The sequence below is a fragment of the Eucalyptus grandis genome, chromosome 4 (genome assembly GCF_016545825.1).
Source record: "Eucalyptus grandis isolate ANBG69807.140 chromosome 4, ASM1654582v1, whole genome shotgun sequence".
Classification (NCBI taxonomy): Eukaryota; Viridiplantae; Streptophyta; class Magnoliopsida; order Myrtales; family Myrtaceae; genus Eucalyptus; species Eucalyptus grandis.
In genome coordinates, this window is record NC_052615.1 from 3,880,756 (window position 1) to 4,024,934 (window position 144,179).

At 36.7% G+C, this 144,179-nt stretch overlaps 6 protein-coding genes, 1 non-coding gene and 1 pseudogene across 8 annotated transcripts; 4 read left to right on the top strand and 4 right to left on the bottom strand.

The window, feature by feature from the left end:
• The first annotated feature begins 698 nt into the window (after nucleotides 1-698).
• Nucleotides 699-6,413, top strand: LOC104440708 (protein spt2). Its single transcript, XM_039311519.1, is given in 10 exon segments — nucleotides 699-788; nucleotides 873-953; nucleotides 955-1,088; nucleotides 1,390-1,507; nucleotides 2,016-2,093; nucleotides 2,179-2,302; nucleotides 2,396-3,219; nucleotides 3,349-3,485; nucleotides 5,231-5,320; nucleotides 6,049-6,413. Coding segments are annotated over 10 exon segments (1,785 nt in total). The 3' UTR covers nucleotides 6,158-6,413.
• Nucleotides 6,414-16,606: 10,193 nt separating this feature from the next.
• Nucleotides 16,607-24,217, bottom strand: LOC104440709 (homeobox-leucine zipper protein HOX32). 2 transcript variants are annotated; one of them, XM_010053657.3, is made up of 18 exons: nucleotides 23,503-24,217; nucleotides 21,928-22,087; nucleotides 21,407-21,525; nucleotides 21,209-21,299; nucleotides 21,035-21,130; nucleotides 20,851-20,964; nucleotides 20,680-20,763; nucleotides 20,202-20,357; nucleotides 20,025-20,099; nucleotides 19,840-19,946; nucleotides 19,502-19,691; nucleotides 19,152-19,340; nucleotides 18,964-19,044; nucleotides 18,722-18,856; nucleotides 18,049-18,374; nucleotides 17,381-17,495; nucleotides 17,074-17,223; nucleotides 16,607-16,938 (listed from the first exon to the last, which is right to left on the bottom strand). In XM_010053657.3, the coding sequence occupies exons 1-18, from the start codon at nucleotides 23,712-23,714 to the stop codon at nucleotides 16,792-16,794; spliced, it is 2,547 nt and encodes an 848-aa protein (XP_010051959.2). In that variant the 5' UTR covers nucleotides 23,715-24,217; the 3' UTR covers nucleotides 16,607-16,791. The 2 variants fall into 2 exon arrangements, with proteins under 2 accessions (XP_010051959.2, XP_010051960.2); XM_010053658.3 differs by having other exon boundaries at nucleotides 21,407-21,522; nucleotides 23,503-24,216.
• A 21,387-nt stretch (nucleotides 24,218-45,604) lies between these two features.
• LOC104440710 lies at nucleotides 45,605-48,534 on the top strand. Its single transcript, XR_005550319.1, has 3 exons — nucleotides 45,605-45,909; nucleotides 47,324-47,397; nucleotides 48,202-48,534. It is a non-coding gene; the product is annotated as an uncharacterized LOC104440710 (transcript).
• Nucleotides 48,535-51,357: 2,823 nt separating this feature from the next.
• On the bottom strand, nucleotides 51,358-55,925 carry LOC104440711 (DNA-damage-repair/toleration protein DRT111, chloroplastic). Its single transcript, XM_010053660.3, is given in 4 exon segments — nucleotides 51,358-52,044; nucleotides 54,847-55,508; nucleotides 55,511-55,564; nucleotides 55,567-55,925. Coding segments are annotated over 4 exon segments (1,146 nt in total). The 5' UTR covers nucleotides 55,703-55,925; the 3' UTR covers nucleotides 51,358-51,750.
• A 1,161-nt stretch (nucleotides 55,926-57,086) lies between these two features.
• LOC104442501 lies at nucleotides 57,087-62,562 on the bottom strand (annotated as a pseudogene).
• A 35,595-nt stretch (nucleotides 62,563-98,157) lies between these two features.
• LOC104440712 (serine/threonine-protein phosphatase 6 regulatory subunit 3) lies at nucleotides 98,158-117,135 on the top strand. Its single transcript, XM_010053661.3, has 19 exons — nucleotides 98,158-98,528; nucleotides 100,321-100,424; nucleotides 101,273-101,359; nucleotides 101,453-101,528; nucleotides 101,610-101,684; nucleotides 101,810-101,863; nucleotides 104,822-104,881; nucleotides 105,448-105,564; nucleotides 106,227-106,321; nucleotides 106,434-106,636; nucleotides 108,547-108,644; nucleotides 108,782-108,885; nucleotides 108,966-109,131; nucleotides 109,268-109,390; nucleotides 110,545-110,627; nucleotides 112,509-112,650; nucleotides 113,172-113,201; nucleotides 115,330-115,400; nucleotides 115,952-117,135. The coding sequence occupies exons 1-19, from the start codon at nucleotides 98,490-98,492 to the stop codon at nucleotides 116,670-116,672; spliced, it is 2,448 nt and encodes an 815-aa protein (XP_010051963.1). The 5' UTR covers nucleotides 98,158-98,489; the 3' UTR covers nucleotides 116,673-117,135.
• A 1,209-nt stretch (nucleotides 117,136-118,344) lies between these two features.
• LOC104440713 (histone H3-like centromeric protein HTR12) lies at nucleotides 118,345-122,523 on the top strand. Its single transcript, XM_010053662.3, has 7 exons — nucleotides 118,345-118,598; nucleotides 118,755-118,801; nucleotides 119,210-119,264; nucleotides 119,358-119,479; nucleotides 120,521-120,595; nucleotides 121,268-121,343; nucleotides 121,983-122,523. The coding sequence occupies exons 1-7, from the start codon at nucleotides 118,541-118,543 to the stop codon at nucleotides 122,036-122,038; spliced, it is 489 nt and encodes a 162-aa protein (XP_010051964.3). The 5' UTR covers nucleotides 118,345-118,540; the 3' UTR covers nucleotides 122,039-122,523.
• Nucleotides 122,524-137,724: 15,201 nt separating this feature from the next.
• On the bottom strand, nucleotides 137,725-140,917 carry LOC104428180 (disease resistance protein RPV1-like). Its single transcript, XM_039311520.1, has 4 exons — nucleotides 140,396-140,917; nucleotides 138,609-139,713; nucleotides 138,170-138,454; nucleotides 137,725-138,084 (listed from the first exon to the last, which is right to left on the bottom strand). The coding sequence occupies exons 1-4, from the start codon at nucleotides 140,620-140,622 to the stop codon at nucleotides 137,725-137,727; spliced, it is 1,977 nt and encodes a 658-aa protein (XP_039167454.1). The 5' UTR covers nucleotides 140,623-140,917.
• Nucleotides 140,918-144,179: the final 3,262 nt, after the last annotated feature.

The following is a 144,179-nucleotide window of genomic DNA, read 5'->3' on the forward strand; positions in this document are numbered from 1 at the left end:
CATTTTTCTAAGTCTCATTTCTAAAGTTGAACAAAGAGCAAACCAAAAACCTTTTATAAAAAAAAAAAATTGCAAACACTCTTTATGTCAAAATAGTTTTGCAAAGAAGCACCACCAGTCCACTGGTTACGTTACTCCGTCCCTTTCCCGTAGAAATAAAATGAACGAGCGTCGCGGTCCAACAAAGGTCCTCCGGTCCGAAACGATAGGCGGAGAGCAGAAATCTCACCTCAGTGGCAGCGCTCGTAATTTCAAGCAAGGACATGCCCCAGAAATCTCATCTTCATCTCAGTGGCAGCGCTCGTAATTTCAAGCAAGGACAGGCCCCACTTTCGACATTTCCGCGAACCGGGATCGATTCGGGCTCTATTATTTCCGACTCTGGCATTCTCTCGCGGCTAGAAAAGCACCCCCAGACGCTTGAGGTCGGGGTCGTCCTCTTCCCTGCGTTTTCCCCAGCAGCGTTAGGGTTTTCGATTTCCCAATCGATCTCTCCTCCGATCGCCGCCGCCGCCTCCGCCGCCGCCACCGCCACCGCCGTCGCCGCTTCGCCTCCCTCGGATCCGCCGGAGAACGCCGCGCCCGACGATCCCCGCCGCGCGTTTCGCGACCCACGCGAATCGCCTCGATCTGATTTCTGCGGCGAAATCACTTCGATCGGGTTCGCCGCTTCAGGTTTTCCTTCGATTGGCTCAGCGATGAGGGGGTACGACAGAGATGTGAGTTCCGCACTTGCTGTTGTTCACAGTCCCCCTCTTTGGGGAACGCCGGATTCTCGGTCTTTTCGTGTTTGATTTAGTGTCTTGCTTGTTTTTCGTCGGTAATGCGAGTGATTATGGTCGCCGTGTTGACGGGGGCCCGGGCTTGTGCAGGAGTACGAGGATTATGATGACTACGAGGAGGATGGAGGAGAACAGGGCGAGGAATATGAAGAGGAGGAGGAGGAGGAGGAAAGAGCCAAGACCCTCCAAGGAGGAGGTGGACTACCTCGAATTTAGGCAAAAATTGAAAGAAGGGATTAGGAAGGAGAAGATGAAGGAGGAAGGAGTTTCTGCTTCCCAGGACAGAAAGAAGCTTCCGAATGACAAGTGAGTTTGCCCTCAACTCGCTGCAAGATTCAGTTGTTGAATCTGCTTTTTCGAATTCCTTTATCTAGGAGGGATTTTCCAAGGTTTTCTATCATCTGGTCACATCGTGGCCAAGAAAAGGTATTATGTGTTGTTGACTTTCGTCTTTTCAATCTCTGTGATAATGGCTTAGGTGTAGTGTCTTCGGAATTCGTTCTTTGCTTGTGTCAAAATTTGGTCTTTTGGAATGCTTTTCACATGCATTTGCTGCACTGATGATTTATGAATCGATGCATAAGGTTTTTTCCACTCGTTTCAACAGTTATGGTTCCTTCTTTGGCCCTTCTAAGCCAGTCATTGCGCAGAGAGTGATTCTAGAAAGCAAGTCACTTTTGGAGAATCAACATTTGGCTACCCGAGTTCTACAGTCACAGTACAAGGTCCGTGCTATAATTTGTTGCTCTTATTGTTTCTGGAGATTACACGAGAATTCATAATGGAGATTCATCATACGTAATAGTTATAAGTGGCATCAGTTCCTCCACCCTTGCTCCCTTGAGTCTTTGCAGCATGGGATTCATGAGGCCCTATTCACCCTAGCAACTTGTGAATTGTACAATTAGCAATGAATAAACTACAACCTTTGGCTGATATTGAGTTTGTTATTTGATTCACTGCTTATAACAAGGCAAGAAGGAGATGTGCAAATATAAGCCCAAATAGGCAGTATCTGAGTAATAATAGGATCTTTAATGGTGAAAGTAGGTTCTTCACATCCACAAGGGCCACCTGTTTTCCATGATCCGATTTTAATATAGTAGACTTAGCCAGGCATCACGGTGTTGAAATTTCAAGACATTTCTTAATTTGCCATGTATCTTAGCTGTAAATACTCTTATCATACCTTTCATGCTATCAGCTCTTTGCTGAGACCTTTATGCATTCCAGAACCAGAAGAGTTCTTCCTCAACATCTACGGGATCAAGGCCTGTAGTTCGTGACAAGATACCTAGAGTAATCAATCCGGTAAATTGCCTCCAGAGATTCTATTACCGCTTTTTAAACTTAGTTGCCACTTTTTACTAATAAATTCTTTTGCTGATTCTTTAAGGTTAAACAGAAGGTTCAAAAGCTGAAGGATACAAGAGACTATTCATTTTTATTATCTGATGATGCTGATCTTCCTTCTCCTCCAAAGCAACCCCCTTCACGAAGTACCTCTGCTCCTACCTCTGGTGTGTTACTACATTCTATATGAAATCTCTAATATATATCTGTTGCCTATATCTTTCATTAATAAGCTTATATGGCTCTTTGTGGTTTTGAAGAGGCACGTCCAGCTAAAATGCCATTGCCAAGCAAACAGGCATCTGGCAGCAATGGTAGAATCCCTCAAAATGTTAGAGATGATAGGAGACCATCTTCCGTAAATGGTCAGAGACCATCTTCCGTAAATGGTCAGAGACAATCTTCCGTAAATGGTCAGAGACAATCTTCGGTAAATGGTCAGAGACAATCTTCCGTAAATGATCAGAGACCATCTTCCGTAAATGGTCAGAGACCATCTTCCGTAAATGATCAGAGACAATCTTCCGTAAATGGTCAGAGACAATCTTCCGTAAATGATCAGAGACCATCTTCCGTAAATGGTCAGAGACAATCTTCTGTAAATGGTCAGAGACAATCTTCAGTAAATGGTCAGAGACAATCTTCTGTAAATGGTCAGAGACCATCTTCCGTAAATGGTCAGAGACCATCTTCCGTAAATGGTCAGAGACCATCTTCCGTAAATGGTCAGAGACTATATTCGTTAAATGGTCAGACAAGCTCTAGAGCAGGCCCAACTAAGGTCTCATCCACTACCAAATCTAATTCGATGTTGGCAGCAGACAAAAGGCAGTTAAATAGTAACAATGGAAATGGTCCTGGGCGGCCTGCAATGTCAAATGGGTCGCAACAAAAGAAACCTCTTGCCATCACAGGGAAGACTTCACAAGTTGCTAAGATTTCCGCTCCTGTGATGTCCAAACCACCAGTTGCAAAAGCACCGACACCTGCTTTGAAGCACAATGCGCAACAGAGAAAGGATGTAGGGAATCCCAACAAATACAAAATTGCACCTAAACAGACAGTTGCTTCAATAAAGCCTCAGGTTTAAGTCCCATCTCTTTGTGCTTGGTTTTTTTGGTATACATCCATACTCATGTAAACTCACAAGAGATGGGCATCTGTTGTTGTCACTTTGGTTCGATGATTATCTGATCTTGTTTCTTATAAACAGATGAACAAGCCTCCAAAACAAATTTCATCCGCTGTTAAACCTCAAGATCATAAGCCCAAGAAGAAGCCTATAAGACCATTCCCTGATGATGAAGATGATGATGAAATGGCTATTAATATGATCAGGCAGATGTTCAGGTGAGTGTCTTTTGTATATTGTCTTTATGCTTCTTCTATGGTCGTTTTACTTGGTTGTTCTATTTCTATCTATATTTGATGGCCTGATAATATTTATGTCTGTGTGCACTTCTGGGAGTAGTTGCATAACTCCTTTCACAAGACTTCTCTGTTCATGAGATGCTTAGTTATAAACAAAACTAAATCTGTCTTCGCTCATGATTTTGAGTTAGTTTCAACAAAGTACTTCAAGCCAATTAAGTAAAGATTCCTTCTGTCTAGATGATCTTTTTATGCAATAATTCAGGAACTTGATGGCAAAGGTTTTTATATTAAATGTTTGTGATGGCCCATTTGGAAAGGCTCAGTGCTTTGCAGACACAAAACATTTGCAGTTGCAATCATACAATTGTTAAGCCTTATCTTGCCACATGAGAATGCATGTATATACACGTATGATATGTCAATCAAAACAACTGGACATGCAATTCTTGATATTTTCCGGTGATTTCTTCCTTCTCCTATAGTTCCTTCCATTCCTTACACGATCAAATTAAAATAAGTTGCGGAGGAGGATTTTATATCATGGTAGCATAATCCGTCACTTTCTGTAGATATACAACAATTGCCCGTGGTCCGTAAGATTGTTGCCACATATAATCTTGAGGATCCTGCCCCATATCTACAGGGACAGGCTCTTTCCTGCCTGTTCCCTGCTCCTAGATGAACTTCATTTTCTTGCCCTGCCTGCCTCTCTCCACACAAATCTAACAGTTCCCATTGTATTTCTTAGGAAAAATATGAGCTGCAAATTGAGACTGATGATTATGTTCAACCAAAACAGCAGATATTTAATCATATATCTACTGTTGTCCAAATGGTACAATATTATACTTAAGCAAGATGATAGAAAGTATTCTCTTCAAGTACACGGAAAATAGAAGAGCAGATGACTAATCTGGTGTATTTCCTGCTTTAATTGAGATAGATATTCTGCAAATTCTTCCTCACGGGGCATGTTTTTATAATATGCTATCCTGGACCTAGTCGGCTCGATATTCTGTTGATGCTTTTGTATATGGATTGTATCCTGGTGGTGACACTTAGGTGAAAGGCTATTATGATATAAAAATAAATGTTATTTTCCATTTGGGCTATAAGAGAGCATCTAGTTGCCAGTTGATCTTGGTGAGGATAAGCAAACAGGTCTCTTGAAAATATATGTAGGTTAGGTAGGGACTTTTCTTATGCCATGTCTCATTTGTCCCAAAAAGGTCGTCTGACCATATGCTACAGCCACTCCTTTTGTGCGGTTCCCTCCAGGCTATTTCTTTTTCTTTAAAAAAAAAAAAAAACGCTAAAGTTGTTGTGGTATAGTTGTGATCCGGAACACATCGCCATCAATAGCAAGCTATTCGTGTTCACTTGTATGGTAAAAGTGTTTGCTGTTCACAAATCGCCCATGAGTGCTCCATTCCCAATGCTGTTGAGAAGTAGTGGGCGGACTGGGTTCAATGTGAATGATTATGTAGGTTTCCTCAGGTGTTAGAATTATGGTCCTGACATTGTCTATTTACTAACGAGCTGATGTCTTCTCTCAGCACAAGCTTTTTATAAGTTTATCTGATGTATCTTGAGGGAGAATTTGAAATGGCTATGATACCTGGTGTATATAGCTTATCTTTTATAGTTATACTTGATGATATTTGGTTAGATGCTTGATGCTAGTGCTTTAAGATTAATATTCAATCATAATATTGTTGCAGGTATAATCCTCAAAAATATGCTGGTCGGGATGATGACGACAGTGACATGGAAGCAAATTTTGATGAAATTATGAAGGAGGAGAAGAGAAGGTTTGTTTCATGTACCATTTAGTTACCATAGTGGTTGCACAATGATTGTCATGCTTGAACTTCTTTCATATTTTTGTTCAATTTTTTTTTTTTTTGACTTCTGTTTTTCTAGTGTCACGGCACTGTGCATTATTTTATGCTTAAACCAGCGAGCCTACTGTATCTATAGGTTCACTGCCACTGCTACCGCACTGGTCACATTATGAGTGATTTCCTCAGGACCTTATGGTTTCTTTATGACTGGGTTCTGCCACCAAATCAATTTCATAATGTTGTGGAGCGGCCTCATCATAGTGTCATTTGCAGCATGTTTGCCACTGCAAATGGATAAAGCATGAAACTGGGTTGTGGAATCTGTGGGATAGGTGCACCTTTATTTTTATGTGTGAGATGAGAGCTGTCTTACATTTTACATGCTTAGTGCTTGTACGAATAAGATGTGATTTCAGAAAGAAAATGGTGAAGGGATGAAAAATGTTGAAGTCTCTCACCCTTTGAAAAAATCGCCCAACTTAAAATAGTCATATTGATGGTCTTTCTAAATTAAGCCCAACTTGCACTTTGAATTTGAATATGGTGCTGACTATAATTCATGCGAAACATCGCCAAGTAGTCGAATTGATTGTGTTGGTTTTTCTAGATTCCATGTGTAGTGTGTTTGTGCTTTGAGTATTGAGCCAGTGAGTGCTGACCATAATTCGGATTTGTTTGCCTGCTGGGGTGTACAGTGCTAAAATCGCAAGGAAGGAAGATGAGGAGCAACAAAGACTAATTGAGGAGGAGGAGCGACAAGAACAGATGAGGAGAATGGCAAAGAAGCGTAAGCTGAACCGCTGACATTAGCCCCAATATTTCGCCTGTCGTAGTTTGTACATTATTCTTTGTCGGATATGATTATACTGTCAGATAATATTAATAATGATCATGATTTTTTCCCTAGGATTACTGATTTCTTGTAAAGCCTTGTTCTCAATCTTTTTGTTCTAGCGAGTCTGATGGATTTGTCGTCTACAAGCATTTGCTAATCTACTCTGCTAAATACTCACTGTACCAATTCAAATATTTGTATTATGAGACTGGCGATACCCTGCGAGTGCGATTCATTAAAAACATCGAGACAGCCCGATGACGTCTTTAGGAATGCCTCATTACAGAAGTCAAGCCAAAAGGCAATGACTTCGATTCATTGGTGAGATGAAGCTAAAGATGCATGAAGACGAAGAAACCATTTTAAGATGAGGATGACTGCTGAATTGAAGAATGGTACATTTCTTTCGGGCTTTTTTATTCCGGAACGGTACATGTGAGCTGACGAGGAGCTCATGGCTTGCATCTATTAAGTGATCATATGGATCGTAGAGCTGTGTCCTTTCAGCGGCAGGTGCCCAACTGCCACACTAAGTCCCAAGACCGAGAGCAAGACCAAATCGAGTCCAAGACCAAACTCGAAGAAGCGATCACTCGTAACTTCCCACAAATGAGTCGATCAAATCTTGACTTCATTATGGATCGCATTTTCTATGCAATTTTCGAGCACTCTAACATGGTCAATCCCTTTAGACCAACAAAAAAAAAAAAGTTGGTTAGTCCCTAATCCTACATTAATAAGTGTCATAATTTTAACCTCCACTTGAATGCCTTGATTGATTCAAAACTATGGCACTCAAATAAATGTTTTTAGAAATTGTAACGTCCAAATAGTAAAAAGTTTAAAAGTTTCAAGTGGTTAATTAAAAAGTTATATGGCACTTAGATGGTTAGAAAAAAAAAAATATATGTTGTACCATTGAGTGTGTCATATATAAGTTAAGACATTTGAGTGATAAAAAAAAATATGGTACAGAAATGAGTCTTTACAAAAATTATGACACTTATTGTATCATTTTCCTTGTCTTGGATTATATGTACCAAAAGGGCACTGTAAAGAGCATTTCAATTTCTTTAATCACTCCAATTCACTATAGTTAGGATATATAGTTAAGTGTTAGCCTCAAAAATAAGAAATATCGAAACCCAATTTGCTTTCATACGAATGAAATAGCCTATTTCATGCTAATCAAGTAATTTAAGAGTAAGTAGGGAGCTCCTCCAATTCCGCATGAATTGCAGAATCAAAGAATTAGTCCTCCAAATTGGGCTAATTCAAAAAGTTCTGATCGAATTACAATCAAAAGAGGAAAAAAGAATCAAACCATCTGTCCATTTTGCGAATGAAATAAATCCCTAAGGACATAACTACATCTATCCGCCTTCTTCAGCTTAAGAAGAGAGCTCTTGGCTTTGCACCTACAAAATAGCATTTTGAAACTTGAGCATGGTGAGGTAATTATTAAGTGGTCTCGAATCTTCTCTCAATTCATAATTTGTTTAAAGGGTGAAACTTTCTCTCATATTTATAAACTGATAATTGACCTCTTTTTATAATTAATGTGGAATAGGTCTCTCCCTCATATATTAGACCTTCGATTGGAGCAACGATAACCCATATCTTCTGTGTAATTGTTGGATCAGCTCTTCCATAGTTGATGTGATATAACCCCAACAATCTCCCATTACACATTAGGGATTGAGTCAGCGTGGCAACAACCCTTATCTTCAATAGATTTTTTAAGAACCTGAACTCTGATACAAAGCATAGTGTCATGCTTCTTCATGGCAAATTTTTCACGTTAAATTTGAATAAAAGTGGCCCATTGCAAGATGTTAAAATGTCAAAATTGTCAGAGTCCATTACTGGAAATTACAAGATATTCAGATCTCTCTGTATAGATCTGCCATTAAACTTCTTCAGTAGTCCAACTGCTACACAAACTTCAAGAAGTCATACCTCAAGGTTTCCCCAAAATCCACCCTGCAAAACCCTCAACCCCAACTCTGATCACAAGAAACACACAATTCAACTAAAATGACAAAATCTCATCTTCATCATCTGCAAAAACGGAAAAGAAAATCCCACGAATTCAGAGGGACGTTTTGGGAAATAATCTATAAAAAAAAGAGCAAAAACTACCTTAAACCCTAGAAACCCTCAATTTCCCATGCAAGAACAAGATGCGTTCCATGCAAAAAACCCAGTCAATGAACAACACCTTCATCTTCAAAAACCCCCAAAACTAGACTCAGAGACCCATGATGGGCCTACCCTATACTAGCGTCACTCTCTACTAAATCTTCTTCCCTGAAAAATCCGAAGATCTCTTACGTTCCAACCCACGAAGAAAAACAAGACAGAAAAAGCTAAAAGAAGAAACCCTTTTTTCAGGTTAATTAATAAGAAGCTTTCATTACTGCTGCATTTACACACCCTGTGTTGCTGCAAAAACCAAGAACCGAGATATTTTTCTTATTCAGGCCACTTTTGATTGGTGTTCTTGAAAAGGGTCGTGGAAAAGTGGTCTTTTCCCTGTATTTTCAACTGCATAAAGTTTCCAATATTTCAGAGAGAGAGAGATGTTGATGTGATCCAATCGACAAAAGCAGAAAGCAATGGCTGTCCATGCGTGGGAACAGTTCTTTAAATTTTGCCCTGCACCAAAAGATAGAGAGAGGGACGGGGGGAGACTGTATTTCCTTTTTGGCCAGAAATGAGATGTTTAAGTTCACCATACTTCCACAAACAAAATAATAAAATTGTATATATACATACATTGATGGGCATGAGTATACTGTTTGAGTATTTTAATCAAGAAAATGATACATTCCACTATGCACAAAATCATAGTCAATGACTCAAAATGGTACTTTTTTAAAACAGAAAAAACATCAAAGAACGCTCTTAAAAGCATTTATCAAATTCTAAATGAAGAGGGTTTCGGCCGACGAATGAATGGATGTACTGATGATGATTCCTATCGCATGCAAACAGATTCAATTAAAGAAAGCCAAGAGAGGCCTGCGCGCACGAGGCTCGAGAGCACGGTGCCTTTCGCATTCATCCCATTAAGATGGAGGGGAGGGCCTCGAATTCCAAAAAAAAAGAAAAAAGAAAAGAAAATGACAGCCGAAGAAAGGGAATTTAAAATTATGATAAAGCTATCTCTGGAGCAAGCACCCCTTAGTCCAGCGGAGCTCTTGCTTCGTAGCCCATATGTCAAGACATATCATCATCCAATCCATGCATGTTCAATAGAAACATGGACACATCACGGTTCCATCCATCATCCATGGCCGGGTAAAACCAAAAAAAGAAGAAAAAAATATTGTGCATTAACCTTGGTCGTTATATATCCATGCATGCTTAGATTTAGTTTCGTGTTCAAATTTATATCCTCTAACAGTGAGTTTGTAAATTATTCCTAATTTCACCAACAATGAATTGACAAAAAATGTCTTTATTTATTTTAGTAGTAAGAGTATTTCAAGGGGTAATTGGCAAATAATCACCCTCTTCGAACATCAGGATAATAATCTCATGCCCATTATGAATATTAAATTCAAGTCATTATTATTTACACAAAACTTGATACTTGAAAAACAAGATTGGCGAGCTCCCCAGTACAACTCCACCAAGATTTTAGTGGATATGAAACCTCTTCACGCAAGATACAAGCCATCTTATTCAAAAGTTTGGTCATGATGTTAATCAAACCGGTGATTTTATGAAAAATACGTGACCCTTTTCCTATTTGTCCAACCACCTTGAAGGTGATTATGTCCCTATCATGCTCCTAGAAAAAGGCATGTTTTGTCTGGACTTTGAACACACTATCTATCAGAGATTTTATTTTATCATGAATCAAATCAAACTCGCAGGAGTGTCTTAATCAAACTTGATAGGATTTACAATTTATTTCTTGATTTTTCAAAACACTAAGATTTCACTTTTTTAAAAGTTTTCTGCGTGCATAATTTCGGTAGGTGGCATTACTTTACACATTGGGAAGTTAGGCGGAAAGATAATTCTGTAAAATCACATGAAATAGTCTAAAGTGATGCAAAAATCATATTCTAAACTAAGGTCATCAGGTGCAAATGTTGTCAACTCAAATTTAAAATCGCAAAATAATACTAGAAAAGAAAAATGCAAGTGATGAAATATTTGAGTGAAAAATAAAAAGCAACTTTCCCTTTGTGGGGTCTAAAGAAAATACATAAATAATTAAAAATTAATTAACGGCAACATTATCAAAATCAAATCTCAATTTCCTCTTATGTCTGATCAGTGATGCTAAGGACATTAGCCTATGTGTACGGGGTTGTTGGTACAACTAGAAAGAGGTGTCCGGTTTCCAAAAAATTGAAAACCTTAAAAATTGCTGTCGTTGCCGCTTAGAAAGTGTCATGAGAGTCTGGAGTTCTTGCCCGCCAATTGGCTAGCTCGGACCATCATTTTAAGACTACATCGATCACTTCGGGGTCTTATGAAGTCTACATAAATCAAACTGTTTTTCTTTATTCAAAGATTTCAGCCGCATTAGGTCAAAATACTCAAATAAGGAGGAAATTGTCCAATCGGTCCTTAACTAAATCCATTGAACAATTGATAATTCGGTCATTAATATTTTAATTTTGCCAATTAACTATTAAATAGCCCGAAATTTCAATGTAGTCATTTTGGTTGAAAGACTACTGACAATAACTCGATCATCACATCAGTAATATCATGCGAAAATATATTAAATTTTCGTGTAAAGGTTTAAAATTAAATTGATAAACTATAAAATTTAAAACTAAATTAACATTCGTATAAGTTTATGACTTACCGAGTAATCTTTCCTAGACATTAGTGAGTTCGCCCTTTGTTTTTTCCTTTGGCTGAGAAGCGAAGGACAAGACAAAGGGAGCATGGGGATTTACGGTTACGGGGACATGTTTGGTCAATTTCAATAGGGACAGGGACAAGCCTTCGTTTGGAAGGTTGTGGTGAGTAAAAACAGTGAAAAAGCCATTTCGAGAGAGGCTTGCCAAAGGCAAAAGACGAGGGATGCGTTAGCAGAAGGACGACTGGTAGTAATGGGCACTTCCTTTCGGTTTCAGCGCATTGCCCCATACGTGGTGGAGAAATGTATGGACATAATCAGAACGCCTGAAGCCAAAGTTTGGACCAGATTTTGGCAAAAAGGAAAGGCAAAAACGAAATTGCAGAACCAGGTAATGTCATTAATGGCCAAACCACTGAAAAATCAAAGTACTTGTACTGCATTCCGTATCTAAGATAAAAGTCATCCTATGTTTGATACCTATGTTTAAATATCATGTATTTGATTATTGTTCAAGACATGATAAGGGTAGATATAAGTTAAATAGAGCCTGGATTGAAATATCTTGTGTGATGTAAGATAAAAGCGAACATGATTTCTTATGTCCAATGTATAAACGCTATTTTTTTTTATTTAATAACAAGCCTCTTTAAGTTAATAAAGCTGAATAATATTTAAATTCTAATATAAAAAAGAAAAATTCAAAGTAACAATAATTTTCATTTTTATTTTATTTGTGTATACGAATTTCTTTCTATTCTATAATGGATAATATATATGTGTATTTGTTATTTATATTTATTACATATTTTAGGTATGTTAGTATAGTTTGTTATTCGATGAATTTTTAATTAAAGAATGTTAGAAGGGAATTGAAAAATATAAAAGAAAAAAGAGAAGGGAAAATAATAAAAGACTAATATATAAAAGTAAAGTAGAATGACCCAGATTTTAAATAAACAAATTCAAGTTTGAAAATGGATCTTTCTAATTATCAAGAATAAGGGGCAAAGAGATTTCTTAAAAAAACCCTACCCTCCCCATCTCCTTCTCATTTACAGCACCGATTCACGTTGAAACTTCACAACTCCCAAATAATTTTTTGGTTTATATCAAAGCCTTACAACACAGAGAAAGTTGAGCTCCTTCTTCTCCTCCTCTGTCACTCTCTAGTTCAAGTTGAAACTTTACGAAAGCAACAACTGATCTATATCATTCATATTGTACAATAATCAAGAATTGATTGCTACAGATTATCTTCATTTGTGCATTTGTGGTTTCTTTAACAGTGAATAATAAGAGATTCTTATCATTTTCTTGATATGCAATTGCTATGAAATATTGGACATTATAGTATATTAAAATATCTAGTTTTATTATTACGATCCTCTTAACAATAGATTTGATATAACAAATTCCTAGATTTTATATTATACCTCATCTAGTACTATCATGACTAGAAATCCATTTGATCAAATGGAGATTAAGATTTTAGAAAAGTCACATTTAGATACATAGCTCAACATTGATGTTACCAATCGTCATATTAAATAACACGTGGCAAATGCTCAAATAATAGACGTGGGAGCCACAGATTTTTGAAACCTGACTTCGACCAAGGGGCGGGCTCGAGACTTGACCGGGGCATTTTTTAAACCTTAAAAAGTCCTTAATTGCTCAAAAGAAAATGAAGTCGTCAATTAACCAACGGCTAAAACATTAACTCCTGTCTTTGCACTTATCCCTAGGCTCTCCTTTATAATGCAATATGGTTGTAGGAAAGATTTTTTTTTTAATTTAGGAATCGTCGGAAATCACCATTCGAGGGATTACATAACTCTCCAGTATCTCGGTAGCACCGTCGGGCCTAATTGTAGGAAAGTTCATTTCTATTATGTCTCAAATTTTCGCTTTCTTTTTCTTTATTCTTTTTTTTTTTCTGAATGAGCAACTTCGTCCTTCATCAGTGATTTATTTTTCCACTGGGACAATGGCCACCCAAGAAAAAAGTAGCCATCAAGACATACGAATTGTTCTAACATTTAAAGCAGAGGAAGAGGACATTTCTTACCATTAACAACATGGATTCTCGACCAAATACTTGTCCCATTTCCAGCTAAATCTCCTAGTAATCGAACAATCCGTTGCCTTTTCTTAATAACGAGATATAATTTGAAAGAAACGAGCTGGAGATGCTGGTGTTACAGCCATTAACTTATAAAATAAATAGTACTAGTCACTTTACTCCTCGATGGAATCATGATAATAGGTGCCGTTTTCAATCGAAGAGAGCAACGAAGCAAGATTGATGGTTCAAAAGAAAAACCCCATTAAGTCAATCGTCTTGTCGACAGAATGATAACAATCCCTCATCAAAACTACCTTTTCACACTGCAAAAATCTCAATAAAAGAGTGCTTGCGAATTAATGCTCTATGGCATAAATGCTAGGGCTAGGGCTAGGGTTAGGGTTAGGGTTAGGTTAGGGTCAGGGTTCGGCCTTTATGACTTTCAAGGAAGATCTTTTTGTCAGTTAAAGCCATTACTTTCTTCTCAGGTTTTTTGTTGAGAAAAGATGCTGAGCCTATTTTTTATAGGGGGCTTCTTTTTGGGCTGCAAATGACAATCTACTTCGAGTTTTAAACCAAATCCAACACATTTAAAGAATCAAGTTTAAAAAGAAAAAAGAAAAAATGAGAGAGAGGAAGTATTTGACTCTCTTCAGAATAAGTAACTCATTTCCTTAAAGATTTGGTTATAGTTTAGCTCACCTTCTAATTTGATTTTTTTTAATGACAATTTCTGTTAAATGCTACAGCTTTTAAATCAGAAAATTTGTTTGATATTTATTGTCTTTGTTATTCTTAAAAACCGATAAATATTAGAATTTTGAATCACTGCATTTATAACTCTGTTCAATGGAATCGCCCCCAAAAAGATGTTTTCAAGCTGTGTAAACGTCAATTAGCTAGAGAAAACAATATCTTGATGCTACAGGCATCGGTGGAGGTGTTGGATTTCATATGTTTCTGATCTCACATTATCTTTAGATCTAAATTGTTTTGATAAATAGGTTTTGTACAATTCCAAATAGACACATATTTGAGGTTGTGTGGATGCAAATGAGCTGCAACTAAAGTGAACAACATCATGTTGATGGAAGCAAGTTGTGTGGGGCTGCTTACAAATATAGTTATAAAACAGTAGAGATAGAATAGATGAGTTTGTGTTAGGCTTATACAAAGATAAAATTTATTTAGTAAATATTGCCGTGGAAATTAAATATCACCAATTTGTTATATCATTAGATAGTCTCCTGTCACTGACCCCACAAGGGGGTTGTAGAATAGAATAAGGCCAAAATTAGATTGATCTGTAAATCTTACCAAAGCAAATTCATAGAACTAACTACATCCTTGATTGGCAACGGCAAGCTCAAAACCTGATTGGAGCATTTTCAAAACCTTAAACCCTGATTGAACAAACTAAAACCTTAAATCCTCAATAATCTAGGATCAGAACTTTTAAGTCTTGTTTCTGCACTTATCCCTGATTAAAGCCAACGCAGTATATAATTTCTACCCCATTACAAATACAATTTTACCTGAATAATACACAATACACAAGATATGCATTCACAACTATCTGGCATACGAATCTATCTGGCATACGAATATGTTGCACAGATATTAGGACCAAATGCACATTATATATGTCAAATATTTCATGATATATCCGTTTCTAAACTCCCTTAACACCTATCTTTAGAGGGATGAACTACAACGGAAATAATTAAACTGTGCATATATGCATTTTGCATGAAGAGTTTCCTCTTCCCTTGTACCGTCCCTCCCAAGTCAAATGTCATGGAAAAAATTCTTCTCATGAGAAAGAATCAATTTTCAAGTTATTAAATTAAACGGAAAAACGACACAAATGGTCCTTAAAGTTTAACTCAATATACAATGTGATTCATGAACTTTTAATTTATTCAATATGTATTTTTGAATTTTAGCCCAGCGTATAATGTCATTCTTGAATTTTTAAAAGGAAAAATTGTCCAAAATTTTCTAAACCTATAACATTTTTGTAAATTCAATCATAAATCTTAAACATTCTCACTTATTGCCAATTAAATTTATTCAGTCAATTTTAGTTGGAGATCACCAACGTGAAAGCCAACAGAGCCACGTAGGACTACAAGCATTAATGTGGACAAATTTTGATAATTTTTTAATGTTTTAAATTTATTATTATTTTTTCCGATTTTTTTCTCTTTTTTTCTTTCTTTTCTTTATTGCTTCTTCTTCCTCTCTCTGTGCCAACTAGCCTCACTCCCACAAGTGAGGTGTGGCTTGGCAAGCCTTGGCAAGGGGAGCCCTCGCCCAAGCCAAGGCAACCTTGCCAAATCTAGCAAGGGAGCCCTATCTAGGACTTGCCCTAGCGAGGGTCGGCTTTGCCCTAGCCTAGGTGGCGATGGCCGGCCTTACCAGATCTGGCCTAAGAGAGGTCAACCTTCGTCAAGTCTTGTTAGTTGCGCCTTGCCCGTAACAGGCGAGGCCAATCAACCCGGCAATGGTCAGTGGCTGACCTCCAACAAAACAAAGAAGAAGATATAAAAAAATTTCAAAAAACATAAAAATATTATTAAAATTTATTAACGTCAACGTCGGTAATCTTACGTGGCACACTAGCATCCACATCAGCCATTTCCCACCAAAATTAAATAAATAGACTTAATTGGCAAGGAGTGAAAAAATTTTAAACTCAATTAGTAAAATTGAAAAATTTATTACTGAATTGATAAAAAGTACAATAAATTTAGGATTTTTTAGACAATTCTCCAAATTAGACTATTCAATCAAGTTGGTAGACTTTTGGTACATGCTTAATTTATTCATTTGATTACATGAAAATGTTCAATATAAGGGATTTCATATAGCTTATGAATTAAATTAAACATGTACAAAAAATTCAGAAATCATATTAAATAAATTAAAAATTTGAGAATCATATTACACACAAGAATAAAATTCAAAGACCACATTCCACATTTAATCAAAGTTCATCATTTATTTTTATCATTACCCTTAAATAAACATAAGGTTCTACAGACATTTCCTTAATTTTCTTTGGTCAAATTTCCTCAAGTCTGATTGCTTGACAAATGGGCAAATAGACGCGTGCTCGATACCTCGCTTGTCCTGCCCGAAATAAAAGACTAAGCCTTGAAAACATTGGAAAAGACAAACAGTACATGTCCATCAGCATAACATATACGACACACTCCCAACAAAGTCATCATTTCATTCTCCATGCCAGACAAAGCAGGAACAAAAAGCTGAGCCACGACAATTCTTTTTTACATGCGCGGACAAGTCTCCCCCAGAACATAGACAAAAAGGTCCAGCAGTGAGACAAATCGGTGCACTCCAAAGAGAATAAAGGTTAACTTTTGGTACACGACTCATCCACCTATCCAGTCACGCTGACTACATTGCCAATCTTTGAAGAAACATATGTTAGCACGCGTCGCCATATCGCGCAATATAAAGGCATTGTCTCACATTCGATCTCGAGAAATACAATAAGGATGATAACGATAATAATAATAATGATAATGATAATGATAACAGTGATCTGGTGCCATGAGTACATTCACATGTAAGGTCTTCAAGTTTTAGCAGACAATACTCAAGACATGCTATATATATATAATTAATTTAAAGTGTGCACATGCGCCAAAATGAGACCGGGGGATACTGTGTTCATTCTAAACAAAAGACCAGTTCATGAACATGAAGGCCAGACAGTGGTGGGAATCGTCGTCGTTGAGAACTTTCCATGCAACGGCTTGCTCATAAGCCACCGGCCTTCCCATGCTAGAAATGCACACTCCGGCTGGCAGATAGGCGATACCCTGGAAAACAATGAATTAATGTCAGACTTAACTGCTTTAATTTTTCCCATGCGTTTCATTATAAAGTTTGAGTCTGCAGCTTTGATCATAGTTTGGAGCTTCTTATATTAGGATGAAGGGTTAAACTAAATGCACCTGCTGCATGATCTTCGGGAACTCCGAAGAAAGAACTTTCCTGCCACCTTCATCAAGAACCTTTTCCAGCATAATATCTTGGAGGGCCACCAGAGTAGTTTCAAGCATGTCAAGTCCAGCTTGGTTGGCGAAGGTGAAGACAGGAGAGGCCTGCGAAAAATTTCTTTAGTTAAGTACAAAAGAGGCCAGCAATCTTCTCTTTTTTAAAGGCAATAAAAATACTCAGATGGCAGATGTAGCTTTAATTTGAAAGGCGCAATTTAGTTGATAAATGTATATAATTAAAGAGAAAAGAATGGCTGTGTACCACATTTGTATTCACAGAGCAGCACATAATTGCATCAGAATGGTGCCAAAATTCCTTCAAAACAGCATCACCAGCTTGGGAGTCCCCTCTCAACAGTTCAGCTCCAGCACAAATTCTATAAACACAAAAATTGGTCGGTGGCTACTAGCAGGGGGTAGAAAGGAGTTCAAGGATAGAATCGATGAAAAATTATGTCAATAAAAGTGAAAACATCAATGCAAATTCTCAAGCAGTACCAGTGTAAAAAACATCGTCAGACATACCAAGTATAGCCTAAGCTGATAATAGCTTACACAAAGTGCGATATCAACATATTTACACCTCAGCTACTTTAGAATAAACCCAACGAAAATCAGAGGAAAATCTTTCAAATTCAAAAGTATGTTGTCCACGCTACCAAAGTCTTACACAGATACCCATTGTAAAGTATATTATTCCACCCCCTATAATCCAATAACACGTCTACCAATGCCCTTTCTCCAAAGCTCCCAGTTATTTTGCAACACACAATGAATAATATAGTTTTTTTTTTTTTTTTGGGGGGGGCCAGGAAAAAGTGGTACGGTAATGTCCAGGGAAGTGTAATATCACTCCTCTCTAACTCAGCTCTCCCTCATATATATAGACAGCCCAAAATTCCACCCATTTTTAACATAAACATTGCTAACCTGTAGCTACGGCAGATCCATCGTGCCAGCGTAAGAGCTTCAGGAGAACCAGAGAGAGATTTTGGCCCCAGATGGCCACCTAGCCTGGAAGGTGCAATTGCCATGGCAACCCTCTGGACAGATCCCACAACACTACGCACATATTGACGAGCCATGATGGCAACAGTGTCCCGTAAATGGTTCTCAAACACGAACTGGAATGCGATGGTCAGGACAGATCGCAGGTTGTAGGTGCTAGCATCAGCTTCACAAGTAGGACGAGCACCGCCAGATCCCACCTCCAGCGTAGAGGCCAGGTCCAATGTCCGGGTAGGGGCAGGCCCATCCTGAACAAGGAAAGCACAGAGAAGAAAAGATCAGAAAAATGGCATGCTAGGAGTTTCAAGTAATCTTAGGAAACTGCTCAAACAAGCTTCTTGGCAGCCATTCGTTCTTCAGAGCCCTTCCATTTCACAATATTTAAAGTCTCTGAAAGATGCATTAGCGTAACAAACAGATACCCAGTGACATAAAATTGTTTGCGCAGTAAAGATTACTTCCTAGATTGTATTGTATGGTAAGTGGTACAGGAGCAAACAAGAAGTAGATTGGTAGCATCGTCAGGCTAAGTCTCAGCCGATGATACCCCGAGAATAGGACTCTATGAAAGACGGCAGTATCAAGGATGCTTAACTGTTTTAGGATCCAATTGTATGACACGAAAGCCAGATGGCAACAAAGGAGCATCATCTGCGAAAGATTCATCAATAGGAGCAAAGACAAGCTGAGCACAGGCACCAACTGCATTTTCATCCACCCCACTGCATAACTGCACCAAGGATTTGACAATGCCATATCAGTGAAAAAGAGCTTTCCTAACATGGGGTAGAAAAATTATAAGTACTTCCATGTAAAAAGCCAATTGAAAATGCAAACCTGAAGTAAATACATGTCATGTGCCAAAGGTATATCTTCAGGTGAGAATGCATGACCCTCTAGCCGAACCACCTCCAAGAACTATATATGAGAACTTGTGAGCAGTGATGCTAAGAAATAACAGAAAGAATTCACTGAAAGCAATCAAAGAAAGATCAGTATGCATAGACAGAGCTATTAAGTATTACCTCCTCCTGTTCAACAGTGTGGGCAAGAGGCAAAATGACATGGCTACTAGGGAAACCACCAGGTCTCACACATGGAATGGCATAAGGACTAGTTTTCAAAGAGGCAGCTGAGTATGCATCAATTCCATGGTCAGCCCACTCAGAGCGGTGTTCCCTCAGAAAGCGTACAAGCACAGCAGGCGGAACATTCTGTAAGTAAGAAGCAAAGACAAAGTTAATCGAATACAAAGTTAAAAGTAAGTCCAAAGCAACAAACGAGAAATTATAAAACAACAGCTGGTGGGAGAGATAGCGGCTTTCAGCCACCATAAGTGCAACAGGCAACTCTTGTCATCCTATTGTAAACACACCTGAAGAAGCATGGACGCCTTGGCACAGAGCACTCCTCTTCCAAAATTTGGAAATATGGTTGCATTGTATTGGGAACCAAGAAATTTATTTGGAGATGAGTTGACAGCAATGGTGACATCTTCTACCCCATCGCTACTTAGAACAGACCAACCGTCATCCACAAAGCCATTCACAGCATCATTAAACCCCCTGGAATACATGATTCCAAGCTGTAAGACACCAGTTGAAAATCATGAAGAACCTAGCTTTTGCATCTTTTGAAGAAGCAAAAGACCTAATGGAGGAGGCAAGCCCATAAGACGGTTCAACGTAAATGAGAACTTCTCATGTTATATACCTGCACAATTTCTGACTAAACGTCCTCAAGACTGCAGGTTGTCGGCTACCTCCATACTGAATCTCCCCACTACTTTCTTGGGCTATTTGTCTAATATGGCGCAAAGCCTGCAAATCATGGTTAAAACGATTAAGTGAAAGATAAATAATAATTCAACAAGAAACGAAACATGGAACCATTCTTACAGCAACAGTCATCTTCTGTGCAAGAATTTTGGACGATTCATAAAGTGGTCTGAGAACTTCAGGAACACTCCAAGCCTAACAAGAGAACGAACATGAAAGAATCCACATAATTATCTTAGTATAGAATAAAAGAAACATAAGTAGCATGTGAATAGCTGGAATGAATTATGCACTCACATCTAGATCAACATGATCCACAATATGAATGATTGCACCACCTCCCTCACAAGGTCGGATGAGATAACCACTTGGAAGAACTTCAGCTCTCACAAAACTTGAAGACGATGGCCCTGATGGGCCACCAGTACTTGTAGTCAATGACCTCTCACATATCTGCAAAAAGAATTTTCAGACAACAAACAAAGTCACAAGCACACTAACATGATTTCCCAGTGCTGAATATTTCACCTCTAAATCAAGTCTCATTAGACACAAAGCATACCACATGTAAAGCTAGGCCCCACAAGAAAATTAATTGAGGAAAGGAAACAAGCCACAATCTGATTACAGTTAATCAGTGACCTAAACGAGGAAAACTTATAGTAGCATAATGAAAGAACACACTTATTCAAAATTAGTTTTCCTAAAATTACCATGAGTTCACATAATTCTAAATAAGAATAAGGTCAAAACAAAGATTCAAGGGCATAGTTACCACAAGACTGCCATCTTCCAGAGTAGTGGTATATCGAACTGTCCAAAAATCACGTGCTGCTGCCAGAGTTGTAGGTGCATAGGTCTAACCAGTAACATATGAACAGTCAGGAACAGAAAAAGCAAGCATTTTTATAGGCACCACTGCGAAAATTCTAAGGCTACCACCAACCTGCATGTATACAAGCTCTATCGTCCCCCCATTCCCTGCAGGGATCACATTAAGAACCTCAAGGCATCGACAGTCGCGAAACCAAGATGGACGATCTTTGAGAATTTCAGCGACCTGTGAGTAGTTCATCGTGAATATTAATTGCCTTAATCAGGATGATTGAAGCCAATTAGGATACACATACCTTCATGGGCTCTAGACTCACAAGACCGCAGACTCGTGCTGCTACCCCATTACAATTGCGGGAAACAGCAACGATTCCAATAGAATCCGGACCAGGCTACAAATCACCATGTGAATTATGAGTATGATGAATGTCACTGAAACCAAGGTCTCTAAAAGAGTCGGTCAACTGTACCTTCATCCCAATCATCTGTACCCAGTCAACAGCAGTTCCAGTAGCCTTGGCCAGGAACTGTGTGAGGGTCTCCGCAGCAATCGCAAGAAGGCTAAGAGAGGAATACATTGAAATAAAGTGTGTTAGACCGGTGACATTATTTGTGAGATGAAACATTCACGTGCACAGAATATATTTCCAAGTAAGGCAATTACTTACCCAGCTGGGCTGCTGGCATCCTTTTCTGGATGCTGGGGTGTTGGGTTATGCTGCTGTTGGTGCTGACCGCTCATGACCACAGACTCACAGCTATTGTCTGTGGTCGCTGTTGATGCCTGCTGAGAATGAATGAAATGAGCCATCCCCAAAGAGAGCCAAATATACAAAATCGTAATGAGAGCATAACCAAGATAAGTGACAAGTAAAACATTAGGGTTAACGGGAACCTGACTCACTGGTCTATTTTCAGTGACGAGCTTACAACCAGTGAGTTTTCCACCCACATACTTACTCTAGATGTAGAATTAGAAGGAAATAAAATATGCTTATATCATGGTCATCATTTTAAACTTCTGACCGGATTCCAATGGTACGCATAATAAATAGCATTGGAAGACCAAGAAAATGCAACCGTCAACGAAAGAATTGTGTGTCATGCCATTTGCACCAAACATCCATGTAGAAGACTCAACAGCATCTAAAATCAGACACATTGTCGTTAAAAAGGGGGAAGCGCTCACACTATGCAGCTGCTGCCGCATGTAGCCGTTCTCATAAACCAACTGTGAAACTTGTTTCTGGAGGCGATCATTCTCTTCCATTAACAGTTTGTTCATAGCATTCAGCTTTCTGTTAACTGTTTGGAGACGGTATGCTTCCTTCCTCTGCTTTTCCCGACATCTACGTAAAAAGGCTAATTTATCAGTGAGGCACCAGACAGTCTAAAATATACATGTACGCTCAAAATGTATCACTTAAACCAACCACCAGAGAAAAATATACGGTGCAATAGAAGAACACCTAAGAGCGTGTGGTGTAGATTGTACTTAATATGATGTGCTAACAGAAATGAGTACTTTTTACTTTAGAGTAAATAACGTGTTTGCATAAGCATAGCATAGCGAATTTTCGGTATGTGTGAACTCCAAAACAGAGAGAGGAAGGATAGACAAAGGTGGCATCTCCAGTAATTTGAGTTACAAGTTAAACAAAATATATACATTTGCAACCTAACCTCTCCATAAAACATCACAAGCAAACTACATTAGACATTCAGCGAGTCTCTAGGTAATCCAAGTCCTGACAAGCTTTCTGACAAAGAATGGCTTTGCAAGGCCACATGATTACATCAAAAAACTTACGGAGCAGACCAAAAGACTCTCACTTGCTCACTAAGGAAACAGAAATCAAAACGTGATCTGACAACTTCCCTCCACTGGTTGTCCATGATCATTAAATTGTTCGGACAAAAAGTAAAAACCCAATTCTGCTACAACAATAGATGTGTTTGGAAAAAAAAATATACTCAAAATAGAGTTTTCATAACATTGCACTGCCCGGCGGACATAATCACAGTCTGGAAGATCAAAGTGATCCCATTCTAGCGCCACAAAACGAAAGATGCCACTGAGAAGATTTCAACCATTTCCAGATGAAGAACAGCTTTTCAATCAACAACGCAACATGTCTTTTACTTAGGTAAACAAGCCAACAATAGAGCAAGAAATTATCTGGGTTCTGTCTCTTTCCTTCAATGGCAAAACATCCCAAAGAAGGGAAAAAGAGATCCAGAGCAATAGAGTGATGATATATATGGCCATGAAAGAAAGCACACATAAACGAGGATTACCAACAGCTCCACCAGAAACCATCAACGTACAGACAGAACTGCAACGAGGGCAGGCGAATATTTAGGATATTTAAAGCCGTCGGTAACTCCCTTTCTACATCTTTCACAACACATGGAACCAGAGAAAAAGCGAAAACCAACTTAAAAATGAACATTCCCCGACGAAAGAACACCACGTTTCTGGAGAAACTTTCAGCAGTACCGAGAAATTTTCAAACTTTTTTTTATCCTCTGGCGACAAGAAAACGAAACCCCAGAAAAGTTTCGAAAGAAAGAAACACGCTCCCCAACCCGCGCAAATGTTCTCTCTCTTTCGAGAAGAAAGAGGAGAGCAAACGGAAACACCAGCTCCGATTCATCCGAAGCTTGGCAAACGCGACGAAATGAAGCGAGACCAACGGAGACAGGAGGAGGAGAAGGAGGAGCAGGGGAAACAGCAATGCGTAAGCGTTCTCGGTTTCATCACCTGCGATTCTGGAACCAGACTTTGATCTGCTTGGGCTCGATGTTGCAGAGGATGGGGCACTCCCGGATCAGCTGCTGCCGCCTCAGCGAGCTGGGCTTGGGGCACTCGTTGTAGACCCGCTCCAGCGCCTCCACCTGCTCGGGGGTGTACCGCACGTACTTGCTCGCGTCCATCTGCTTGCTCGAGCACTCCCTGTGCATCGCCAGCGCCATCCGCAGTCCCGGGTTCCGCTCTGTCGCTTTTTTCTCCGAACGTTCTCGAGAGGGGGAAGGAAGAAGAAGGAGGAATGCCAATGTCTGCACGGGGGTCAGTCGGGCAGGCTCTCTCCGGAGGCGGGCTCTCTCTGCCGAAGAGAGCCTCCTATCTCCTTCATGAGAATAATGTCCCGCAGCAAGAGAGCTCTCTCTGGACGCACTTCCTCCGCTACACACAGAGCTTTTCTTGTTCCAGTCGAGGAAGAGAGAGAGGGAATGAAGAAGATGGTCCCTGTGCTGGTCTTTTATCCCCAGACGCCAATCTCGAGAATTTCCCTCTGCTCTCTGTAGAGAGCGATTGATAGAGAGAGAGAGAGAGAGACCATTCAACGGACCCTATAAGCCCACAGGCTTTTAGAGAGAGAGAGGGAGCAGGGAGCAGAGGAAAATACAAAAGGAAGAGCCAATGGCAGGAAGAAAGAGACGGCCAGGTTTGAGGTGTCCCCTCTCTCTCTCTCTCTCTCTCTCTCTCTCTTCTGGGTCTTTCTGCAAATCTCTCTCTCTCTCTCTCCTCCTCTCTCTCTCTCTCTCTCTAGCTTTCTCTCTCTACTGCAACAGTTCTCTGGGGTGACATGAAATGGCAACTCTGGGAGAAAAAAAAAAGAAAAAGGCGCATTTACTCTTTCTTCTTTCTAGTTTTTTTGTTCACATTACAGTAGACAACATGGGCATGACAGCGCCCATGCGCATGCATGGTGATGATGCATGCATGCATGCATGCGCATGCGCATGGGGGGCATGTATGTATGGTCGCCAGGAGGAGAGAGAAAGACCAAAAGAAAACATCGAATGACGGCATTCTAGAATGTCTTGTCTGGTTGATTTCTTGAGTCTCTTTTCTCATTTGGTCCGTCGAGTCTTTGTTATTAATGTATTCTAAAAATTTTGGTCGATTGAGTTGTGAAAACTATATGGAATTTCAGGATTGATAAGTTGCTATTTTGGACTGAAATTGATAATTAGTCTACACTCGATTGACTAGAGTTAATATTATTGACTCGATCGACCGATATATCATTACACTTATCCGTATGATAATTAATAATTCAAAGTATAGTCTGCATTTGTTTGATTATTACATTCCCTATGAAAAATGGGGACCTAGCGGAAACATGGTCAAAGAGCTAGCTTGGAAATTAGCTAAGTTCGCATATAGCTAGAATTTCCTGTGTTGGGAAAATATGAGATCTCTTGTTCATACTCGTGCTCAACATGGTCTCAGAAAGTGACTCCTTGCAAGTCCACTATTACCTTGCAATACAATGGATTGTTATTGTGCGAGGAGACAATCCACTTTTTTTTTGGCCGAAAAGGAAAATTGACTTTATACATTGAGTCTAAATAATGTATAATCCCCCAAAAAACATGAAGAGCAAAAGAATCGAGAGTAGTAGAATAGTAGAAAAAGGTCATATTTTCAAGAATTAACAAGTTTAAAAAAAAAATGGTTGTGAACAACCTTCTAATGCATGAATAAAATGGCAATGGTCGGCTTATCAACCTTGAACTTTTTACAATTAAAAAAAAAAAAAAAAAACCTCGAACTTTTGAATTCCAAGCAAAAAGGCGATAGTTATTATTTAAAATTGAACATTTCGTAACAAGTAGAAGGTTTGTAATATAGGAGGATGTAGCTCTTCTAGTCCTTATCCCCATGTTTTTATTCCTAGATAAATCAGTGAAGCAAAAGGGGGAGTCATATCTACTAATCGTGCCAGTGTCTTTAATAAAATGGTTGATATCACGAAAAATTTCAAGTTAGTAACAATATAACAAATTTACTTCAAATTAATTTTTTAGCCATCAAAAACCTTAAGTTGATATACATGTGATAAATTTACCTTCCGTTAGTTTTTGTTAAATTTACCTATTAAATTGCTGAGTCATATGACACACGACAATTTACGAATGTACCAATTTGGAGTTTTACCCTTCGTTTATTACAAATTTATCGGTTTGTATTAGTCATTTAACAGAAATCGAAAGAAGATAAATTTGTTATAAATATATTAATTTGAGGATTTTGGTGGTAAAAAAAATTAGTTTTTGGTAAATTTATCGTGAATGTATTAGTTTGAGATTTTTTATTGTCAAAATATTAGTTTTTGATTAATTCATAACAGATTTACCAATTTTGAGTTTTTGATAATATTAACCCTTAATAAAATCCAGAGAAAGAAGCCTTAACAAACGGAAGAAAATTAAATTGGATCAAAGCCTACTTCATTTTCCTTGGCCAAATGAATGAGGAATTTTGTAATAAGTGTTCTAAAGGCATCCGGAAAGTTACTAATTAAGAAAACATTATAGTTGTTAATGCACTAATCGTTGGAATGAAACATAAATTATTGGATTGAAAATTGCAATGTTCCTTATAAATATGCTTAACCAGTAGTACTTTGGAGACACTCATTAACAACACTCAATGACTAAATTACAACTACATAGGCATCTCCTTAATTTACAACTCATTTAAATATATGATGTAAACCTAATAGCTGCAATTATGTCCAATAATTTCTTATATTTATGTAAATGAATTTTCAAAGGAAAATTAACATGTCTGACTATTTTCCCCCTCTCCTAATATCAATATTTTGGTTCGCCATCGTAAATTAATTATCCTTTTTGTTTCCTTTGTGGCTGATTGAGATTGTGGCACCGTCATCCAACCGTGATGGGGTTTGGGCGGCTATCGTTGCGAGGATCGCTAGTGCCACTTGCTTTTATCATAGTAGGCATAATTTGAGGTTTTTTTTTTTCAGTATTAACGCTTTAAGATATTCAGCCTTTGTTCTCAATATAATTATTACCCTTTCTACGAAAAAAGAAAAAGAAAAGATATTCAGCCTTTGCAGTTCTCATTATTAAAGAAAAAAAATCATTAATAGTCCTCTTTTGGGAAAAGTACTTAACTGGTCAAATAAATGATGTGATATGGCCCAAAAATCGCATTACACATGTAATATGTTTATCATTCTGCATATTACTAAAAATTTGAAGTTACCCATTTCACTGGCTAGTTAGATCATGATATTGACGTGGCGTGAAATATGCTCTCATTCTTTTGAATGTGCTTGTAAGAGCCATTTGGAACCATTTTTACGAAAACATCATCTTAAACCTTTACCGATGTACGCATATTACTAACAACATTCATAACAAGTCTTTGAGTGATTATAAAGAAAAATGGACTGAATATATATTTTTAATTGATAATTATTTTTGGTTTCAACTATGTATACAAAATACAGTCTTACTACAAATTTAGAATGCCATTTTGAAGTTTAATGAGGCTTGGACTTTAGAATAATTTACTCAAAGAAGTGGGCCATAGTGGAATTTTTAGAAGTTTAGGGGCAGGTATACTACCACCCCTTATCCTCTCATTCTCTTTCTTTTTGTCTTATTCCTCTATTTTATGTTCATTTGAAAAATGAACCTGATACTCTCCGGCCTCACCCCCAACCTTCTTACTAGTAGGGCCGCATGCTTCTTTGAATCCCCTCAATTCATAAGCTGGCTAACTTGTTTCGCAATTTGTGTGCTTGTTTTTCCTCCCCCGAAAAATACCTTCTCATCCCATTAACCAAGCCTTTTAAAACAAAGTTGATGCGCTTCTAAATATAAAATATCCCAGAGTGGCCGGAGGAATTTAAACAACCAACTTGAAGGAATGCCTTTTTTACAATGGGTTTTCGCAAGCCAGTTTGCCTGTTGATTAGTCTCGTGGGAACAATGAACCACTTGAATGAAATTGAATTGGCCATACGTCTTCTATAGTCATCAATCAAGACCCGCAAACCCTATGGTCTTTGATCAGCATCTGAGACATAAAGAAGCAAAGATAAGCTGTAAGTTTCAATAACAAATCATAGATCAGTTCCACTTCTCATATCACTTCTTATCTCTAGGTACGAAATGTCTCCTTTAGATTTAAGGCTTCGGCACAAATGGTAGAAGAAGCTTTTAATCGATTTCGCAAACCCATCAACGAGAACTCCATTCGAAATGCAACTGCAATTACACCTTTCGAAGATCCTTCCGGTAGAGATCCATCGATATTAAACTTCAGAGAGCCCTTTACCAGTAGATTCCACAGTACAAGTTGGCTTACTCGCCTCTATCTTGGTTCACAATTCTTGGATTTCATCTCATAAAGATCTTATTCATTGCACGAGCTACGTAAACAATCGAGCACGGATCTGGTATGTGGTTGAAAGGTGAAAGCATTTGGTGCTTTACGAAGATGCCACATTACTTCAGCAATCACCACCCTGTATGGCAAGGCAGTATTTGAGTCAAAAGGTTGCAACACCCACTTGTCCATTCTTGTAATATCCTTGCACGAGATTTTGATATTCAGTCCCAGGTCCAACCGCAATGCTTTTGCTTGATGCCAAAGAAGGAAGAGGTGCTTCATTGTTTTCGGAAATTGTTGACATTGATAGCAAAGTGGGTCAGGTGAGGCCTTTCTCTTGAATAAATTCTCTCGCGTAGGCAATGTGTTCCGACACAAACTCCACATAAAGAGTTGGATTTTTAGGTAAGAATTCAGCTTCTAGATCTTCGTCCATAGAGCACTGGACATTTGATAGGAGGAGGATGCTTGACTTGAATGCGGCTAATGGTCTATAAAGCGCATTCTGTTATACCCATTTTTATTGAGTAGGTACCTGATTCCTAGTCCAAACTAGCTCATCTTCCCTAACCATGCTGAGTGGGATAGTCAGATTTCATTCATCGTGTGCTCTTCCAACAAGCTACTCATCCTAGTTAATCAAATCCTCCTAGTTAATCAAATCCACTACTCTATGAGGATCTCCCTAGTTCACAGGTCCACCAATCAATCCATCAATCAACCATCTATCCTCGCAGATGTTAATTTTATTCCATTACCTACTAACCATCTTACTCTCAAGAAATAGCATCTCTACCCATTAACACACTTTGCCAACTCTACAGGAGACGAACCCCTTTCTTGCATTTCATCAATCTCATATAGGAAGGTAGATTCCTTTTAATAATTGAATCCATAGAGCATATGAGGATTGTGAAAGTCTTTAAGGTTGCTTGTTCAACATGGCCTTATTGAAAGTTTATGAGGTCCCAGAAATTAAACTCGCCACTATCTTTCCTTGTCTTAAGAAGCCCCATTTCTTCTAATGCATGCCAGATTTAGCCTCACTTTTTTTCCACCAAAATAAAGCTAACTCTAACTCAATGGCTTTACAAATAGAGATTGGCATCTTAAAAATAGGCATTACATATTGAGGTAGGGGTTGCACAAGGGTATTAATTAGGATCTTCATCCCAACTTTAGACATCAACTTCTCATTCCATCTCTCCAATTTCAAGTTACCCAAGTGAAAATTTACTTTTTTGACTGATCCCAATCTTAAAAAAATAAATAAACAAATACTTCATTGTCTTCTCAATTGCTAGTACTCTCAACTTAAAAGCCATAATTCTCGGTAAGTTTTGTCGGCAACCACTATTGAGATGAAATTCCAGATTTATTCAAATTAATGGCTTGACCCGTCACAAAGTAATATTGATTGAACAACCTAAGTTCTGACATTTTCTAACCTTTTCATTGAGAAAGAAAATAGCATCTTTTGGAAATAAAGATGAGATAAGATTGGCAAAATTTGTTCAATTTGACTCCTTTGATACTGGCACCATCCACTACTCTGCTCAAAATATGAAAAAGAACAATTGGCCATGATTATAAGTAAGTAAGGAAAAAGTGGGCCACCCTTCTTGATTATTCGTGTTGTCCGGAAGTATTGTGGAGGTGCCACATCAAATTTCACACTAAAAATGATGGTGGAAATACATTGCATAACCAAAACATTTTATTTATCACTAAATACCATAGTTGACATGCATGCTCCCAAAAAATCTCATCCCATTTTATCATAAGCTTTCTGCTTATCAAGTTTAAATACTACTTGGAATTTCTTTTTCATTCTCCTAATTCTCAATTGATGCAAAACTTTTTGAACAAATAGAATGTTTTTTTGAATTTGTCTTTATTAATAAAGCAGCTTTGCTTATTGGTATTTATTTCAAAAAGCCAAGGTTGAAGGCCATATATTATAACCTTAGAACTCATTTTGTAATCGAAGTGGCTTAAGTTGATAGGTCTAAAATTGTTCAGAGTCTCTAGATTTTGGACTTTAGGTATGAGTAAAATATGTTGGAGAAATCCTCTTGAAGTGTTTTAAAGTTGACAAAACGTTTCCATCAGTCTAGTATGAAGGCTTGCAGACTCTGCTATTTAAAGTCTGAAGACCTCTGGACAGCCAGACTCAAGACTCAAAGTCTATCCTCATTGACAATTTCTAATCCGTTGAAGAAAGGCTATCCAGAACTTGATGTTTCATTAAGGATGTGACCTTATCGACTGGAGAAGATCTCTTGGCTGGATATGACATAACGGAATCCTTTGTTTGATCATAATTGATTCAAAGATTAAGGATCCGATGATTGACAAAGTATACTTGGAATGTTCTATTTATGGAAACCGAGATCCTGATTGTATGGGCGAACAGGATTGATGGGCTATCGACATATTCCTTTAATAGCTCAATGATCTTCCTAATTGATTCCGTCCAACGGGTAGATTGGAGGAATTCCTTTGGTAAGTGCCAACAGGTATGATGGCATGAAAGAGTATATAAGGAAGACGTTCCAGTTGTTCGAGAGAGTGCACGATAGAAGAATTCCAAAGTCTGAAGCTCTTTGTTCTTAGTCAATTCATTTGTTGAGCAAAATCGTGTAAACAAAAGAGAGTCTATATTCGTGAGAAACCTTGAGGAAGTGTGGTAGAACATCTATATTGTGGAATCAAGGAAAAGTCATGGCTTGTAACTTCTCTTTTGTTCATAGTGAAATCCAAATAGTGGTTTGTCGGTGCGGAAGAGTGGACGTAGGCTTGGAATAAGCCGAACCACTATATATCTTGTGTTCAATTTTCTCTTCCCTAACCTTTACTTTACTTTGATCGTATTTTCCTTTCTATCGATTGCCTTCCGTATCTCGAGAATTTGTTTGTGCACCTATTCACCCCCCTCTAGGTGCTTATACTAGCTATCTCAAAATATAGGTCTCATTCAAATGGGGATTGATGTTACCTATGTCAAAAAAGCTTTTAACCATTTGAAACACATCCAACTAAATGCCCTCTCGGTGGTGTTGATAAAATTGCCATTAACTCCATCTCCCACATGAAATACAGCCTTTTCACCTCCTCCAAAGTCACTGGAGTTGTCGGGCTTCATTCATAACTCAAAAACTATATAAGGGCGTTGGTTTAGTATTTGGTTGGAAAGCCATTATTCCCACAATACTGTGAAGTGTCTGAAAGAAGTCTAGAGTGTGATGCCCTAACAAGTTAGGCTCATGGCACAAATTCTGCTCAACAGTCTTCAGCATAGAAATTTGCGTGGTTGTGGCACGAAAATACTTCATAATTCTATCTTCCCACTTCAACCAATTGATTTCTAATCCCATACGCCAATTTATCTCTTCTTACATCCATAGTTTCTCAATTTGCTGAGTTATTGACTAGATGGCTTCTTTACTAGAATCTCCCACTTTGCTGTAATTTCATTGAGTTGCTTCTCTAAAGCTTCAATTAAGTGAAAAACAATATGTGTACATGAAATGTACACAAGTTATTTGGCTTGCATCTAATTGTTCCATATCCTAGATAGATTAACCCCATTTGTAAGTAAAAAATGAATTAATTAATTCAATTTGTGATATCCAGATACATACTTGATCAAGTAAGTGATTAACTATTATTAGTGTGAAAATGAGATATTCAAATAAATTTATACACATCGGTAATAGTTTATCTTTATACTTAAGAAGTCAAATCTTTAAGGGAAGAAGCCTAAACAACTTCAAACTATACTTATCGTGACACATTTCCCTCGAAGATTTTTTTGTGACACTAAAAATTCCAAATAATATCTATTGTGACACATTTATCCAAAACTTGTATTTATGTGACACAGTTACCATTCAAGGTTCCGTTAAATGATATTTCAACCAAAATAATGTGATTCTTATCTCATTTAAGCCACATGGGCGCCATATCAACATTTTTTTGCTTTTTGGCTTCCATGTAGACAAAGTTTTAATGGTTCTCATTGATAGAATTTTGCAAAGGGTAAATGTGTCACATAGGTACGAGTTTTGGATTTTTGGTGTCACGGAAAAAAGTATAGGGTAAATGTTTTTGAGTGGGTATAATTTAGGATTTTTTATGGCTTTTGCCCAGTGTTAAACTTACCATTTTGTTCAACTTGATTATTGAACGTGTGGTGTCTAAGTCCAACAAGAAGGACGGAGTTTTTTATTTTTGGTGTTACGGAAAAAAGTATAGGGTAAATGTGTCAGAGTGGGTATAGTTTAGAATTTTTGGTAACTTTTGCCCAATGTTAAACTTACCATTTTGTTCAACTTGATTATTGAACATGTTGTGTCTAGGTCCAACAATAAGGATAAAGTTTTTTATTTTCCGTGCTGCGGAAAAAGTATATGATAAATGTGTCAGAGTAGTTATAGTTTAGGATTTTTGGTAGTTTTTGCCCAACGTTAAACTTTACCATCGTGTTCAACTTGATTATTGAACGGGTTTTGGGTCCAACAATAAGGACGATAAATAAGCTATATTTTCCAATATCCTCGGTCGCTCTCATTATACCTCTAATCGGTGACTTACGGATTCTGAAAATCATTCTCCAATTAAAGGCATGTTACTTCTTGCGATCAGATATGTAAATAACTTCGTCCACGAGTAATTCGTATAATATCTTGGAGTTGGACAAATCCATGAGGCGTAATATTTCCGATATGAGATGGTACGTCCAAGATTCTCGATCTAATACTTGGCCATAATTCAAGATCTAGGGTCAGATTCTTTTCGAGAGTATTTATGCGATAGATATTATGGCTTTTCTACACTAAATTGTCTTGGTGGTTGATGGCGTACTCGATGTATGATTATTGAAGCCAGCGGTCTATTTTAGCACCAACAATAACGTATCACATCATTTCATCGACAAATTCCAAAAAATTCCAATTTCGGCGTGCAAATGTGTCATCATGGACTCATCCAAACCCGGGTAAGATTTTCCTCATCTACAATCCAAATGGTACAACCAAGATTCTAGGACGCTTCGCAAGCCTCCAAAATGTTCATGAAAGATGCATCTTTTCCTTAAAGCACACACCTAGTCACCTTGACTAATTAAGTACGGTATTTGTCCACTAAACTAAGAAACAAAGTACCTAATTAGGAATAATGTTTCGCTTGGGAAATGATTTTCTCTTTTCTTTTGAATTTGTTGATATTGACTTCTCTTTTAAAAGCATTTAAATTAAATTGCAAGTTTAAATTGCCACAATCCAAGCCCTTGCAAGATTTTCCTTGTCCACGGTTCAAATGGCACGACCAAGTTCGCTAGCCTTGAAAAGATTCATTAATGATGCGTTTTTTTCCTCAAAGCACACACATAGTCACTATGACTAATTAATTATGGTATATGTCCACTAAACTAAGATCCTACTTACCTAACTAGGAGTAATGTTTCGCATGGGAAATGATTTTCTCTTACCTTATTAATATGTTGACATTGAGTTCTTGTTTAAAAGCATTTAAATTAGATCACACGTTTAAATTACCATGAGCCTTGTCTCTTCCTGCTTGGGCTCACATCGGGACCTTTCTCACTCATGAAAAGTTCAAAAGAAGAAAGTGCGACCCAACACAGATTTACAACGTCTCGCACTCTCTTTTCTCTGTAGCAAATGCCTTGGATGCTTTCGACACTGTTTCACTCTTCAAAAGGGGCCAAAAAAAAGTCAAGAAAAAGTCAAACATTGTGCATCCAAAAAAGTCAATCTCTCTCTCTCTCTCTCTCTGCATATGCCTGTAATCAAGTGAGGGCTCATGATGGAGAACAAGGGCGAGTCAATGGCCACACAGGCTCACTCGGTGTTTCCTCCTGTCTGCCTTCTCAATGTTACTATCATGACCCCTCTCTCTCTCTCTCTCTCTCTCTCTCTCTCTCAAAAGGTGTTGTCACTAGCATGCACAGGAAATTCTTATCGACGGTCGGTTTTAATAATTTGACAGTCACAATGAACACACAATCTTGGAAAATACTAAAATATTCTACTAGCATCCAAGCGATCACCACAAAGCATCGTGTATCGAGCAAAGATTGATTATCCAACCCACTAATTGATACTAATTTCCTATGACGTAATTCCCTAAAAAAACACCCTTTTAGGTCTAATCTCAATATTATCATGAACTTTTTCTTGTCTACCAGAAATAACCAATTTTCACTCTAGCTTTAAATCTACCCCACATCCAATAGTTGTCACCAGTTCTTCAAACTTATCAATATTGGGAGATTGTTATTGTTCCATATAAAGATGAGAGTATTGGTGAAGACATAGATCTTGATAATGAATCTAGCTGGCTTTAATGTTGATAATTTGAAGAAATTAGTGACTATTTTTGGATGTAAGGGCAGATTGAAGGCTATGGTGAATTTTATTTTATTTTTAGACAAAAGGAAGTTCAAGAAAAATTGAAATTAGACCTAAATTTGAGGGTTTGGTCAAAGGAATTAAGCCAATTTTCTATATGCCAAGTCGAGGGCTCGACTCCCAACTCTAGCTCCTCCACTGTTTCTTTCTTCTTTTTTTCGTTTGTCATATTTAATAAAATTTTGTCCTTTTTATCCCCAAACAATCATAAGATTTTATATAGCTTAGTTTTCTCCCTTTTTCCTCTTTATTATCTTTAATCTAATTAGTGAATATCCTTTTCATTTTCAACTTATATTTTAAGCATGAAAGCGTACTTCAAATTTGATTTTGTTTTTCAAATCAATAAACTAACATAACATTTACGAGTTTGTTATATGAAAATCAAATTAGGACGAGAAATTGGAATACTATAATATTATTGTCAAATAGTATGATTGATTCTAACTTTTAGGATGTATGATTAAATTTTAATAAAAATACTCTTCTTTAGAATAAAGATAATGATGTTCGAATAATCTGTTAGCTGGAAAATGTCCTATGTAGAAAATTTAACTTTTTCCGCAGCATTGCTGCTGCCACGTTTTAGTAAAACTATGTCATAGAGTAGGAATTTGCAAAAAACAAAGCGAATGAAATTTTTTTTAACCTATGTAACATCTTGATAGTTAAAGCATACCCCGTGTCATTTCTCCACGAAAAAAAGTCTAACCAAGCGGAATTAGATTTTATTACTATATTAGAAAGTCTAGCAAAAAAATTCTTTAGACTACATAAGTTTTTTTTTTCTTTTATCGAAAGACTACATAAGTTTACATGGTCTATTTCAATATCATATTTAAGTGATGCCGTGCTATATCTTAAGTTAGAGAAGGATTTATACACACGCTTGCCTTGATCAACAAGTAGTAAAATTCCTTTCCCTGCATGTAATAAAGAGCATGCCTATGAACAAACGCTTGTGTTATCTTAACAGATGACAAATGTCACAATAATCAATCTTGTATTACCTGGCATGCGAACTATATCCTCGAACAAGTACATGAACCTCGAATATGTCTGATATTGTCATTTATTCTATCTATCGTATAACCAGTAGCCTATTTCATTAGAGTCTTTTGTATGATTGGAACATCTAAGTTTAAGGAGGAAAATCCACATCGTAATTTACTTTATTAAATATTGTACACATCAGCACATTCTAAATTGCTAAAATGCGTGACCTCCAATCTGTGTGTAGAACTCCAAGTTCAATATCGGATGGATGAGGCCTTATGATATTATTCATAAGTAAGATCCATTCTCAAATTGTCATCAACTTTGTGGTTACTTAAAGAATTCCTTTTAGAGACTTGACTTATGTGAAACGGGCTAGACTATACAAATGGTATTAGAACGAGCTCTCTTTAGTAAGCAAATGGTTCGTGGAAACATATAGGCCCATACTCGATTTGGTGAGAGCAATGAGTAATCATCGAGTCAAGAGAGCTTGGACAAATTGTAGCTCTGAGATGACGGGTTTGTTTTATTAGACGATACGTTGACCAATTAAATTATTGCAGTCTAATATATTAACTTTTTAGGGATAGATTTAGAAAATATATTTACCCTCCTAAGCGTAGAGGATCCACGCTTTACACAAGTCCATGAACGAAGATGATAAGAGTCTTCTATTATTCTCATACACCTATCCATGTTTTGACTCTATTTCATAGGGAAAAAAACTTTTTCCGAGTAGAGTTCCCCACCATGCACAGGCGCAGGCCAAACTCAATAAGTGTGCATGCTCCCCCCAATCTCAGATTGCGTGATCTTGCAAAAATAAAAGAAAAATGTGTGAGTACTTTTCAAAGAGAGGGACCCGAACAGCCCCCTTGGGTGGAGGATTGAGATCGAGACCCCATTGTTTTTTTCTTCTTGTCATGCACCAAAAGATGAACTCCCCACATCTCTCGATTCAAAAATTAAGTGAACCCCACCCTCCACTTTTGTCACCCTTGATTACGTTGCCTTTGCTTCCATTTTACATCTCTCTCTCTCTCTCTCTCTCTCTCTCTCTCTCTCTCTCTCATGCATGATAGGAGGTGTAAAGGTGGCCATTAATAAGGAAAAGAACAAAAACCCTAGCCTTCTAAATACTGTTGATACTCAAACAAAAGGAGAAACACTAGCTATTGATGCCTTCATGGGATGCTCATGCCCAGGGCAGATCTTGGTCTCTTTTGGTACCAATGATGGCACTCCATATCATATATCCTACCTACAACATGAGGAGTCGCACTAAAGTTTGCGAATTCCATTGGTCTAAGCCTTAGGGAAAAAAGCAAAAGGGTGAAAAAAGAAGGGAGATTTTATTGGCAAGGAAGACTTTTTTTTTAGGACTAATGTCGTCGAGTCAACGTCAACTCGACAACATCAACCATGCATGCATCGCTCCTTGTAATTAGTCGGTCAACATGCATGTGTATTAATCTATGTGAAAAGATGTTCATGCTAATTTGGAAGCATGAACATGCTTTTTTATAGTGGTGGTTGTGTCCACATCAGGAATCCGCTTTCTGAAGTTTATTTAAGCTTTTGGATTAATTAACGTCCAAAAGCTTCAAGCTCTCTTGTTTATTTTTCTGCTTGTGGCTCCTAGTTATCATCCTCTGGCTCACCGATTAAAAAGAATGAGGATCCAAAACAATAATCCGCATGAAGTGATGAAATTTATGATTAACGTAACAATGATTGAGATTTGTTGATGTACCATGAATAGAGGCACTGGATGGAGTAGAGGGTTCTTGTCCCAACTATATATTTGATATGGTTTTGCCGACGTCTTGCTTTTCCCATGTCAGCCGACATTTTTTGAGTGAGAGAAAGTGCGATGAATAATGTTTGGTATAAATCTGAAGGCTCTGGAAGATCCAACTTGGGAGCTCTTATTGTTAGCAATAACATAATTTTAATGCAGAAAATCTAAATTAAAGTATCTTAGATCTTTTTTTTTTTTCGCAACAAGAGGAGTGAAGATATATGATTTATACATAACAGTAACTTTAAGAAAAATTGTTGCAGAGATAAGAGAAATGAATAAATTTGATTTCTCTCCTTTAACCGACTTTAGTTTTAATGTAATTTATCCGATGAAAGGTAGAATACAACTTTGTTATGTTTGGTGGAGAGAGAACTAGACTGTTTATATATAATCTATCAATACGTGGGACACAATTATTCTTACACTTATAATCAGAATTTGTAAGCTAATTGATTGGAGTAATCAACTTCACTACAAATTCGTCGGTGCATAAATAAGGTCCCAACATTTGAGTGCAATTAATTAGAATCGAGATCCTCTAAAGTTAGCACTCTTTTAACACTAGATAAATGCACTCCCTTATGATCTGGACACATCAGCAACAAGCAAGTTGGACGTTTCAAATTAGATAAATATATATATATATATATATATATATATAATTTTTTTTTCCTTTTCCTTTTCTCTTTCCTTTCCCACGTTCCCCTCTTTCTACTTTGCCATTTTGCTCCTGGGACCATCTTGCACAAGCGCCCAATCACTCCGACCATGTGCTGTGGCCAACCGCAAGGCGAACAACACCTTCGATCACGACCGCGACTTCCGTGCCACGCCACAGCCCGATGCCGCCAGCTCCGTCCCTCATTGCAAAATGACGCCTCCCTCTCCATTGTCGGTCCCTGCGGGATAGTGGCAAAGGGAGCTCGGGGTTGGAGGCATGGGTGCGTTAGCGGCGGCCCGGGTGCGCCAAGGACCGGCGAGGCTCGTCAGTGCAACTATTGTCATGACCATCGCTGCTTTGGCGGTTTACGACCCAAAGCACGAGGACATTTTAGTGTAAGAGGTAACATTATCAAGCAAAGTTACTGAGATCTTATCCAATTAATGATAGTAAAAAAGTTGCATTTGACGATACAGGCTTTGTTTGTTTTGTAGAAAATTTGATATTGTAGGTATTTTTTTCTACAAAAATAACAATATTTTCTAATGTTTGGTTAAAATATGAAAATGAATTGGAAATTGTTTTTATCGTTTGAAAAGAAAACTTAATCTTTTTTTTTTTAAAGAGATGTGCATTATTCATGTGATATAATAGATACTCGGTCGTTGGGAATTCTCAGACCCAACCACTACAAACCCGAGCATGGATACAATGTGCCTAAGCCCGGCTTTGATGGACTCAAGCCTAAGCATTAGTGACATAGGCATAGGAGCCAAGAGCACAAGCGCTAAGGTCTTGGGCCAAGCTTCGAGAGACTTGGGCTCAACCTTTGTGGAGTTGTGACATAAGGATGAGAGCTAGGTACTAACCACGGCCGCCAGGGACACGGGCACAGGCATTTGGGTCTCGGGCATGACCGCCAAGGACTTTGGCATTGACACTGGGGTTCGAGGTTGACCTTTGTGGGCCTAGCCTTGGGCAATGGAGACTTGGATGCAGGAGGTGGGTACTCGAAGAAGGGCACCACGGACCCAAATACGGGCATCTAGGTCTTGACCCTGGCCTCAAGGGAGGGATCTGAGCCGATGAACTCGGACTCGGACGCTAGTGACTCAGGCACAAAATCTGAATACCTGGCCGCCAGGGACCTAGGCTCAAAGGCCAGGTATCCGCACTACTATCTCAAGACAGTTCGACTTTGTCGCCCCACGTTTATGGAATGACAGCCCGTAACACTAAACCACCACCACCCATGACTTTGATTCTCACTGTTTTCAATTTAAAATAGAGCATATTGTAATTAAATGATAGCAAGGGCCATTTTGCATGGCCCTATGCTTTCGGAAATGAAGCCGAGTCAAATTGCAAACTCATTGCTTGAAACTCAAGTCTCGATTTGTTATCACTTTCCTGCTCGATTTAATTGAACTTGACCATAATTAAGCTAAAAATAAAGTCCGGGTCAAGTTTAATGAGCTCGATTATGTAATTGTAAGGAGTTTATGTCCTTTTTAGCTTTTAAATAATTTCGTAAAAATAATAGAAGCTTAATCAAGCTCGTGAGCTTGTCAAGCTACGAATTGACAAGACATTCAAGTATCTTAGACGTGAGGTCGACTTGACAAGATATTAAATAGTTGGACATTAAAATTGATTTTAAAATAGGTGAATGTATCTCGAGCAATCACCCAATCAAGCACTGATTTCTCGTGAGTAACTCAATTCAACTTCACCCTAAATGCCAAGGAAACCCGTTTATCATGCCCCAGAAAACACGCATTTATGTTGCTCATCATCAAAAGTGCTTAATCACATATCCTTTGTCTCTTAATGCAATTTCTGTCGAGATATGTCTAGCCAATTGAGTTACGTGATGCTTACGATTAGGCAACTGGACTAAACAAAAAAAACCGGATAAATTTTTTTACAAGTTGAGAAGGAAAAAAATGTCAAGGTTCGAAATGATTTTATTTCATTCATTTCTTCTTTCATACATTAGTCTTTTCACTTTAAAAAAATTCTATCACTAATAAGCAGAAAATGTCTAGCTTTCAGGTGAATTTTGTTTGTTGAACTACCAACAAGTCCTTGCGCCTAATGTCAAGTTATGTGATCCTGGTTCCTATTGAATTTAAATACGTTGATAGTAATTTGAGCACATTTTATGTCAATTAATATCGTTGAATCTTTAACAGAATTATCTTATACATCAAAAACTCCTTTGGGAAGGTCAAATAGAAAATTTCTAATAGAAATTCAGGGCACGAGGGCAAAAATCCCGGCCAGCTTAAATACAAGTAGTGTAATTAAATCTGCAATAAGTTAATTATTGAATTATTTCCCAAACATTTATTAAAGGGCAATATATCCAATCGTCAATCTCGTAAGTTTCAATATTAATCTTTTTAAAATTCATTTAAATCCACACATGATTTCTTGACTTTGACGAACCCTTTTCCGATTTCAACTATTTTTCTTCTCATATTAAACCGGGCATATCATGAGACCCAACATGAAAGGCCCTTTTGACTTTCACTTGTCTAACCTTCAAAGAAAATTTCAATTTATTATTTTATAGAGAATTGAGCGGTCCTATCTAATTATATATTTATTGGTAGTTAAAGAGCGATATAAGGATAAACGACTCAAATTCTCATGCTGTAGAGGATTGAAAAGGCATCATTCAAAGTCCTTTTAAGTGGTTGGCAAAAGAAAAGAATTCCTAAAAGAAGACAAATTTATGGTTGCAACAAATGATTAAGTAGTTGAATTTGGAGAGCAAAGTAAGAAAAAGAAAAGAGAAAGAGAGCAACGCCGATTTTTTTGAATTTTCTTAGACAGACATTCTTGATCTTTGAGGCAACGTTGTTTGTCATGTCCTGTACGTCTCGTTCTTTGAGCCAGTGTCTTTTCCTTCTGAATTCAAAGTGGTCAACGAAATAAGTGCACCCTTTTGACCTTTTTCTCTTATTCCTTTCATTTCATCTTCCTCCATCCATCGATAAGAGGATGACTCTCTCTCTCTCTCTCTCTCTGGATTCCTTGACGAATTGGATGAAGAGATGATGTTCTTCTGGTAGAAGATGACAAAGATGATCAGATGTGTGGAAAACGTGAGTTAATAAGTGGTGGAATCACAAAAGTGGAATGGTTGGCTAGTCTTTGCCCCTTATAATTACTACTGAGGGGATTCGAGCCATGAAGCTATTGCCCCCAATGACATTAAATTATATTTGTTGGGCACGGGACTTTACTTTTGAAAGTCAACGATAACTTCCTTTTTATTTTTCAAATCTAATAAATTAGAAAACTTTTGTGGAGACCTATCTGTCAATATTTTAAAGATTAAATATCACTAAAATTTTAAAACTAGTACAACAATACTACATTTACCCAAACTAATTCTTATATCTAAAAAAATTCCAAACTAGTGTATTTGTATCTCATTTATCCCAAGCTAATTTTTTATTTACAAAGAATTCCAAATCGTACCTTTGTGCCACATTTACATTAAACTGATTATTGTGTCACAAAATCTCAAATCACAAGTATGTGGCACGGATATACTAATTTAAGATTTTTTTGTGAGCGAAAATTAATTTGAGATAAGTGCGGTATGGGTATACTAATTTGAAATTTTCGGTGATATTCACGAATTTTAGGTCATGAAACCTTACATATTAAAGATTAAATAAATGGTTATAGTGAGAGTGCGTTAAAAAAAAAAAGAAACAAAAAGTTAAAAGTAATAGTCATAGGGATATTACCAAAAAATGTTACTTATTATATTTGTACCAATTTAGTCATAAACTTTTTAATTATGCTAATCCTAAACTTTTTTATGTTATACCAATTGAATCCATCTAGCCAACTTTGACTAGAAATCATCTATGTTAATGTTGGTTGTCTTTCATGGACGCGATCGATGCTACTAAACCTTAAAAATAATTTTTTAAATTATATATATTTCTATGATTTTTTTCTTTTCTTTACTTCATTTTTTTGTGGGTTGAGGGCCGATTAAGATTACCAACTAGCCCTTGCTTGACCTAGATCTAGTGAGGGCATCATGGCCCTCACCAAAAGTGGGCGAGGGCCCATGTGCCCTCGCTTTGGCTGGTGAGGGCCGCGATGCCTTTGTGATGGTTAGTCGGTGACCCTTGCCAGAACTCAACCCCCTCCCCCCAAAAAAAAAGCCAAGAGAAGAAATTCAAAAACAAAAAAATTTAAAAAAATATTCATGTCGAACATTCTATGGCACTTGAAACGACTAGCATTCATGTTAGTGATTTTCAGTCAAAATTGGCTAAATAGAATCAATTGGCAAATTTGGAAAATATTTCAAACCAATTGGTATAGTTAAAAGGTTTAAAATTGAATTAGAACAAATCAAATTGGTTAAGGACTTTTTTAGTAATTATCTCTAATTGTCACTCTAGACACGATGTTCCATGCGATTGGTTGTTGCTGCGTAGTACGTATATTTCTTCCTTCATATTAATGTATCTTAAATACATTATTTGATTAACAAAATCCTGAATTTACTTACAAGTGCCATTGTTAGGGATTTGTTATCGGTTTTTACTTGTAGAAGTTATCTTATTTATTTCTTTATGCATTCTTCTCTATGCATTTCACTTCTTTTTGTATACCTCAAAGAATTGTCACGTAAGGGGCAAAATGTTGAAGCTTAACTTTGTCATTTCATATCTATGAACGATAAATATATGTTTTTTGTTTGTATAATTTCCTGAGTTTACTAATAAATGTCATTTTAAGGGATTTACTGTTGATTTACTTCACGCGAACATTGTAGCATGCAAAATTTGCAGGGATTGATGGCAGGATTCTATGTTATTTTGTTGGTTTGGAATCTTTTTAAGAGTTTTGAGTTGGTGAGTTTGAAGCGAGGCTCGTTATGGCTTAGCCTATTCTCTAATCCTTTCAAATGAGATTTGATGTCTTTAAAGGGTGAGCAATTTCAAGTTCTAGTGACCCGTTAGAGCCAGTTTCTCATTTTTTAGAATCTAATACTTATCTTGCATACCCTGGAAATTGGAACCATCCTGCCACAAATTCTATGGTCTACTTGAGATGCAGCCATTTTTTTTTTTTCATTTTTTGTTATGCAAGATGAAAGTGAACACAACACCAAAAATGAAAATTTCTTGTTTATCAATAGCAATAATTCATAAAAGATAAACATGTAAAATAAAATAAACAATCCATAAATTGCTGCTGTGTAGCCTTTAAATGGAGATCTGAGCTTCAACTTCAAGATCCACTAATTTTGCTCTCTAAATTCTCTGCTTTCAAAACTCATAGCTAGGTTTGAGTTTGGAGCCTCAGGAGGTTCTGGGCAATCCCAAGACAACTTCCCTTTTAAGCTTTTTGCGCTCAACCCTTTTCACAATCTATTGAAAAATCACCAAAAGCCTAAAGAAAAAGAAATAAGAAACGGAAAGATCAGCTCGTTTTTTTCTCTCTATTCCCAACTCTCTCTCTCTCTCTCTCTCTCTCACTGGCTTCTTTTGCTGGGTTGTGTGGTATGGACCGGCTCCGGTGACTCTACTGGATAAGAGCTCTCAATGATCCTTAGCCAGAAGAGAGGAGTTTGAAACCCAAGAAGGCGCTAGGCGACTTAAATGTGACGCCGAGGGTAGTGGTTCCTTCCATTTACGTACGTGTCACCTGGGGGTTTACGCTTTGGCTACCGGCTGAGGTGATTCCTCCAGCCCAACAAAAAAAAAAAAGTTAGTTTTTATCATTTGACTCCTGTTATGTCTCTGTCTCCAAGTTTTGTTTATTTTTTAGTCTAAAGTTTCTTTTTTGTTGTGTTCGGTGCAACAGCTGAGGAGAATTATCACGAAAGGAAGGACAAATTCTGGCGTTTGGGAACTGGATTTTGCACAAAGGAGCTCCCCATCACTCAGTACTTCGAGTGCGCCAGACAAGCTGGCTTGGTCCGCTTTCGTTGCTCCTCTTCTTCTTCTTTTTCTTCCCGTGACTGTGGCAGCCAAGCCTCATCAATGTGAACTCTCAATTTCTGTTTTAGGGTTTTGTAGATTCCCGGTTCGGTCACCTTGAGAACCAAGGAAAAAAAAAGTAATCGAGAGTTGGACCCGTTCATGATTCTACTTGGAACCATACTCATCCTTAATGCCAGCTAGTGTCTTCCTATACACATGGTAGTTTATGATTGGCATGTTCCCCCTAACACAGGGCAGCCTATCTACCTTTAGTTTCGTGTATTAAGATTGCCATGTGACATGATCCCATTAGCCAATCTTTCCGATCCTCTTACCCAATCATTTCACTCCTTTGGGAGGACTTCTGAAAATCTCAACTTCAACATTTTTATTGATCTCACCGGTGAATCGCAGAGAAACTCTTCGCAACAAATGACTCGACACTCCTAACCTGTCGCTGAGTACCCACCACTAGAATCGCTCACTCTTCCTCTCACATCCACTCTTCTTCATCTTACTTTGGAATTTATAACTTCATGATGTTAACCCTTCAAGGCTCGAGGCCCTTTGCATAAAGGCCTTCTCAACATAGTGATTGGATCATTATCTTGCCTAGATAATGAAAATATCTTTGGTAATGCTAACAATACGCAATATCTTTGGGCCAAAGTAAGTCCTTAAATGGGTCATCCTATTTCAAAATGGACCTCAAAATTTATGGGATGTAAAACACTTGGAGGTTATTCCATCCTCCGGGAAGACAAAATATATAGAGATGAACTTGGAGGGAATTGGGTGTGTGAGCACTAGCACATTAAAATAAGAAACGCAGTCCTGTCAGCCCACCTGAATTATCGACGAGTAAGGTGGCCCCAACTCAAAAGCACAAGTTTCCTTCTGTCTAGTGAGGTTACCTTATAACCAAACATAAAAAATTTAGGTAGAACCCCGAAAATGTACTATTGTTATCTGGTCAATTATCTTACTATTTCTTTTATTTTTGGCGATTGCTTTAGTTAACTTGCTATAACCAAAGGAAATGTTCGCCCTCAATTTTACTGTTGGCAAGTGATCCTAATAGGCTCGCCCTTGTGGAAGGGAATTTTGCAAAAAAATTTCTCCATAGGCCCGGTCCGACTTTACTTGAAAATCGAATATGACATTGCACTATATATTTAACCTATATATTATAGTGACATGTATTTCAATTACGTTTTCATCGTAAGCCAATCATTTGTCTTGTCAATTTAAAACCACAATCTATTTGGCCAATGTGACAAACGTGAACTACAAATAAAATTATGACACGTTAACAACACGAATGGCCAAGCCTTAACCTAAATTTATATGAGGATAATGGCACAAATGGTCTTTAAACTTTGACCCAATGTGGAATTTAGTCTATGAACTTTTAATTTGTTTAACATAGTTTCAAAACTTTCGCCTAATGTTCAATGTGGCCTTTGAACTTTTAATTTGTTCAGTATGGTCCATAAAATTTTGGTAACGTTCAATGTAGTCCCTAAGCTATATAAAAATATTCAATGAAGCCCTTTCATTAATTTAAGACAAGGGATAATGTTGAACATTTCATATAACTTAGAGACTAAATTGAACAATACCAAAAGTTCAAGAACTATATTAAATAAATTAAAAATTTAAGAATCACATTAGCTAAAGTTCAGGAATCACCTTAATTGAGAACTCATAGATCGTTTGTATCACATGGGCCGGGGGAAGAAAAAGTAACGGGCCGGTTTGGGCTCCGGCCCTGGGCCCACCCGACCCGGAACGACCATCTGGGTCTTAATAAAAAAGCTCTGTTCGCTGCTCCATTTCGCTGAGGCTACTCGCAGAGGAAGAAAAAAAGCTTCGTCGATGGCGTCGCACAGGGTGGTTCAAAGGATCGTCGCCGGCGGCGGCGGCGGCGGCTGCGGCGGCGGCTCAATGCTGGGGCTCAGCCGCGGGTTCCACGCCTTGGCCCGACCCGCGCCCTCGAACGACCTCGTGGCGCCCGCCGTCGCGTCTCCGCCGCCGGTCTTGCCCGAGCACGGTCGGTTGCCGGAGGACGGCCGCGTCGGGATCGATTTCCCGAGCTTCGGCGTGGGAGGGCCCATGGAGCTCATGGCCGTCCCGAAGAAGAAGGTATTTGGCTTTTCTGGTGACGAGAGCTTTGTTGGGTCGATGGGTTTTAAAGGGGTTTTGTGTATGGGTAGTGTTCTTGGTTCTTGACTCTGGTTTTGCTTTCTTCATATTTCATTCTCTTTCTTTTTTCAAGAAAATTTGTTGGTGACTGTAGTTTGGCCGTAACTTGAATTTGGGGACCGTTTGTTCGAATCTTTTTTTTTTTTTTTTTTTTGGTGAATTTTAATGGTGTTATGTTGCTGTTAAGCTTGTGAAAGTTGTTCTTCTTGAAATAGAGATTCCCATGATCCATAGATACATTTTGTTTCATGATGATTAAAAGCTGCAGCTCCTCGGGGGATAAATGTTATTGAGCCGTCCGTGTCATTATCATCCGTTTTGCGATTGGGATGGTAGTTATCGGGTTCATTTTGGCCGGTGAAATGGGAATTTCAATAAATTTGCATTAGGAAGGTTATATCAGTGATAGGAAAAGTGGATGTGATATGGCCTGATTAATAAGTAGGTGCTAAAACGCTGAACTTAGCAAGGATGCTTTTCAGATCAAAAGTTCATTTTCTTTTGCTTTTTTGTGGATGTGTTATGATCATTTGGCTTTTCTTGCCAGGTAAAAGATGACGTCGATAGATAAGCAGAAAGGAGAAATTGAAAATTTTCTTTTAGTACTAGGTGCAGCAAGAATGCATTGGATGCCAAGAAAGATGTAGGCGTGTGGTGGTATTCTTTGATGGCTTGAGTTTTTATTGATAGTTGTTCTCTTATCATTAATCATTCTTGCTATAGATGGTCGATTTGTTTACATGTAATCACAAGATGGTCAATGGATTCATTGCATTCCAATTTTTCACAATGTTATTTTGACGGGCACTGTCTATGTCCCATAACGTCTTGGAAATAAGATCTCACTCCAACTTCTCAAAGGGGCTTTCATATTGGAGGTAAACAACCTATCATGAGGATCCACTATACTGACCATCAAGAACAGAGAAAGAAAGGTAGCTTAGAGAGTGCATTGTGTTCATATGGTACTTGTATACTATGTCACTTGTTTAACCTTTGGAAAATCCATTCTCCTGGTTTTGACAGTGTGGCCTGAACTTTAATCTAGTCAGTGTAGGGAAATGTTCTGTGGGGTAGAAACTTTGACATGCTAAAATCTATCTCACCTTATCTCGATGCTCTCGTTTTTCTTGCGAATATTGCTTTAACGCCTAGATTAATTTGATGTCCTACACCTCATTGTGCCTTAAAATAAATGTTTTTAGCCCGCCTACGAGCTTCTCTGTCCTACATTAGGTTCATTCTTGACCATAATGCAAATCTGTGAACAAATGTGTTTATCGATGATCAGTGATTTGGACATACTGGTTCTGATGGAGTTTGGGTTATAACTAGCTTCTATCCAATAATGCAGGTTTCCCGCCACAAGAAAGGTATAAGGAATGGACCCAAGGCTCTGAAACCTGTTCCAGTGATAATTCGGTGCACGTAAGTATCTTCACATCATTATTTATATCCCAAATCTAATTGAGTGTGACAATTTGAGCTAAGTTATTAAATGAAATAACGATGGGAAAATATTCAAGAAAAACAATTGCATTTTCTATTTAGAGTCATTTTTGTGACTTTGATGCAGTGCTTTGCAACTTGAGTTGTTTTCTAAATCACTTTCATTAGGACTGAACTGTTGAAGCAAGAATTTACATATATAATATCTGAGCTTTTTAACTCTCTAGCATTCTATGTCTACAACTTTATGGTTCAGAATCACCACTGGAGGGAGATAGGGAGAGACAGAAGGTTGTTTTTTTTTTTGGGGGGAGCTTCCACCCGGTTGTGGTTATACCGTTGAATCAATAACCTGCTTCAGCCAAGTCTTCCATTCGGTTGTGGTTCTACCGTTGAATCAATAACCTTCTTCAGTCAAGTCTTGGGAGGTGTAGGGAGTTGAGCTCTTGCTCTTGAATAAATCCGCCTATCTCGTTGTATCAGCCAAACATCTTTTCAGTTTAGTTTATTAGATACAACACAATTTATTCAAAGTTGTGTTTTACTTTTAGCTGTGATAGACTGCTGGTGAGGGAGACTTGACCACCACCAATGCACAACCTCAGAGAGTATATCCCACGCGTTGGTTGTATTTTTAACTTCTTATTTACTAAACTCTTTACTTGTTATATTTGTACCATTTGTGCTGGCTTAAAAGTCAAACATGGAAGTCCACATGTTACTAAACTTGGAAATATCTTGATATATATCTTCAATTGCATAATATGCCTCTCTTTGTTCTAGGGTATGTGGTCGTGTCAAGCTGCCTCATTTTATTGCTGCAGTGGGGATAGAGGAAGGGAAGATGGGCAGAACTCGTGAACCATCTTGCCAGGTGTACTATGTTAATTACCTTTAGCGGTATACTCACAAAGCAAGATGTTGCCTGATGTTCTTTAGATGATTTTTCACTTTGTTTAAGAGCCTGTAGTACAAGCGTTTCTTTTTGGCTGGAGTAGTGCAAGTTGTAGTCCGCTTGATGCTTTTTTAATTCATGTTACCGAATTATTTAGGCAACATCAATGGTGAGTGGAGTTTTTTCTTTGGCCAAATGCGTTGACTAGGTTGGATTGGCCATCCACAAACTAATAGTCTAGTTGCCGTGGATGAATAATTGCAGACGCTCAGATTCCTGTAGATAATTCAGGGCAAAACTTGCATGTGCCTGTGCTTTGTTAAAACCTCTTTCGTGATTGATGTAAGTGAATGAGACATGAGGCGCAAGTGGTACTGGTAAAAACCGCTGCAGTGAAGGATGATGCATTAAGTCATTGGTTGATCTTTCTTTCAATGTATTGCACACGGATGCCTTCCATTGTTAGGCTGGTTGCATTGTGTATTCTGGATCAGAGACTGTTACACTCTTTTCTTTAGCTTTTCAATATGTTCAAGATCCCATCATAGGAGATCAGGTTTTATTTGTCAAGTAGGAGTAAAAGACAGGTTGGGGACCAGTAAGATAATGTTCATGTCATTTGAGCATGACTTTGCCCATCGCTATGGTCTGCACGAGAGTATATGTTAAAAGTATATGGGGATGTTAGATTTGAGTTTTTAAGTAGAGGACAAGATGACTCCTGAGCCAGCACTTAGAGTGGCACTCCAATGTCTGAAGTCTCAAAATGATCGTTTATTCGAGGATATGGAGTTAGTAATAGTTTATTGAATTACCTTGGAGGATGTAAAGACAAAATTCAATCATCTTTGGTATTTCTGAAGAGGCTCAATGCCTTACTAAATAGAAGTCTGATAGAGACTTCTCTGTTAGGACATATTTTTAGTCTCCTGCCAATTCCCACATCAGCTCATGTACTTGTGAAGCTATTTCTGTGAGTCAGTAGTCAAATTCAGAAGGAAATTGTCGTCCAAAATTGTAAGACATGGTTTTTCCGTGGTTTTCTACCTAGACCACTAACAGCGGGTGAGTTGGCTCGACTAGTCTGCGTAAGTTAGTCCAAGTTGGCACAATTTATCAGCTAATGCCATAACCCATTGCCAAAACCTGCTTTTTCAGAAAGATATATTCAAGCATCTAGTATCTCATGCTGCCTTTGGTACATCAACACCGCTATGTGAGGTTACTCCTGAATCCAAAGTCTTTGTGGTACCAGTTTCTTGAAACGAGCAAACCGTTGAAAGTTCGTGTCTGGGTTAAAATCCTTGGTGAGACTACTCGTGGATGAGATCCTCTGTCTGTCTCCATTCGTACTTTCTATGGTATTTCAATCATTACAATATCAGTACGTGAGTACGGCATTCGTTCTGAAATTTGTGATTGAATACATCGATGGTTTTCATGGTATAAAAACAAAGGATCTTCATCTCCAACTGGAATGTCCTTTCCGAACTTTTGATTCCATCATGAACTTCAATGTCACCTTTGGCACCGCAACACAAGTAAATGTGTTGTTTTCTATGCCAATTTTTTTCTTATCAAAATTTGGGTGATCCTTATTCTACAATTGCCATTTTGTGGCTTTTGAGTGAATCAAGAGCAATAAAATACAAAAGATCTCGCAGTAGCCACGTCAAGTGTATCCTGCGTGTTCGATCAGCCGGCCAAAACGACAATCTCCCACGCAGCGATCCTTCTCTACATGTGACACCTCCACGAATTTCTCGCCCTCTCCCTGAGCACTTCTGTAGCCTCTCGGGTTGTAACTTCTTGCCCCTTTTCGTAACTCCTATGCAAATGTCGTGACGCACAAAACTCAAAAGCCTTTCCGTTGAGGGGGCAACATTCTCCCTGTTTTTCTATCTGATGGTGCGGTCGATCCGCATGCAATTCTTTTAATTTTTACCTTTTCGTCTAATGTTTACTTATGATGAGCGTTATAAGAAGGGAATCCAGGATACATTACATATGTTCGATTTGGAATACAGCTATCTTACGCGATTCGGTTATTTACCAAGACAAGTAGATATAGACCAAGTCTCGGAATTTCCCCAATTCGATAATTGGGATCATCTCCACGTGGGTTGGTGTGAATTCATAGTCATGAAAATAATTTCACCCGAGATCAGTTTTGCGTGTTAGGATGTGCATTCTCAATGAAATTTGTTCAATTCATCCATGAGAGATAAGAATAATGGGGGCACAGATCAAGATTTGATTACACGAGCACATCGCTAACAGCGTAAATGCGACTGGTCTCTTAAATCAATCCCAATAATGAACGGACTATCAGCAGTGGGGTCTCATGAGCAAGATCTGCTTCAAACTTAAAATATACTAGACATTGTAAAATCGAAATAAACTCACGAAATTCAATCGCATTAAGGCTAATTTCTTGAGCCCATGCAAGTTTATCATTAAGATTCACGTACTCCTTACGGAGTACCATATTGCAGAATATGCAGAAACGCATCCGAATTAAGATATCCAAGTCGTCTATAACAATGTGTATCAATTCCAGAACCGCGCATTGCAGAGACTTTTCGCTAGTTCTACAAGAAGTGTCGAGAAGCCACTTCACAAATCTTAGTGATGTCTAATTTTACTTCTTCACGTGACAAGTGGATACTGAAGTGATGCTGTTTTCCCTTCTCTATGTGGTTGTGGAAAGCTTCATTTCCTATCATGTTTCATTTTTCTTTCCGGATGAGCAACTGCATCCTAATGACCAACTGCATCCTTCACCAGTTGCTCTGTTTTGCGATACAGCACACCCCCCCAAAAAAAAGGTTAAAATAGAAGAAGCCATAGACAAACGAATTGTTCTGACATCTAAAGCAGAGGAAGAGGATACTATTGAGCATTACCAACATGGACCCATCCAAAACATGCTGCTTCTATTTACAATATAACCTCCTATCTACCAATGAATAAAGATCAGTTACCTTTTCTTGATAATGAGAAAAAATCCGAAAGAAGTGAGCTGACCATTGAAGGTACCAGTCTTAGAACCATAATTGCAGAAATAGGTGCCATTTGCAATTAAAAAGAGCGATGAAGCTTTTGAGCACGACAGACTGTACGACAGAAGTGCCCATAAAAAGTCCCAAGATTGATGGTTCAAAAGAAAATCATATTTGGTCAACGTCTTTTAAGTGACGCTTGACAACCAAAATGATAATCAATCCCTCATCAAACGACCTTTCCCCACTACAAGAAAATCTCGCGCATTGCCCAGACACAAAACATATAAATTGACGTCCAAAAATACTAAGTCATGGTGATGGTTTAAGCCTTTTACTCCCATGTCCCCTAATAAACATCCAATTCTAAATCTGGCATGGCATTTCCTAAATGGCTTAACAAGGCTGCCATTGAGAAAAGGAAAATGCTACCTGTTAGAAACCAGGTATTTCACCTGGCATAGGAGCCAATTCGTTCTTACTGAACCGTTCTTCATCATAAAAGGTTGCGTGAACCACTCGTCCCCCAAAGTACCGACCATTGAGATCGACAAGTGCTTTGGTTGTTTCTTCCGCTCTCTCAAATTGCACAAAAATCCGGACTGCTTCCTCGGCGGGAAAGTTTGGTTCTGTTATCTCAAATATAAGAACCTTAGTAACAGTGCCATACTTTGCACACTCTGATGCGACTTCCTCTTCTAGGTCATCATCTACCTCGCCAGGACCCACCTTCAAGAAGAAAACAACATTAGGGTAAGCCACTTTCTCCTTCATAACGTCATAGAAAACCTATTACATGCCAACACATATATCAACCAAAGCAAAATATCAGAGGGCACATGCAAAGCACTCCAACGGAAGAGAACAACAAAACAGGACTTGATTTCTTGTCCCACATTGCAGGGAACCATCAACAACCAAACTTGATTTCCTTTCCATCTATCAACCAAAATGGTGGACTAAAATACAAAAAGCCAACAGGCAGTTCTTGCAATGCACCTAAAGTGAACATAAATATTGCTCTACTGTGATAAAATAAATCATCAGGGGCAAAAACTTGGCAGCTTGCGATTTGCTTAATACACATGCTACATGGTGTGTTGGATACAGTTATCTCGTTTCTGTTCACAAAATAAATTAAAAAAGTTGCTGTCTACTGTATATAGCCTCCCCAGATATAAATGAGTTTGGCTACGCTTCTAACTCAAACTATCCCAGAATGTGATGCACAGATCATTGGTTCAAATAGCATATAATCAGACCACCATAGAGTACTCTCGAGAGTTAAAAGTTTAATACTATCCTTCTAATAGATCCTGCAACTTCTTGCTACTAAAATTTGAACTTTATAATGGACTTTCTTGCTTGATAAGCAAACATTTCTGCATCTTTCCAGAATAATTAGGTTATTCGTTTAATTTGTTCAAAACAAATACTATCGTCGGGAAGATATCCAACATATCTCAATTAAATTAGTCTTTTCCCAAATTGAAAAACTTATATTCATACGATTGAGTTTGTTCCATATTTATAAAACGCAGATCCTCACTATCTCATATTTGAAAGTGCACCAAAGCAATCTTCTGATGCAAGACTAAAGCTACTCATGTAAATGGTAGTAAATGTATAAGAAACTAGTTGTAAAAACAATCATAACAGACGACTCAATTTTCCCACCACATCTTGTACTACTCCACATTAGAAAAAAAAGGGAGAATGCAGTTCAGAATCCAACAGAAGAAAAATGGCCAAACAAATACAATAAACTGATGATGGGGAGCCATTAGAAAATGAATCGGGTGGCAAGCTGCTACAGAAACACAAATCTGACAAGCGAAGTAAGGTGATAGAAACATTCATGTATAAGAAGTTTATTGTTAACAGCACAGCAAGAGTATCAACACAAAACCAATCCTTACAGGAAATTAAAAAAAAGTCCACCATCTCTACTAATAACTGAGTATGTATCTTGCCCTCAGCACTAAACATTCCAACTCTAAACACTGTAGCATGACCTCCTACGCTATTCCTACACATACAAGGCCTACCACAGTCGACAAGTCACCAAGATGCAACAAGTTAACAAAGTGTCAAAACTAAATAGGGCCTGTGAAGCACCTGAAAACTTCTGAGAAGCTCCTGAAAACTTCTGAGAAGCTCTAACCATGCTAACAAATCTTCACCAACATCAAAATAAGCTCACTCAATGAAAGCCTAAGCATCGAGTCCATTAAATAATATAAAAGACTCGATCTTCCCTAATTTTCTGCCCCTTCCTTCTAAAAAATTGGCTAAGGGCTCTTGCTTACAAGAAAATGCCAGAAAAATGTAAGCATTTGCCTGCAACATCACCTAGTCCAATTTATCAGAACGGGGAAAAAGATTGTGATCTTTGCATTTGCCATGAGCAAACCCCAAGGCTGCATCAAATCGAATCAAATTTGATAAAATACTCTTATATCCTTCTTTTTGCTTGGGAAATAAACTTAAATAACGCCAAATATGGGCGTATACTATCAGATTGAATGTTCAGGCATTGGGAACGCAGCTACATAATATACTCAGAATCCAAACAACAACATCGCGATATCTAAAAATCAAGCAATCTCAACAAGTAACCACTTTCAATATCTCCATTTTGCAAAAGACAATAAAATTGATGCATATCTCACTTATCAAGTAGAAGTAATAATGGATGAAGCAGAGAAGTGTATTTTGAGTCCTGTGTGAATGTCGAATGCCACTAAAGCTCAAGGGAAAATTCTATTAGGGGCAACAAGGCTAGCAATGCTTTACAGCACAAAATGTTGGGCAATCAAACACCAACATGTGCACAAAATAACAAAATGTGTAGTTTGCCTCAGGTTATGCATGCCCTTTTTCAGCAATATAGAATCAGCCCATTGAGAAAATCAAAGGACCAGCAAGTTCTTATCACAATTGGCAGTATCTAGGCATATAAACAAACAAGGGTGGAACTAGAAAAGGAGTTCGGGTCCTGGTTTTTAGGCAAAGATTGTGGTACCCATTTACTCTATTGTTTCCTTAAAAAAAAATTTGTTGCCACACTTCTGATGCACCTACTTCAGTTTCGCATTAGCACAATTTTTTACACTCAAACAAAAGGCAAGTAACTGAAATCCACACTGTACTTTGATGCTAAACTACAAACTTAGAAAAAAAGCATAAATATTTATTATGTGCCATCATAATTTCAACGCGACTCCATTAGGCACCAAAACCTTCGTTGTAAATTGTGCAAGAGACTCTTAATAAGCTTATACTGCAAACGGACCAGTAAACAAGTTCGTTCATTTTAACAAATATGAAAGTAGATGCAGAGTTAACTTCACATTACTGATCATGGCAAGCAGATATCGGAATAAGCATGGACTACTACAGAGATCCACAAGCATAAAAGAGAAGGGAAGGATAGCAGCTGTGGGAAATTATTCTAAATCATGATCTTCCTCAGGAAGCAATCAAGTCGACATATCGATACTGATAGAACAAGCAGGTAGAAGCACTGACCATGTTTCTGAGCATCAAAACCCGAGTCGGCTGGCCATTGAAATTGACACTCTTCACCTTCTTCTCTGGCTTCGATTCACTTGCATTCACGATGACTCCGGCCCTCCGATCCGTCTTCTTCGCCATCAGCGGCGTCGTGATCCCCTGCTCCTGCTTCCCAAGCCCCTGCCCCTCCTTCCAACCCATCTTCGCCATCATCCTCTGTGCGGCCGTCATCTGACCCCCCGCGCCCACGCCCAACCCCGGCGTCTCCGACTTCCCAATGGTGAACCCGTCCGCACTCCCTGGCGGCGATGGCGACCTCGGAGCCGGCGCCGGCGCCGGCGCCCCCGCCCCGCTCATCGCGGCCCGCCGCTTCCACGCCTCCTCGCCCGAGATGTTCCGGTCCCTCTCCCGATCCCTCTCCCGCTCCTCCCTCTCCCTCCTCTCCCTCTCCTCCTCCTCCTCCTGCCTCCTCCTCTCCAGCTCCCTCCTCCGCTCCGCCTCCGCCGCCCTCTTCTTCCGCTCCCTCCGGTACTCCTCGTAGTCGTTCGGCCTCGCGGGGTCGTACTCCTCCACGATCGTCGACGTCACCCCGACCAGCGCGGGCTGCGCCGCCGCGGCGTCATCCTGCGGCGGCGGAAGCGGAAGCGACGCGGCGGCTGGCTTCGGGGGCGGCGGCGCGGGGCCGGAGGCGGGGGCTTGGGCTTGGGCGGGGGGCGGAGGATGGTCTGGGGGCGAGGGAGGGCTTGCGGAGGGCGGGCGGGGCGAACTTGGCGCTGCTGGACCAGACGGTGGAGGCGGGGTTGGCGCCGCTAGGGTTCTCGTCGTCGGCGGAGGAAGGCGGCGGCAGGTCCCCGTACAGTCCCCCCAACATCTCTCTCTCTCTCTCTTCTTTCTCTCTCTCTCTCTAGGGGGCGCGAGCGCTGCTCTGCGAGATGGAAGGTCAAGAAGAATGGCGTTGCGGCGAAGAAGAAGACGCCATTGACGACGACGACGAGGGGGAAGGATTTGGGTTTTTTTTTTTTTTTTTTATCGCGAGTTCCTTCTTCTGCTGCTGGTGGTGGTGGTTCGAGAGAGATCTGTCGAATCCTGTTATTTTTCTTTGCTTCCGCAATTCGATTTTGGTCCTTGAAATTCCTCCAGATTCGCCCCCCAAAATTATGCAGTACGACGTGGCGTCTACCTGTCGACCACAGCCACGTCAGCTCTTCGTCTCTCTCTCTCTCTCTCTCAAACAAGGGGTGAGCCACCTGGAACCTGGCGGATACTCAAACCTCCCTCGCGTATACAAGTATCTAAAAACCTGCCCCCACATTAGTTTTAGGGTCTACCAATCTTTTACTTATGCTATTAATTTAATAATTATAGAAAATCATCATATTCGATGATTATCATTTGCTTCAATTTATTGATCAAACTCATATTCAAACATATAAAAATTATGAAATATTAACAAAATGAAAGCCTTAGTCACCACATTAAACAGATTCTTTAATTCTCGATCTACCTTCCAACACTCATCGTTATAAGCAATGAACAAACACCGTGCCTACATGGACAACATCCATTTTGTTGACTTATGGGCGATCCCTACACCGTGGCGCCCACTTATTGTCCACCTCAGCACTTTCGTCTTGCTCTCTCTCTCTCTCTCCCCGTTAAGCAAGGAATAAAATGCAGTCCACCCACTGCTGGATCTGCCCCGCCGACGCCCCCGGCATCAACGCTTACCCATTGCTGCCACACTCGAACACCGCCATTGCCAGTAGCTCACTCGGCAACTGCCTACAAGCTCAGCCCTCCGCCACCATTAGCACCACCTAAAAGTTATGCAATAGCCCTCCATAACGTAATTGGCCATCATATCCAGTTCACACACGAAAATCTCATTCTCATACGTATTTCCCCCTCCCACCATTTTTCTAGCATCCACAACCAGACGTCCACGTATATGAAATTAAGGAAAAATGGAGCATACAGTGTTAGCCAAAAAAAAAAAATCTATACAAGCGGTCTCACCTGCCCTTAATTTGAGGATTTTAACTATCAACTCTCTCAGATCAACAGTGTAATAAATCAATCATGTATCTTTTCCACACCACCGGGAGTATGCTATCACGTAATTACTTTGTTTACCATTTTGCATATGTGCTATACTAAAGATCACACGAGCAGAGCCGGATACATAATAATTCTCAGGAGCGAAGCAAATGTCACTGATCATCTCTATGCACAGCGTCTAGGACAAGGTTCTTCTGCTAAAGATGACCCTCCAGGATGATGCTCTGATTGTAGACCTTGGGTTGCAGGCTCTTCATCTTGCTTACTTCCTCTGTGTTCAATGGTAAACGTGTGTTTCTATCGTCCCTTTCGCACCATAGAGGCAATATTTCAACCGCAATCTTCTGCAGCATATTCTGCTCGAAGCTCTCCTTTACAAGCTCTTCTAAGGGCCCATTTGGTTCGGTTTTGAGGAAATGCCTTGGAAGAATGCAAATACTTTTGAGGTAAAGGGGTTTTTCGAAATACTAACTGTTTGGTAAACTATAACTGAAAAGTGTTTTAGGGAAATGCAAGACTGTTTGGTAAATATATATTTGAAAAGCCATTTAGTGCAACCATATTAAGTTTTTTAGTTTTAGTATTTTTAAAATTGCAAAAAAGAAACAATGACTATATATCTTTTACATTAACCTTTTACATTTTCATGTTGAGAGTAATGTAAAAGATATATATTAGTAAATTTATTTAAAAATTATATTAAAAGAATTTGATTATAGATTAGATGCAAAGCTCAACTTTTAGCCTAGGATTCTTTTAGGTTTGTTTTCAACTTTGAATATTTTTTTTTAATTATTGTAATATTAATCATCTTCGTTAATTAATTATGATCCTAATGTATTAATAAAAAGTTGGGCTATTGATTGTCAAAAGATAAACATGACAAAAAAAGAAGAAGAAGGTGAACCCAACATTTGCAAAGGGTTTTTATTATTATTCTTAAAATATAAAAATAAAATCCGATGAAACTCCGTCGCCGATCAACGGTGGTTGGGGTGTGGGGAAGATGATCGGTTTAAAGAAAACAAAAAAAGAAGAAGTTAACGGATAAATAATAGAGGTGGACTTGCATTTCCGAAATGCTTGAAAGCAAAGGTTTTGGGCTTTTCAGCGCCAAGCATTTGGCCAAGACACCTCCAAATGCTGAACCAAACACCCAATTTTTTTTTTCAAGGGGCTTTCGTGGCTGAAAGCCTCTTGGAATACTGAACCAAACATGGCCTAAGTCATCTGTATTCCCTGTATAGTCTAACTGGACGCTGCACAGACCTGGACGTGTACAATAGTCCAAGATGGCATTCACAGTAATCTGATCTGAAATAACTGTCTCGACTCCTTCCAGCGACGCTTTTGATTCCACTTCGCTCCCTTTGCCTGTAAAGATTATAAGCTTGGGATTAACTCCTGTGGTCAGACCTGGGACTTCGAGTGTGGCATTGGAACTTCTTGCTATTACTATCCGAAGGGTTTTCTTAGCACTGGGTTCTTGGGAAGTGGGAAGAGACGGTTTATCATGTAAGTAGGTTGAAGAGAGTATGACTGCATCATATTCCTGCGGTAACTTGGAGTAGTATCCACCAGAGTCAATGGCTCCTTCACCAAGATGATCTGAGACTTGTCCATTAAGGGAGATGGAGTACCTAAAAGCCATAGAAACTATTTCACTTGCTTGATTCAAAAGTTCAATCCCAGTATTGTTTAAAGATGCTTTCTCCCCGGCATATGCAAATTGGTGCATCTTCAATTCTGATAGAAATATATAACCAAAGACCTATCTTTACTGAAGCAGCTACTTCGACCAAGTTTTCGTCACAACCAGCTGAAAGATACATGTATAAGCACGAGTACTTGTATACATGGATGAACATTTTTCTCGACATGAAGATCAACATTTTGCATTTCGTATACAACAGCAAGAAGAGTTTTTCCAGTGAGCATCTGATGGGTATAGGCCTCATTGAGCTTCTTGCATAGCCCTTCCTCCACACCAGCAGTCACCACGATCCCTGCAGCTCTTAATCTATCAACACCTTTGGAAGCTACAATTGGATTAGGATCTATTATCCCAACTACCCCCTTTCTTACTTTGGCTTTGATTAGTGCTTCTGTACGGTTCCAGGCTCACGTAAGCAGTTGCATTCTCCGCCAAATCCCTAGCATCCCTCAAAGCAAACACCTTCAAATGGGTGCTGTCATGCTACTAGTTTATAAGACAACAAGATCAACTTTGAAATTTCTTAACCTAAATCATGGTTTCACAGAAGTTTTCATTATTCCATGGAATTAAGGAGAGGACACAATTTCAACTACTCATTCAAAATCACTAATGATATTGTGCAGGGATCACAATTGTTTTCTTCTCGATACTAGCTGGGATCCTGGAACCCTTTCAATGTTCAACTTTAGAACAGCAAAAGAGAAAGCTTGTCATCAGTTAAAATGTGAACAAGCCACATCAATATCTCGAGTTCCTTGGCTGTGACCTAGGTGAAGTCATGGGTGTGCTAAACTCTGGCCTTGTGTTCCTGTCGTCTACATGGAAAGTGGGGGAATGAAGCTTCAAGCCTAGTAGTGGTCATAGTTGGACCGCCCCAACACCATCTTCTCCAGACACAGAAAGAAAAATACCAGCCAAAACACAATGCAGTGTCCTCTAACGGAGGAAAAGTGAAGTTCTAGTCCCCCTAGTTATTAAGCAACTAAAGATAGAGGGTGAAACCTTAACATGGGCTTATGTAACTGACCTCAGCATGAGGTTGACCAATCACTGTGCTCGCAAGCTCCACACACCTCCTCATCTAAAAACATAATGTATTGTAAGAGTTTTCTTGACGTGGGTTACAATAATTGAGATTATAATTTACCGTTTTATGGGACCGGTCTAATAAGGTAAGACATAAGATTTCTTAATAGTCGAATATGGGCCTGACTTGTGTGGGCTAAGTTGGGCCCGGCCCGTGATGAGAGTGCATGGCTGAAAACTCTATAAATAGCACTAAGGTATCTCTTTTAACCCTTATACTTCCACAAACACACTATCACCTCACATAAGGCAAGTCGTGAGGGGCGGTCTTATCGAGCCAAGATCCGAGGGCGATAGAGGAGAATAACCTGAGTGTCGGAGCGTTGTCTAAGCATCGAATCGTCGGCATTCTGCATAAAGAACGATGGTTTGCAAATCATGTACGCAAATCTCCGTCTTCTCATTCAATATGTTCAAGTTTCTAGTTATGTTGATTCTGGAATGCCATTTCGATGGCCAACATGTACTGCCATTCCACATTGAACTCTAATTGAAAGGTTGCTTTTTCCCAAACTGATGAGCGGCCAAGAGAAATTTCCGAATGAAGTGTACAATCTAGCAAAAGAACTCGAGTTGTAACTCGAGTTGTATCCAGGTTTGATGGGTTGATGCCCCAGTGAAGTAGAAGTGAAGACACGAGCAGAAGGTGCTGAATTCGATGGAGTGACAAGATTTGGTAAAGGAAGTTCTAAGAACTGCATTTTATTTTTTTTTTCCTCCGAATATGCTGAGATAAGAAAGGCAAAACCTAGAGGAGGTCCAGGGAATAAAGATAACGTAGTGTCATAGAGGAGTGTCTTCTTTGTTGCACTCTTTAAAAGAAGCTGTATGCAATAATAGAAGCTTTGGTAGGACACAAAAATCTGATGGGGTGAGTACACTAAACTTTCTACCATAGAAAATCATCGAGAGTGACCCGTTCTTTGTCTCCTACGCATCATCGCGCTATCAAAGAGAGATATACGTGCCAAGAAAGCAGAAGCTCAACGGATGAGAAAGGGTTTTAGAAGGGAAAAGTCGAGCACTTTGGAAAGGCATAGCCAATCTGTGCCCTCACTCAAGCATCTTGCTCCAGGTAGTCAAAGCCCAGGAACTTACGTGCATCGAATCTTTAAGTAGGAATGCCATATTGGTTTTACATGCATTGAATCTTTAGTTAGAGAAATTTATGATGACCCTTGTTGACCGTGCGGTCAAAGATTGGGAAAATTTAAAGCGTTTAGATCATGGAAGAGCTCTTCTGATATTTATAAAAGTTTATACGTGTCTCCTTCATCTCGTTTTCTTTTACTTCTTTTTTTTTTTCTTTAATCACATCTATTTTTTATTCCTTCCATAATTTCTTTTAAGTCCCTGACCCCATAGAAAATGAACCCTATAAATGAGCACTAAATTTTGGTCCAATGTATAATTAATTTATTCTATTTGATTCCTAAACTATTTGAAAATGTTTCATCCTTTTGTTAATTTAAGTCAACGGAATATGCTAATATGGCTTCCAACTTGTTAAGTTTGAACGGTGAATAAAAAAAAAATAAAAAGTACACTTGGTTTATCCATGTAAGATATTTAATTGAAAATTTACTAATAGTTCGAGGACTATATTGAATAAATTAAAAATTTAGGAATGATATTAAACATTGTGTTAAAATTCATATATCATTTTGTCATCTCCCTTTACTAAATCCCAAGTACAAGTGGGAAAAGAACTTAAACACAAGCTATGAAATTAAATCTTTCAATTATGTTATAATGATTATACACTTTGTAATGATTTTTTTTTATGTCTAAATTGTTATTTTCTTGCTAATATAAGTTTTGACTAATTTCTTGAACCTCAACAGCATGATGGTTTATAATTTCTTTTGTTCAATATTCTCTCTCTTGAAAGCAAGGAAATTCATATATACTTTTTTTGGGATTAATGCATTAGAAGTCTTAAAATTTGTCATGAAATTGCAATTGGGTCTTACAACTTTTAAAAATATAATTAAGTCTTAAAACTTGTCATGAAAGTGCAATTAAGTCCGAAAAATTTCAAAAAATGCAATTAAATTCTTAAACTTATTAATTTTGTTGAATTGAATGTCTTATTTTGTTCAATTATGTCATTTTGTTGATTGCACATTTTGAAAATTTTAGAACGCCTACACTTTTGTAACAAGTTTCAAGACATGATTAAACTTTTTGAAAATTTTAAGCTTCAATTACATTTTTGTAACAAGTTTTAGTACTTTCAATGTACTTATCCTACTTTAATTTAATATTAATCTAAAGCAACTTCAATTGTGAGACGCCTAGTCTTGTTCTTCTACCCCAAAACACGAGATCTTGATATCCACCACCACCATCGGCATCATCCGAACTTGCCGCTGCCGCCGCACTAGGCCAGCACATCACAACACGGCCAGCACATCACAACACAAAGATAAACAGGGAGAGAGAGAGAGAGAGAGAGATGGAGATGGTAACAATCTCCACTTTCAGAGGTCGAGTCACTTCAGTGTTCCCTTCTAACTTTCGGTTCTGCGAAGCAAGGATTTTCCATGAAGATTCTCTTTATTCAATAGCAATATGTCGGCATTCATCAATCATATTGTCAACTCGTTCAATCAATTTTTTCTCGCGATCATGACATGCATTGATCACGTCAACAGCTCATCCGCTGAATTCCGGATCCATCCATTGAAAAGTAGGACATCATCCAGACAACCTCGAATAATCATGTCCATGAATTGGCAAACCTTGTCGATGTCGAATATTCGGTTTGAGTCCGATTCAAGCACCTGGAATTGACCGCAACGGGCGGAGGCAGTGGCAACTCGTCCCCAAGTGCCAGCGAGCTCTTGCCGGCTTTTCCTGACAGGCATCAACCCCAGCACTTATGCACACCCAAACTTCAAGTTGGAAAGAGAGTGCATGAGTATTAGGCTTTTTTGGAGGATGCTAAGTTGTAAAGTTGGAGAAAAAGAACACTACAAATGCCATAACATTCACACGATATTCACTTGAGTGCCGTAATTTTTTTATCAATCACTTGAGTGCTATAACTTATATAAAACGCTTGCTTGAGAACTATAAATTTTTAAAAACGTTTATTATAAGTTCTATGCGACGTTGGATTTTCGGCACCTAGCTAAATTTGTTTAAAAATTCTTGGCACTCAAGCGATCTATTAAAAGTTATGTCACTTAAATGAATGTTTTCTAAAAAATCATGGCACTTATGTGATAAAAAAAATTATGACATTTAAATAAGCACCGTATAAAAGTTATGATATTTGTGATGCATTTTATTCTTGAAATAGGTGTGGTAAGTTTTTGAGGGGTTGGATAAAAATTCCACGACTGCAGTTCCCTTACCACCATTGAAGTAGCTTTCACAAAGCTGCTTCTAATGGCTCGTAGCTTTTAAGATTTTCAAAGATTATTTTAAGCTGCCCTCCCATTTTTTTTTTTTTTTTAGAAATTTGAAAAAAACAAATAATAGGATCGATATGTTAACTTCATGATAACAAAAACATGGAAGAAAATAATATATGAAATGATTGTTATTAGGACAATTATTCAAACTCATGGTTATTATTATTTTTTTTTTTTGGTAAAGGATAAATAAAAAACTCATGGTTATTGCACACGCAAATCTTCATTAATATATTTCGGCGGAAGGAAATTTATGGCAACTTTTCTTCAAATTTGAAATAAAAAATAATAACATCACTACGTTAATTTTATGATAGTCTTGATAATAATAAGAACGTATAAAATAATAATGACAATGATAATATATTGCTATTCATCGTGCCAAAAGTTATAACACGATGATAAAAGCCGATAGAAACGCCCAAAGCAATAATATTATAAGTCTTGTTCATCATTGTGATAGCCACATCAATCTCGCAGCATCTTCTGCAAAATGCATTAATGATCTATGGCTATAGCTCATCCACACAGCTACAGAAGCACCAAATAGATGTGAAAAGGAAAGAGCTACTTGTTTTGATTTGATAAATTTAAAATTAGATATGCCAAATTTTAAAAAGAAACAGGTGTTAAGGATTACAGATCAGCCAAATTTCAATATCCCCACGTTCAAACCAAGAAAAAAGCTTTTGTTTTCTTTATTTGTTCCGAATTTCCTTCTTCTAAATTATGGAGAAGGGCATTTTTTTTCTTTCGAAATGGCACATGCCATCTATCTACTTTTACGCAATATTCAATATTGCCCCTCTACTTTCTTGGGGTCCAAACCTATCCATTTACTTTGTAAAATGTTCCACCGATAGCCCGACCATTACTCTTTCTATTATCAAGTAAATTTTTGTTGATAAGGACCGTCTAAATACACGTGTTATCTTATAACACGATCAATTTTTATGTGGTGCCACATTGGTGCCAAATAGACCTATCAAATAGGTGGGTTGATTCGATTGAAAATGGTTTGACTAAAATTGATTAATTTAATCGACTTTAATCCATTTTTATGCAATACAAATCTAGTGATTCATATCTGATTTGACCCATATTACCAAAGCATTTCTATATGTAACCTAATGTAAGAAAACTCATATGCAAACTAAGGTGAGAGCACGTGATTAGTGAGCATAAGAATGAGTGAATGCGAGGGAGAGTGAAGAGAAAGTTATAGAGGAAGATTGAGTTAAAGTAAGTTGCAAACTCATTTAAACCTATATTATCTTAGGTTTTACCATTCTACACTCATTTATAACTCATTTATTGAATATAACTGGCCCATTTAACAACTCAACCCATTAAATATGGGTTTAAGAAATGAGTTTATAACCCATTTTGACAGGTTTAGTGCCAAGTCATCGACACAAATTTATAAGAATAAACGAAACCCTAATCCTAAGTCACCCACATCCAAACCCTCCCTCACGGTCGTTGCCCCTTGTAGTTGCCACCTTGCAAACATCGACTACATTGCGGGGTTGTGTCCCACTTAGATCTAGTGGTCATAGATGCCGCGAGCTCGAGTAGATGATAGCCATGGAGGCTACCGAGCGACCAACGGTCGTGGATGTCGCGAGCATGAGCTCGAGCTCGAGCTCGGGTGACGAAAAACTATGGGTGTTGTGAGCTCGAGCAGATCATAGCCATGGACAAGCACGAGCTCGAGCAACCACGGCGCAAAGAGATAAAGAGGTTATATTTTAAAAAAATAAAAGTTTGTATCAATAAATATTTTAGGGAAAATGACACAAACATTTCCTGAGCTTTAACTCGATGTGTAATTTGGTTCATATAAACTTTTAATTTGTTCAATATGGTGTTGAAGTTTAGCTTAATGTGTAACATGATCTCTGAACTTCAATATAGTTCTTGAACTTTTAGTACATTTTCATATAGTTCAAGGTTGATGAAGTCCGTGTTCTTGAATTAATGAAAGGATAATACTAAAAAAACATTGAAAATTTACATTTTTTTTGACCACCAAAAACCCCAAACTGGTATAAACTAATTTTGAAAATGTAAATGACAAAAAGTTCAATTTAGGATTGTATTGAATAAATTAAAAGTTTTTTGCAGGGACTACATTATGTACCAGTTTAGGGTTTTTTTAATCGGTCGGGGTAAATTTGTCACAAGTTTACCAGATGGTCAAAAAAATAAAATTTGTCACAAGTTCAAGAATCAAATATTTGAACAAATAAAAACATGTTTCAAGGATTGTATTGAATTTAAAATTTTAGGGACTACATTAAGCCAAAGTTCAAGAATCATATTGTAAAAATTTTCATTAAATTGCACATTAAGCCAAAGTTCAGGACGGTTGATGTATTTATCCCAATATTTACAGTGTTAAGCTCAAGTTATCAAATTTTCTCACCAAATTGACTCAGGGCCAACTGGCTACTTTCTTTACTAAGAAAAGGAATGACTTTAAGGGCGAGTTTGATAATATTTTGTATTAAGGAATAATTTTTTTCAGAATTTCTTTTTATTTCTATTCCCTATAATAATTTTTGAGTTAAAAACGTGTCTAGTAATTACAAAAAAAAAAATTATTCTCGGAATAGAAAAAGAATAGAAATGCGTTTAGTATGATCCACAAATTTTTTTATAACATAGAATTTCTTTTAGTTTTTTGATAATTTTATTAGATTTTTCTTTTTTTCCCTCTCTTCTTCTTCTTGCTCCTTCTCTAGCCAGCAGTGGTGTCCGACAATAGGCAATCGTTGGTGACAGGTGACAATTGGTAGCGATTAGCAACTGGTGATCGGTAGCAGGCAACAAGGGCGAACGGTGGATGATGGTAAGGAAGAAGAAGAAAAGAAAGAAAATGACTTATTTCTAGAAATTGTTCTTGGAAACAAGAAGCTATTGTTTTCTACTTCTCGTTTCTGTTTCAAATATATTTTTCTAACCACTTTTCTAATCCAAGGAATAGAAAAATTAATTGACATTATTCAATGGATTTCTATTCTTTTTCTATTGTGAGGAATAAAAGAAAAAAAAACACCAAGGAACGGAAATATTACCATACAGGCCCTAAATTTTGAAAAAAAAAAGTAGAAAGACTACTGATGCCATTTCACTCTCTTTTTTTCCCCAAAAAGTGGCTTTCACTAACCAGTTGGGATGGCACATGTAATGTCAACATGGCGTTTGACAAGGATTTAGCGACAATGTTAGGGTGGCGTTTAACGGGATTTAATGACAATTTTCGTTTGCTTTTTTCTCTTTTTCAATGAAATGATAATTTCAAACCAAAAAGAGTACATAATCCAGGGGCTCAATTTGACTAGCCAAGCCACTGGAGGTTGCTCAAATAGCTACCATTTTCACTGGAAATTTTTTGTATTATTAAATCTACTGCGATTGAAAAAATATTTTTGCATATTTGTTGTAGGTGGGTGGCATGTATGTTTGGGGTTGATTGTGTTACCCTTATTATTTTATACTTCAATAATTTAATGGTGAATATATAAATTAGTTTTTACATTGACAGTAGACCTAATTGAAGTCTTTTTTTATTTTTATTTTATATGTTGGACGATGAAAAGAAGAAACTCTCCACATGTACGAGTGGATTTACTAGCTCAAGGGTCCGTTTGTGAATGGCCTTCCTAAAGCCCCTGGGCGTTCAAAGCCCTTTGAGCCAAATACTTGGTGTTTGGTATTATTTTTTTTTTATTTTTTATTTTTATCTCCCTTTGCCAAATGCAAGCCTTTAAAAGGTTGAAAGCCCAAGGTAAGCTTAGGGGCTATCTTGGGCTTTCTCGGCATGCTGGCCTTGGGGGCTAGTGAAAAATTCTCCTGAAATCATCATCGTTAATCTTTTGTTTTCTGATTTTGCCCCGATAACTGTTCATCTTCATCTTCTTCCCTTCTCTCTATTGAACAAGACCAGCATTTATGCGTGGTCGCCAGCGAAGATTGGTAGTTCAACAAAGGGTAGGTGATGTGGTGAGGGGCACGCGGTTCAGCTAGGGTCGCAAGACCCTCCGTCGAGGCTTGCCACGTGGAGGTTGCGGCACAATGAGGGTCGTCACGACCTAGATTGCGAGACCAGATTGCCATATGGGTTCCCACAACCAGATTGCGCAGCTCTAGCGACCTTCACATAGAAGTTGTGCAATTGTCTGATGAGGGTCGTCGTGACCAAGATCTTGCGATGCGACCTCCGCATGGAGGTCACAGTGTGGTGGGTCGCGCAACCGTTCGGCGAGGATCGCCGTGACCCGATCTCGTGGCCCTGGCAACCTCTTCATAGAGGTCGTGGCATGGCGGGTCACGTGACCATCCGGCAAGGGTCACTGTGACCCAGATCGCATGAGATTTGGGTTGCAGCAACCCTTGTTGCGCCGCACAGAGAACCTTACTTGAGGGTCGTGCGACCTAGTCAAAGCGCTTGCCCTTCATTGGACCACTTGCCCTTCACCAGCGACTGTTAGCTCTTTGCCGATGGTCGCTGGCCAAGCCTTGGCCGGCCAACTCTCCTTTTTTTTTGTGTTCTTTTTTTCTTTTAATAACAAAAGTCTTTTACAAATTTAATTTCTCCAAACACTATTTTGCTCAAAGGTCTTTCACAATGGACTTTTACAAATATAATTTACCAAAGACAATTTACATTTTGAAAAACTCTTTTAACTGCATTTTCCCAAAGATTTTCCCTAAAAGCCTTTCCAAATGCACCCTTAGTAGGCAGTCCACGTTAGCTCAAAACACGTGCAAATAAAGTAGTCAACACGCACTTAATGAAAGGACATATTAAGCCTATTAGAAAAACTCACAGACTAAATTGAATAAGAAAAATTTCAGTAAGTAGATTAAACATAAGGCAAAATTTCGGAACTACGTATGACAATATGTGATGAATTTAGATCATCAAGTATTAATAATTATTGTTATTAGCTTCCAATTTAGTCATTTATTATTAAAATATAAAATAAGTAAATGAAACTAAATATTATATCTTTCAAATACCTATATTATTGCTTTCTTCATGTCATGATAGATTAAGAAAGATATTCCAAGTCGTTAGAGATAAGGCCACCACCTACAAGAGTGTGGATTATAGAAATCGGAGGCTGCAGCATAACTGGGGTATTGATCCGATCATTTTTTCAGTTGGGACTCTTCTACTTCTGTAGGGCCCTAGCCTGGTGTTAGCTGTCTGGATACTCTTCATCTGCACGGCTGCTTCCTTGACGGTTCTTCACTTTTGTCGCTGCCGGATGTGTGCGTAGATTGTGGTTCATTTGGCCTTTCGTGGCCTCTCGCTGCTTTTTTGCCTTATTTGGTTGTTTCACTTCCTTAAGCTTGCTCTTGTGGTCCTCTTTTGCATTCGGCTTCCTTCCATTCACTATGACTTGTTATCTTGGTGAGTGCAAGTTTTGTGGCGCCGGATCTTTTGTAATTATTAGTTAAGCTCAATATATTCTTACCCTTCACCAAAAAAAAAAAAAGAAAATAAAGAAAGATATTCCAATTAATAAGTAAGTGAATTATTTATAAATTTGTAATCATATTCAAAGCTTGATTCACGATTATGATTCTAAGTTATCGAAATCTAAAGTGCATATTTTTTGTTAATATGGAATAATACTTGACTCATTATTATTACATTATGTACATTTGGTTATTATTGATTACTTATTTTTTTACGATAACAATACATATGTAGCTTGTATTATCTATTTGAGGTTATAGTAAGATATAATTATATTTGTTAATAAAACACCTCATTTACAAAGTAGTATGACTCTTAGTTTATGAGGGGTTATTACTAAAAAAAAAAAAAAAAATCTCAAATTGGTATCCTCATGCCACATTTACTCTAAATTATTTTTCATATCATAAAAGATTTCAAATTGGTATACGTGTATCAAATTTACCTAAATGTATTTTTTTGTATCATAAAAACTCTCAAACTAGTACACTTGTACCACATTTACCTTGAAATAATTTTTGTATCACAAAAAATTAATACATTGGGTTTGGGGTAAATGTGACATGAATGTACTAGTTTGGATTTTTTGTCACACAAAAGGATAAATATGGCACGGATGTACCGATAGAACCCAAAATTAGTTTGGAGTAAATGTGATACGAGTGTATGAATTTGGAACATTTTGTGGTATCAACCAATTTATAAATTATGATTTCCTAACATGCTAATTGTGTAAATATTCTACTATCAAGATGGAATATGATTTGCAATAAATGATGGTTAATTATATAAGAGAAATGACGATTACACTAAGAAATAAAGATATATACCTCATAAATCATAATAATTTCAATTAATGATTTCTAAGAATATGAAAATGGATATAGTTAGGCTTTTAACATAATAACGAGGATACCATGAGGCTCTATTTGAGCATTTTGCTCGTTGGAAGGATAATTATGACCAGTTAGCGAAATCCAAAGTTAGTAGGAGATTTGACCCCATTGATAAAGAAGAAAATAATAATTGTATTTGCCTTTCCAATAGATATTCATGTTTATCTCCGGAGATGTATTCTATCTTATTTTAAAATAATGAAATTCCCCCACGGTGATATGAGGAATTGAGGGTTTCTTATCGCGGATATAGGCTTCCAAGTGTCATTTCCTTGGTCTATTGAATCACGTTACATCTTTTCTTCATCTTCATGCATGTGTGATTATAAAGAAAATATGTTATCAAAGCTCTGGTTACCAACAAGTCTAGACCCAACAATACAAGGAGATATGGGTTACTGCTACTCCAACCCAATGTGGTGTGTGAGGGGAGAATTATTGGGGTTTATTCCACATTGTTTAAGGAATGGAGTAGTAATTAGTTCATAAATGTGAGGGAAAAGCTAACTTTTAATCTAGCTTTTGGGATGAGAAAGACTCTAGACCATCCAATACTAATATCAAAGGCAAGTTTGAGCGTGGTACATGTGTTATCGAAGTCGCTATTTGCCACTTCATTCTATTTCTGATTTAACTAAGCTCTCGATCATCTCCTTTCTTCTTGTTATAATGAGTGGTTCTTCAGTCACTGTGTGCTGGTCAATCTGGCTCAAATGAGATGAGCAACAAATTGACGTCTTTTTTTTAATGAAGTAGCACTTTATTGCACACTGCTGGAACTAGATTTGAATTAATGTGTTTGGCATTGGTTTTTGCCTGTCTCCATCTATCTTTTGTCAGTTGGACAAATTTTTGAATTAGTCAATAGGATTCGTCATAAAGTATAATATATCTCCAATAAAGAAATAACTTTATGAAGGCCGGTGATACCTTTACTACCCTATCAAGAAAACTACTAGAAAAACGACCTTAACTGCGCTTCAACATACTAAACTGGCGACACACCTTTGCTGGTTTAGAAGCAAAAATAAATATAATAAAGTAAGTGTCCCCGCCAATTTGGCGATTCCACTTTTGCCATCATTATTAGCCCCACCACCGCCACTACACGACCGGTCATCCTCATTGGATGATCCACCATACCATAACGGGCCCTCGCAGGTCTTCCTTCCTTTGACCCTCACCCAATTTTCACCGGTTACACCAGTTCTGCTTCAACTCCATTGACTCGATAAGGGGATATGATAAGCCAGAAAAATAATATAAAATCTTTAATCCATCTTGAACAAATTAATTAACAGAAATCATTAACATAAAATAATTTATAGCAAAATAGTTTGTTTTATGATACATACAATTGATATGAAGATAGTATAACAAGTACTATTATTTATAACATAATTATATTTTTTATGAAAATTATGATCCATTTAGATACTCTAAAATGTTTCTCTATTTAATAACCATTAGACATTGTTATATTACCTTTAAAAAAATTGTAGCAGAACTGAATATTTATTTTGATAGTAAACTCTTTGGAGTTCTATTTGAAAAGGCGAATAATCATGCCTTTGACTGGGAGAACATTGATGCCATGTACACATCATCTATGACAATTTTCATTACTCCACTTTGTTGCCTCCGTTGAACATATTTTCAATAACAATTATATTTTTCTTTAGTTCACAAGTTATATCAATTGATGGTCTTGTCTTTAGGCCTATCAAGCCTTCATCTGTTCCGTTTATATCGTTTGAAATAATTAGTTAATAAAAATTTTTCATTATCAACAATAATTTATGTATAGACATTTTTCATGGATGATAAAAAAAATTTGTTCATTTTTTTGTAAGTGATACAAGTGATTATTTTAAGGAAAATATTTTTCAAATCATTCATTTTTAATGAAACAAATACACCACCTTGAATTAGAAAACATTTGCCTAGTTTTGGGTATGGAATTCTCCGGACCTAAACCAAATAAATTTCCATATGAACTCAATAGCTAATTCTTTTAGTTAATCATATGTCAGAACATTTCACATGTTGAAGGCATCACCCAATCAAAGTCGACTCCTCCACGATCACATGACAAGCCTTTCTTTGACTCTTTCGCCCTTTTCTAGAGTCACCTAACTTCATCATTACCTCAATCTATCACTCACTCACTCATTATTTTGGAGGAAGTTGCTCTATTACTCTTCTTGTGTTGGATATGTAGGATTGTACTAATAAGGCTAATTCTTCCCTTATGTGTCGGTATATATGTATATATAACAATAGATTTAGATGATGATATCTAAACTAAGGTTTTAGAGATTATTTTATTAGACTTCTTTGGGAAGAAAAGATACTTTTTACCGATTGAAAACCTGTGAAATTATGAAATAAAAGTTGTCGATAAGGTTTCAAAGATAGGAACGTAGTGGTTTGGAAAACGCAAGGAGAGTAGTTTGGAAAACGTGAGAAGAGCACTTTGGAAAACTAGAAAATGGGATTAAGAAAGAAAGAAAAGGTATTAGAAAAAAAAAAAAAGGAGAAAAGGGTGATTCATCCTAGCCCTTTCAAATTAATTGTGCGGATAATTCCATATCTTCAAGGGTAATCTTAAGATGTAAATTGTTATCCTTAATTTTAGAGAATCTTACTTATTCTATAAGGAAACATTTGATGAGGCAATGTGAAAATTCTATAACTTTAGAGAAACTTAAAGATCGATGGACTTGTACATTGAGGCTCCATTCACTCAGCCTCATGAAGAACAACTTCTTTTTTCCTTTCTTCCTTTCACCCCACTCTAACGAAAAGGAGACTAGGGTTCCAATGAACAAGGTGGAATGGTCATCACAGCAAGGTGAAAGGAAGAAAGAAAAAAAGAAGATTAAAAAGGAGCAAGAAAAGTGGTCATCAACGGAAGCCTGAAGTGAGTTTCCTTTATGTGTTTTGTTAAGTTTTGGTCGACTTTTGATCCATGATTTTTGTTTACCCCGTTAAAATTGTCATATTGGCTGTAGTGTTCTCTTATGAACAACGAGGTTGTCCTTGACATTAGAGTTTGACACAATTGGGTCAAAGTTAAAAAAAAAAAAAGAAAAAAAAAAGAGAATGGATCTTGTGACCAACGAAGCATAGTGATCTTGTGATGAGGTTGCGTTATTCATGTCACCTTGCATGTCAATGCTATAATATTCTATTGATGCAATATCAACCAAGGGTTGTGTCTTGTCATAATTAGTTGAATGGTCAAAAACATTGTTAGCTTTTTGTTGGCCAAACCTCTAGTGGAATCACTTGGTTGTATTTGCATAAAATCCTATAAAGCTCACGAGGATATATTGAGATCTTGCAAGGGAGAGTTTTGAAAATCCTTTCTTGATTTGTCTAGGGCTTGTATGTAGTGACTCTAACTTCTGCAAAAGTTCCACACATGTCACCATTGGGTTAGACAAAAATCCATGACCTATAAAATAAGATGGTAGTATGCAAGTCTAGATCAGATCTATATGCTTTCAACTATTCTATGAAAATATACTTCCATTGTCCTAGTGGCTTAAACCAGCTGAGTAATTCACCAAGGTACTGAAATTTCTCTTCTCTCTGAATGATTCTGTCAATGATGAGTGACATCTTGATTGTTGAGAACTCAATGCTATGTTATAAAGATTAACATATACCAATTAAACCATTTGAGGTTTTTTTTTTTTTTTCTTTTTTTCGGGAAAATTCTTCATCTAGTGAGAAGGATAATGGGTAAATAAATGGATATTTTGGATGCAATCCCCTTAGCGTAAGGCTTATAAGATTTGGAAATTTTATATTTCAAGATTTACTCTCCTTTGGTTTGAAGATAGCACCTTCAATATTCCAAAAGAGGATGTGGAAAATTTTCTAGCCCTATATTCACAAAGCACAAACCTACATAGATGATATCCTCCTCTACAGTCTCGATAAGGATTCTCACTGCAAATTGTTAGCTTAGTTCATGGAATTAATAAAGAAGTATGAAACCATGTTGTCCCAAAAATATATGATCATTGCCTAATGACAAATAGATTTTTGGGATACACCTCAAAGAAGGCACCTATTATCTTGTTCCTCACATTGTAGAAGAATTGCATAATTTTCTGATGAGAATCTTTTCCATGAGCAAGTTCAACAATTTTTTAGGTTAGTCAATTATCTCAAAGATTTTGTCCCGAAGATAACCAAGATACTAAATCCTTTGTAGCAAATACTTAATGAAAAATGTCCCCCCCCAAGCCATTGCTTGCCTCAATAAAGTTTTGCAACATCTTCCACCACTATAAATTCCTTCTACAGGAAAAATAATTCTGCAGACAAATGTTAATGAAGAATATTTGGCTGCTATTCTTATTGAAGAAATTGATGCAATGCCAAGAATTTGTAGATACAAGAGTAGAAGTTTCACAAAGGGTGAGACGACGTTACTATTCACATTTAAAGAAATTCTAGTAGTCAAACACTACATCAGGAAATATGAGTTTCCTCTATCAAGTATCACTTCCACGTGGAGATGGATATGTCTTCATTCCCATAAATGTTGAAATCCAAATAGAAGCAAGTTTCTCATCCCCAATTACCTAGGTGGGCTAAATGGTTCTCAATATATTTTCTTGAAACCAAACATATAGTAGGAAAGAACAACATGCTTGCTGATTAATATTAATGTTCTCATCCCCAAAGAGCTCTTGTAAGGTGAGGGTAGTAGGGGTGATAAGTTCTCAAGCAGTCCAATTCCCACATTGAAGTTGAGGATAAGACCGGAAGGACTAGTTCCTCATTTTTGAAACTGAGGACCGGACCAAATGAGGCTAAAATAGGACATAAGCAAACCAATCGATCCATTTGGTTCTCCAGTGGTCCAATGGAATCAACCGCATGTGCTTGAAACACATGTTCCCATGTGCAAAAAAATCAAACTCCACTTGTGTGAGCATTGATCACACTTCATATATTTCACGTTCAATCTTGGCCAAGAAGGTTGTGAACAACATGTCTAAAGGTTCTTACCAAAAAAAAAAAAAAAAAAAAAAAACATGTCTAAAGGTGACCAATCAGTCCATTTGGGTTCTTCAACGGTCCAATGGAACTGATCGCATGTGCTTGAAACACAAGTTTTCATGTGTAAAAAAATCAAACTCCACCTGTGTGAGCATTGATCACACTTCATATATTTCACACTCAATCTTGGCCAAGAAGGCCGCAAACAACATGTCTAAAGGTAGTGTCTAGCTTGGGTTTATAAGCAATCTCTCTTATGCTCTCTTATTATTTGCTTAATGTGGGATTCATAGAGGCTTGGATAGCCTTATCTCTTGCAGGTGAAGGGAGTGCATGGAGAGAGAGAGAGAGAGAGAGAGAGAGAGTGAGCGAGTGTGAGGTGTTAGGAAAATCCTTTATGATGTTTTGAAGATGACAAAATATATCAAATGCTACTAACGTGTTTAATGGTTGAGTAATAGACTATGCAAATGATAAAACGTGTAAATGATATTATCAAAGTTTATATTTGAAAGAACAAAAAATAGACTTTATGCCGAAACTGAACTTATTCAGACTGTGTCCAGACCTTAAGGCTAAATATGTTTAGAAGTAGAATATGTTTAGACTTACGTCTAAATTATAAAGTCTACTTTAGACGGAAGACACTCAGACTTCAAACAGAACACTCTTAAACTTTACATCCATAATGAGACACAAGTTCATAACGTAGCATATTTAGAACAATACAACTTTATAAAACGTAACACAAGCCCCAACATATAATGACTAGTGATATGGTTTGGATTTCATATCAAAATAGATTTGATTGACTCAATCTAATTGATTGACAATTGGATCTTGAATACAAAAAATTTCTAAATGGAAAAGCTCTACTTATGGAAACCAAGATTCTGTTTGTATGAACAATCAGAATCAACTTGGAATTCTACTTTTGTCACTTAACAGCTACCTAATCTTCTCGATACAGATTTGTCCAATGGATAGATTGAAAGATGATCCTCTAGCATAGTGGAATATAGCTAGAAGAGTGTTAGCGTGAGAGAGTGAATGTAGGCTTGATCTAAGCCGAACCATTATAAATTTCGTGTGCAGCTTTTTCTTCTCTTAACTCATATTACAAGTTATTTCAGAAGTCCGTTCCATCACATAATAGATTCTGAACATCTACTAGAAGTCTGGTGGCTTGTTTATCAAACTCTGATCCTTATTTAGACTTTGCTCGCAACTTATTTTACTTTGCTCGCAACTTATTCTATTCCGCATTTATTTGTCAAGATTTCTTTTGAACACTTATTTACCCCCTCTAGGTGCCCATTTGGTTCGGCTTTGGGGAAATGCCTTTGGCCAAATGCAAATATCTTTAGGATAAAGGGGTTTTTAGGAATGCTCGGCTGTTTGGCAAATTAGGGCGCGCATGACAACCATTTTGTTCAGTAAATGGTTTATGGAACAGAAATAGATTTTCTATTTTTAGAAAAGTTTCTAAGTAAAATAACCGTTTGATAACGACACAAAATTTCTACTCTAAAAATAGAAATTCGTTTGATAACGATACAAAATATCTTCCTTCCGGACGGTGGCGGCGACAACCGACGGCCTTTAATATAAAAAAAAAAAATAAAAAAATGATTAAGTCACAAAAAAAATAATGAATAAAATAAAATAAATAAATCATAAAAAAAAAATATCATTTTATTTTAAAAATAAAAAATAAAAAATAATTTATTTTATTTATTCTATTTTATTTTATTATATGAATAAATTTATTTTAAAATGAATAAAAATAAAAAATAAAAATAATTTTCTTTGGCAAAACACTCAAGGCAAATAAAAATAAATTTAATAAAAATAAATTATTTTTATTTATGATAAATAAATTATTTTTAATAAATTTATTTATTTATTCTATTTTATTTTATTTTACGAATAAATTTATTTTAAAATGAATAAAAATAAAAATAATTAAAATAATTTTATTTGGCAAAACACTCAAGGCAAATAAAAATAAATTTAATAAATTTATTTTTAATAAATAAAAATTTATTATTTTTATCATAAATAAGTTATTTTTAATAAATTTAATAAATTTATTTATTTATTCTATTTTATTTTATTTTACGAATAAATTTATTTTAAAATGAATAAAAATAAAAATAATAAAAATAATTTTATTTGGCAAAACACTCAAGGCAAATAAAAATAAATTTAATAAATTTATTTTTAATAAAAATAATTTTTTTATTTATCATATATAAATTATTTTTAATAAATTGAATAAATTTATTTTTAATAAACTAAAAATAAAATGATAAATAAAATAATTTATTTATTTTAATAAATTTATTTTTATTTTTAAATGAATATATTTATTTTTATTTTTAATAAAATGAGGAGAGGCTGAGGAGGAGGTTGAGATGTAGAGGAGATGAGGGAGGACTCACCGAAATTAGGGTTTAGTGAGAGAAATTATTTCTGATTTCTCTTCCAGAAATCAGAAGTATAAAATTTTAACTTATGATTTCTCTTTCAAACCTATTTATGGAATAGAAATCTATTCCGAAATAGAAAAAGCGATTAGGTTTATCAAACGGATTTCTTTTCGAAAGCAGTGCCGAATGTAAAAACCTTTTACGGAACAAAAATTTTGGGTTGTCATGCACCCCCTTACACATTGGAAAGTTGCTTGTGTAAAAATACCGTTTGGCAAAACTTATTCCAAATGGGCTTTTGCTTTTAATTTTTTTTTTAAAATCTGAAAACCGAATCCGGCGGCCGGCGGTGCGGACGATCAGATCTAGTTGTCCGGCCGCTTGAGGTCGCGACCTCGGCGCCCGGAGGCGCAGAGGCCGATCGGCCTCCAAACCGCCGAGATCTCGGCAGCTCGAGGTCGCGCCGACCCGGGTGCAACCTCGAGCGACGTCGTCACCGCCCGGAGGCGCGACCTCGGCACCCGAGGTTGTAGAGGCTAGATCTCGGTGGCTCGAGGTTGCGCGGACCCAGGCGGCATCGCCGAGGTCGCTCGGACCTCGGGCGGCGTCGACTAGTTCCGAGCAAACTAGGCGACGAACCGCCGACGCCGCCGAGGTCCGCGCCGCCCGGGTTGCGCGTCGTGGCACCCCCAGGACGGTGGTCACCGGCGACGCGCGACCCTCGATGATAGCGACGGTGGCTGCTGGAGAAGCCCTGTGGTCGGGAAGAAGAAGACAACGGGGAAAAATGATGAACGATGTCGTGGCATTTCCCAAATGCCGAATGCCGAATGCTACCCCTCCCTAGCTCTGAGCATTGAGCATTCCAAATGATCATATTTGCGCAAAGGATCTTCTAAAAAATTTGCCAAACACTCCAACCAAACAGCCCCTAGGTGTTTGTACTAGCATCATCATGAGGAACGATGGTGTCACTCTTGGAGCCATAGTCCCATATTAAGTGGAATAAGAAACAAACAAGTAGGTTTCCTCTTTAAGTAACGATGAACAATGATAGATTTTTGTGGTCTCTTGGCCATATGCTGCCTCAAGAGTACTAAGAAAGGCCTTGAATCAAGACAGTTTCTCATTCCATGAAGACTTTTGTTTAAATTAAATATTTACATGTATTTAAGAAATAAAATTAAACACTTAAAACTTAACACTCGGTCTGGTTCAATCCGATCCAATTGGTAGGTTTTGTTCCTAGAACCAAGAATCGAATAAAAAATCATCTATTCCGATTTAGTGGAATCGAAAGTTGGACTAGTGTCTTTGGGAACTAGACCAAACCAGTTGATTGGATCCGGTCTAGGTAATGTGACATTTGGAATTTTTTATATGTGATTTTAGTATTTATGATTCATTTTCATGACTAGAATACTAGGAATTTGAGGCGATAGCATTTAGTGAATAGATTTTGATGTGTATGTTAGTGGTGTAGAACGATGCTATTTAATTCGTTGCTAAATTGTTGGTAGAATTTGGTTGGTATATTTTGAATTATATATTTGAAGATATTTGAGTTTTAAATTTATTATCTTGAGATTTTCCTAATTTTGATACATTTCAAAAATTATTTTAATGGATTCAAAATGTTTTTAGACTTATTGTTATTCAAAATCAACTATCTATAATGAAAACATTTTTTAGCCGCACATATGTTCAAACTAGATGTTTAAAACGAAATTTAGCTTCCTAAATCTCTTTTCTTTCTCGTTTGACACGCTTCTTCTCATCTTCTATAACAAATTCTAAACACATGCTTTAATTTGATACATTGCATTTGGTAACCTTGACATCGTGCATGAGATCACCAATTTTAACTCTTATTCATTAATGCATGGATGACTCATGCACTTACCTGGCCTAGTGAGAGTGGTTCATTTTCATTCTACCAAAATATCTTGTTGTATAAAATTCTATTGGATCATTTATATATTAGCTAATTTCATAGGGACGCTTGAATTCATTCATTGAACTAATAAGCATTTTAATCCCAAATTCATCATGATTTTTAACCATGGCTAACACTTTTAATATTTTACAAGTTCTTGCCTGAGTAGAAGGGTTTTTAAGAATACTCGAGATCCAAGATTAAAAAATTTTACTTCAACCACTACCAATTATCATCAACTCTATCTCCAATCTTTTGTTTTTAAAAAGACAAGGGCTGAGTCCTATTCTTGAAAATATTAAGATTCTATGTTGATTTTTTGGTTTAGGTGAGATAAATCATGGACTTTCACTACTTTTTATCGATGGATTTTATCATTTTTAAAAATCAAGCTTTGTTAATTTCAACTATATTTGTTTTGTTTGAATGTGTCTTAAATTCGAAATCTAAAGTTGCTTTCGAGGTAAGTGAAGACCTTGGACACTAAGTTGAGATGATCTACTTAGTGCTTTCAGCTTGGTTGGTTAGTTGAGATGTACAATAATATTTTGGATATAGTGATTGTTAAATTTGCTTTGTTGATCTTGTGCATGTTTAAAAGAAGTACGATTGATTTTCTTAAAGTGTGGTACAATTGGTAAGTGGAAATGCCGAATCTATATTTAAAAAGAGTATATTATGAATTTTAGACTCAATTGCCTTCGGTAGTATCCATCTTATATTGATTCATTCCATCAGAGTTAACTTGGTAAAAATGTGTGTATCCGTGCTATAATCTATTCATCTATTCTACTAGAGTTTATTTAGTAAGAATTTGTTCATTTGTTCAACCAGAGTCATTTAGTAAAAATTTGTTCATTTATTCTGCTAGAGTTACTTGGTTAGAATCTATTCATTCATTTTATTGGAGTTTACTTAATCAGAATCTATTCATTCGTTCTACCAGGATTTACTTTGACAAAATCTACTAATTTGTTCTATTAGATTTTACTTAACCAATATCCGTTTATTTCTTCTACTAGAGTTTACCTAATTAGAATATGTTCATTAATTTTATCAAGTTTACTAAGTCTGAATCCCTTCGTTTACTAAATCTATTCATTAGTTCAACTAGACTTTGTTGAGTCTTAATTATGTTCTAAATCTCAGTGTGTTTACATTCTGAACCTAAGTATATTACTTTCTCGACCCAAGTATATTTATGTTTTAAACTTTAAAATGTTACTTTTAAGGCTCGAAAATATTTATTTGTTGAATCTCAAAATATTACATTCTAAACCTCAAAATATATTACTTAATGAACTCAAACATATTCACGTTCTGAGTCTAAATATATTCACTTGAATGTTTAGATTCAAGACCAAACTTAATTCTTAAGTCTAGATATTTGTATGTCCAGATTCAAGTCTGGAAGTAATCCTTAAGTGTATTATTTAAATGTTTAAACTAAAGTCTATAGTCACAACATTTATTCATATGTTTATATTCATTTGCTAAGCATGTTGGTTGATGAGTCTTGAATGATTTGCACAAGAAATGAGCAAGAGATAAGCATATGATTTTCATTATCGACATATGTGATTGTTGAGATAATAAAATAATGATATGCGTGAAAATGTGTTGTGAAATGGAGGTCAATTATTGAAATGAATGTTGGTTTCATTTTTTATACACGGAAAAAGCATGCGGTATTAATGATGTGTGCATGACATTATGTGAATAAATAAAAAGTGTAATGTGAAATGTGATTCATCACCCATATAATGGCGTGTGACGATGTATTGGGAGTCGGATGCCCTATTATGTGATCATGATGCCTAGTGAATTGTTTCGGGATGCCTTGAGAGTTGAGATGTTCCATAAGTTGGATGCCTCATGGTTAGATGTTGCAAGAAGCCTCAGAAATTGAGTTGTCCCGTGTGGAGTTTGTGAGATACTTTAAAGTAAATATGCCATATTATGTGATTTAGATACATTGTTGCATGTGGGAATGCCTCAAGAGTTTCAGGAGAATAAGAAATGATGAGTATGATGCATGTTCATACGTGTACATCTACTTATAAGGCATTAAAGGATGGTAATCCATACATCATAAATTATTATGCCATCTACTTGCATCCAAATGGATAATTCCATGTGTAATGATAAAACATTGGATAGCACTGATGTATCATAAAATATTATACCACATGATAGCTTAGAACATCACCCACAACACCTGTCTATTTTATATTATTGTTTTTTATAGCATGCGGAAGCTTAACAAAATTTTCTTAATCAAAACCTTACAAGAAATCACACAAGTGAACTTATATATTATTTTCAATATATATACCATCTAATGCAACTTTAATATTTCATTTAAGCAAATACAAAATACAAAAGTCCTAAAAAATGTTCAGCCAATGAGCATCTCTAATTCCATTATATTCCGTAAACGAGCCACCATTTGACTTAGGGACTGATGATCTTGAGCATCGCTTCATCCCTTTCATCATCAAATTCCAATGATTATCTTACAAACTGAAAAGTAAGGAATGAGCCAAAATCAATAAATAAAATCATCTTACCACTTCACCTGATATATGTAAAGAAAATGCATAAAAATTCAGTAAGTATGATAAAATATGAGCAGACTTTACCCCTCCCATTTTTCATTTATCACAATAACAGTTATCCAACAATAATTCCATCCAAGCTCATACATGTGGCGTAATAAGTTCCAATGCAAGCCAACCAATTAAACATCATATGATTCTATACATGCATTTGAACGCGCAATATATTCATTAGACTTTGCCTCCCGAACTCTCTCAAGGCATTTTTACTCACGAGACATCTCAACTTCGAGGTATCTTGCAAACTTCTACCACAAGGCATTTCGATTCTCGAGGTATTCCAAAACACTTTCCCAGGTATTTTAACCACTGAGGCATTTCAACTCCAAGACATCCTACAAACTTCCACCATAAAGCATTCCCATCACAAGGGCATTTCGACTCTCGAGAATCCGAAACACTTCTTGGTGCATCTCATAAACTTCTATCACGAGGCATCGTCAACACCATTTTTTTTTTTATGTACAATGCATATGTTTTCTTACATCAACAATAAAGTAAACAAACATCACAACAATCAACATTTAGCTCAACCATTTATGATGTGTAATCTGACCTTACTCATTTTATAATCATATAAGTAAATGATAAGGATTATAAGCTTACCTCACCCCATCTCTCAACATATCTTTTAACGTGCACATTATAATAACATGTTTATTCATCTAATTTATAAAGACAAGGAAATATATGCATATATTTCAATACACATGCCCATTTTCTTACTTCCTCACATGCTTCTCAAAGAAACGGAATGCATTAGTCATGTAGTTGGGCAAGAAGCAACTTGTGATTTTACTCAAAACATGAATATGTTATTTGGTAACCCACCTTTTAAAGGAAAACTAGATCTGGAAAGGAAATCAAACTAAGAAAGTAACCATGCTCACACTAAGTAAAAAAAAAAAATATAAGCTCAAAAGGTAAATGTGTTTAGACTAAATAAGAAATTGATCGAAATTGAAAAAGTTCAGACTTTCATAAAATTTGATTATGTATTAAACACATCTAGACCTAGTAAAATCGGATTGTATAAAGAAATGGTTTCAGACTTTCGTTGAATTTAATTATATAAATAAACACATTCAAACCCAGAAAAATTTGATTGCATAAAGAAATTGGTTTAGACTTCTGTAAAATCTGATTGTATAAACAAACATATATCTCCGTTCTTCGTTTTTCGAATGTTTGGCTGAGGTCTGGTGGTTGTAGTTGTTTTGTGTTGTAACTGTGGTTCTTTTCCTTTTGGACTGCTTGCCTTTGGCTTTTATCACGGCTCCCTTCCACTCTTCGATGTTCCTTAGAGTGTAAGCCTTTGGCACCGTTTTTTTTGTATATTTGTCCAAAGCTATAATATTCTTTACCTTTATAAAAAAAAAAAAAAAAAACATCCATAATTAGTAAAATCTAATTGTATAAAGAAATGGGTTTAGACTTCCGTAAAATGCGATTGTATAAATAAACACATCTAGACCTAGTAAAATCCGATTGCATAAAGAAATAGGTTTTAGTCAATAAAATAGGCATATTTTGAGTTTAAATGAATTAATGTATTTAGAGTCTGAACATGCAATGAGTACAATTCTGAGTTAGAATAACAAATACATTTTGAACGTAAAATCTAAATAATCAATGAGATAATTTTTGACTTGATGAAGGCAAAAGAACGGATCTAATAATGCATATATTTACAAATAGACAAATTTAGCAATGGATAGAATTAACAAATATATAGATTCAACAAGAAATAGATTCGCACTCAATAAAAAACTATCTAAACCAGTAGACATATTTATCAATGAATAAATTTGCAAATTAGAAGATTCAACAAGTAAATAGATTCAATCTATTGAACAAATTTACAAATTAGCAAATTCACACAAACTTAGTAAAAATCTAGTAGAATAAATGAATAGATTTAGACTACCCAAAACGAATATGCAATAGGTTATCAAAACATATATGACAAAACGACTAGATTTTGACCACCTAGAACGAACCAGACAAAATAAAAGAACATGCAATGAATCATTAAGATAAATATAGTATGATCAGATTCTAACTATCCAAAACGAAGTAGGATAGAGTTGAATAATCTGTAGTAGGTAATCAAGATAAATATGGTAGAACGATAAGTTTCTGGCTACCTAGAATGAGGTAGAAAAAAAGTAGAACGAACATGTAATGAGTCATCAAGATAAATATGGCAAAATGAGCATATTCTAACTAAGAATGAAATAGAAGATGTAGAACAAATATACAATGGGTCAGCAAGATAAATGTGGCAAAATGAGTATATTATAACTATCCATAATGAAGCAAAAAGAAGCAAAACGAACTTGAAATGGGTTATCAAGATAAATACAACCTAGAATGAAGTAGAAAGAAGCTGAACAAGTAGATTCTAACTATCAAAATGAAATAGAATAAATCATAATGAACTAGGAAGAGATTATCAATGTCACTTAACAACCATTATACTTATACATGCACATCAAAGTTTCACCATTCAATTAACCAAACCAAGCTAGAGTTTTAAGAATTAGGTGTACACATAGAAATAGTAATTTATTTGTGAATTTAGTGTACACCTAATTCTTAAGCTACATAGTTTTTCGCCTTATAACCAAAATATAATTATTCGACACCATAAATTTTCAACATCATATTAATATTATTATGAAAAGAATCGGAATGTCACATGACATGCTTGTTTATGAGTATATAAAATTGCCTTATAGTTAATGGTTTTATATTATCATATCATAATAGAAAAGAAAGAGAACTTGCATATGCATAGTTATTTTTTATTATCTTGAATTCATGTTATACATAATTATTTTGTATTACCTTGAATTCATTTTGTTTGTTTGGTACCAAGTTGAGTTTTAAGATGATCTTCTACCTTAGACCTAGGGATTACATTTATTGAGTTTTGGCTCATCATTTATTTTTCAATGTGTTAGATGGTCCCTTTAGATATAATGGTGGAAGGGACGAGGTGATGCCTTTATGTGTTTTCTAATCTAGTTATGACTTCAAATACAAGTTGCTCTTTAAGTGTTTGAAATCTTTATTAGTTTAAAAATTTAATTGGATTACGGATTTCATTGGCCATGCTTATCACATATTTTGATATATCAAAATTGGATTCTTTCTCACTAAATATATTGATTGTTATTGATTGCTAGAAAGAATCTACTGGAATAGATTAGTTCCAAAGGGGTTAGAGGCCTAGTTCAAGCATAATTTTGCCACTAGAAGTCGTGTCTAAAGGAATTTTAATAAATTAATTTTCAATCCCAAACAAGCTAAAGTTTATTTCTTTATATCCCTTCTTTTTGGCTATCTTTTAAACCGATAATAACATCTTCTAATTAATTTAAGTGAATCGTGTCACGTGACTCAATTTCACGTGAAGTTATCATAAAGCTCCTTTTATTGTTCACTTTACATTGTGTTCTAGAGCAGACTTATATTTATAAACTAGAATTTTGCAAATAATTTATTGATTTAGATTTCAAGAAATAGGAACTATATAGAGATAATGCAAATGGCCATACCAAGTTGTTTAAAATGTTTATTGAGCATGTTATCACAAAATCCTTATAACCATAACGAGTTATAACTAGCACTTAGCCTTGGGCTTAGCAAAGTAGTACCTTCATTTTAACTTGAAAAGTGACCCCCAACCAACCATGCCAAGCTATCAAGCTAATAGGTCTATAGATGTCCCATTAAGTTCACAACAATCTCCCCCTAAAAAGCAAAAGCCATCAGAAATCTCTTAAAAAAACTTACTTAGAGATTTTAAAAGTGGAAAAGCTTATGGGGAGTACGAAATGCAAAAAGATGGAGACAACTTTGATAGCTCAAAAAATGGAGAGAATACTGAAGAATTGTTCCATAAATATGATATGTAACAATGCTCCATATGATGTTGTCAAAACTAAATAATTGGCCATTGTTGGACACAAGTGTGTATAATTAATGTGGGATGAGTCATAGGTCATTATTGACTAGGAGTTTGTAAGATTAGATAGGTCCATAATTATTGTTTTTTGTATGTTTTCCTTCCAAAATGCCTATATAAGGCGGTAGTTAATGGATTGAAGGCAAAGAACTTCCCCTTAAGAAATAAAAGGCATGTTTGTTGATCGTGAATCCTTGAAATCCTTTCCTACCTCATTTCTACCTGTCATGATTAGTTCTTGTGGTATACTCTACACTTGCCATTATTTGAAACTCATGCATGAGAATCATGCTATTATGAATTGTTACTATGGTGTGAATGAAAATTTGAAAACGAGTTTAATGGTGAAAAATTAGTTCCTTTTGAGGATAAAGAGATGTGTTTGTGGGATAACATACATACCATAAAATTTATCTTCGTGTTCCTCAATTTGCATCATAAGTCCCCATTTATAGTCAAACAACACAAATTGTCTTTTTCCTCTTGAACCAATCCATTTTGAGAGTTGCTTGAATTAATTCATTTAAATGTTTGGAGAGTTGCCCATGTTGACTCTCATGATAGATTTAAATTTTTTGTATATTTTATTGACGATAAATCTCACAAAATTTGGTTATATTTATGTTCTTCAAAAGTTTCGTTTGTTTTGTGGAAAATAGACCATTTCCAAAAAAATGTTTTCCTTGAAGTGATTTTCTAGGAAAATGACAATATTTTTTTATGTTTGGTGAGGAAAATATTTTTCAGACTTCACCACTTAGGCATTTATTGCTTTGTTGACCCATAAATCCATCAAATTTGCACTTGCCTTTAAGGCCAGACAAACTTGCTTGGCATATTTTTTCCCTCGTCATATTTTTTCCCTCGTCGACACTAAACACCCATCCCTTCTTGGAAATGTTTGTGTGAATTTAAATTTCTCTTGAAAATCTGCAATCTTAAACAAATGACTAGAGATTGTGCTTGACAAGATAAGATTCCAACAATTATGCATACATACGAAAGATATCATAACACAACCAATCTTACCAAAATAAGTTATTAGACAATCCTCATAAGCCAAATTTCAATTAACGAGACATGGGAACGGAGAGAGTTCACAACTTTAGATCTAATAAACAATATCCAATCACTTTAGAATGAAAGGCAAGCATTTTTTAAGTTGAAATGCAGAGTTCATACTGAGATCAATGGTCATAAAAAGGCTAATACAAAACAACCTCACATCAAGTTTCATCTCTCGGAGTACTGACAATAACAATATAGAAAGAAAGAACATGAGTCTTTTGTCAATAAAGCTTAATAAAATGTATAATTGATAATGATCTCCTTTATTCAGAAATTTATCGATCCACACTTCAAAAGATTCGCACTCTTCATCATGAATCTTTTCGAATTTTTTCATTTTCAACTAGATGGATAAAAACAGATCCAAGGGTAACTTCATCATTCCCATCCACTTTCACCACCTCATTATAGAGTTGAGAGTAATTGACACTACTTTGATTCAATGACTTAATTGCTGACGCCATGTCTCCAAGTTGTGTTGAAATTGTAGTATACTTATCATCATTATCAGAATATCTTTGCCTTTTGTGAGACCTCTTTTCTGAGGCACGGTAGATGAAGATTTTTATTTTTTTATCACTTCATAAACTCATCAAAGTCATTGCCTATATTAACGGGCGAGGAGTTAACTTCGTTGCATCGATGTCTCTGAATTGCTTAGCAAAGCTTCTAGTGGTCATATCTTTACCAACCACCAAAGCCATTTCATCATACATACTAATCATCTTATTCATATCTTCTATATAAGAATGATGGACCTATCAATGCAGATGATCCATAAAAAGTCAAGGAAAACAATTTAGATCGTCGTAATATGCATAATATTCATTAGTTATCAAAAGTAACATTGTATCAAATGCTAACATTGCAATTGAATCTAAACTCTCATCAATACTAGAATTAAAAAGTTTGGTTGATAATTTTAGAATTTCCAGTAATGGAAAAAAAAAAAAAACCCAACATCTTTTCAGGTCACTAGGAGTATGATTTAATCATTGTAGCGACAGTGGCAATGGCAAAGCCATTTTGTTTACATAACTAGTTCAAACTAGATGACTTCACCAAATAATAAAAGCACATGAGCCTTCTTAAGCTAACACTACTTGACAATTCAAAGACATCAATAGAGAAACCAAGACGTTATCATTATAAAAAACCAAAAGCACATCCAATTGAACTAGGAAATCAACACAATCCACAAGCAAAAATTATCTCAGCCCCGAATCCTAAACCTTATAGGCACTAGTGTCCAAACATGTGAATTAAAGAGAATTTTGAGCTATTTTGAATATCCAAAAGAATAGAGATTGAGATTGCCCCACCACCAAGCCTCTTATGCCCCAATTATTCAAACATATGGCATCTTAATAAAAAATAGGGATAAGTATTAAGTCCTACAACTTGTCATGAAAATGCATTTCAGTCCTAAAACTTGCAAAAAGTGCATTTAAGTCCTAAACTTGTCAAATTGTTTCAAATGAGTCCTAAGATCGACGCCGTTAGCTTTTTTCCATTAAAAACGCTGACGTGGCATTTTAAATAGTTTTGTATTTTCCAGGTTTATTTTTAATTAATTTTTATCCATTTAAAAAAAATAATAAGATTTAAAAACTAAAAAATTAAATTTATTCTTATCTTATTTTCAACAAAAACAAAAAAGAAAAGTTAAAAATTTTATTTTTAAATTTTTTAAAAATAAATTTAAAAATAACGTTAATTTTTTAAATATGTTTTTATAAATATTTTAACTAAAAAAATATTTTTAATTAAAATGTTTTTTTAATAAATATTTTAACTTTTTTAATTTTTTGGTGAAAATAAGATAAAATGAATAAATTTGATTTTTTTAGTTTTTAAATCTATTTTTTAAAAATAATTAAAAAATTCACGTGGAAAATAAAAATTATTTAAAATGCCACGTCAGCATTTTTAACGGAAAAGGCTAACGGCGTCGATCTTAGGATTCGTTTGAAACAATTTGACAAGTTTTAGGACTTAAATACACTTTTTGTGAGTTTTAGGACCTCAAACGCATTTTCGCACAAAACAGACTTCCTAACACTTATCTCTAAAAAATATTGCAGCTTGGTTTGCCCAAAATGCTATGCCTATAAAGAAAATAGAAGCAAAAATACTTGGGAAGCAACAAGAGGTGCAAACTAATGCCAAAGAAAAAACATTAGCAAAATGGATCAAACTATAACAATTGTAAGAACATTTTTTCAATGAAAAGTGATGAGCAAAATTACTAATACATATTGATCAAATTCCTTTTTTTGCAACAATGACCATCTTCAACCTATCATCCCAATTGCATTCACTCTTATCGCACACAATTTGAATTGTCTTCGAGTTGCCTTTGACTGTCTTCAAATGGTTCTCAACATAGTTGGGCTCACAACCAACACTAAACCTCTCATTTATTATATCAACAACTCGAGCAATCGAAAATGGTTTCAATGTACTCAAAGGCTTATTTCGTTTACTAGCTTCATAGGCAAGAATTTCAAGTAGTACATATTCCATAGGCTTAGATCACCTAAATTGCTTGACCTTTTCATCATTTGTCTTATTTTTACCCATCATGATAACCATGTAATATGACTTTAAATAATAGAATAAGAAAAAAAATATAATGAAGAGGGATGCGTAGTAAATATTTAAAAATGATTATCATTAAAGGAATTGAAACCCGCATGTTTTAAATGAAGCACTCAAAAGAAACAAAAGGAAAATTATTGGCTTCTTTTGACATTCTAATAATTAATCCAAATTGTATGTGCAATCATATCCTTTTTCATGCCCATATACTATTTTCCTCATTTTCCTCTCTTTGAGAAAGTTGGATTTTCAGATTTTCTCTTAGTTAACAGTACAAAAAATCACAAATTGGTATAGCTGTGATAAATTTACCTAAAATTAATTTTTTGACCATCAAAAACTTCAAATCGGTACAGTTTTGACACATTTATTCCAAACTGGTATATTAATGATAAATTTACCGTATGACAATTTTCGTTAAATTTTATTGTTAAATTGCTTAATTGGATAATACATGACAGTTGATTGGTGTATCGGTTTGGGATTTTATTTTTCATTTATCACAATTATACCGGTTTGTGATTTTTTGTGATATTAATTCAATTTAACCGGAGGCATATACCAGCTTAAAGTTTTTGGCTCTAAAAAATTAGTTTGAGACAAATTTATCACAAGTATACCAATTTGTGGTTTTTTTGTAGTCATTTGAGATAAATTTGTCACAAGTGTAGTAATTTAGAGTTTTTTGTGGTTAAAAAAATTAGTTTTGGCAAATTCATCATAAGTGCAACAATTTGGAGTTTTTCATGGTATTAACACTTTTCTCTTTAAAATTTCATTTGTCTATTCATCTATTCCATGATATAGCCATCGGGAACAAATTCTTTAATAAATTTGTGAATAATACGACAAGCTAACACAACATCGACTTGTGTTCCAAATGACCAAAAAGGTTTAGAATCCAATACTCAAAAACGCTTCTATAAGACTTTAAATGCTCTTTCGATGTTAGATCTTAGAGAAGAATGGCACAGATTGCTTCGTTCCTTATCATTTTTAGGTGGACAATCACTAAACTCCTTTAAATGGTATCAATATCATGATAGGGAAAGATGATGCCATTTTGAATTCCATAACTAGCATCGATAACTTTTGTGGCAAAAGATTATACTCAAACCATTAGGATGCATTACCAATAAACATATGCCTCTGTAGTAAAGATGAACGAAATTAGAATTCTCTTGTCAATTTCAGTTAATTATAGATGATTACTTTTTCAAATGGATGTTAAGAATGCCTTTTTACAAGACGACATTAAAGAAAAAGTGTACATAGATTTTGCTTTAGTATATCTCTTGGTATGAAAGGAATTTGTGTGCAAACAAAATATTATGGTCTCAAGTAATTTTCACGATCTTAGCATGGCAAGCTTAGTATTGCTCTCTTGTCAATTTTGTCTTCAAAATAAGTGAATTGGATCATTCACTCTTTGTTAAGAACTCCAAAGGAACTGTGATCATTTTGGTTTATGTTGATGGATTATCAATAGTGATAATCTTCAAAACATTGAAATCCTCAAAAAATACTTGAATGAAAAGTTCAACATCAAAGTTGGGGATGTTACATTATTTTATTGGAATTGAAATTACTGCAAATAATTGTTTCTCTCTTAGGGAAAGTATGCATTAGACTAATTAGAGAAAATTGTAGGTTGAGAACTAAACCAACGGAATCATCTATGGATTATAGCAATAAGTTTGCCACCAGCACCCATTTTTCTCAAAGATAATGGAATGTTCCAAAGATTGTTGGGTTGGTTGATTATTGACTATTAAGACCTAAAATCACAAATGCCGTTAGTTATGCTAGTCAATACATGTATAATCCTACTAAAGGTCACATGGAGTTGGTTGGCTGTATATTGCCATATCTAAAGTCAATCGCCGGACGTGGTACAACTATGAGGAATCATGGTCACATAAAGATTGAATGTTTTGTTGATACATATTAGGCTAAAAATCCCATGTATAAAAGATTAATGATATGGTTTTGGACTTTTGCAGAAGGAAACCCAATCACTTTGAAGAGCAAAAAGCAAAGTGTGGTAGCTAGATCAAGTGCATAAGCTGAGTACAGAGCCATGGCTTTAACCATGTGCAAATTAGTTTGGCTTTGTTTATTGTTGCAAGATATGAATCTTAATAAGCTCCAAACTCTTACAAAATTATTCTCTAATAATCAAGCAGCTATTTATCTTGCTTCAAATCCAATATTTCATAAAAAGACTAAGCCCATGGAGTTCGATCGTCACTATGATTGTGAGAAGTTTAAGACAAAACAATTAAAACTCTACCACCGCCCTCAGCGACGCAACTGGCTCGAGCTCTCTCTCCCTCACAAAGGGGAGAAGTTTGAATCCCATAGGTGTCGTTAGGGATTCTTATTTGAAGTACTGTGTTGGTGGGTTCTGCAGTCGCTCCCCTGGGTTTACTTGCCGATTATCGGCTTACGGGGTTCCTTGGGTTACCAAAAAAAAAAATTAAAATTAAAACTCTGAACATTAAAAGTGAAGATTTTTTAATGGACATATATTATTATGGTGCTTTCCACCAAGGCTTTTCCACGTGTGATGACCAAGTTAACCTTCGTTGACATCTTCACCCCACCCTAGAGGGAGAGTGTTCGAAAGATAAGGACGAATAGTCAATAGAGTCCAAATTTAGTAGAAAATTTTGGCTCAAATCAATAAAGAATGAAATAACAAATGCATTTGCTTTTCCAATAAGTATTCATGTCTATCCCTGAGGAGTATTCTATCTATTAAAAGATAATAAAATCCCCAATGTAACATGAAGAATTGGGAGCTTCCCATCATAGACATAGATGGAGCAATATGACATGATTTAAACTACTAGATATGTATATGATACTTTTGGTATTTTTTAAATTAAAATTCGAAATTAAAAATTGCTTAAACTAAAACTACTCGAAATGAAAGTTATCCTATCCATTCTAGGAAGTAATTTTGAATAAATCCCATTTCGATTAGGAAGACCTTATCCTATTAAATAGATGATATTCAATTATACAAGGGTTATCTATATAACATGCAATCGTATCTATATTATCCATCTATTAAGATATATTCTATATTCTAGAAACTATTTATAGCAAGCATTGTTATCTCAAACATCTTATTCTAACCTACATGGAATTTTTATTTATTTATTTTATAGATAAGGAAAACAATCAAAGATAAACATTCAAATCAATTAAGGCATCATCCACCAAAGATAACGACAATTCAAAATTGGGATTATCATCTCAACTTGATAGCTATCTCAAATAAAAATTAATATCTAATCTTAAGGCTTCAAGATCAAAATCTTGATTTTAAACTGCATAATCTAATAATTCCATTTTAAGGCTTAGAGATAGAACAAAAGATATTATCACATTGTTGATTAGGAAATAAATCCTTATTAATAATGCCTATCACTCAAAAGGATCAAGTTAGATATCAATTTATTCAAAATAAGCAATAAGATATTTGAATTGATTCGAATAAGAATTTTACCTAATTTGCGGATAATGTTGCCAGATAAAATCAATGGATGATGGGTTTCATGATAATGACTGGCGATGGTAGTATGATCGAAGTGGCTGCTAAAGGGTGGCTTGACTCGGTGAGAGGGAGTGGAGGGTAGCAGTAGCAGTGATCTCATTTAACAGTGGGCTGCTCATGATGTAATGGCTTCTCAGTGCAATAACATACTTCATGGCAAAGAAGTAGCAGCTTGTAGGGTTTCAAGAAACATAAAAAAACAAAGTAAACCTAGTTATATAGAGAGGTTCGATCATGGCTGGTTCAAACCAATAAGGATGGCGCCATGATAAAGACTGACATTGAGGGTTTATAGGGTGCAGTGTAGCATCGGCAATGTAGTGTTAGGCAGGATAGTAAGCGTTGGACAATAGTAAGTGTCTAGCAACCGGTCAAGGACGCGTTATGGTGGCTGGGGACAAGTAAGGAACAACATATTCATCTAGTTGGTGACTGTTCTCAGCTAGAGCACGAAGGTAGCAAGGAGAGAGAGTAGATGGAGGCGCGTTTGTCGATGACTAGGAAGACAAGGAGGAGGTGCAACCTCGTCTGAGACCTCTCTCTTTTCTCACATCGGCTGAGCTTGATCTTTGGCCTTTTTGAAATAGCAAGCTCAATTAGCCTAAGGCCTCTCCTTAAAAGACTTTTGACTATTGAAACTTGATTGACTTGGGCTCAATCTAGCCTATTCTTCTATAATTTTTGGTTAGGGCTTATATGCATAGTGGGCTAGTTGAATTTGTTACTTGCAGGCTTAATTAATGACACGCTTGATCCCTTTGGAACCTATTTTGATTAGACTCAAAACCATTTACCTAATGGGCTAAACCTAACTCAAAATTGAAGCTCAATACCTTTAGTTTTGGGCTTGAAATTTCGGCCACTCCTCCCCATGCTGGCTGAATTTTGCTTGAGTGCTAGCTTAGTCCACTTAATCAATTTAGGTCCCAATTTACCATTGCCGGTCCAACGCAAATACAACTAATGAACTATATGATGCATGCTTTTAAATACTATATGATATGCAATTATATTATTGTTGTTTAGGGGCTAAAGGCTGGTCTATAATTTTTTTTTGCAATTTATCTTAAATGGTTAGTCAATCAAGTGTCAACAGTGATACTCTATTCCTCTTTCATTTTAAGAAACAAACATAACACAAGTATCCAAAAAATGGTTGAAAGTGTCAATGCCTTTTCCATGACAACATACTAAGTAGGTTGGAGTGTAGTTCTAGGGTGAATCCATTTCAAGGATTGAAGTCAAAATTTAGCCTGCAAGTCTCAATTCTGAAAAATTGGAATTAGGACCTAAACTCATTATACTTTGGAATTGGTCAGTTCTACTTTGGGAATTTAGTTTGTTTTGTATAATCAAAAAATTGTTATTGTATATTATTTTTTATAGCCTACTAATAAGTCATGTTAGTTGAGTGGGCTTACACATGTGCTTCAAGTTGGAGGACACGTGTTCCATTCTCCCTAGTTGCATTTCACTACTTTTTCCCGCCTAAGAGGGGGGAATTACCAAAAAAGTTATAAATCTTTTAATGATTTGCTAATTTAGTCATAAAATTTTAAATTATGTCAATTTAGTCATTTTGGCTAATTTTGACTAGAAATAACTGATATATGATTTAATTAGAGTTGGCTATTCTACATATTGTGGTTGGCCTAACCAATACTATTGTGGAGATTTTTTTTTACAATTTTTGGTTTAATTTTTCTAAATATATTGTTATTTTTCTTCTCTTCTTTCTTTTTTTTTTTTTTTTATTTGGGCAGCCTTTGCCGAGCACAGTCTAGGGCCTTTGCACCCTTGCAAGCCACAAGTGAGGGCCGTGACTACCGCTTGTTGGCCGAGGAGGGCCACGAGCTAATGAGGGCACAAAGGCCCTTTCTTGTAGCACGAGAGAACTACGACACTCTCACTCTGACTAGGTAAGAGTTGGCCTATGTCCTCACCAACCCAATATAGTAAAAGAAAAAAAGAAGAAAATAATAAAAAATTAACAATTTTTTGAGCGGCTCTCATTGGCCTTAGGGGAGGGTTGCGAGCGCAAAGGCCCTCCCTTGTGGTAGGCAAGAGCTACAATGCTCTTGCTCGGAGCAGGCAAAGTTTGGCCCCCGACCTCACCGACCCAACATTGGAAAAAAAGAAGAAGAAAAAATTAATAATTCTCTTAAAAAATTCGAAGAATTGTGCATGTCGACATTGACCAAGCCACATTAAATGACCAGTGTTGATTAAACTACCGTGTTGGTGACTTTTGACCAAAGTTGGCAGAAATAACTGTTGGTAAATTATCAAAATGTTCAGACAAAAAAAAAATGTCAAAATGTTTATAACTTAATTGACACAATTATATTTGATAAAAAAAATTGACACAACTACACGGTTTATTAAATTTGGCAAATCATAAAAAATATTTAGAATTAAATTGATCAATTAATTACTAAGGTCTAGCCAATGGTCATCCTTTCCACATGGGAATGGGGAAGCGAGGGATTTGAATTCCTATCTTTTTAAGGGAGTTGGAGTTAGGACAATTTAGTTCTAAAATAATGGGTTTTAACTGTCATGCCCTATTGGAAGGTAAGACAAAGGTCTAAGAGTGAGTGTTAGAGTAGGAATAAAGGAGAACTGATAGAAAAAAATTAATCAATTTGAAAGGTTTAGGATTAAATTGACGCAAATGCAATAAGTTGATGAACTTTTTAGTATGTTACTCCCTTTTTAGGCTGATTCCATAAGAAATGGGGATTGAGAATCACACCAATTCCTCTAAAACTAGCCTAGACACCATTCAATTTTGTTCCCAAGTCACACTAGCTCGTTCGATCATTGCTTGGATACTAATCACCCAAGGATTTAGAGAAATTACCAAAAGTCATACTATTGAACTTATGTTATTTTAGTCTAAAACCTTTTAATTTAATCAATTCAATCCTAAATCTTTTGACAATTTACCAATTTAGTCATCTCTATCAATTTTGGCTAGAAATTGATGATGTTGATGTATACTTATGTTGATAATTTTTAATTCTTTTCTTAATTTTTCTTTTTTATTCTTAGGGGCCGACTGGTCGAGGCCCAATGACTCGAGCGATGACCGCAATCATTTAGGTGCGTTTGGTAACGTTTTTGTTCAAAAATTATTTCACGGAACAAAAATAAACTGCTTCCGTGGAACAATTTTTGAACAGAAGAACGCTTTGGAATACACAAAATTTCTATTCTTGGAAAGAAAAAACACGATTGGTAAACTTGTATAATTTTTTGTTTATTTTAATTTTTTAATTTAATTTAATTTTTATTTTTCTTTTTGGCCGGTTGCCGGCCACCGCCATAGTCGGTGACCGGCTAGGCGACGTCTAGCGAGCTCACCAAAGGCCAGCCTGGCCCCAGCGAGCCTCACCTAGCCACTGGCAAGGCTCGACCTCGCCCAGGTAGTGCGAGGTTAGCCTCACCTTGGCTTGGCGAGGCTTGGCCTTGTGCTGGTTGGGGAGGCCGAGCCTTCTTGCCGGGCTTGCGGCGAGGTCGCCAAAGAAAGAAAAAAAGAAGAAAGAAGAAGAAAAAGGAGAAAAAAAGAAATAAGTTTTGTGTTTTTGTTTCTTCAAAAGTGTTTTTGGGAACAAGAAACAAGTTTTCCTTATTTCTTGTTTCTGTTCCAAATTTGTTCTCGGGAATAAAAGAGTAAACAAACACGTTTTTATTTTTTATTTTTATTCCATGAAACAAAAGAATATAAATTGTGTTTCGGGGAAAAAAAAGAACACAAACAAATAGGCCCTTATCGACCAACGTGGTCCCCAAGCCCTTGCCTAAATCTGAGCAAGGGCCATGAGCTGGGTGAGGCTCACATCCTCGACTGGCAGTCCCGCCACCCTTAACAATAAAAGATATGAAAAGAAAATAATTGAACCAAAAATTAAAAAATTAACAAAAAATTATAAAATCTAATGAAAAATTAAAATAATTCAAGTTGGCGTTGGTCAAGCCATGTAGGACGATTAGCAAATTGTCAAAAGATCTTAAATTAAATTGGTCAATTTAAAATGTTAGGAACTTAATTAATATAGTATAGTAGGATTATTAATTTTTTGGGTAATTAACTCCAATGACTTCATACTTCAATACTTGCATTTATACATCATGAAAATAAAATGAGAGAGGGAAAGAGAGGATGCGTATATGAATCACACACGTCTACATCTTTCATCCGTGCATCTCGTGCTCCAAAAGTCCACTATGTGTACCCGTGCTTTTGCAGTCACGGTATTACCCCCATAATATTGCAAAATTATGGCCAAAATGCGTCATGATAGTATATCTATAGATATACACATGTACATGCATATAGGTATTATGTTTTAAACACAGTAAGTAATTTAAATATGCAATTTGGACAGATCTAGAGAATATGGTAATTAGAAAATTTCCCGGAAGTGCTAACCCTTCCTGTCGTGTTGTTTCAGTCTTTTCTTGACAATGATACTGCGAATGCTTCTGTTTATATTTACCAGAAAATTAATTGGTAGCGACTTTAACTTTATATACCTGCCGACTGTACGGGTTCCTTGGGTATAAAAAAAAAAAACTTTATATTTGCGAACCTGATCATTTTTTCAGTATATTATCCGGACTAGGAATCAAAAAGATTCTAAAAGGAGATGCTCATGTTTACAAAATTTGAAATGCAAATAACAATATAATCTCAAAATAATATAGATAAACATAGTATTTCTAGATATGGTTAATCTTATTATCAAGTACCAAAAAAAAGCATAAACAAAATTCAAGTCATCGACGCCAACATATCTTTACAAACTTACTTATCTTTATATAGTCGTTATTCAATGTGATAACCTTTTCTAATTTGAGATTGTACTACACCCTCGAAATCATTTGCAAATTGGGTCACGCTCATCCTCCTCCTTTCCATACCCGTATTTTTATTGAGAAACGGTGATATATGTATTCATTTGTAATCTCGATTGCGGGGATTTTCATCTCGGTAGTTGATCGAAAGAGGGACCCAAATTAAAGGAAAAAACCAATTTCATCTCCAAAAATAAAGTGGGCGAAAACTGGAAGAAAAATTGCATAATCATTTGCAAATTGGGTTAATGCCAATCCTCCTCGTTTCTGCACCCGTATTTGTCACCAGGAAATGACGACACACACCCGTCTCTATTCTTGATCGATCGGCCCAATTTTCATCACGATATTTGATCGAAAGAGGGACCCAAATTATTTAAAAAAAAGAAAAACAATTTCATCCCCAAAAAAAAATAAAAAATGGGATAAAGATTGGGACAAAAAGAGAATTGCATGATTATCCAAAAATTTAAACATTTTTCCCAAACAGAACTTGCCATGGAATTATCAGAATGTGATCATATAATGCTGTATTTTTCGTGCCGTATGCCTCCCTGTCTGTCTCCCCATATTTCCCTTCGTTCATTTCAAAACACCTTTAACCTCCCGCGATAGAAGGGTGCTGCGGAATCTCAATCTCTCTCTCTCTCTCTCCCCTTCTTCCCCTTCTCTCTCTCTCTCCTCTCTCGTCCCTCCGCCCTTCAGATTCGATCCCATCCCGCCCCCCTCCGCCGCATTCTAGGGTTCCGATTCGCCGCCGCGGCCGCCGTCGTGGTGGTGGTGGGGAGGATCCCGGGAGGGGCGCGTCGCCGTTAGGGTTTGCCGATTCGCCCGATCTGAGATTCGCCCGTATTCGAGGGGGGAGCGCCGGCGCGGGTTTCCGAGTCCGTCTCGGTTCGCGATTTCCAAGATGTTCTGGCGTATGGCGGGGCTGTCCACGGCGTCTCCGGTAAGTTCCTTCGGGCGGCGGTTTTGGTTTCTGTTGCGGGGGCGATTTTTGATTTGGAGTTGTGTGTGTGTGTGCTCCAGCATCTTGGGAAGGGACGTGGGTGCTTGCGCTCTCGCGAGGGGCGGCGGATGCGCGAGAATTGCTCGGAATGGTTGGTTCGCGGATTTTCGTGGGGATCGTATGAATTTTATTGATCAGTTTCTGTTTCATCGATGGTTTCATGGCTGAGCGAGGACAGAGTTTCGTTATTTATTTATTTATTTGGTTCGATGTTTTCCTCTCGTTTCGTGAACTGGGTGCTGGGCTTTAGCGGAGACGCCTCTGATTTAGCGAGTCGCATTTGTTTGGGGCATTATCGCTGGCTTTCTTGTAATTATAATGGTTTCTTGTGATTAGCGTTCTGATGAATGTCGTCTTTTGTGTTGGAAAGCTTCAATGTCATGGAATTAGCATAGTCTAACTGTCATTCTTGGCCAGAACTTTCTACTTATGCTGGACTTTTTATGGATAGCATTTGTGCTTTAGTTCCGCAATTGCATTTTTTCAACTCTTCACGTCAGTCAATCTCTTTGGGGAAAATTCGTTTTAAATTATAGGGACTTGCCAGTGCGGTGCATCACAATGCAGAAGAATGGTGAAGTGGGAGTTTCCCCCTTGTTTCTCGTGTGCCAAAGGGCTGAAGTGCTCTTATTAGTTTTTGAGTGTGGTTTTTTCCAATTTTTACCTTAAGTCAAGTTCCATTAGTTGGTAGTTTGTATATACTCATGGTGAAAATTTACGAGAGAGTTCTTTTTGTCTTGTTACAATTATGTGTTAGAAGGACTGATTAGTGCTTTTGAAGATAACTTTTTTGATGCGAACAGAAAACCTCTGTTAATTTTCTTAATTTTTATCTTTGGGTCAAGTCTTAGTATGTAATGGATGTTCTTGTTGAGATTACTCAGTCATATGAAAGACAGAGAATTGAGAGAGAAAAGGGTAGATAAAGCATTGGGTGTAATTGAATTTAGCAGATTAGAGATCCCTGCTTTCTGGTGTGCAGAAGTTTTTCTGGTGTATCATCTCATTCATGTAGTTTTAAGGAAAAACTAATTTGTTTAGTTGTTTAAACAGAGTTACTAGGATATCAAACTTATGTTTAGGCACTCAAAATTTTCTTTCGTGTCATTTCCTTGTATTGCATAAAGTCAACAGCATTCATATCTCATGAAGGTTGGCAAAACGGAAGATGTTCGAATTACAAAACCTCTCTACTCTATGGGTTTTTTTTTTTAATCAAGAAGAGGCCAAGATCCTGCATGACCCAGCCTATTTACGTACATTCCAGCGAGTTGTCTACTGTTTGTTGCTCGTTTCTGGGTCCATGCTAGAGTGGACAAATGGGTCTATTTACCTTAGCTAGGAAAGACATCATTCGTATTTCCTTAAAGTTAATGCATGGATATAAATTCCTTTATGTGTGCGAGAGAGAGGGAGAGAGAGAGGGGATGAGAGAGAGAGAGAGAGAGAGAGAGAGAGAGAGAGAGAGAGCCCAATTGAGTATCGACTTTGGTTGATTTTGTATGTAGCTTATCATCTACTGATGTCCATCTCTCTGCATTTATAGAAGTTAAATGATCACCAAATTTTCTAGGTAAATGCTTCTTTTTGATTTTTTGTCACTAGTTTGATTGTTAATCAACCCTTATGTTGTTATTGCATTTGATCAGGTCAAGGACTTTTTGGACCTGACTTGAGTGTAAATTTGACTAATGTTGAGATTCTAATGTTTGTGGTTACATTTTTTCCACAGGTGGAGACTATTCTGGACAAAGATAATTATACTTTGGAGGAGCTTCTTGATGAGGACGAAATTATTCAAGAATGCAAAGCACTTAACAACCGTCTCATTAATTTGTAATGCTTATTTCATTTGTATATGCTTATGGGTTTTCCTTCTCTCTCTCTCTCTCTCTCTCTCTCTCTATCTCTCTCTATATGTTAAGCAGTTTTCTTTCTTTGTTAAGCTGTCCATAGTTTTTCTTCTTCTTCTTCTGTCATATTAGTACAACATCCCAAAGGTAGCAGTGCAAGTATGCTGGTTATCCTGTGAAGTATATCAGAATGGTAAATAATTTGTAGAAGTTGCATTCGGGGAATTGTGTTTAGGCGAATCTTGGATTTTGGAATCATTTAATGGTTGTGATTCTTTTCCGAAATTTTTTTTTCTTCTTTCAATAGATACCCTCTGGACTCAAACTTTACTATCTTTTCATAATAGTTTTGGAAAGAAATATTATGTGTAGACCTGGGATTATTGAGTAATGAAAAATTCATGTTGAAACTATATGGCATATCGGGGGGTTTAAACTTTTGCAATCAAGGCTTCTCCCCTTCAAGGCTTACATTTAAATCAATCCTGTTAGTACTGTCCCAGATATCTCTTGTTATTTTATATTAATGCATAGGTGTGTCAATTAGTGTTATGTCATCAGGATAAGCTTTTGCTTGTTGGAAATGAATTTCAACCTGACTTAACTCATCTGTGCTTCTGTTTGTTTATAAATGGTGCTTATATGGGTTTTCGCTGGATTAGGAGTCCTAATTTATTGATCATCTGCAATTGTTTTTCCCACATGGTTGTACAGGTGTCTTTTCTCTGCTTATTAGAGCTGATGTAAATCATTTTTCTGAGTTTCAGTGCAGCAATTATGTGTATGACTTTAAGCATCTATCTCTTACTTCATTAAGCATTATGCTTTCAGTTTGCGGGAAAAACCTCAGGTGGAACAGCTTTTGCGGTACATCGTGGAAGAAGCTGATTCTGATGTTGACAAGAAGCGAACAATCAAGTAGGCTTTATGTGCAAGAGTTTGTAGGTCTTGCGTTCATAATATATTCCTTTTTTTTAATTGATTTTTTTTTTTTTTTTATATTCTTAATAGGTTTCCTTTCATCGCTTGTGAGATCTTCACTTGTGAAGTCGATATAATACTGAGGACTTTGGTCGATGACCAGGAGGTAAAAAGGTTTTGTCTCCATAAAGATTTCGAGTTTGGTAGGATTCAGTCATTGAAACTTTTCTCGGTTGGCTATGTGCAGTTGATGGACTTATTGTTTTCTTTCCTTGAGCCTGATCGTAACCATAGTACACAGCTGGCTGGGTACTTTAGTAAGGTATGTTGTGATTTTTAAGTACTTGCTTTTATATGCTGCCTTAAGGCATTATTGCTGCATACCCTACTGCATGGACTTCTGTTTTTTATTTTGATCATAATTATTATGCTGTGCTATTTTTTTAGGTTGTCATTTGTCTGCTGCTGCGGAAAACGACGCCTTTTATGAATTACATTCAAGTAAGTAACCTACCATATTAATCATAATTATTCCGGCTATTTGCATAGACCGCTCTGTTGGGGTCAGATGCAATGTACCCCTGCTGTTTCAAACTTTGCAAATATCCTGCCTTTATTTTGTTCACCTTAGACTTATCATCGAGGTTGTGTCACTCTCTTCATTTTGCGGCAAGTGGCACTGATGTGCTTTATATTTCATAAAATGCATAGAGCCATGGTCATTTCCTTTCAAATAAAGTAAATATTTCTTTATGTGAATGTTCTTTTTGTTGGATATATAGATAGTGAGGTATTCTGATTGTGATGTGTTCTTTTGTATTGGTAATAATGAGGATGAGGTTGAGATTTGTGTGGACCCATGTAAAGAGATTGGGATAAACAATTCAATGAGATCTAACACATTGAATCATGACTGTATCTGCTATTCTGATATCCAAATCTTCAGATTAAATTGCAAGGATGGATCTTTTTTGTTTCAAGTTTGTTTGAACGCCTCAAGAATCTGTTGATGTTGCCAATTTCACTTTCTTGTTCCTAGGATATTGTAGAGGAATAAGTCGATATGCCGTTCCTGCACAAAGAAAGTGGATTAACAGTGATACTTTCTGCTGGGCTCAAATCTCTACTCTTTCTCCCCCTGCATTGAACCCATGGTTTGCATGGTATTCAAGCTTCCCCTAAACAAAACCCTGCAATTGCATTAGACATGTCCTGCAATTGCTTTTTCATTTGCATTTTAGGTATGGATTATTTTGATCATTTGAGCTTCTTTTTACATTATTAGCTTCATTAACGAGGTTAAATTACTTGATCTCCTTTTGTTTTGGCAAAATTGTAGGTTCACCCTTTCTTATGTGAAATCACTCTAAATATGTCGATCCACCAAATCGATGAAGTCTGATGACAATGTCTATAGCATGTATTTCTTTCATTCCTAGTAGAGTAAAAGGAAATGTTGTAAGACACACCGATCTGCTTTAGCCTTTTCTGGTAAATCTCTAGTGATGCGATTGATGTTTTCAAGCCTGCCTTTTATTTTTCTTGGTTTAAACAAGTACTTTTTTTCCATAAATCACCAAGTATGTCCTTGCAAAACTCCCAAGCTTTCGTGTCAAAAAATCACGGGAGATCTCAATCATAGCAAAACTCATTACATAGTGGAATTTTTTAGCTAACCAGAGTTCCATAACTTTTATTGGAGCAGTTGCTTCTGGGCTTCTCAAGCCTAAGCAACAAACAGCAAAAGCCAGTCCATATCTTTTTTGTACTTGAAGTGCTTTTAAATTAGTAGAGACAAATCGCTTTGATACTTCCTGTAGAACCACATTCCATTGCTCCACTAGCGACAGAGGTGATGGTCATTGTAAGCAATTCTAATAGCGAGGACAGCTATTGATGTATATTCCTGGGAATTTCAGTATACCTTGGACTGCCTCAAACATTTCATCTCATCTCATTCTCTCTCTCTCTCTCTCTCTGATGCAAGCTCTTTTTTTTGGTCAAACTCTCTGATGCATGTTAGGCAGTCAGACTTGACATTTCCAATTTTGTCATTGAGTATGCTGCTGGCCTTTTCTTACCCCAAGTTCCGGTTAATATATGCAAACAACGTTGAATATTGGTTTTTCTTGAGTTTTTTGCTGACTGTCATCATGTTATTTCAAATATGTCTGGGATGATGTCATATCTCCATGGTGGCATGTGAATTGATGAGAACTTTGGGTCTTTTACAAGTAATTTATTAGGGTTAAACTGGAGGACTTGTTTGGGAAGCTCTAGATGACAATTGTAAAGTATAATTTTCTAATTGGCCAAGTATTTATCCGCAAAATTGACCAGTTCAGTAGAACCTTTATTCCATTTAGTAGATATAGTGGAATAATTGTCCTTTAATAGCAATATTTTTTATGAGAATGCTTCATAAAATTGCTTGAATTTTGTTCTCATTGTTGTCCTCTTTTCCTTTATGAAAAGTATCAGCACTGGTTGCTGGTTAGGTTTAAAATTTTCAATCCTACTGGTTGAATTATTTTTTACTATTTTATGCAACCTTCCATGATGTAAAAGCAATTCTGACAACCTTGTCGCAAAAGCAAGCTGTTTATATGAATAATTTACCCTAATAATACTTATCTTCTCTTGTATTTGTAATTTGGGATGTTAATATACTATACATTACCATTTTATGGGTGCAAAAGACTTCTGTAGGTCTCAAAACCTTCTAATTCTATTCTACATTAGGCTAAGCTAGGCCTGTCTTTCTAATTGTTTCTCCACAGTTCTATCGACAAGTGTGTGTTAAATATGTATGTTAGGCTGAGAGTTAAATTGGTCTCAATGTTTGTTTGTTTCCTTTTACTGGAATTTGAAGTTGCTCATCTAACCCTTTGCATTGATGGATTGATTGAATGGTTAAGGAAGAAATGTATATGGATGGATTAAGTGAATGACATAGATTTGATTCCCTATCTGCTAGGGCGGGTTGTCAACTTGGGTCTTGGCTTGTCTTGTTTGGTTCATGCGGTATTTTATGGGCTCTGGTTTTACCTACTTAGGTGGGCTTTGTCACTATTATGGGCCCAAAAAAAAAAAAAAAAAAACCTTTATAGCTCATCATCGTTTGGATGGTTCATTTATTCTTGCCATTGCTGGTCAAATTTGTGGTGTTGAGATAGATTTTTTTTTTACTATACTATGTTTACTTCCATTGTGGTTGCATCCTAAAGCAACAGTCTTCAGTTGTGAATTGCTTCATGGCATAGTCTAGAAGCGCTGAGATGAATAAAGATGGTTTTATTTGAGGCCATTGAAGTGACAATTTTATTCCCGACACTTTTGTCTGTGCAAATAGAAATTCTCTTGAGATGCAGTTTTTTTTTTTTTTTTTTTTAACTAGCAGTGGAGTAAGCTGTTATAGGAATAATATTTCAGAAATAATATCCTTATACGGTCATGCAGGATCATTTGGGACTTGTTAGGCAATTAATCGACCTCATTGGGATCACATCGATTATGGAGGTTAGTAGTTGGTCATTTCTATTCTTTGCTCTTTTGTTTTTGGCCAGTTTTATTCTTTGCTCTTGGATTATTATCTTTGTGCCAGTTGCATGTAGCCTGGTGTTGGTTCTAGCACTTTTCAAATAATTAGCTGGCTGCTTATGACTTTAATATAGCTCATTAGTTTGCCTCCATGACATGGCTTTCAAAGAACCTTTCTTTCAAAGGACATTTATATACAGTATTTTACTAATTGGTGTTGAAGCTGCCATCGTCAGTGTTAGTTTGTTGCATTGAAAGCTTTTTTGGTGCACTTTATCATTATATGAGGACAACTCATAACTTGGTGGCAATAGGATTGGATGCCGTTTCTTGAATTTTGTGTGGTTGTTCAGAGCAGGCCAATTTTCTGTAAGAGAGGCACCTCCTCAGGTTCCAGCAGTGAATTAACTTTCTGTCCATAGTAAAACATGCTTGTCTGTTGGTATGCTTTCTGAAAAGTGCTACCTTTGGGCATGAATCATTTAATTGACATTACTTGTACGCTTTTTATATGGGAGTGAAAATTGCCTTGCAATACTGAACAGGTTTTGATAAGACTCATTGGCGCGGAGGAGCATTTGTACACAAACTATACAGATGCAATGAACTGGTTAGAAGATATAGATGTCCTGGAGATGATTGTGGATAAGTTCAGCTCTTCAGTAAGTATAATCGATTTATTTTTTAATTGGATTATATGCAGAATCCCTGTTGAGAGTACTGTTTTTCTTAATTGCTGTTTATAGTGTAGAAGAGGAAGGCTCGAGGTTGCTCGACATGATTTATGCTTATGACACGGCATTTGGATTTATATCAACAGTCGACTTCTTTATTGTCAATTCAGTCTGTAATAAGTGATGAGATCCTCAAATGAAAATTTCAACTTGCTTTCTCTTTTTGCTGCCTTTCAATAGTCGCAAAATGTGTTGATAATTAGAAAGCTATAGTTTCTTTCTACCAAGTCTCTGTGGCTCTGTGGCATACATTCTTTGGATTGATTGTTTTCTCATTGGTTCCTTTTTCCTCATTGATGGACGCCATATAATGATTTTTCATTATTATATAGATGTGAACATTGACATGTACTATAATTGGAGCCAAATAGACTTTTAGGTGCATATGCTGCATGCAATGTTTTTCTTTTTCTTTTTCCTTCAGTAACTGCTATGATCAATAGTGCTTAAATTCCTTCGTGAACAGATTGATGTAATTTAAAGATCCTGTTGTGTTGTTTATAGAAGTATGGTAGACTTTTGAGTTTTGCTCTCAAAATGCATACTATTCAACAGTATTGTAAGCCTTTCCTTTGAAATGTTTCTTGCAGGACTGTCCAGAAGTACATGCCAATGCTGCGGAGACACTGTGTGCTATAACTAGATGTGCTCCTCCCAGTCTTGCCACTAAAATCTCTAGTCCTGGGTTAGTTTTGTGCAGCTTTGTGCTTTTTCATTTTCTTTTTCATTTTCATGTTATTTAGATGTTATCCTTGAAGTCTGACCTAGCCATTTTCTCTTGTATGAACTGTTGTCAGCTTTATTGGAAGATTGTTTCGGCATGCATTGGAAGATTCTAGGCCAAAGTCAGTTTTGGTTAATTCCTTGTCTGTATGTATATCTTTGTTGGACCCTAAGAGGTTAACGCTTGGTCCGTACAACACATATAACCGCCAACTTACTCATGGATCTACTGTAATGGCTCATCCTGAGACGGTTGAAGGCATGCTGGAGAGCTTAGGTATGGTTTTTGCTTGCACGGTATTCATATGAAGAGACATGCTGAAATCTGGACCAACAGTACTGTAATTGTTTGGTCCAAGCTAATTTTACTGTTATTTTGGCTGGACACGAAGCCTTTTGACCCCTCAGAGTTGAATGCTCCCTGATGCTCTGTTTGCTAATCTCTCTCTTGATGTGGCCTATCTAAGCCTCCCCCTTTTTGCAGTTTCTCTTCTTTGACCATGTTGCTAAGTTCGCTTTTAAGTCAATTGTTGGGAAAACCCACCCAAATCCTTCAGAGCTGGACTCTTACTAGGCAAAAATGATGTTACTGTAACTTCTTTCCACAAAAATCTAGATGTATTTTCATTTTTTCAATAGAAGCAAACATCGCTCTCTTCCCCCCCGGGCACTTGCTCCATGAATCTGTACCTCCATCTGTTGCTCTATTTATTTCAGAATTGCCAATCTATTGTCAGTCCCTTGCAATTTGTACCCGTGCTTTTTCTGTAGATTCTTCTTTTCTCCTGCAAGTCTGGTGCAATGCGCAATGCACTTAGATCTGTCGAGCGTTGAAATTTATGAGGATACTGTATGCCAAGGCTGAATATGTGGAAAAATGAGCTAGTCTAGCCGAGGCATTTGATCAGTGATAAATTCCTACATTGGCATTTGGGGTTTATTCCCCGACAGTGGTGCATATGATTGCCCCTAAGGCACTGATAGACTCCACTCTTCTCAATTTGTACCCGTGCATTTTCTGTAGAAAGAGAAATGGATTGATAATCTCATCAGTGTTTCTTTATTCCTCCATTTTATGGTTGAAAAAAGTTTGTGTAATTGACTTGACTGAAATCTAGCTTTTGATAAGTGGGGTAGGCATCTTTTTTCATTGTCAACTTCTACTAGGAAATGTTGCAGAAAATAGCAATATGTTATTCGAGTTTTGAAGACGCACCTGTTGGCAAATTTTTTTTTTTTTTTTTTTTTTGGGGGGGGATTTTTGGCCTTTCCTCTGTGTCTACTTAATTCTGGGGTCTGTTTCTACTTTTTAGTTTTTTCTCTTTCTGCATGTGATATTGCAGCATTTTTTCATGTAAATGATGGTAAAATAGATGGCGGTAATTGGCCCTGTATTTCTGGGGATCCAGAGGATCTTCCACCTCATTATGGGAATGTAAAATAGGTGTTATAGATATGTGTGTTATGTACCTTATAGGTGCACTTTTCTGAGCCATTGCTAGGAATTAGCATGACTGTCATTGTATGCTAACAGGTCAGTGAAAGTATCAGCATGATTGTCATTGCATGAATTTTTTTCTTAAAAGGATAGTAAAAATATTCATAAAGAGACACCGAGTGGATGCAATCCCATTTACCAACTCATTTATAACGTATGAAGTCACCAAATCAGCCAAAAAGTTGCCAGAGGGATCAAATGAATGATCTGCCTTTTCTCTTTGCTGGTTCCAATGCCCAACCATGCTCTTAGCTATTTTTCCACTGAATACCCTGAGGATTTTGTAGCTTCCTGGACCAAATAAATTTCATGCCATGTTGGTGGTACAGACTGAGGAAGACTTTAGCTCTTGCGCTTAAACCTGACTAGAAATGTTGATTTGATAGTTATCTGAATATGGTGGACAGTCTTCCCTGGCATAAATTGTTCGCACACTGCACCAATTTCAGTGACTCATGCACAGTAAGTGTGGATCTCTCGTTGAATTGACTTGATTCCACTGGGAGTTAGTCTTTCCATGTTTTCTGTTCATGAATGTGTTTTGTCTGTCTGTATGTTGAAAATGAAAAAGATAAGGAGGAAAGCAAACTGGTTACAACTTGATGCAGAAGCAGCATTATGTTGTGTGTTTTTATCATTAAGCATCTAACTGCATATCCATGAAATAACAAGTAAATTGCATTTTGCAGGTGATCTCCTTAAACTTTTGGACGTATCATCTACTGAGAAGACATTGCCAACCACCTATGGCAAGCTGCAGCCACCTCTTGGAAAACACCGTTTGAAGGTACTTCTCACACTTCCTCTTCTCCTCGTAGCACAGCATTTTATTGAAGCAAGGTTCTTTATTGATTCAGATCAGTTGTTTTAGAATTTCCATTATATGCTACATTGAGCTAATAGTTTCTCATTGTTGAATTGTAGATTGTAGAGTTTATTGCGGTTTTACTGACAGTTGGAAGTGAAGCTGCTGAGAAGGAACTGATTCGTCTTGGAGTAGTTCAGAGAATTCTGGACTTGTTCTTTGAGTAAGTTCTGAGCATCTGTCAAAGTCTTGGTGGTTGTTAAGATGGAGTTTTATAACTTATATTAATTTTTGCTACTACAGGTACCCTTACAATAACTTTTTACATCATCAAGTTGAAAATATTGTTTTATCATGCTTGGAAAACAAGGACCATTCTCTTGTTGAGCATGTTCTTCAAGGTTGTAATCTCATAGAAAGAATCCTTGAAACGGAAAAGAATTCCTCTTTAACAGCTAACCCGGATAAGGTAATGGTACATATCTTTAGCACTCAGCTTGTGTATCTGTTGCTCTCTGTTTCTTGATATTGAACATACATTTCGATCCTATATTGTGTTTTTATGTCTATTTCTGGGTTGTTGCTTACATTAAATTTTCCTGCAGCCGACAGTTCCTGCTGAGGGCAGATCACCTCCCAAGATAGGCAACATTGGACACTTAACACGAATATCGAATAAGCTTGTTCAGCTGGGGACTAACAACACTGAAATTCAGAAATACCTGCAGGTTTGTTTCTTATACTGGAGTTGATATAGGTGTTGGAAATGGACTCACCCATTAATATTTTTATCTTAATATTCAATAGGTGAAGCAAAATGATCAACAATCACAGTTATAAAGCTAGTTGTGTCTAAGCTTTAATTAACATAGTATCTTCTTTTCCAATCCTACATGTGTTTGGATTCTATTTTGCTACATTACTTAAACTCATCTCTTACTCCTTAGATACCTATGTCACATACCACGAGTCAAATATGGTAAAGCAGGACATCGAGTTCTAAAATAAGAAGCCTGTTTTGGAATTAAATTCAAGTGGAAATCAAGAATTAACTTAGAATACATTTTTCTAGGCATCACACCCAGAAGCTTTTTAGGCATAATTCCTCTGGTTTCGTAAGCGTCACACTGAAGAGAGGTGATGCATTTAAGAGAAAATTAGCGAACGCACAATTAAAAAGGCAAAGACTTTTACAGAACATTCTTCTTTCTTGGATTTAGATGTGTCCCTGTACCTGTGTAAAATATTTTAGACCTTCTCAAGACAAGGTTGCTTGGCCTTCATGATGATGTTCTCAAAGCACTGCAGTAGAATTTGTAGCTTTTGAAATAATTAAGTCAGTTGCGAGCCATATTTAATTTTTTTAAAATAAAGCCTGGGTAAATTTTGTACAACATAATAAAATCATGCTGGGATTAGGCTTGACAGTCCAAATGACTAGTGAAGTAGATAGTAAAAGATAGCAAGGGAGGACGAAAGAAATGCTAAAATGAGTAGAACTAAATATGGAATGGAAAGTGCTGTTTAGGTTTTTGAGGTGACTCGTTAAAGATTATTTTGGATGTTAAAAGTGAATAATAAAATTAGAAACTTGATATGATTTTAGGCTGAGAGCTTTATCTGCAAAAAAATTGAAATTTGATACCTTTTATGGTACAACTTATTTGATTTGATAATAGTAAATAATCAGAACTGTGAAAATTACTGAGGAAGCATCATGGCACTTCACGAATAATCTGCTCACATTGCCATTCATGATTGAAACCTTTGTTTTTGGTTAGATTTTGGTCTCTGTAAGTTCAACAAATTTAAACAAATTCTAGTGGCGCTTACTTCGTTGCTTGGTCTTGTATTTTACCTTAATCATTGTCTTTTTCAATAGGAAAATGGTGATTGGATTGATTGGCAAACAAATATTTTGTCAAAGAGCAATGCAGTTGAAAACGTATATCAGTGGGCCTGTGGGTAGGTTTCTTTTCTGAAACGTTTGTTCAATTTCTTCTACTTAGTTTATGCTACTAGCTTTCCGGAATTGATATCCAAGCTCTGGTTTATCAATATGCATGCATGGACATGTCTGGCACTGCGCTAATGTTATTCCTTTCTTGTCTTTGCCTGGAAAGAATGTATCATGGTTGAAATATATGTCAGTGAGTGCTGCATGTGCTGGAGAGTGGAGTTATTTGTGTAAATAATGATGTGTGGGGATGAGTAATTGACCTGACGTATTGGTTCTTTCATTGTGATATGTCAATATCTTGTTGGTTCTTATGTTCAGACCTGATTCAACCTTTCATCTCTAAGCTTCCATGGCACTTATTACCCATGTTTCGCTGTAGTTTGCTTGTACTGGATGTGGCTATTCTAACTTATAGAGTCATTGTGGTGGCTTCTTTGTGAAGAATTTGCTCGAAAACAGTGTTTTCAGAACCACACAGAACCAGCCAGTTCTACTGGTTTGAACAGGTGCCGGCTGGCCTCCTGTTCGAGTATTTGTTCTAATATCGGTGTGACCTGGTACAACCCAAAAACAGGTGGGCCAGCTGGTCCGACCAGAGACCATAGTAGAAATAAGTGGTGTGGGCGCCCCTGGTGTCATGTCCATACACTCAGCCCACTGAGCTAATGGTTCTTCCTTAGAATAATTACAATCAACTAATTTAACTGAAGTTTCTTCATCATTTTGACAAATTTAAATTTTAGTTGGTGGAGACTGGAGTGTGTGACCTCAATGGAGCTGCCACCTGACTTAGTCAATGTGGTTGGGAAACTCTTAATGTCTTGTATTGATTTATTTTATATTTGTATACTATTTAGATTGATCAAATCACTTTGATCAAATCTACTGGTTTAACCAGTCGAACCTCATACTGGTCATCAAACATTTTGATGTCCAGTGCCGTTTTTAAAAACATTTCTGAAAAAGTTTTCTGCCGCTGGATCTCCTTGGTGCCCTATAGGAGTGTCTTGTCTTACCTATTAAAAGAAAAAAAAAAGTTATCTGCCCTGTGCCTTTCTTATGAATATGGTGCTCTAGTGATACATTTGACTATTTGTTACATAAGTGAAGACTTCGAGCCTTCCTAGTGGAAACAGGCTTAAAATGCCGTTACTGCTGCTGCTGTTGTTTGCTTTGCTGAATGACACATGGCTGTCTTGTTTTGATTACTACTATATGAAATGGCATTTTGTTTATTGGAGAAGTATATACCCTGGTTACTAACAATTGTTGAGAGAGACACTCTGACGAGTAAAGTGATTAGACGCATGTAGAAAATATGCATTGCAAGTATTTGTGTGAGATTATATGGCTTGTTCTGATCTTCATCAAAAAATGAGCGATGAATACTTGTTTGTGATCCACATGAACTGCTCCAGCACTAGCTTGAGAAATGTTTACTTTTGTTGTCTTCTTTTGCTATTTTTTTAGTTGATTATGCATTGGTAGCATCTTCACTAGTTAAATATTTTGTGAAGTTGCAATGTGTTTTTAACTATCTACTTGATTAACTGGATTGTTGTTTTAGTACCTGTTAGTGTTTTAGTACTTCCTCAGGCGGATCTAATCCTGCCTTCTGGTAAAACATTCCTAATGTCTTGTTGCCAACTGCAGGATATTTGGTTTACGGGCTGGGTATTAATATTTGTTTTCTTGATACTGTTTTAGGGGACATATAGGTCTTTTTGAAAATATAGGAATTTAGTGTTTCTGCGGGTTCTGTTGACTTTCCCTTTTGTTGCTATGCTCTTTCTTTCTTTTTTCTTTTTATGGATAAACTTTAAGTGACTGGATTCATTTGACATGTTCATACATTTGATCGAACACTGCTACCTTGGTTGTAACAGGAGGCCTACGGCATTACAGGACCGGACAAGGGATAGTGATGATGATGATTATCAAGACAGAGATTATGATGTGGCAGCCCTAGCAAATAATCTGAGTCAGGCCTTCCGTTATGGCATTTACAGCAATGATGATATTGATGAGGTAGTTTCCTAAATCTTAATGGACAAAAACTCTGATTATCTATTTGATGAAGAGAAGTTACTTAGAAAGTGTGAAAAGGAATGGGATTCATGGCCTACCAAAGCTGTGGATAGCTATACTTGCTTCTAGTTATTGGCTTACGTACTAGCTTTCCTGTAGCTTTGGATTAAATAGACTAACAGGCTATGCTGTGTGTAATAGAGGGAAAAAAAAGTTTAATAGGCGAGAGAGAGAACCTAAGAGCATGCTTTGCAAAGAGTTTATGGTTGTTTTTAGTCATGCTCTCTTCTTTGGTGCTGTTGCATTTATTCATATCGTCCATCAGATGCTACCATCTAGGTCGTGATATAATTTATTTAGCGGTGATGATTGTGACCGGTACATTTCATCTTAGGTATCAAGCTTTTGCGGGTACTTTTGAGTTACTAGCTTCTCTTTTTGTTTATGATTACACTGGTTACTATATTATGTTAACCCAAAGCAGTATGCTAATTTTCTAGTTTCTTCTGCATTCTTTGCAGGCTCGTGGTTCACTTGAACGGGATGATGAGGTATTGCATGGGCTGGATTTACTCATTTTACTTTTAGTTCCTTATATCTATTTAAAGTATGAAGTGCCATTCTTGATGCATATATCTGATCAGCTACTTTATTCAATTACTCTTCTAGTCCATGGTGAGGCCATCTAGCGGCTAGGTTTTCTTCTGTACTTTCCTGTGTTGTTTTTATAAGTTGGCATTCTGTTAAATTCTAAGTAGTGATATTAAGAATTAAGCTATTTGGTAAGTAGTAAATATGTCAGTTAGGGTTTTGTCTAGGGTTTATCTCTTGGTGGCTTTGATATGTGTCAAATTTTTAGGATCTTGAGAGAGAGGAAGAGAGAGAATACTAAAGGCTATGTAAGTACTCAATGACTTAATAAGAAACATCACATTAAAGCTCTATTTGCAGAACATTTTGAGACGCTTCAAAACCTTAATTTCCCTATTTAATGCTTTCCTAATAGTTAATTTATATATCACCAATCATACTTCACCAGATTCAACCCAGATTCTTGATGAAATCACCTTTAGACTTGATGAGAGAGCCAAGTGGACATCTTGTTTTGAAGTTGTAAAATGAATTTTAATGTAAGAAGCGTCCAAAGTTGTTGTTTGGATTTTGAATTTATGTTTATGATCACATAGCCAATGGTCAGGGAGTGATAGTATGAATTTCTGGCGGGTAGTACAATACGGGTGTTGAGTGACTAGTAAGATAATGTTTTGACTGTTCTTCCCCTCATTAATCATCTTACTATTGCAACCTATTGTTTTCTATGCATGCTTCAATTTTATAGTTGATTTTTTATGCTATACCATGTCATTGTCCTGTCATTTTACTTAAATATATCTGGACAGTAGATATATAGTGGGTGTTTAACCCTATTGCATATTGTTTTTCATTTTATTGGAAAGTCTTACAAAATTCTACTGTTTCGAATTTTCAGTTCTACAACCTATTTTAATCATCTTACCATTGCAGCCTATTGTTTTCTGTGCAGGCTTCAATTTTATAGTCTATTTTTTATGCTTGACTATATCATTGTCCTTGTCATTTTACTCTGGACAGGAGATACGAAATTTGTGTGTTTAACCCTATTGCATATCGTTTTTCGTTTTATTGGAAAATGTTACAAAATTTTACTGTTTCGAATTTTCAGTCTTTCAAATCTTCTATGAATGTGTTTGGCGCATAGTTTCCTATTCTACAATTCCCTAATTATGGTTCGAAGTCAATAAAATCTGAAAAATTTCACAACCCCCAATTCTTTCTCTTATTTTAGTCTTGAAAATGGAAGTATTTTTTTTTCCCCCTGATCAGTGGAAAAAGCGTACTTCTTGTCCTTGTACTTTTGGTGAGTTCTCAATTCAATCATAGTACTATCTTTTTGGCTATAACGTGACAACAAACTTGAAGAGATGCCCACTTACAGTATGCAGACCTGTCTGAAAGGGCCTAAGTGTCCTTTAGGACTCTGGAACAGGAATCACTGTACTAAGTATTGGAAAACTGTTGTTATTAACATTTTTATCGAATAATGTAGTTATTTTTAGTTTCTTATTCTGAACCACTATAAACTTTTTCTTTAGTATGTTATCTATTTTATTGCTGCTGACTTGGTCCCATTTAGTGGCATTTTATCAATATTTTTCACTCTTAAAGGTAAGCAAAAAAAGGTTGGAGAGACTAAAGTAGTAGCAAACTGTAAGTGACTAAAATGAGAAGGCTGTTTGCAGGGACCAAATGAAAAGGCTGTTTGGAAGGAAAGCTTTTTTGTCCTTGAAATGAGAACACATTTTGTTTGTCCTCTAGTTTTCTAACCACATAGTTCCTTGTTTTTTCCGCCTGATCCTTTTCTTCCTCATATTTCCTTAGCCGATGAGCAGGACATGAATCTCTTTAAATAACTTGAATGGATTGTGTCTTGAAGAATTCCTAATTCATTCTTGGATAATCATTTTGGTGAATGGCTTTTTGCCAAGATAGTCTGTTGTGCATATGATAGATGGTCACACCTTAGGGCACTGTAATATAAAGTTGATTCATCACGTACTCGTCTTTCAAAAACTTTGAAGTACCGTCTTGAGCTTCTGACATTGTAGCAAAATAATGAGCTTTTGACTTTGTATTTTGCAGGACGTTTACTTTGATGATGAATCCGCCGAGGTGGTCATATCTTCTTTGCGTCTTGGAGATGACCAGGAAAGGTTGGTGGATGGCCAAAGTTTTAATGTCTTCCCTTTGTGGATGTTGTATTCCTGTTGATCCTTTCGTCACTAAGTCAACTTTTTATCTGCGACACTCAGAAATTTCCTGTGCATCTCTTGTTTAAAGGAGTGCATTCGTCTCAGAAGTTGAAGTATCAATTTGTAGATTGGTGCTATCATAAGTCAATTCATAGGTAGCTGCTTGTTCATACAATTTTGAGATTTGGTTGAACTCCATCTGATGATGTGAGACTGGTGTCAGTTTCACATGCTGGCATCAACATCTCATAGTAATACGTGGATAGTTAGAAGTTTTTGGAGTAATTAATCTTCTTCTTCAAGTAGAAAATGTGATCTTTAGAGGGGTCCATCATCTTTAAAAGGTTTACGAACAGCATAAACTGTTTGCTTTTAGTAGTCTACTTTTTCTTTATTTTATCAGAACTTTTAGTAGTATACTTCATCCAGCATTTTTTACATGAATGTGTCATGTGTCATGGTTTTGTGCTGTCAGTAATGAACTTGATGTCCTGATGCTTTATGGTTTGCAGCGGTTCGCTTTTCACAAATTCAAACTGGTTTGCTTTTGATGACCGTAGAGTTGCCACTGACAACTCGACTGACATGCTTGCTTCCTCATCCCTTGACAATGATGGCATTGGGCACACCACCAGCAGTGGCAATGATGGGGAAACTGTTGATGAGGGCACTGACTTAGTCCCTGATGCAACATCCCGTCAAGAACCCGCTGCAAAACTAGAGGATACTGTGCTCGGCGATGCATGTGAAGACGTAAAAGATGTAAAAGAAGTTGGTGTTAGCGAAGCTGAAAGGCAGCCTGAATGGGTAGACTGGGGTGAAGTGTCTGACATCATTGATCAAACTGACACTGATAAACCACCAATTGTTCCCAATGGTGAAGTGGAGCCAGAGAATCCAGGCAATCATGGTTCTGAGCCAGAGAATAGGGGTGACCATAGTGACTCTGATGCGGCTGAACCTTCTCCATCTAAAGATTCATCTGTGGATAATGAGAGAAGTGCCGGAGAAGATCAACAGCCTGCAAGTGAGACTCCTGGCTCCAATCCTGCTGAGTCAGTATCTGGTCATGTTGATCCAGGTTCGAGCCAAACTGATGCAGAGATGTCGGCTAAAACAGAAGTCACTTCTGAAGTTAGTAAAGCAGATGAATCAGGAGTTGGGGAATCTGGGAATGAGATCTCCGAGGTTGATAAAGACAAAGCGGCAGGAGTTGAGAAAACTGAGAATTAAAGCCGCTACTGGTTCATTATCATCAGGCTCACCCAGATTCTTTGTTCAACTGGAGCAATCGGAATATCTGATTCGAGACGCGCCACTTGGTATTAGATGGGCTATCTTTGAACCCACTCCATAACATCACATAAGAACAGTGCCATCAAGTGTTGTTTCCAATCTCTCTTGAAAAAAAATCTCGGAGCTCCAAAAAAGGGGAAGCGGGGGAGTTTCTTGGAAAGATTTGATGTGTTCATTAATGTTTTGTTGCTCGTACTAGTTGTACTACTTTGTCCATAGAATTTTAGCACTGAAGCAGTGTACTTTACACGATTGTTTTCGGGTATTATCGTTAAATTGGGGGAATGAAGCATTCTTTTGCTTTGTTCCAATGTACCTTTCCAGTGACAATGATTATAGGACACGGAGATGTGATCTCAAGAGGTCGTGAATAATAGCAGAATTTCTTCTGGAGATGCAAGGTAAATTGTCGTCCGCTGGTCGGTTCGTACGACGAGTTTGTGCATGCGCTTTGTGCTTATGTTTATACGCACGGAACTGCAGAGTGAATTGCTGGAGCTCGTGTGCTCCTGAAGTGCTCCGGTAAACAAGCGATCCAACGTAACCTAAAAAGAACTCAGTAAGTCTTCATCGTAGGCAATGATTCCAATGCGAATTCGATGGCCCGTTCCCATTAATCGACGTGCGACCTCCTCCGTCGCATGTAAATCCTTTGCATGCAGATCCTCCGTTGCCGCCTTCATCCCCACTGTCGATGGTGGATAAACCGATCGAGACCCAACGCTGCAGGACCCCGACGTTCGTCCACAAGTTTGGTTGAGAAGACTATGTATCTTGTTGTAACAAATTTTAGTGTTCCCAGGCGGTCTTGAAACTCTCCCTCTCTTAGTTGTGCAACCTATCCAGCAGCATTTGCTCTTTTTGTATGTCCTAGGCCGGGCGCACCCGCCACCCGGACTAGAAACCCCTGGACCTTTTGGAAGGCTTAAAGGGCATAACTGGCACCTCAACACACCCCTGCTTGTCGCCGAGGACGATCTTGCCAGTCATCGATCGAGCCGTCTTTTAACCCATAGAATTCTGTGCCCTTATTGAAGTTACCCATGCTGATCCTATCCGTAGACGACCTCATCATGCCTTCGGTCGTGCAGTCATGAGTATTGTTGCTACTGCTCATTTTCAAGAGTCGTATGTGATATTATTTTGAAGTAAAAGGAATGATTGATATCATGAAAAATTCTAAATTAATATATTTATGAATTGTTATGAATTTACGTTGAACTAATTTTTTACAAAAAGAATTCAAAATTGATTTATTTGTGATAAAATTATCTTAAATTAATCATTCAAACCGATATATTTATAATAAATTTACCTTCCACGAAAATCCATTAACTAGTACATCTATAATCAAGCGAAAGATGAAACCCAAATTAGTCCACTCATCAATTATCACGTATCCTCTAATTCAACGATTTAACAATAAAATTCCACGAAAACTAAGTAATGATATATTTATTACGGATTTATCAATTTGGGATTCTTTCATGATATTAGCTTTAAAAAGGAGGATTTAAAAAAATCAAATTAATTAATGTCAATCGATAAACCGTATAAAAAAAAAAAATTAAAAATTTTTAAACTCCCGATCGGTTGCTCCTCCAGGAGGTGGTGGGGCGAGAAAGAAAATCGAAGAGAGAGAGAGAGAGAGAGAGAGGGGGGGAGAGTGCGAAAATTGAAATCCCGCCCAAGCCTCTCTCCCCCCACTGGAAATGCCGCTCCCCCGAGCCGCCTCCTCCTCCTCCTCCTCCTCCGCCTGTCGTCGTCTCTGAGCTCTCGCGCTCGGCTCGGCGCCCCCGCTTCCCATGGCGAGAATCAAGCACACCGCCCACAAGAGTACCGGCCGCCGCCCCCGCCTCCCCGGTTCCCTCCCTCCCTCCCTCCCTCTCTCTCTCTAGAAATGCACTCCCGCTGGTTCATCGTCTTCGTCCTCGTCCTCGTCGTGCGCGTGTGCGCGTTCGCGTTTCGAAACCTAGGGATTCATCTAACGATCTCCTCTTTCTGAATTCTGCAATGCAGGCTCCGCCTCCGCCTCGCGGTCGCCGGCGTCGCCCGGGCCTACCTCCGTACGTCTCTCTCTCTTTGCCCCTTTCGCTCCTCTGTTTCGTGCTCGAAATGTGCGCGTTCTGGTTTTTTCGCCGGTGTCAGGCTGGTGGATATGTCGTTTTTGCTGTTTTCTCTTTTTAAGAGGTCGAGCTGAGCTGAAAAGATTCGTCTTTGGAGGAGTGTGTTTGGTCTAGTTTCGTTGATGCGGCGTTTTGGCTAGTTTTTTTTTTTTCCGCTGCGTGTACTTTTGTGGTTTGAGCTGCTTTGTGGGAATGGGAATGCAGGAAGACAACCGAGGGAGTTTTGAGCCCTAGAAAGTTGGGACAATTCATGCCTTTTTTTTTCTATGTGCTTTTTACTAATTTGCGATGCGAGCTCCCAGTTTTATTTAATTTTATGCATCTTGTTCATTTTCATTGATGGCGAAGACCCCTGGCACGAGCACAAGTCCAGGGAGAAGTCCAAGAAGTGCCACTCCCCGAAGTGAGTCTTGTTGGCAGTAAGAAATCCTGTTTTCGCATAACCCAGTGACGCGTCTCGATTCATTTTGATTATGATGAAGTTGAATGCTGGCAGATCCGGCGGCGTCAGGGCAGAAGAAGCGACGCTTTAGGCCAGGAACGGTTGCTCTCCGGGAAATTCGGCAATTCCAAAAGTCCTGGAGACTGCTCATACCGAGAGCTCCTTTCATTAGGACCGTGAGTCTATGCTTTACCGAAAGCCTTGATAGTTAACAAAGCTTAGTTAGCGGGCACAAACATCCATGTGGTCAGGTGTAGTGGCACAAGGCTGTATCGTTATTGTGCTTGTATCGTAATCCTACATCTGCATTAATGCATATGCTTGTTCACTAGAATAAGAGCAGTGAAGGGTCGACACTTTTCCATGCTGAAGTATAGTTGAAAATATTTGATTATTAGTTATGGAAACTCTCCTTCAGGTCTTAATATCTTGTTTGTATCTGTGTATGTGGGAAATTGTAGCTTTAGTTTGCGGGTATGGGTGAATCTACTTTGTGATAGATGGCTTCAGATCACAGCTGCATGTGGTTACTTTAGTGCTGCACGCCAATTCACCATATGGGCGTCATTTGCTGCAATTGCTTGTGTATGAGGGCCTTTATTTACTTTGGATGACAGAACTTTGTTAATGATTCCATTAGTGTAGAAAATTTTACACATTTCTTCCACCTTCACAAGTGTCACCAGGTGGTGCTTCTGATTTGAGTGAATTTAATTCCTGTTATTTGACAGATCTTTAGTGAACCTGTGGAACGTTTATATTCTTGTATGGATTTGTTTTTGGATTTTTTACTGCTTTTTTAATTTCTGAACTAAGCGTTGAATTTGTAGGATTAATATTTGTCCCTATCTCTAAGAGGAGAATGATCAGATGACACATTTTTGTCTCTAATGCAATAAAACAATCTGATGAAAGATATTTATTTCCGCATTCGATGGCAGTCCCAGCAATATAACGTCATAGCTAGTTCATCTATCTCTAAATATGTCAAATGCTTTTAATGTATAAATTTCCTTTTTGACCTATGTGGTAGAGTAAGGAATGATTTCTGTCAGTGATTCAGTTGCAGTTGCTATTGAGTTATTGATTAGCTGAGTCTCTCTTACTAGAAAATCCCAAAAACTAAATGCGCTGTGGCAATTGGAACCTTGCCATGCATCCATTATGTTGATTCAGTTGGTATTCTTGATGGAATGTTTTTTTGTTGTCATTTGCAGGTAAAAGAAATTAGTAACGCTCTAGCCCCTGATATTACTCGTTGGACAGTTGAAGCTCTATATGCTATTCAGGAGGTATCAGTGTCAACATATAATTTATACTTTGAGCAGCATGGCTTCACATGTTGCATGGTCTTCCAAGAGATCTTTGACATTGATCATGTTTTATGCTCTTCCTGTATGACTCCAGATAATCTCCACCTATTAGCATGCTACTTTGCCATTCTATATGATCCACTTGGAATTATGACTGAGAAAATTTTATTTGGGAAATGTGATATCTTCTGTTAATTAAAAGTTGTGTCAAAGTAAGCTATCTTCTGATAACTTCATTGGATTGAGTAGGCCTCTGGATGCCCGTAGTTTCTACTTGAAAGTTGTGGCTGTGTGAACACTGGTTCTTTGATAATCAAACTAGAGTGTAATAGTTTCTGTCCATATTCAACATGAGATACAAAAAACCCCAGACTGGAAGTTGCATGGCTAAATGTGTGGATGATATTGTAAGTTCAGCATTATAGGTAGTTGTGTAGCAGAACATAGAGTGTAATGCTAGCCGCAATAAAATTATGTGTTAACCGCATCTAACTCTTTGGTTTTTTTTTTAACTCGGTATTGTGATCAGAAGCCATTATTTGATACTAAAGTGCTAGGAAAGAATTCAGTGGTGTCTGCAATTTTTTTGATTGCTGAACATGGTTGCTTGTACTTTGTAACTGTAACCAATGCTGTTCTTTCTTTATGTAGGCAGCAGAGGATTTTCTGGTTCATTTATTTGAAGATGCAATGCTCTGTGCTATTCACGCAAAGCGTGTTACCCTTAGTAAGTCCTATTTGATTTCTAGTATTAACAAATTATGCTGCACTGGTGAACTATAGATAAGTAAGCAGGGAGAAAAGAATCCTTTTCCTGTCTCGAATTTGGGAGACAAATGTTCATTTTGTTTGGAAGGACTTTTTTTTTTTTTTTTTAAAGAATATGTGGCGAAAGGATCCACAAGGTTAGGAAGGTAAAGTTTGAAGGTTAGTACTCCCTTAGACAATCTGTTCATGCTTAGCTGCTTTCCATTCTTACACCATCTTAATTTTGCTTGAGTGATTGCATTGAACATGAATGTGTGATATGCATTGTATTACAAAGCTCATGAAGTGGCTGAGATGTATTCCTTACATCCTTCTATACATTGTCTCCTTTGGCTTATCCTATCATTGGCCTTAACGAGAATCCCATTGAGAAGCAAAATACCCCACTTACGCCTAGTGATTTGAAGTCTCCTGCTGTTGACTGGATGGAAACTGCTCGCATCACATTTGATGAACAACTGATATGATCAGATCTCAATGTAACTGTTAGATCCCAATGACCGCTAGATCTCCTGATATTGATTATGTTGATGGCCACTCTCGATACTTGGACTGTGATTTGCTTCACTTACATATTTTTTTGCTATTTTCATTGCAGTGAGGAAGGATTTTGAGCTGGCTCGACGGCTTGGAGGGAAGGGGCAGCCTTGGTGATTGATTGTAAATTAAATGTACCAAAGACCAGCAGTGTCGTGTATGAGGGGAGGCTGTTTCTATGGTCCGGCGACTCCGATTGCCATACCCAATTCGTTCAAGAAGCACAATGATCGTTAGGATGTTAGTAAAATTAGCTGGTAGGCACTAACTGCAATCTCTCAGGTAGTATTAGCATTTATTTTCATCTCCAACCACCTACATTCCGGGAAGTAAGTTGTGTCGGAGAGCTATGGAGGACAAAGAAACTCCCCGGTTCTGGAAGGAGATTTTCTAACTCAGCAATGACATCGACAGGAACAGAGAATGTTTCTGTCCAGAATGTTTATTTTTTCCTTGTTTTGCATTAAACAAGGTGGAAAAACTGAACACAGGATCCTTCATGTTGCCCAAGAAATATGCAGTGGCACTTGTATCTCTGCGTGTACGATTAACAGTGTACAAACTAGAGAAAATAATACGAGGCTCACGCAATTTTCACCCAACGAATATCTCTGCACACTCCTTAAAGTTTAAATAGTCAAAATTAACCCTCGCATGGAGCTCCTTAATAGTAAGATTGATGAAAAAAATATATGTTTAATGTATATTTTCAATCTGGTGATTTTAATCTTACATTGTATTTTTTTGTTCTTTTGTGCTCAATTCGGAGAAGTATACATATTTTTACCTTGAGTATTAATGAAATTGACTATCCTGGAGTTTCCGCAACTTAATTCTACACATTATTTAACGAATGTGTATACTTCTCCTATTTGAACATTCCGGCAAAGTATTTGTAGGAAAATAATCTTGTTAACTCCTGTCTAGATATAAGTTAAGTAATTTTAGTTGAACTGTGATTGACTCTCACATAGAGGGGAAGTTTGGTATGAATTATGGTTTTCAACTCTTTAACTTTTATTTTTGCCGTTCGAGTTAAATCAATCTGAGCACGTTACTTTTCCTTAACTGAAAGAGAAAAGAAAACTTCTTATTTTTCATGTTAAATTTTCAAATAATATTCAAAATTTTAAGAAATCATATGCCAATTTATACGTCAATGTTTGTATGTTTGACAGGTTTTGCGTTAAGATAAAATTTAAATGCGTGGTCCACAACATCTGAAAAGAAAATGTTAACATTTTTAAGATAAAGCTATTTCAAACCAAAAAACAAGTCTAGCATCTCAAGCCAATTACACATTTTTCATATTTTCCCGAGAATATCAATGGTTGGGCTTACTTGCTCCCGAACTTCGTATGGCCCTGCCCCATAGAAAATCATGGGTCGGCTAGGCCCGCTCTGGAAAAACGAATCTGAAAAAGAAACCGAAAAGGAAAAATAACCACATACAAATCAACATTTGAAATAAGTAACTTCCAAGGCATTGGTAAACCAAAAAAATAAATGTTAATAGATTATTAAAATGGTTGGTAATATTAGAAGTATAAAGAAATGTTGGTACTTCTCAAAATTGAGAAAGATAAAAAGTCGGTAAGTGACTGAAATTATTTGATATCTTAATGCGACAAATGTTGATACGTCAACTCAGATTAAGGTTGGTAATCTCCAATAAAAGTCAGTAACTTCGATGCCGTTGGTAATCGACAAACATTAATGTTGGTAGAGTATTAAAATAGCCAGTATTTTTTAGAGAATAAGTGTTGGCTTTTACAAAAACCTGTCGGAGAGTCACTATTGCGCGACCCTGGTTGTCCTTCACTTTTTATTACCAACATTATTTGATTGTTTGCAATAAATTAAGCAATGTACCGATATGGAATTCGAATTTGAAATTTTTTCAAACATTATCAGGCCCTCAGTGAAAGGCTATAAACTCTGCCTTGGCGAAAGGTTACGCACCTTTCTTATACCAAAGAAAAAGGATAGCAGCGTGAAAACGCCATCCCATTAATCTTATCTAAAATAATCGTATGGACTAAACTGGTGCTATTTGTTGCAAAATTAGAGAGAGATTAGAGAGAAAAAAAAAAAAAAAAAGCAGATGAAATAATCAGTGAAAAAACGACAGTGAAATTTGTCCGGAGGAATAGTTAAGGTTTAATGAAAAGTCGACGTTAGATCTGCTCACTCGAGTCCAAATATCAAACTCATCGTGGATCAATGTAAACTTTTCTTTGTCCTTGTCATGGGGCATTGGCTCACCGATATGGGATCGGTTGTGACTCGTGAGCTCTCGTGTCGTGAGAAAGAAAAAAGTTGTATTTGATGGCGATTTAGAAGAGGGCCAAATCTAACCTAGAGTGAAATTTCTTGATTCTAATTAATTAATTGTAAATACATTTGGTCATACGTTACGGCCACAAATATGTGATGTGGATATTTATAGTAATTGCGACATCAGTGTGACGGTCACATTGGTTTTATTCATGAGCTATACCGGGTCTATGGTCATATCTTGGACCCTATATAAATTCACGAAAAAGGTCAATGGAGTCAATTCTGCGGTGCGGCATTATATGATGCAATACAGTCCGGCTAATTGAATTGCTGGTTGATTGAGAGCCTAGTGATATCAATAGATGTCACTTAAGTAGCTAGCATGCGAGTAAATTTTGCCATCCCCAAGTGATGATGTACAATATGATACAATCACTAATTGACAACTCACAATATATATATATATATATATATATATATATTGCATATTAACCTTAAACATTATTTAAAAACTTTCTTCTCTGAAACGGCTTTCAAATATTGACAGTACATTTTATATCTCAACTCAATCATTGGGCCCCATATCTAAAAGGTCCCAGTGAAAAAACTCGACTCGTCTCTCCAAGGGGAATGGAACATACGGAGTTTCGGCAATCATTCAGGAATATACTTTGTATTTCCTCATTTAGTAAAATGAACAAGTAAAAATAAGACTACATTAGTTCCATAAGCTGTGATCAGTGCGAATTTAATATCCTCGAGTTATGGATGACAAAATTTACTTGCATCCTTGTAACTTAAACGACGTCTATAGATATAGTCAGTGCATCTCGTTTGATGAGTAATTCAATGAGTTTCAAAATCATATCATATGATACTAATATTATAGTAAGTGATTTACGTCGTTTTGTTATTGTGTACTCCGATGTAAGGTTGTACAAAATCTAAATGCAAGATGAATATACAACGATTTTGTCTTTTTACTGTGAGACATGAATAGAACGGTTAAATATGAAACATTTGTTTGATATTAGACAAAACTACAACAGATTGGAAAAATAGCAAATTATCATAATGAAATGGAGTAACTCTTGTATGCCTCAGGAGTCATCGGAATGGCTCCACTGGTGGACATGTCAAATGGAGGATAAGATCGAATTTGGGAGGATGGAACTGGGTCCGATCGAAATCAATTCGTTTGACTTTGTATGGACCAATCTTTACGCAATGCAATTTTGCAATCCATATCTACTCCGACCTGTTACCAATTTAGGCTTCATTTTTTCAAGAGGTTATGTAATTTTCATATGACCACTCTTAGGTAGTCATATTTATAAAATTATCTTCCTTGAGATGCAAATTAAGTTTTCTTCACAAAGCCAAAATGAGAATTTTTTTTTCCGCAACCGCAGAAGATTCGTCACGGACTACCTTTTCTTCTCTATTTGTTGCCAATGAGAAGCATCCCTTTCACATTACCCCTGCCCACTCAGGAGGATTCCCCCGATACTGACTATTTCAACGCCAGAAAAAGACAGCGAAAGTGATTTCTTCAAGCGTTTTGACCTATACACGTAACTAATGCTATGCTTATAATGGAATAGACATTGTAGCAAAACAAACAACTTATTTGGACCAAGCAACAACCATCTAGTTGGACTCGTCAAATGTCAACGATACCATTTGCACCTAAATATGATCCGACCACCAGCAATCATATATTTGGCACATAAGCATGAATAGTCACATGGAAAGCACATGAAAATTGACACATGCTTCGCGTTTTGTCAATGATCACAAAAGATGATATGTGATCAACTGATGATGAGGGACATCAATGATTTATACCCATCTATCAAATTTCTAGGGATGACTACCATAATCTATTGATACGAATGTCGGCGATGATATGAATGGTGAAATGCGGTCTGAAGATTCTTAAGGGCAGGAGAAATCAGCAAGGGGACGTACAAGCATAGTTACAAGACAAAACATTTGGAATAGGGAAGAAATGGCCGTGCACATTTGGAGGGAACAATCGCCATTTGAATATTGGATGAAGAGATATGAAAGACAAAAACTGAGGGGAGCAGTACAATCGCAAGATAGTTATTAATGAGCAATCACTGGTCATTATCAGAACAAAATCGTGGAGTCAATTAAAGAAAGGAAAACGTGGGGACAACTGAGAACTCGTCATGAAGAACACAACCGCTGGAAACTGTCAAGAGGCAGTTATTGTACAACTATTATATGTACAATTAGTCATCTACCTAGAAAACGCTACTCCATTAATTTAATGGTATGGACGTAACTGATGCTATTTGTTGCAAACTCATTCAGAGATTAGGGGGAAAAAAGTCAAATGACTCAGATGGTGCGTTTTGTCGGGAGGATTAGCTATGGCTTAATGAAAAGTACATTTATTACTCTCATCTTGCTAGAATATAAACGTTAATCTGTTCTTGTTGTGTGATATTGGCTGACTGATACGTTGTGACTCGCAAGCTCTCGTGCTTTGAGAAAGATAAAAGTCGTATTTGAAGGCTATTTAGAAGAGGGCCAATCTAATCTTGTCCGTGTATCCTCCTGATTCTAATTAATTGAGAGTATATACATTAAATCATACACTCCAGCCACAAATATGCGATGTGTATATTTATAGTAATTATGATGTCGGTGCAATGGTAACATTGCTTTTATTCATAAGCTATACCAAGTCTATTGTAATAATACTTTGGACCTTATATAATCTCATGAAAAAAATCAATGGAGTCGAGTTTGCGACATGGGATTACATGATGTAATAAACATGGCAAGTTGAATCACTTGTCGATCGAGAATCTCTAAACATGTCAATAGATGTCGCTTAAGTAGTAAGCTTGTGAGTAAATTTTGCCATCCATAACCGATGATATACAATATGATGCAATTACTAATCAACAAATTGAGGAGGAAAAATTCACACTAATCATAAATTATGACATTAAAGTAGTGTCATTTTTCCAATACCATGGGCATATACATGACCAATACTTAAGCAAAAGGAGGCCATTTATAAATGACCATACAAGACATCATAACAAAACAAACCGGGGCGTCTTATTATTATTATTATTGGTCTTCATCATCTTATATTTGATATCATCAAAGGAGCTAATGAGTTGTACCCTCCTCGTCCGGTGGTATTGTAGCCATCTTCGAGTAGCTTGCGTCCTGCACATAGACGATGAGTCAAGAAAAACGAAATTTTTATTTATTTATTTAGTTAAATAGGGTAATGCAAAAATTATATTAATAAAAGTTGACCAAAACTCTACGTAGCTTTCCAATGCGAAAATTTATGAAAATTATATTGATAAAATAATGTCATATCCAATCACATACAAAAACAAGGGAAATACAAGATGGATAGGATCCAATGTCAATATTTGAAAGTCTTAAAAGAGGAGAAACTTTTTGAATTGCATCTTTTCAAAACGGGTACCACATGGAAAAAAATTGGATAACTGACAAGTCAAAGGAACTGGACATGTATTGCATCTTTTTGAAAAGATTGAGGACTGTATTTCGTAATCACAACGTTCCAAAATTTTATGGTACCCTATAAAAGAGATTTCGAATTATGAAAATGATTTTTGACAAATATCGTTTAATTGGTCTGGCAAAATCGAAAGAACGTCGATCTTGCCTATATGATTAGCATCTTACATAAATTCTGTGTGTATTAAACTAATGACACATATATACATATAGAAAATGTAAATTATTCTGGACACAGACCAAGTTGAAGCACTGGAACTGCCTCGGCCACGGCAGAAATGGCCAACTCAGTGGACATGAGCAAGAAAAACACCAAAAAGATTGCCATCACCACCACATTGATGGTCTTGGAGAGGATAAGATCTGCCATTGTATCTAGAGACAAAGTGCTTTTGAAAACAGATGCTTGCTTTTGGGTAAAGGGTTAGGGGTGGAGAGATCTCGTTTTAGGATCAAGTATTTATAGAGAAAGAGAATGGCATGATTGGGGCTTGGTTTGACTCATTCCCTTGCATACTTGGCGTTTCGTGGAGCAGAGGGATAGATTATATTGACTTCTAGGATTACAATGATGCCGGTCTATTTGCGGAGTTGGATACTTTGACAAGTCGTGTTTTTCTTGCTTTATCTTTTTGAGGGAAAAAAGAGTCAATTTTAAGCGAATAAATCAAGAACTCATCAAGTACTTCTCTAATTATTAAGTAAGACGCGAGCTAATATTCATGTAGATTGTCCCACCATTTAATGTTTTTTTTTTTTCATTTGATGATGTGGGAATCTGATATGTCTCATGCTTGTAATTCATGCACATCTCTGTTCTTTATGGCTAATTAAACAAAATGGATAAACATGAGTTGCAACTTTATAAAAATGGCGTGTTTAGCATTATTTAACTTCATACAAACTATGTAGAGCTTAGGGTATTGACTAATTAAGAGCACTAAAGTAGCATGCTTTCCAATACGCACATGCGATTGTTTGAATTCATACGCTGACGTATAAATAGTCGCTTTCTTTCATATTGATTTTTGCACGTTATGTACTTAAAATAAATATCGCATTATTTTTGTAAATCGATTTCTTATACCAATCTTAAACCTTATTCGGAAACTTCTCCATTTTTATTTTATATTGATGCTGGTATGTTACGTACTTAAAATTAATGCCGCATTATTTTTATAAATTGATTTCACATACCAATCTTAAACATTATTTAAAAACTTTCTCCTCCGTAAAGACTTTCAAATATTGACAATACATCCTAGATCTCAAATCAATCCTCAGGCCCCACATCTAAAAGGTCCCAATGAAAAAACCTGACCCGTCTCTCCAAGGGGAATGGAACGTATAGAGCTTTGTCCTTCTTTCATGAATATACTTTTCACATTTCTATATTTACTAAAATGACACCACATTAGTGTCACTAGCTGTGAACGATCCTCCTTGAGTCGTCGATTAGTGATTGCATCATATCGTATTTGGTCAATTACGAAGAGCAAAATTTACTCACATGCTTGCTACTTAAGCAAGTAAGTCAATGAGTTTTAAAAGCAGATCACGTGACGCTAATATTACTATAGGTGATTATGTCATTGGTCAAATATGAAACACTTGTTTGATATTAGACAAAACCGCAACAGATTGGAATAATAGCGAATTATAGTGATCAAATGGAATAGTAACTCTTGTCCATCTCAGGAGTCATCGTAATGGCTCTGCTGCTGGACACGTGAAATGGAGGAGAAGATCGATCTGGATGGATGAAAAATTGGTCTAATCAAAATCGATTCGTTTAATCCATATTGACCCATCTCTTCATAATATAATTTTGCGATCTATGTCCGTCCTGACCCATAATCAATTCCAGCTCCATTTCTCCATGTAATTTTCATATGATGCGATTCTTAAGAGGTCATTTTTATAAGATTATTTTTCTCAAGTTGGAAGTTAAGTTTTCTTCACAAGCTAAGAGGTCATTTTCATAAGATTATTTTCCTTGAGAAACAAACGAAGCTTTTTCTTTTTTTTTTCACAAGCCAAAATGAGATTTTCTTTTTCCCACAACTGCATAAGGTACTTCGGGGACTAGTATTTCTTCTCTATTTGTGGCCCAAAGAGCTATCATCCCTTTCACAGGGCTCCTGCCAACTTAGGAGGATTCCCCCGGCATTGACAATTACAATGCCGGCAAAAGACAGCGAAATTGAATTCTTCCAGCGTTTTGACCGTTGCCCGCAACCAATGCAATGCTTATAATATCATTACCTTGAAATCTTCAGAATGGATGCACAATGAAGGAGGTAACGACTAGTTACGGGTCTGAAAAAAAAGAGGAAGAAAAGGCCAAGCTATTTCTGGTTCAAACTTGATCGAAATGCGTTAAAAAGGGGTCTATGTAAAACCCATTTAGATTCATTTTTAACTACTCTTTGTTTTTTAAATCTCATTTGTTCAACTCCTTCATAGAATTAGAGTGACCCATTTGAAATCTAGCCCAATAAATGAGTAAAAAAGGGGTTAACGGACCCATTTCGCCACTTTGAATGAAGATTAATATTTGCGAGGACAACCAATTGTGGGATAAATAATGTTGGAGGTGTGAAGATTAATTTATTGATGTAATCTGCGAAATTAATGTGGCACAAGACTCATCACATGCTTGAAAAGGGGATACTGTACAAAAATTCCCGAACCTATTATTCAACGGTTAATCAAGCTCTAAATCTTTTAATTGTGTCAATTTAATTTTAAACTTTTCAACAATTTGCCAATGCAATTCTTTGGCTCAATTTTGGTTGGAAATCATTAATATAGATGTCAGTTGTTTTATGTGGCATGATCGGCGTTGACATAGATAATTTTTAATATTTTTTCCTTTCCTTTTTTATTTTATTTTTCCTTCATCTTGATTGGCCATAGGCGAGGGCTGCATTTGTCGATCGCAAGCAAAGGTTGCCATTGTTGGCCACAAGCAAACTAGGGCAAAGGTGCCTGGCAAGGGCGGCAACACCCTTGCCCATATATGGTGAGGGTGATAACGACCCTTGCCCTTGCTAGATCTGGTGTGGGCAATGGTCTCTTAAAAGAGGGCTAGCTGCTTTCTATTGATAACAGGGAAAAAGGAAAAAAAAATTATATATATGAAATGAAAATTTTTAAATTTGCAAAAATTATCCATGTCAACGTATCGGCTTAGACCAAAAAAAAAAAAAAACGTACTAGCTAGTATTCACATCAAATATTTTTTATCAAAATTGACCAGAGTGACTAAATAGTAAATCATCAAAATAATTCCGATTATATTATAATTGAAAGGTTGATTATTGAATTTATCGTCGTATCATAAGTTTAAAATTTTTGGACAATTATCCCTACTCAAAAATGACAAATCATTGAAATACCATATTGTGCACATTTGACACTGACATGTATAGGTACATTTTGGAGTAATTTCCCTCTCCACTCCGAAGATTGGGTCCCAATCAAATCATAAATCTATTTAAACTTTTCTTTTGATTCTTTTTGTGCAAAGGCTTTTTCTTTCAAATTGGATCCTGGATTTTCTATAATGTGTTTGGTCATCTAGATTACTAATCAAGATAGGATTTGTCAAAATAGAATTTGTAATCCGAGAATTTTACTATATTCTATCAATTGTTTGGTAAATTATAGTAATTAAATCAAATATGTTTATATCATATCATATATTTGTCTTTTTGTATAAATGATATGTTAGTGTAAATGAACCTAAAAGTTAACAAAAAATATGACAAAAATCTCTCACAATACTATTCCCTAATTTATTTTTATTTTCTTTATGAATTTTATTTTTCTTCTCTTTTTTAATTATTTTATATATTATTTCCTTTTTCCCCCTTTATCATTCTCTAATAAAATTTTATTAAATAGTAAACTAAACTAGTATATCTAAAATACAAAAATATCTAAAATATGTAATAAATATAAATATAACTATATTTATTTATTGAATTTATATTATAAGATAGAATTAAAGTTGAACATATAAATGAAAATAAGATAAAATTTTATAAAAACTATATTTTTAATTTTTGTTATTTTGAATTTCTTATATGAATTCAAATATTATTAATATAGAAATTTATATCTATTTTGTTAATTTGATAAGTTTTTATTTGAGAAAAATAACTTTCCTATTTTTGATATTAGAAATTCTATTAACATTTATCCTACATCTCCCATGGAATAATTTTATCTGGCCTATACTCCTCTTATATCATATTTTATCCTATATTAAGTAGGCATCAAACGCAAGATATAATAAATTTTATCATATCTTAAATTTTATCTTGATTGACAAACATAGGGCATTCGATCATTCAACATGTTAAAAGGTGCATTTCAATTGGATTGGGATAAGCAAACGTAAACTCTAAAGGGCTTATCGGGCTTTAGGAGGAGCAATTTTGTCCCAAACACAAAAATAAATAAATAAATAAATGATTAGAAATATAGAATATACTCTTCACACGATCAAAGCAGATAAGGAAACAATTAAAAAATGGATGATGAGATAAATGATCTTTAAATGTTGACTAAATGCGTGATGTGATAAAATTTAAATTTATTCATTTTTATACAATCTATGGATTAAATGTATCAAAAGTTTGATAATCACATTAAATAAATTAAAAATTTATGAATGATTTTACACATTAGAATAAAATTTATGGACCATATTGAACAAATTTAAAGTTCAAGCCTTACCAAAAAAAATAAAAATTAAAGTTCAAGGATGATATTGCACATTAAGTCAACATTTGAGTATCATTTATGTTATTTATCCTTACAAAACCAATTAAAGCAATTGGTTAGAAACTACCACACCACAACCTTCATCTATTGTTATGGCCATTATTGTTGTCACATCATAAGTTTATTAATAAAAAGTCGTGATGTGACTAATAGCACCATTCTTTTTCTTGTTGTATATTATTGTGGTATCATTGCTTGTGATCAAATGCAATCTTAATTTGACATAATGGATTAGCATGAGCTACAACTTTAGAAACTATATTGAATTTAGCATTATTTTAAATTCAATTAGATTACGTAGAGCTTAGGGGATTGATCAATTAAGAGCACAAAGGTAGCGTCCCTTCCAATTATTGTCCAGTTGCGACTGCTGACTTTAAATAACAAATAACATAAACTGTTATTTATTACATCGCCTCACAAGTAAAATGAAAAAAATAGGAATAACAAATAGAAAAGCTTCAACTTAAGAGACGAGAAGCTTACATTTCGAGAGTTCCTTTTCTTTGCGTTTGAATTATTGGCTTCGGATTTCTAAATATCCACTAAAATAATTGCCATCCACTTCATTTCATTGTACGAACCACATCGGCAAAGTAACGATGCGGACTCATCGTCGAAGATGGACATTTTCCAACTAGGTGATTTTACCAACCAAATATTTGGAAGAAAAAGAATTTTTAACTCTCATCTGGACATTAATTAACTTTAGTCAAACTACGATTACCTGTCATGCTGAAACTTGTAGAGGAATGTTTGACATGAACTATGGTTCTTAACTCTTGACTTTTTACTTTAATTGTTCGAGTTAAATCAATCTTCAAGAATGTTATTTTTCCTTAACTTTTCCATGTTAAATTTTCAAATATGATTCAAAATTTTAATAATATCCTATCCCAATGTTTGTATGTTTCAAGGGTTTTACGCTAAAATCAGATTTAAACGCGTGCACCACAAAATTTGAAAGGGAAATGTTAAAATTATGAAGTAAAGCTATTCCAAACACAACAAAAGACAAGTATAGCATCTAAAGCCAATTAAACATATTTCATATTTTCTCAAGAATATCAATAGTTGGGCTCACTTGCTTTATCATATTTACTATTGTTGAGGAAGAGTTAAGAATCTTACATCCCAAGAACTATTAATACACACAAAGTACAGAATGCGGTAAATTGGCGTGCACTATCATTCTCGGCCATCACAAGAATTCATTCTTTCACAAAAAAGACATAATTCCTCACCTCAATCTACTCCTAACAAAGACAAACGTATCAGCAGCAATTTACCTGTACTTTTAATTCAATACATCAATATTATCAGCTAATTTAGATGAATTGAGATTGTAACATAAAGCATTGAAAACGGATCAAGGCCGAGGTCATCAGAAATGACTTAACGGTTAATATCAATTAGATTTATGCAACCTGCACAATAAGTACAGGGAATCATTCAAGCAGACAACATGAACTCAAGTCAGATTTGAAGCCAAATTCATGCTGATGCAATTCAGTCATTTCATCAAACATGTGGTGATCAGTTCAGACGAGATCTAACTCCAGCATCGAAGCATCTATTCCAATCCAAGGTATCACAACAGCATCAAACTGAGTTCAGATCATTAATAAATCATTAATCAGAGGCGATTTCACCCAAATCTCAATAAGACTTCTCCGCCTTTTTTTCTGTTCTATGCAAGAATAGCTGAGAGCAAAGCATATGAAGGTAACGTGCAATTACCGGTCACGAACTGTGATTGGACTAGAAATAGGAAGTCCTGGAAGCGCGCCCGTGACAATGCCAGCGAAGGAGTGTCCGACGGACCCTGAGTGCTTCAGACTTGTCAGCCAAAAAACAGAGTGAAATGGAGTATTGGCGGCGCGACTCCAAAACGGTGAACTGGCAATGGCGACTGTACTTGTTTGGTGACCGGCGTTGGAGCGAGAGAAATGAATTGACCAGAGGAATCCGAGAGGGAGGATTTTTCCAGCTTCCAATGTGTGCTCTCTGCTGCTTGTTCTCGGTTCTACGAATCTGTAACTCCAGGGGTCAGCGATGAGAAGCAAGTGCCGGTAAATGCTTGTGATCAGAGATGGTGGATTCCAGCGTCGACCAGTAGTAGAGAAGCTTCGAGGCTCCTTTCTCACGCCTCTGTTTTTTTTTTTTTTTTGGGGGGCAGCAGGGCAGAGGGGAATTTGTGGATTGAGAGAGGATAATTTACTTCGCTCTATTTTAATCGCGAGAGAGAGAGAGAGAGAGATCTGTCACTGATGCAACCCAATCCATGTGCTTTCAAAAGTTGCTAAACTCTCTTGGGTGCTAACATGTGACACTAGTTGTCTTCAAAACCTAAGAGGCGTCTACAACACGCATAAGTCCAACCAAAGCAGGAATCCTGAAAAATTACAAAGAAATATCAAGAGAAAAAGTTTGACAAAGGAATAACACATTAAAATTAGGCAGTCTAGTTAATCAGAAAGATGATAGTATGATATTCGATTCCTTGAAAGGATACACTAATGAAAGTTAAGACAGAGTCATTGTATAAGTTGCGGTTGAAGTTCAAAAAGGAATCTACATCAAAGAAGAGAAACAATATCATGTTAGATGGTGTTTCAATTCCATGGAGCATACTTTAAGATTAAGGAACAAGTTTCTAAATGCAGATTATGCGTAAAATGAGTTTAATTTCTCATACTTCTAAGTGCAGACAATTTGTGTCCAGCAACCAACTGGGTTTCGATTCAAACCCTAGTTGATCCATGATGTTAATGCCCAGCATTAAGCACCTAAGATATGAAATTCTTGCCACATACAATAAGGCAAGCAATATCATATTAGCAGAAAAATGCCAGACCTAGAAAACATTATCATATGGCCATATACAGACAAGTCGAAGGCAGTGCAACACACATTAATATGGATTAGCACCCGTCAGATCCATTCTCGAAGAAATAAAGAAGATCAAAGATCGATCTTTGATCCCATCAAGACACATTTTTGTAGGAAAATACAAAATCAAAGTGCAAATTTTCCACAAGAACGATAATAAAAGCTGCCGCCAAGATGTGGCTAGAATAGATAAATTTCCAGAAAAAAGCTATAAGCCAAGAAGTGTCTTAAGGAGTTTCATGGAATTTTAATGTGTACATCTCCTAAAACTGATGAATATTATTCGATGTCTCTTTGCATAAGTCACATATTTCATAACTTCACTTGAGCGAAAGTTATCATCAAAATATTGTTAGCAAAATATTTGAATTCACTTGCCAATGTAAATAAATTTTGTCACAGAAACGCCTAATATTTATGACATCTGCAGTAACTCATCGATTTATTTACTGTATATTCACTTAAAAATCACAAATATCATACAAAGGTAGAACTTTGTGTCACGGACCTCGATTTTCCCCGAAAACAAACCCATTTCCCTTCACTTTAATTTAGGTTGACAATTTATTGTAAACGTTAATATATTTGAAAAATTAATGAATTATAAAAATAAAAATTACTAAGTTAGATAAAAATTGTCAATTTACATTCTATAAATAAAACAGTAATTCATAGAAGTATTGATAACATACCAACAAGTCACTTAAAAATAAAAAGTCGTCAAGTTTCTTTCTTACCAACAATAGAGACCGACGCTTGTTTTCTTTTCACTTTTCGCAATTTTCGATATATTATCTATTCAGAAATTGAGTTCATTTTTGTTGATGGCCTTCGAAATCTTTTCAGTATATATATAGCACATTCGTAGACAAGCAATATAGAATTATATCAACACACCAAATGTTTACTTCGTATTAACCGATATAGAGATGGGAGTAAGCAAACAGGAGGAGAATCAGGCCGGCGTTGCCATCCATCGAGAAATAAGGGGAGGAAAAAAGAAGAAACAGAGAAAGGAGAACGTTCAAACCCACCTTAAAATTCTTGTAAGAGTGGGCAGAGCCATCGAAATTTTTATTAGCCCCGGAATTTTTCCGGTTGCGTCTGATGTATACGTGGCAATCATCTGGCAATTTGGTGTTTGACACATTAATTGGACTTTTCAATTGTGGGCAGTCATGAATTACTAACTCCCGCAAAAACTCCAACTCGTCAAAGCCCTCGACAACCTGTAGCTCATTGCAATACATGATGTATAGACGCTCGAGCTTCTTTAAGTGTGATAAACCACGAACACTTTGCAAATAATGACAATCAACGACCACAAATGAATGCCACAATTCCGATGCACCAAGTACTTGTACGTGGCGTATCTTTGGGCATGAGAAAAGCGTGAAATATCTCAACTTATATAATACTCTTGACAGAAGAATTAGGGTCCCTTCCTTAATAATCAACTCATTAGCAGACTCTACTTCACCCGCGTACGCTAGCCTTCCCAAGGACATGCACCATCTAATGGAAAATCCTTCCAATGTTTCAAACACCCCAGCAAATTGGATCTCAACTAGCTTTGGGCAATGATTTATCTCTACGCTTTTGAGTTTCCTCATGTTTGATAGCCCGAATCTCTCGAGAGATTCACCACGGCTCAGACGCAACCTTGATAAATTTTGAAGTAGAAGCCCGTTGAGTTGAATTTCTTGCACTCCACACTGAAAGAGAACTAGTCTTGACAAATTTTCTAATTTGGATGAGAGTAATATGGTTGAATTTAAGTCATAAAGGCTTAAATTTAGCAGAGACGGTGGAAGTCGTGTGAGTGGTCGAAAGTCCATGTTAGACAAATCTAGTTCCTTTAATTGAGAAAGGGAAGCCAACTCAGAAGGAGCAGGGACATTGAGAAGTCTCAAGTTCAACTGATTCAGTTTGGATAACCTCTCAATCCACCCTAAGTCACCGGTATAAATTTTACCTCCTTGTCTCTCACCAGAGTTATCAGATAGGTACAACATAACCAAATTAGTCAAATTTGAAAGGTCTGGGACTACCCGTAACGAATTGGATGACACTTTTAGATTCTTTAAACTTGTAGGAAGTGTCGGTAGCTCTTGAATCCCATGACATCCGCTTAACTCGAGAGTTTGAAGGCAAGGAAGCAGATTTATTGTCCCTGGAACTTCACTGATGCTACTATGTGACAAGCATAGGATTCTTAAATTAGGCAAACTTCCTACTGCCGAAGGAATTCAACCTTTTAAACCCCTACTATTAATTTGAAGCACTTCCAGATTCTAAAGCATTATAGGACTAGGTAACTCCCATGAATTTAGTCTAATGTCCAAGTGCAACTCACGTAATGATTTCAACTTCCATATGGAATCTGGGAGTCGAGTCAGTGGACAATCTTCAACGGAGAAGTGTTTCAAATTCAAAAGGTTCTCGATCTCTTTAGGCAAATCTTCAAGAGAATGGCAATGCCCAATCTTCAGATCAATTAGAGACTCCAACTTCCCAATAGAGCCACCAATTTTCCTCAAATTATCACATGATTTGATTATAAGCCTCTCTAAATTTGGGCATCCGGAGAAGTCTGGCATTCTGTTTATGTTGTGACACCCTTCAAGAGAAAGAACTTTCAATTTTTCTGCCATCTGTCAAATAAATGCAATATTCAATTGATGAACATTCAAATATTACCTTCAAAGAAAATAAAATAGAAATAAGCACATTACATACCTTGATTAAGCTCTGTAGCTTCGAATTATCTATGTAGGCATCGTCTAAATATTCAAGAACGACCACATTCTCTAAGCAAATATTGGCTGGCTTAAAAAAGCGAGGAGGATTTCTCCAAACAATCCATCTTAAATTGGTAAGACTATTTGCTAAGTTACCGCTGAAGGTTCCTGAATCTAATTTGAGGTACCTTAGACGTTCAAATCTTCCAATCTCTTCGCTTTTAATAGCGACCTTAGGTTTATCGCCTAGATAAAGATCCAGTGCTTGAACGTTCTTCTTCATCTGCAATTAAGAGCAAGAAATGAGGGATATTTAGTATTTTGTTTCAAAGGAAAAGGATTACAAAGGGAAAACGAGGAAAGAGAAAAGAGAATCCTAGTGCAGCATAGAGGATTTTCAGTAGAGAAACTAATAGTTTTTTCCTAAGGTATATTACCTCCTTTGTTCTTATTGCATCAAGGACCTCCTTCTGAATCCATATCCTACTCCGCTCTCCAGGATTTACTGGATTTTCTCGACGAACTATTTCCCTTCCAAGATCTTTGAGTTGGTCGTGCATCCAAAATGCATTTTCCACAATCTTTACCAATGACATGCTAATGAGGACATCAACTTCAATATCCGGGAAAAAATCACAATCTTTCCACATGTAAATTGCATACATCTTATGCTCACCAATGAAAAAGCATGCAATATCGAGGAAAATTTGTTGTTGCGCGTAAGTTAAGGCATCATAACTGATCTTCAACTTTACAAAAACATCTTCATGAGGTGCTTTGCTTAACTTATCCAATGTTTCTTTCCATAGTTGTTGCCTTCTGCCAGAGAGGAATGAACCAATTACTACAATTGCTAATGGAAGTCTCCCAGTGGCAGATACAATTTCCCTTGAAAGTTCCTTGTAATCATCTGATGGAGAGTCTTTGTTAAATGCATGCCTACTAAAAAGCTCAAGCGCACAATCACTACTCATCACCTCCATTTCATATTCTGAGATCTGATAGCTTGGTCTACTGATTCGCAAAACATCTTTATTTCTAGTCGTAATCAATATTCGAGATCCTGGATACAAAGTACTCCTTCCAACTAATTCCTCCACTTGTTTGCTGTCGGCAACATCATCAAGTACAATGAGGACTTTCTTATTGTTAAGTACTTCTTCAGTCCTCTTTGTTCCATAATCAATTTCGTCAATGCTCCTTGCTCCTGTAGGATTGCTAATTTCAGATAATAATTTTTTTTGCAACTCAATTAAGCCAGTAGTTCTTGACGACTTCACTTGAATATTTTCAAGGAAACAACAGCACTTTCCAAAATGAAAAGAGAGTTGGTTGAAAACCACCTTGGCAAGAGTTGTTTTACCGATACCTCCCATGCCATAAATTCCAATGAGCCGCACACAGCCAGAATCAACGTCTAACAATTCAGTTACTGCCATCACTTGATCATCAATTCCAACTAAATTTTCAGTCACTGATCTATTTTTTATCTTCAGCTTTTTCACGACCTCCTCAACTACCAATTTAATCACATCACTATAACTGCCACAATGGGGAAAAAAGAATTAGTTAAGGGAAAAATGCAAAATCACGATTACCTAGTTAGAACTGATGTTATTCAAGCACCAAATAAGCTACAAAATATTCGGACAAATGGGATCTTTAATCTACAAGTGATCTCCTAAGAGTCCAAATTGGACATTAACATCCCACCAAAACATACTTTTAATGCATTTGGCAATGCGTGCGTCTTTTCATAACCTGAAATATAACTTGATTCCAACATGAGATTAGCAATCTTGGAATTATATTGGTAACACTTGCGAAAATAGATGTATAAATATTTAGGTGTTAAAATTGATATTTTTAATTTATGTTCAAGCAACAACTATATAAGTTGGACCAGGTGTATTCAAGAGGAGAAATGTTTAATGTATCGAAAGATTAAAGGATTGTGCGTGGCATTTCATTATCCCATTCTTTTTCCACCCACTGCCCTCGATCAGTTATTAGTTTAGCTACCTAGCTATTATATCATACTTCGGCCACTATATAAGGTGACCTTGCTAAGCACTTTCACTTTTTGTGACTAATGTAGCATAGCTTTGTTCATTTAGTAATACTATAGCAGAAGTCCCACCTCAATCATACTCGATTTCTTTACATCTTTGATCCAGTATTGAGGAAAATTGGGAAAACAAACATCTTGAAGCAGCTAGCTTACCCTTTGTACTTCTTCACTTCCCACCCCTTTATTGCATCAACCTCCATGAGAGCCCTTCTCCACGCATCTACTTGCTCAGTGCTCAACTTCTTCTTGCGCTCCAAATTCAGTATTGCATCATGATACAACGGAGTTTTCAACTTAACATCGTCGGGTTCCACATCGTAGAAAATAGGTAGGATCCCTTTTTTACCTTCCGATATGGAAGTATTTGCCACGATCTGCATGAGCTAGTGGAGGCACCATCGGCTCGAAGCATAGGTCCGAGAGAAGACAGGTATGTAGATCCAAGAGTTGTCGATCGCTCGCTGAAGCGATCCATCGATCCTTTCACCGGCACGAACCTCTTCATCGTCTCGGAAGACGCATATTCCAGTCTCGGCCAAGCTATGATATAAGACGTCGGTGAATCCAACATGAGTATCAGGTCCTCTAAAGCTTAGAAACACTTGGTAGTTGCTTCCTAACGACGTTCGTTCGTCTGAGCTCGCCATAGCATTAGTTTGCTCTGCTTAGTGCATCTTTCTCTCGCCGCGTGGGTGGGCTAGGTTGCGCCTAAAGAAGGAATGTGATCCTTCATTGGCCCTTTGGTGATACCGAGACCAACCCGATGTTTTCAATGGAGAATGTGGTTGTGTCAACATCAACACGTACTTTAAAAGAAATTATTTAAAGAACATTGATATTCTTTAATTCACCGGTGTGTAAAGAATCAAACATGAAATTAGAGGGATGGAAAGAAAATCTAATCTCAAAGGCGGGGAAGGAAACGTTGATCAAAGCTGTGACACAAGCTATTTCTCAATATGCAATGTCAATTTTAAAATCCCGATATCGATATGTCAGTCTACAAAGAAAATAATTGCTGCATTTTGGTGGAAAAATAGTGAATCTAGAAGTGGTCTTCATCGGACGAGATGACAAGTGCTCAAAACTAGGAAAGACAAAGGGGTAATGGGCTTCAAGGATTTACGGGCTTTTAATAAAGCAATGCTTAGGAAGCAAGCATGGAGGCTTTCTCAGAATCACTCATCTTTACGCGGTCAAATCCTCAAAGGTATTTACTTTCCTACAAGATCCATTTGGCATGCAGGGAGGGGCTTTTGCCGTTCTTGGGGCTAGCAGAGCTTGTTGATGGGAAGAGATAATATTTCAGAATCAGTCATATGGTCAGTGGGTACAAGAAAAAGCACCGACATCCGGGAAGACAGATGGTTAAATAGAGGAACCATAGGGGCTCCAGCAAACTTCAGTGGCCCAACTAAAGTTGCTGATTTAATTAGAGAAGAGGAGAAAAGGTGGGATGTTCACACTCAGAAGACTTTTTGATGAACAAATAATAAGTGAAGTCCTAGCAGTGCCGCTTAATTCTTGTGCTACACGAGATAGAATGATGTGGATGGCTACTAAATCAGGTGCCTACAGAGTGAGAAGCGCCTATAATCTTATTAGAGAGTCAGAAAACCCACAACACAGCATGCAAGCAACGTCGCCATTTCAGCCATCCGCAAACTATGGTACCATATTTGGAACATGAAGACCCCCCTCTAAAATTAGGATTTCTCTCTGGAGTATATCTCAAAATGCTCATCCCACAACAGAAAATCTATATCGGCGGAAAATCTTACCTTGGCCAGCATGCCCAATCTGTGATCAAGAAGCAGAATCAGTGGGACATCCATTCTCGCTTTGTCCATGGACGAGCTCAATTTGGTCGGATCCTGAAGTAAAAATCCAAATTTCGTGTCAAAACCTTTCACGAATTGAGGCTTGGCTCCAAGACATAATTGAACAGCCAGGAAATTCACTGAATTTAGAGGAAATTGCAACCCTTTTGTGATTCATTTCGAAAGCAAGGAATGACTTTGTATTTTGAAGGTTAACCCCCAAATTCGAGAAACCCTAATTGACTCGGCAGAAGCATTACTCAGTAATTTCAGCAAGTGGAACAAGCAAAGTTCGAAACTTCACGTGGGAACGACTCAATTGACTCAAAGATTGGATCCCACCGAAGCCTCTTACCTTTAAAAATCAACATCGACGGAGCGTTTATGGAAGGAGCAATCTCGGGAGTTCTTCTAGACGCGTCGGGAACCCTTCTCGACGGTTTCGCAAAGACGATTCCAGCTTCAACGGCGATGCAGACGGAGTACTTGGCCCTTATCAAAGCTCTGAAATTTTTTCGGTCAAAGTGAGAGAGAGAGATGGAGATCGAATCTGATTTGTCTTTTTTGAACAGGAATCTGATTTGTCTGGAGATGGGGAATGCTGTTCTGCAAGATAAGGACGTGCGATGGGAGCTGCCGTCTTTAACGGGAGAGGCCAGAATTCTGTTCTTGGTCCATTGAGGTCATTATTTTATTTTATTTATTTTTGCATCTTATTTGTTGTCGCTTTGTTGATAAAAAATGAAATAAGGAGTGACGAAGTCACGACCTTCTCCTAGTTGCTCAGAATATATAAGCAATATTTCAATGGGAATGGTCTGTTTTTTAGCTCATTTTATTTTATTAAATTTAGTGCACACTTAGCACTGCAGTAGCTTACCAAACTTATTCATATTATTATATAAAAGCACAAAAAAAGTAAAGAAAAAAACTACCCCTAAATGGCCGCCTGATGCAAGGTTGCTACGTGTAACACTCACCTAATACTTTGTTCCTTTAAGATCAAAAGGCAATTAGAAAATCTCAGGCCAAATGGCCGACAATAGGCCAGAAAAAGCAAAGTCGGTCGAAAGAGTCACTAACTTTGATGTCCTTTTTTACTCCCTTGGTGCCTGGCTTTGTGTGCTGAAACTTCATAGCATGACACCACTGAACTTTGTCAGACGCACTCCCTCAAAGCTTTGGATATCAGTTCAAGGATTTGTTCTAAGGCTACGTTTAGCGCGAAGTAAATTCAAAGGGTGTGGATACTTTTCTTATGTTTGGTTGCCACATTTGAAAGACTTGTATTTATTCTCTTGCTATATATTTTGCTTAACTAATTATAAGAATTTGGAAATAAAAATGCACATTCCCAATATTTCAACCTACATTAAACTCAAACTTTGCCTGACGAACCATCCGTCCCCATCCCCATTATGCCAAAAATCGTTTTTTGTTTTACATTTTTTAAAGCAAAAGTACATAACTATTTTAATTCTTGTCAAAGTTAAAATATTAATCAACAAACTATTGAAACCATACGTGAATATGTGAAACTCGAAAAATGTCAAAGCACTTGAGCCAAAGATTTAAAAAAATGGTAAAAAGCAAAAAGTAAAAAGTCAATGGGAAAGCATATGAACATGTACAAAAATTAGTGTTACAAATTTAAATATTAAATCACGTATTCTTCTAAAAAGAGTAGGTAAATTTAAAAGTTGGCAAGTATGATAACTAAAAATAGTAACTTAATAGATTAGTTGGTAAATATAAAAAATAAACATTGATAATAAGCAACTCAAATGAAAATTGGTAACTCAAAATTAATTGGTAACTTGTTCGGAAAAAAATTAGTCACTAAATTGAAGGTTGTAATTTCATATAATAAATCTAAGGCTATGGTAAGAATGGTAAATAAATTTCTATAAAAATATATATTCAGTTTACTGACTTATAAATCTCGTTCCATTGATTTACCATCTAGTTTTTGGTTTCCACTTTCATTCGAGTTAGTTACCAATACTATTTAATTTATGAAAATTTATGAAAATTTTCTTCTCATTTATCAACTTTTGATTGTCTCCCTTACAAATGCTTATCTACATTTATATAATTTTAATAACCTTTACTTTTGT

Bases quoted from the DNA above. Each gene is read 5' to 3' on its own strand.
- LOC104440712 (XM_010053661.3), top strand. From the start codon at position 98,490: ATGTTCTGGCGTATGGCGGGGCTGTCCACGGCGTCTCCG. The intron at 98,529-100,320 runs GTAAGTTCCTTC...TTTTTTCCACAG, and splicing joins GGCTGTCCACGGCGTCTCCG to GTGGAGACTATTCTGGACAA. The intron at 104,882-105,447 runs GTTAGTAGTTGG...AATACTGAACAG, and splicing joins GGATCACATCGATTATGGAG to GTTTTGATAAGACTCATTGG.
- LOC104440713 (XM_010053662.3), top strand. From the start codon at position 118,541: ATGGCGAGAATCAAGCACACCGCCCACAAGAGTACCGGCCGCCGCCCC. The intron at 118,599-118,754 runs GTTCCCTCCCTC...TCTGCAATGCAG, and splicing joins CCGCCGCCCCCGCCTCCCCG to GCTCCGCCTCCGCCTCGCGG. The intron at 120,596-121,267 runs GTATCAGTGTCA...TTCTTTATGTAG, and splicing joins CTCTATATGCTATTCAGGAG to GCAGCAGAGGATTTTCTGGT.
- LOC104428180 (XM_039311520.1), bottom strand. From the start codon at position 140,622: ATGCAGATCGTGGCAAATACTTCCATATCGGAAGGTAAAAAAGGGATC. The intron at 139,714-140,395 runs GTAAGCTAGCTG...CCATTGTGGCAG, and splicing joins GAAGTGAAGAAGTACAAAGG to TTATAGTGATGTGATTAAAT. The intron at 138,085-138,169 runs GTATGTAATGTG...TTTATTTGACAG, and splicing joins AGCTACAGAGCTTAATCAAG to ATGGCAGAAAAATTGAAAGT.
- LOC104440709 (XM_010053657.3), bottom strand. From the start codon at position 23,714: ATGGCGCTGGCGATGCACAGGGAGTGCTCGAGCAAGCAGATGGACGCG. The intron at 21,300-21,406 runs GTAAGTAATTGC...TTCCTCTCTTAG, and splicing joins GATGCCAGCAGCCCAGCTGG to CCTTCTTGCGATTGCTGCGG. The intron at 20,358-20,679 runs GTAACTATGCCC...TTCTTTTTGCAG, and splicing joins TGGAAGATGGCAGTCTTGTG to ATATGTGAGAGGTCATTGAC.